The following is a 130,558-nucleotide window of genomic DNA, read 5'->3' on the forward strand; positions in this document are numbered from 1 at the left end:
AACATGATTTGTTTTATGTTTTATGTTATGTTGTTTAAAGACCCCTTCTGGTTTCTATGTTGAGCGTGGATTTGGGGTGGGGGAGATAGGGCAGAAATGGAGTTATGAAAAACAGGCAGGATACTACTGCCACTCTCTTCCTTATAGCAATTCTACTGGACTGTACTTTTTGTCCTATAAAGATAGTTTTTTAAAAAGAAGTTCATTTGAACAGTTTTGAAAATGTCTAATCAGCTTTATCTATTAATGTATTATCACTTAAAATGAGGTGTTAATTTAGCTATGAAGACCCATAGGACATCAAACTTAGACAAAGTACTTGCACTTATTTTCCCTTCCCTTCAAGTATGTCTATTTGTCTTGGCTAATTACTTCAGAGGAATCATGTAGGCTCACCTCCATCTCCTCTGAAAGTTTTGTTCATGATACACATGGAATGATAGTTTCATGTAATTTTTACTGACATTTCTCTAACTAAAGTGATATTAACTAGTCAGAGGAAAAAATAGGTGATCCACAGTAACAAATAATATTAAGAAATCATAAAATCAAATTGATTTTTAATTTCTTTTTAAATAAAGCATTTATGCCTCACAATCACTGCTATACCAAGTCTCCAAACACTTTACACATCAGATTGAAAAATTAAGATCTATGGAGAGTTTAAAATAGGAAAACAGATAGAGAAGCTTCTAGCTAAAGGAGCATTCTTACTTTCTCAAATTAGAGTTAATACAAAGATTAGGATAAATAAATAAATATTTAATTTAAAAAAATTAGAACGTGAGTGCTCACTCTACTGAAGTCCCATTAGATTCCCTCCTGTTCCACAAACATAAGCACACTCTGGCCTTAGGGTTTTTGTCCTCACTCTTCCATCTAGTGGAATGCTCCTGCCCCTGCTAAATGTCTGCAAGTCTCTCTTCACTTTACTCAGGTGTTAGCTTGCATGTCTATTACCTTATCAGAGAAGCTTTCTGTGACCTGGTTTCAAATGCCTTCCCCATCACCCTCCATCCTTCTCAATATATATATTTTTTTCTTCATAGCACCTACCACTACCAGATACAACACATTTATTTTCTGGCTCCCCTCAGAGGAATATAAGTTCCAAAAAATGCAGGGACTTTGTTTTTTTGTTGATTGCTTTCTCTCAAACACCTAAAACAAATGAGATGATACACAAATGCTCAACACATAGTTGTTGAATAAAATGTGTCCTTATCAAATTAAGAGCAATATTCTTAGCATTTACTGAGTCTAGGCTGTCTTTAATAATGATGCAACTATACCCTTTTCAAGTGAAGACTTTCTTTGCTCCTATATTATCAATCTCAGGGTCAGGATCTGGGGCCAGTATCCTCCTTGTCTCCAAGAACATAAATTCCTTTGAAGCTAATTTCATCGGCTCCACTAGTGGTCAGTCCTCTATAGCCGTCCAATTACAGTCACTCTCTTATTTACTGCCAACTTTGGTTTCTAGTTTAATATAATATTTTCCCTTTTCAAGACTATACATAGTCATTCTCAGCGACTTTCAAAATATATGTAGATGGCCCATACAGTTGCACAGTCTCAATTCTTTTCTGTTAGGGTGTTTTTTTCCCTCATATCTCACATTTCTTTTTGATTCTTTCTTAGGATTTCTCTCTCTCTGCTTTTGCTGCTCCTCTGTTCTTGCATGCTATCTATTTTATCCATTAGAGCCCTTAGTATATTAATCACAGTTGTTTTAAATTCCCACTCTGATTAGAATTCCAACATCTCTGCCATGTCTGGTTCTGATGCTTGTTTTGTCTCTTCAGGTTGTGCCTGTTTGCCTCTTGATATGCCTGGTGATTTTTTCTTGATAGCTGGACATAATGTACCGGGTAAAAGGAACTGCTGTAAACAGGCCTTTAGTGATGTAGTGGTGAGGTATGGGGGAGGGGAAGCATTCTATAGTCCTATGATTAGGTCTCAGTCTTTTAGTGAGCCTATGCCTCTGGACTGGGAACTTCATGACTGTTTCTCAGTTTTTTTCCTGCCCCCTTAAGGTCGAACAGGATGGCAAGAATGGGCTGGAGTTGGGTATTTCCCTTCCCCTAGGTCAATCAGGCTCTGATAATACACCAACAGGTTAAACTCTGGTTACCTACATTCCCCTCAGGACGGGCCTTGTGTAGAACAGAGCACTCCGACATATTTCCAAATGGTCCCCCCACTCTTCACCCCACCACCCTGGAAGCACAAGGGGATTTTTCTCAGATATTTACTGTGGAACCTAGTCAAGCTCCTGGAGGTAAATCTCACAATATTGTAGGGACTCCCCTCTGACTGGGTCTCCTGAAGTTTTCAACTCTCAGAGTTGTCCACTCTAAGCCTCCAGCAATCTGTCGATTACGGTTCAGGTTTTCCTACCCTGGCACTGGTTCTGGAGGTGGTTTCTTCTCATGAGGCGGTGTCCTCTCTAATCTTGGGGGCAGCAGTTTGCCCTGTGTCCTCCTCTATTTTATGGATCCAAGAAGAGTTGTTGATTTTTCAGTCTGTTAGGAAAGAGTGGTGACTTCCAAGCTCCTTACACTCAGAACTGGAAAAGACTTAATTCTTTAACTTCATCACCTCCAGAGACTATTACTCAGCCTCAATTCACACTCTGGACTAACTCTGGACCATGTAAGCACTGATAGCTGTACTACCTGTGAAATATCAACTCTGAACATCCTATTCAGCTCAGCACCTCCGATCCATCAAGCTCACTTGAGCTTGGCAATAAGGCTTTAGCCTCTTAGAGACTACCAGTACATTGCCCCCCCCCCCCCACTACTTTTTAATTATCTGTATTTACTCCCATGTGTACCCAGCTTGGATTTCATGATTCATCATTATAGTCATTCCTTTTCAAGCACAATCAACCACCTTGGCTCCCATCTCTCTCTGTTAAATTCACTTAACAAAATCCCAAACCTGCTTGAACTCAATTATGGTTCTTTGTGCAGAGACCTAAGCAACCTAATAAAGAAATAATACAATTAGCTGACTGATTTCTCTTTAAATTCATGTTCACAGACCACAAACGAATGTTCAAGCCAACCTGGCAATCCTACTATGCTTCCCTAGGAAGTTCATCTTTACATTCTCTGAGGTAAAAATGCCATATTTTTTCCCTGTGATATCAAACTCCTCACTCTATCCATTTTCAGTGGAAGATCCTACTCTATAATTCACTGAGAATACAGAAACTATCAGAGAGGATTTACTTCATTTTCATTCCAACAAATATTCAAATCTCTCTGCATCTGCACTCACTTCTCAGCCTCCTCTGTTAAAACTGAAAGTGTCATTTTTCCTGTTACAGGCAATTCTAATTTTTGACACCTATATTTTCGCTTCTTCTCAATATTTTGCTTCTTCAGTTATTCCATTCATCCACTACGCATCATCGAATTTTTATTCTCTGCTTATTATTCATGCCAGTCTACCAACATACGTTAGTATTTTCTACTTAAAAAAAATCCTTCTTTGACTTCCTACATCTACCACCACACACCTCTCTAATCTTTTCACAGCAAACACTACATATACATACACACATTTACACATACACATACAATTTTTATAAGAAAATGATATTGAATGTTTATAACAAAAAACAGCATGGTCTTCTCCTACCCCTCTCCACTCCCAACTACCTTCAACATTTCTAGCTCTTTATTTTGATATTAATTTCCACACTTCCAAATAATATGCTTGTATTGCTATTTATCGATTAACATATTGAGATACTAATGTATGGTAAATGAGGACCTCAATTCAACTGTTGTTACTTTTACATCCCAAATTTATCCTGATTCCATCTTCTCTACATCTCCAAAGTTACTCTTCTAACCCTAACAGCCATTATGTACTAGAATAGCTTAGTGGAGAGCCACTTCCACTCTTGCTATTATTATCCATTTTATACAGAGCAACTAGAACAATCTTGTAGAAAGTAAATCAGATTACGCTATTCTGTGATGCAAAAACCTTCAATGGCATTCTCTTGTGTTTAGAATTAAACCCCAAATGCTTTCCATAGTCCACAAGGCTCTGGCATCAAAGGAGGTTCCTTGATTGTCTCTTCGAACTAATATCAACTCAACTTATCATTCACTATGTTTCAGCTATACTTGCCTCCTTCAGTTCTTCACATGTAGCAAACCCTTTCTTACCTTAGGGTCTTTGCAATTGTTCTCCTTGCTGCTCTTCTCTTGCTGGTTCTTCTTACAATAGGCTCCACTTCAGCTCAAAGAAGCTCAAAGAAGCCTTCTCTAACCACCCTACTGCTCTTTCCATTTAAGTATGTTTCTCTTTACTCTCTCTGACATTACCCTATCTTTCCTTTACAGAACCCATCCCAAATTGTAACCTTATTTCTTTATTCATCTGTCTCTCTTCTCCCCCTCCCCTAAACTAGAATGTCAACTCCAAGTGAGAAAAATCTTTGTCCATCTTTACAGTTTTCCATGTACCTAGCCTGACAGCAGGCATACAAAGAGCATCCAAGAAATAATTGAATTAATTCTGCAACCTGTGGACTAAAGATAGATTTAACCAGCTCAACTAAAGTATATGTTGTATCCAGCAGGAGTGGGATAGTAAATAATAGGCTCTTGAAATCTTATAAGGCATGAGTTAACTGACCCGCTTCCCAGTAAGTCACTAGAAAACTTGGCTGCACCCAATTTGGATTCATTTTTAGAGACCTCCAGGGCCACTCTTGACAAGGGATACTAAGGTTCTTCATTTGGGGCAAGGGTATCCCTTTCTGGCTGGTTCAGATTCTTCTGGACTGGAGAACAGGAGGTGCTCAAGGAATTGAGATAGTCTGAGGTCTGAGTCTACTGCAGACTTTAGGGTTTTATGGCATGCAACTGCTCCACTGTGGAGGATTGCCTGCCAATTTTCTTTTAGGGAGATTCCTTTTGTATTTAGCTAATGCTGAAGACCTTAGTGGGTCAGGTTTCTTCTTAAGTTGTCAATTCTTCTGGACTTCTGTTTCTTAGCAACAGCTGGGACTCTCTCCATCCTCATTGTTCTCTGCTTTAGCCTCAAAGCAAACAAGAGAAAAAGTGGGCATGGCAGCCTGCAGTTTGCCATTTAGTAATATTCCCAGACACATAGTGCATTCCAATCCTAGTGGATATTGACAGACAATGTGAAGGATCATCACACTTTTGTGAGGCATGGAAGGGGATGGGCAGTGGAAAATTTTTGGAGGGAGCTGAGAAATTAGAGTTCCTTAATATCATTTGCTCCTCCTTGTGAGTCCCATTCTTATTACTAAAATTTCACTTTCTGGCATTCAATGTAAAAACTCTGGTGTTAGAAACAAGGTGGCAAAAAAAAATTATGTTGCAATGCAATGGGCTTCCTCAGTAACTTCCTGATCTGGGTATATATTCTCAGACCAAAGGCAAAGTGGCTTCCAATAATTGTCAAATTTGCTCCAATCTACTTTCATCTGAGAACTTTGTTTAGAATTCCTCTTTTCTAATGTACTTTCCAAAACTCCATGTACAGTAACTGCCACACTTGACATTTTTTTATATTTGGCTACCAAGTTCTCTAAAGCCCTACCTCAGTGACCATATAGTTGGAGTTCTAAGACACTATTGGAGAAAGCCTGTGTAAATGATTTACTATTGCATAACACACACACAAACAAGTTCCCATTTTAGGGCAGGAAAGTCTTTATTGCCTGCTACCCCACCTTGATTCAGCCAGTTTCACTTTCTCTGAGGTTTGTTATTTCCAACCCCATTCACAGTCAAACTGGAGCAGGACTCTTCCAGTTGTAATTGGCTGAAATTCACTTAAACCAGTTTAAGCAAAGACATGACATTGTATTATAAGGATAAATTATGATAAATAATTCAAAGATAGGGAGCAGACTCGACCTTCTCAAAGGACTGAGATCAGGAACGGTAAAACTATCAGGAACGAAGGCAGCTATTAGATCTGTGTCTGATATGTCAGCACTGCTCCATGAAAGCACAGACTCTGGAGTCACACTGCCAGAGTTTTATTTTAGCTTTAGCCCTTACTTAATTTAGTCAAGCTTCTCAGTTTCCTTAATATAAAGTAGGGATAACAGTACCAACCTTACAGAGTTACAACACTCAGAACACGGAGTGACGTGGTAAGTGATCTGAGAGTATTCTTGTTCTACAACACACCTCTAAATCTCCACATGCTGCTACCAAACAAGGCAGCCCTAGCCTAAATTTATAGGTTCTTAGAACAGATCAGCTATCTGATAAACTTTCTCAATCAAGTTTAAATTCTCAGGACAATCTGATTGGTCCAGATAGGGTTCAGGTTTTCATCCTTGCTAAAGCCAGAGGCGTTAAGTCACCTAACACTTATACACCTGCTGAGCCCACCCCTAAATGTCTGTGGATATTTCTCAGTGGTGAGGGATCACAAATCAAAACTAAAATCCCCCCTCCAAAAAAAAGAAAAGGATTTTTCAGTACTTCTCTCAACTCACTGCTATTCTGTTCTTCCATAGTCACAAAAAGTCCTGATATGAGTAACTTGCTCAATATCATATAGCTAATAATGACGCTGTGGTTCAAAACTAGGTCTGACTCCAAATCGAAAATTTATTTTCACTAAACAATGCATCAGAGTTGTTTATATTTATTGAGACCATACTAAGTAGCTGACCCTGTATTTAACCAAACATTTGAGATGCAAGACTTCGAGTACTTCAAAATTAGGTTTCCTGAGTTTTTTTCCTAATTTTTAATTTTTAAAAATTGCAGTATAGCATATGCACAGTAAAGTTCACAAAATTAAAATGTTTGACTTGATGAGCTTTCTCATACGTATACACTCCTATCCACCCAGATCAAGATATGGAACATTCCCATCATTTTATAAGGCTTCCTTATGCCCCTTCCAAGTCAATACCCATGCCCAGAAAGGTAACTACTATCCTGACTTCTATCATCATAAATTAGTTTTGTTTGTTCTTGATTTCATATAAATGGAATTATATAATATGAATTCTTTTGTGTCTATTTCACTCAACATAAATTATTGTGTGTAGCAATTTATTCTTTTTTATTGCTGGGTAATATTCCATTGTATGAATATACTTCACTTTGTTCCAGTTTGAGGCCAAAATGAATCAAACTGCTAGGAAGATTCTTATACAATGCTTTTAGGAGACACCTGCATTCATTTCTCTTGGATATACACTCAGGAGTGAAACTGCTGAATTATAGGATAGGCATAAGTTTAGCTACAATGTACACTGCCTGTGAATTTTCCAAAGTGGCTGTAACCAATTTACACCCCCACCAGCAATAATACTTTCAGTTGCACTATAATCTTTTTTTAAACAAGGAAAATAATATAATCAGTCTATTGTGCTAGTCACATTTCTTAGTTCTGCAAACTATTTTATTTGAGGCTCTTTTGTTGCTGGTTACAAGCAAGGCTTAGTTTTAGGCTAAGTTGTTACATAGAATAGATCTTCCTCATTCATTAGCACCCTTACCAAACCACAACCCCCACCCACTGAGATTTCACTAAAAGATACTACCTAGTTTGCCATCCTTTATAGCCGGGTTTCTCAACAATGGCATTATTGTCATTTGGGGCCAGATACATTTTGACAACCACAAATGTTTCCAGATTCTTGCCAAATATCCCCTGAGGTGCAAAATCTCCACCCACCACTGCCCTGTTAATAACCACTATTTTCTAAATAAATATTCTGGCCTCTCCACACTTCATCTAAACCAAATGTCATGAGTCAATGCAGTGTTAATACAATGATGTCCATAGTTTTTCAATACTAATGGCACATTAGAATCATCTTTTTAAAAGGGGAGCTTTGAAAGAACGCATATGCCAAGGCCCCACCTTAGAACAATGGAATGAAATCTCTTAAGGTAAGTCTTGAGCATTTTTCTTTTTCTTTTTTTTTGGTGAAGAAGATTAGCTCTGAGCTAACATCTGCTGCCAATCTTCCTCTTTTTGCTAAGGAAGATTAGCCCTGAGCTAACAGCTGCGCGCATCTTTCTCTATTTTTGTACATGGTTTGCCACCACAGCATGACTTGATGAGCAGTGCATAGGTCCGCAGCCAGGACCTGAACCTGCGAACCCCAGGCCGCCAAGGCAGACTGCGCGAACTTAACCATTAGACCACCAGGCCGGCCCCTTGAGCATTTTTATTTTAAAGCTCCTTAGGTAATTCTAAACTTTGGCACAGCTGAGAGCTACCCTCTTAACATATTACTCTTCCCAGGAATATATGCTTTCAAATAGATTTCTACCAAGGACTTTTCAAACATTAGTAGAGCATGAGGCATGTATTTGGGGAGTAAAAGACTCACAGAAATTCTCAAATTACACCAATTAAGTGTCTATAGCCCATAACTATAAACAGTGATATCTAGTGTTCAGTTCCCGATTGGAAAAAAAAAAAGGTATATGTGTTAATTCTTACAGCTAATTCTAATATATTCAACCTCTCTTTCAAAGGGATATTTCCCATTGTCTTTGAAACACCTTAAATATTTCACCTAAACAAACAAAAATCCACAAGCCCCCCCAAAAAAACAAACAGAAAAATTCATATTCACTCTCAAGTCAAAGTCAAACTGTCTGAGAGAGAAATTTAGACTCACCGATTCCATTTCTTCATTTATGACATCCCACTCCAATCTGGTTTCTGGTCCTATTATTCCAACAAAATAGTTCTTGCTAAGGTAAATGACCCTTATGTTACTAAATCTAATGGATATTATTCAGGCCTTATTTCACGTGACTTCTCAACAGCATTGGACACTACTCACCACTCCTTCCTTGAATCATTTATGCCTTTGTCTTCCATTGCACAACACTCATCCGATATCTGCAACTCCTTAGCCAGCTCATCTTCCTCTACCTAGCCAAAAATTAATTTAAATTCTTCATTGCACACTCCTAGGTTGTCTGCTAAGTCTATTTCATGTATACTCAAGACTTTAATTTCTCCCTACATACTTAACAGTTAGTTTTCAGTCTAGATCTTACTTCTCAGCTCTAGACTTCTATCCAAAAGCCTCTTGGATGACTCAAAGGCATCAGAAACTCAGTAAGTCCTACACCAATGATCTCCACACCTACTCATCTCCAAACATATTACCTTTCAAATGGATGTCATCAATCAGCTCCATTCCATTCCATTGTATGTACAGCTTCCCCCCTCCTCCTAACCTTGAATCCAATTGCATCAACAAATCCTGTGGACTTTGCCTTCCAAAGCTACTCTCTCCTCCTCCATAACACTACCCTGGTTCATCAAGTTATTTCTAATCTTTTACCTGTTGTAGCTGCCTAATTCATCTAAGAATATTGCGTCTACTTTGACCTGCCTCTAATCCTTTTTTGGAATTTACAGCTAAGGTAAATTTTTCAATTTGCAAATCTCATCATTACCACCCAGTTCAAAATCCTTCAAAGGTTTCCCATTGCTCCAAGGGAAGAACCTGCTTCTTTTCCTGGCCTTTGGGCCCTGAATGGCCTGGCCCCTATGCAGCTTCATCTTCCTCAGTTCTGTCTGCTCCAGCAGCACTGAGCTTCTTGCAGTCCCTTATAGGTAGGATGGCAATGTAATTTATCACCCAAACCACTTCTTTTTGTGTGTGTGTGTGTGTGTGAGGAAGATCAGCCCTGTGCTAACATCTGCCAATCCTTCTCTTCTTCTGCTGAGGAAGACTGGCCCTGGGCTAATATCCTTGCCCATCTTCCTCCACTTTATATGGGATGCTGCCACAGCATGGCTTGCCAAGTAGTGCGCCAGTGCAAGCCCAGGATCCCAACTGGTGAACCCCGGGCCGCCACAGCGGAGCATGCGCACTTCACCACCTGTGCCACGGGGCTGGCCCCGCAAACCACTTCTGAAAGTGCAAAAAGTCTATCCTTGGCAAACTGGGATGTTAAGTTGACACCATCTTTCTGGCCCTAGAATTTTTGCTCATGTTGTGTCTTTTACTGGGAAAGGAGCTCTCCATGTCCCTTTTGCCTATATAATTCTTCAGTTCTCTGACCAAGTCACTTCCTTCCAGGACTTTTCTGACTACGGTTCTCCATTGTGAATCCTCACAGCACTATATGCTTCTTCATACCATTTTTCTCAGTTATGATTTTGCAGTGTGATTGTTTTCTGCACTAGACTTGAACTCTTGAAAGTATGTTTTTGCTCTAATTCCCCTCCCCCACCCCAGCAGAGTGTCTGTATGCAATTTATTGAATGAATGTCAATATAATAAATAAGGAACACAGAGAGTCTGTATTCAAGGAGCTCACAATGTAGTATGGAAACAAATGGTTTATTACAATGACATGCTGCGCTTACAGAATACACAATTTGATATCCAAAAAGGGAGGTAAGAGAGCTGCCTGACATGTCTCACATGGTGTCAGTACAATTGTGTCAGTTCTTGATGACTTACTTAAACAAACCTACAAGGTTTGCTCATAGGAGAGATGGACTATATCCACTAACAGTGAGAAAGATACCTTTCCAATGACCTGAAGAAATACGTGGCTAGAGTGTCAAGTGTCTGCTAGGAATGATGGGAGGCGATGCTGGGGTCAGATTGTGAACAGACTAAGTAATTAAAATATTATGCATGTATGCAAATGTATGTGGTATATTTAAATATACATATTTAGAGCAAGGGAGTGATTTCATTAGATCTCAGGTCTGAAAGGAGCCTACAGGGTGAGCTGGAGGGAAAGATACAGAGAAAATAGGGCCTAAGTAAACAAAGTAGTGAGGATTAAGAAGGGCTGAAGACAACAGATATGAGGTAAAATGGACAGTAAATAAAGGACTTGGGGGAGAGGAAAGAGTGACATAGCATCAACACACCAATTTCTTTTTTTTTTTTTTTTTTTGAGGAAGACCAGCCCTGAGCTTACATCCATGCTAATCCTCCTCTTTTTGCTGAGGAAGACCGGCTCTGAGCTAACATCTATTGCCAATCCTCCTCCTTTTCTTTTTTTTCCCCAAAGCCCCAGCAGATAGCCATACATCATAGCCGCACATCCCTCTAGCCGCTGCATGTGGGACGCGGCCTCAGCATGGCCGGAGAAGCGGTGCGTCGGTGCGCGCCTGGGATCCGAACCTGGGCCGCCAATAGCGGAGCGCACGCACCCAACCACCAAGCCACAGGGCCGGCCTCCAATTTCATATTTTGAGGTTAGCTACTTAACTTTTTTTCTTACTCTGTGTGCACACTTAATTTTGTCAGTAGAGGAAGTAAAATCTTTGTATCCACTTCAATGCCTATTAGATTTTATACATAGTTGCCTCTTAGCAACATCTTTAAGAACTTTCCATTTAAAATTTATGATTCAAGCATTTATCAGTAAAAATCTCCAAATACAGTGGCCATAAACAAGCTGGATGAGCTATTGGTAGATATCAGAACAATCTAGGATATTTTTCCAAGCACTACCTAGAACGTAGAAATTCTGCATATCAGAAGAGGGGAGGAATGAGAATGTCAGGCATGTGTAATTAGGAAAAAATTTCCTAGGTGACTGACTCCTGCTCCCTGCCCAACACTGGGAACCACAGCTCCTCTCTTATAATTTTTATGATTAAGAAAACAGAAATGTACAATAAATTTTCAGTGTAGGTTACTTAGGATTTCATGTGTTCTATTTATAGAGGACTTTGTAAATTTAAGTATATTTGGAAAGCTCTTCCTGTTTGGCAAGGACCTGGGGGATGACGTCATAGGTTGAGATTCTAGGGTATTTTAATACTGTCCTGATTGTTTTAGCAGCTTCTAATATGCAAATCCTCTAATTAACAAGAACATAATTATGAAATTAAAACCCCAACTTGGCATCCAAAACATTAACAGAAAGCAAGAGTTATCATTGTTTTTATGGTACACATCTCACAATTCTGGATAAGTGGTTCTCAATCTATCCCCACCCAAGGAAACCCATGGGTATCCAGCCCTAGAAGAGCATATCAGAATTAAGGACTCACAAAGAGCTGTCCTAGATTTTGTAAAAGTAATATTGTTTCCAAAGAATATGAAATGTCCCAAATGGGAAATTAGATAGGAATAAAAACTTCTGGTTGATGTTATTTTTCAGGGATTTTTGCTAGTCATGTGTTGAGATTATCAACTGTTTGTCTATTGTTTTTAGTACCCATAGGTAGAGATAAAGACCGAGTTTATTCAAACAAAGTGAAACTGAGAATTTAACTATGCAGATAACAAACAGTCAAATACTTTTGCCTTATTTATCAAGTGACTTTTTAAAAGCTGAACTCGCAAGATTGTTCCAATTTTCTACTTACTTGTATTTCTCCACATTGTCAACAGTCATTCTAAAATTTTGTGGAGTCTTAAAGTATACAATGATTTTACAAGAAATATAAATCTCCAAGATTCAACAAGAAACATAAATCTCCAAGATTCAACAAGAAATATAAAGCTCCAAGATGCAATATTTTATTACAATTTTGGCAAGATTTTTTTCCCACAAAAAAGGGATCTAGAGTTTATATGTAGCATATCACATCCAAATGGCAAGTCAGTAGTTAAAAAAGGTTTGACGTGGGCTTTCAGAAAACATACAAAATAGATTAAGAACATACGGTAATTCTTTTTTTGGTAAGACAATTATAAAGTGTAGTATAATTGAGGACTTTATTATCTGAATTATATTTCTGATCACAAAATTCTTTATCTGGCGTGGCTACTGTTTTCCAGGGGCTTTTATTTTTCACTTACCACTCCAGTAATCCAAGAAAGAAATCAGAGGCATGGGAAGTTCCTATCATTAAGGCACTTTTATCATATTTTTAATATTAAAAATTAGCACTTGGTTCCTACTTTTAGGGCCTTTAGAGATGGAGATTTGTATGATCTTGTTATTCCTCACAACCCAGCGTTACAGCTATTTAATAACTAGGAAAAAAGAAAAGAAAAAAAGAGGTGGAGCACAGACCATTTTGCAAACTGTGGTAGTGTTCCATTTTGTTTCACTATGCATTGGTCACAGACACTTTTTTTTGGAGTAGACCAAGTGTACCTGTTTGCCGCCTCCTCCTTGCCAAGGGTGAATATACTTTTCCATAAAATGAACACATACTTGGAGTCATGTTTTGAGATCTTTTTGAAGGCTTTGACCCAAACTGTTTAAACAGCTGGTAGACTAAAACTTGAAATTCCCACATGCGAAAAGAATTATTTTGGGAATGCAGCTACCCCGTTCAAAGTCATTTGACGTGGAAGGTTGGCCTTTACACCACATCAAATAACTGAAGAATGGGATTAGAAAGTTTCAAAAAGTATCATTAACCTCAAGCGATTCAAGACTGATCTGTGGATGGGGGGAAAAAAATGAAGTATAAAAGAAATGATTAAAAAAATGCTTTCAAAAAGAATGAAGCGGGACACCACCAGGCTTGAAAAGATAGTGTTTCCGTCGACACATCTCCAGGGTTGTAACTGAGGCCCGCAGTTACAGTTACGAAAGAAACCGTCAACTAAGTTGCAGCACGCTACACTAAGACAGTTATCAACGTCCTTCGAGCAGCTTTTCTGTCGCCATTCGGCAGCGCACCCTCCTCCCGTCCTCCAGGGAGGGACCTAGAAAGGTTGTAAAAGTTTTTTCTGAACCCACAAATGAATCAAGAAGTGTCACAGGATGTCAACAACTCCGCCTCTATTTTCTCTCCGTCTCCTCAGGTGCCCCGCCCGTAGGGGACATCGGGCCCCCGAGGCAGCCTCTGTCGCAGGTCGCCTAGGCGTAGGAGGCGGCCGGAGGTGACCACAGTTGCCCAACAGTTGGGGTCCCAGGCTGCCTGGTGTGACGCAGCGGGCCCCTGTGCACCCCTCCCCACAGGCGCTCAGACGGGGCCGGGGGCCGGAGAGAGATGCGGGCCGAAGCCTGGGCGACCGGACCCCACGCACGACCCGGCCCCCTGGGCTTATCCAGCGCGGCGCTTCTGCGGCTCCCCGAGCCCCAACACAGTCTTCAGCATCTCGCCATCCCTCTGCTTCCCCGGTTCCTCTCAGTCTCTCCCCCGCAAAGTCCTTGCGCAACTGTCCCGAGCGACAGCAGCGTCCATACCCGCACGCAGCGAGCCTCTAGCTCCCACTTCCCGGAATTCAACTCGCGGCGGGTAAGGGAGGGCACCAGAGCAAGGATCAGCGGCCCGCGGCTGTGGCCAGAGTCCGGCGGCCTCCGCGCGGCCGGCGTGCGCGCTCCCATCGGCGCGCGTGCGCGCACTCGCTCTCCGCCCCACCTCAGCACCAATCGCTTTCTTCCTACGCCCCACGACTCCACAACGTAGCCCCTCCCACCACCCGCGCGCCGGCAGGAGCGGTTCGGCGTGCGTGCACCCGCCCCCTAGTCCGCCCTCCTCGCGCCCAGTGGGGAAGGGGAGTGAGCAGAGGAGCTTACGTCGCGCGAGAGGCGGAGGCGACGGCGACCTCGGTGGTAGCGGCGGCGGCGGCGGCGGCGGCGGCTACGACGGAGACGGTTGCGCTTGCTCTCTCAGCGTTATGGCGGCTGCTGGGAGCCGATAAGCGGCGGGAGCGGGAGCGCGCGCGTGGCTGCGGCGACGACGACGGCTCGTTACTTCTCGCTCTAGCTGCCCTCGCCGTTGGTGCTTCAATAATGAATTGATTGTTGGATCCGCTCCGCAGGGGATCGCGCGTTGGTGCCGCGGGCCGGGGCTTCCCCTTCCCCGCCGCGTCCTTCCCCTTCCCCCTCCCCCTCACGGACTCCTGCTTACCCCGAGACGCCCGGAGCCCGAGGACTCACCCGGCGGCGGAGACCGCGGGCCCGGGCGCGGGGGAGGCCGCCGACCTGACTGGGCTCCCTCCGCCCCCGCGAAGCCTGCACGGCCGCCGGTAAGAAAGGGGGCGGCGGGCGGGTCAGGATGTGGCGGGGAGGCCGGGAGCCGGCCGGGCGAAGGCCGGGGCGGCTCTGCGAGGGCCGGCGGCGGCGGCGGCCGGGCTCGGCGCGCGGGGGGCGCGTGAGTGGCGAGCGCAGGCCGGCGCCGCGGAGCGCATCCTAGCGCCGGCCGGGCGGCGGAGCCCAGGCCTCCTCGGCGTGGGCACGGCTGGGCCGCGAGGGCAGAGCCGCGGAGCACGAGCGGCGAGCGCTTGGCCGGCGCCTCGCTCCCGCCGCGACCCGGCCTCCCAGCACGTGGGGAGCGGCGGGGAGGGGAAGGGGGAGGGGGCGGCGGCCCAGGCGAGCCCGGGAGGGCGCGGAGCGGGGCTGCGGGAAGTTTGAGGCGGGAAGAGAGACTCAGGGACCGGGATGGAGGCCCTGGGAGGGACGGGGGGTGGGAGTGTGCGTCCGGCCGGGAGACTGATTGGAGCGAAGCTGCGATGGACGGAGGAGGGAGGAGGAAGGTTTCCAGCCTCCTTTCGAGCACCGCTTCGGAAACTTAGCAGGAGCAGAGCAACTGTTAAAGGACCGGGCACAGGGGAGGAGGGTTGGGGAGGTTTGACTTCATTGTTAAGACGCGTGAAAGGCTGGAGAGAGCTGCGTGCGCCTGGAGCTTCAGAACTTAGGGCTGTGAGAAGGGCCTCAGAAAGAGGACTGACTCGGAGAAGGCAGATGAGGGGGAAAAAGGAAGTTAGAATGTCCAGAGAAAGCCATTTTGAGGAGCGAAAGGAAGGTGAAAAGGAAAGAACGAAAAGAGGAGTGAACTTTCTCAACGCAGAGAGACTTTCGGGAAAGAGGCGGTTTGTTAGAGTACCTAGATTTTTAAGACTTGTTTAACAGTAAAGCTCTTTGACGGGTTGGAATTAATATTTAACATGAGGAATAAATGTTGCGTGGAAGAGTTACTTTTTGGATAACCAGTTCTTGCAAAGAGTCTACTGGACCTTAGTCTCTGGAGAATTAAAATCTCGATCTAGATGTAGAGTTTGCTATGATTAAGTTGGCAACAGCCTGTTTTCCTCCTCTTTTTTTGTGGAATGGAAATCATCGTAGGAGTGAATTCTCTTTGGTGAGGTGGAAGGACAGCTCTGCTCTCAGTCGGCTATCTCGGTACTTTCTGGCTGGGGAAGGATCTGACGTCTCCTTCCCCCGCTTCTTCCTCTCCCTCCCCTGCCAGAGATCTCCTTTGTTTATTCGTGGATGCCTTGTAGGTGACTCTCCAGTGTTGTGTTGAAATCTTGAAAGGTGGGAATGCTGTGTCTTGGTCCGTGATTTCTGCCCCAAACCCGTTACTTAAAAAATCATAGTGTATATTCCATTACCTTTTTTTTTTTTTAATGGAATCTCCACAAGTCCAAACTGGATAAATATTATTTAAATTTTATCATTCCACTGTCGGCTTACCTGTGAAAGTACATATTTATTTTGACCTGTACAGTTTTTGCAAAGATTGTATGATACCCTTTTATTCTTCTGTTCTTATGTGAGCATTTTCAAAACTTTGCCTCATTCAAGTGTATGAAGTTCTTGGTGATATGAATTAGTGTTTGATTAAAGGTAACCTTTTCCCCCCTTACTTGGTTTGACAAAGTACCTAATAAGACTCCGTTTTCTATTCTTGGAACGTATGTATATGTTATATATTACCATTTTTCTTTAGTTAGCTAGTTATCCATAATGTGTATATATGTATCGCTACACAGCTGCAGTTAGTCTAAAAGTTTTATCACTCAGCAGATATTCTGATTTCTTCTGTCAAAAATAAGCACTGGTGTGCTATAAATTCTAGTAAGTAGTTAGGAATGTAGTTAATGGAAGCCTAGGTATTTCTGATTGGCCTAGGTAGATTTGTATAAGTTCTAAATAGACTTATCTTTTTCTCTACAGGAAGTTTTCTTAAGGTGAATCAAAAAGGGTCCCAGGAAACCTGTGAATGTTGAAGAAAATTCGTCTGTGAATTTTTGGTATTCAAGGAGGAGTCAGTATTTATATTCATCTTTTAAACTGGGAAGATTTATATTTTATTTTAAAACTTCTTGATATTTACAATGAATGGACACAGTGATGAAGAAAGTGTTAGAAACAGTAGTGGAGAATCAAGGTAAGCACTTTATTATCAAGTATTTATTATGAAGAGAATGGAAAACTTGTGTGACTCTTTTTAGTTTTCTTAGTAGATGCCAGTTTTCAGGTTCAAATTCTTCCTCTTAGGTATCCAAACAGTAAAAAGTTTCTAATATAAGGAGCTTTGTTGATAATACAGGTTTTAATTATTTTTTTCCTTTGAGATACACAAAGAAGAATTTAAGTATAGAAGTTTGGGTTACTTAAATCTCCTTGGAGGTATATATTGTTTGGGTTAATAACTGAAGCTAGAACAAGTAGGAAAAGAGATTTAAATTGATTTGACTGTTAGTGCACTCTCTAAATAAAGGCAATAAGAATTTCTTTCCTCATCTTTTTCTGGCATTTTATCTTCTACCTGTGCTGTCCAATATAGTAGCCACTAGCCACATGTGGCTGTTTAAATGTAAATTAATTAAAATTACACAATATTCAAAATTCAGTTACTCAATCACTCTAGACACATTTCATATGCTGAATAGTCACATGTGGCTAGTGGCTACCATGATGGACGGTGCAGATAGAAAACATTACTATCACTACACAAAGTTCTTTTGGACAGTGCTGATCTGGATATTTGTTAAAGTATTGTTGCAACTCTTTTTTCCTCCTATTTTCTTTAATTTGAGTTTTAATTATATATGAGTGAGTTAAGAGTTCTTACTTGGGCCATGTCTTTTTAAGGAAGATATAGTTTATGGGAATAAGCCATGTTAAGCTATTTTAATGTGAAAGAAGCCTCTTAAAATACAAAGACTCTTTAAATTCTTCTGTAGCCCCCAAATTTTGAGTTATCTGCATATTAATAATAAAGTCCATGTAGTTATATATACTTATCGTATGTAGAGATCAGGAATATGGACATTGGAGTGAGACTGCCTGGTTACTTATCCCGATTCTACTTCTGGTTAGCTCTGTGAATTAGGACAAATTATTTATGGGGCCAGCCCCATGGCCTAGTGGTTAAGTTCAGTGTGCTCTGCTTCAGTGGCCTGGGTTCAGTTCCTGGGCACTGACCTACATCACTCATTGGTGGCTATGCTGTGGCGGCGACCCACATACAAAATAGAGGAAGACTGGCACAGATGTTAGCTCAGGGTGAATCTTCCTCAAGCAAAAAGAGGAAGATCGGCAACACATCTTAGCTCAGGGCCAATCTTCCTCAGCAAAAAAAAAAAAAAAAAAAATAATTCTGAGGCTTTGATTTTTGCAGTTTTGAAATGGGGATTACAGTATTATTTATCTTATTTGAAGTTGAGGATTAAGTGAGATGCTACATCTAAAGGTCTTAATATAGTTCCTGATATAATGAGCACTCAATATTTGCTTATTATGATTAGCATTATGTTTTATGTAACATAGGGTACTAGATAACTAAAACATTAATTATAGTGATAGAGAAATTTGATGGACAAGAAACAGGAAAGTTTTGGCAGTTAGGTGGGTTTCAGAAAAAAATGTTGGGGTAGAAAATGAAGCAGTGGTATATGTGTTTGACCTGAGACTTGGGATTTTCTGGTCATTCTAGGAATACTTGAGTTTATCAGCTTTCACAGGTGCACTGTTTTGGATAACAAGAACATCATAGAGAAGAAGGAGTAATTACGGAAAGCAGCATGATTTAGCAGAACAAGTGTTGGTCTGGAGTTACAAAACCTGAGTTGACACCATCTAACTAGTTCTCTGAATGATTTCTCAACTGTAAAGTAATTAAGAGTTGAACTAAATGATTTTGAAGTTTCATCCTATCACTTTTACAACGTGTAATAAAATTTTAGATAACAGAGTTTCTGGTGATTCTAGTCAAACTCTGTTATCTAAAACTTTATGAATCACCGGAGTTGAGAGGTAAATTAGAAGACTTTTGAATCTCAGTTTTGATTCAGATCTCTACAGGTATATTGACTATAGTAAGTGTATAGGAGAGTCACATTGTCCCACATTGTCTTATTCATTAGTGAGCAATGAAATGGTTGATAGGTAGAAATACCTAGAGGAGACATAGGAACAAAACTACCTGGAAAATAGGAAGTAAGCCTCTTGAGAGTAAATCCTCTTGTTGAGTATGCGGAGAGATCGCTTGCTGTTATATTCTGACCGCTTACCTGTTCCAGTAATCTTTTATATATTTTACTGCCATATCTAAAGCAAAGGTGAGTAGTAAGTCAAATTAGATGGTATAGTTGACAAAAGTTAAACCCTGTGAAAGCAGATTTACTTACAGGAGTCTTTTGTAATGCATACTCATTTAAAATAATTGCAAAGCATATTCTGTAATTATTCTGAGTCATCATTTCTACCATACAAGGTATGTGCTTCTGAGAAGTATGATTGTCGAGTTATCTAATTCTTTCAACTGTCTTGGTGTTTGTTTATCAGGAGGAGGAAGACCTGCTTCTATTTTGCTTTCATTTTCTTCCTTACTGCTGTTATGCTATCCTTTTCCTTTGCTCTACTGTCATTGTTACTAACCCTGAGACCCCCTCCCCAAAGCTTTTATAACAAGGCAGTACAGAGAAGGGAGATTGTGCCTAGTTAGTTAAAAGAGTGAGGAGGTGAACTTCATAGACATAGGGATTTTCTTGCAAACGACAAAAGTTTCAGTAACTATGAATATTAATATAGAGTGATGAGAGGAGAAATATGCTCTCCTTTTAAAATTAATATACACTGTAAATAGTTTTTAAAGTAAAATTTGATTTTTATTGGCTAGAATTTTTAAATGTATTTTTGCTTTAGCGTTTCTTTTTCCTTTATGAAAATGAAGTTTATGAAATGAAATAGACTTAAGTCATTTAGCATTTTTGGTTGGTATAATTAGCTTTCTACTAAAAAAATGGTTTTTTGATTCTTTCCATGTAGAAAGCTCTCTATAACCATTGACTGAAGGGAAGAAGAATACATAGGAAAATGTCTCTTGGGCTGTGCTATAACGGACAGTTTTGAAACTTATTTACTAAGAAATCTGGGTCAGGATGCACCTGTACATCAGTTTCAACTCAGCACAAAGTTTATTATGTAACTGAAGTTAAGCTTTCTGAAGATACTATTGGAAGATTTCAGAGCATCAATTCCTCACTGTGTGGATGTGTTGTTATTTGCAACCAAATTTTTCAAATCCTGGGTAGATATTTTTTATTTTAAAATTATCTTGAGGGCCGGCCCCGTGGCTTAGCGGTTAAGTGCCCGCGCTCCGCTGCTGGCGGCCCGGGTTCGGATCCCAGGCGAGCACCGACACACCGCTTCTCCGGCCATGCTGAGGCCGCGTCCCACATACAGCAACTAGAATGGATGTGCAACTGCGACATACAACTATCTACCGGGGCTTTGGGGGAAAAATAAATAAATAAAATCTTTAAAATTATCTTGAATGATGATTTACTCCAGAACTAGATTTATGGGTAAAGACCAGAAATATATTATCATATTTTGCTAATTTTTGGATGATTGATACATGCTTAATACTCAGAAGAATTTCTCTGCTTGCCTATCGATTAAATTTTTAATAATATGTTTGTCCATGTAAATTTGAGAATTTATTTGAATCACTTTAATTAGTCTCTATATATTATGCTCTTGAAAAATTCTTACAGGGTGAGGAAGGTTGTTAGTGATGTGCCATAATGGTCTTAACCATTTAGAATTAATCTCTAGCTGGCAATTGAGCTTTGTTGACCTGTAACACTTCAATTTCCTTGGCTTATAGAAAATATTTTAATTATCATTTTATGGTTCAAGAATCTTTGGATCTCAACTTTTAAAGTGTTTTGGGTAGGCAGTGAATAGGGAATATGATCACTGGAAGTGTTCTAAATGAAAATCTCCTTTTTAGAAATTCAGAGTTTTAAAAGGCTTTTTAAAGGCTTTGAGAAGCCCTAGAGCCTAAATGACCTGTTAAATTTAAGGAAAACCAGTTCAGAGTTAATTTGAACACAGGGCACAGTTTGCACCATGTATCTGTTAGTGTCCTGTTGAATTCTACTATGGTATACTATTTTTGGAAACATTGTATTTATGTATACACATACCAGAAAGATTTCTTGCCATCAAAATCAGTTAGTTTCTCTCACTAGATAAATTTGAACAATTTTTAAAGTCAATACCAGTTACAATGGTGTTTGTTGAGCTTATTGTGCAGTCATCTCAGAGTTTTAAACAAATGTCATTTTTACATTTCCAGAGTTTGTGCTAAGAAACATTTTCAGGAGGATGGGCAAGTGTGAAATCACAAAGCCAGAACGGCTAGAAATCATTGAGTTAAGGAAACTGGTTTTTAAAATTTTCTGTGATGTCATTAATTGCAGGAAAGTGTGACTCTTTTACATCTCGTTTTTTGTTATCCCCTATTTCTCAGTTCAGCATGTGCTTTCTTCATCTTTTCCTCTTTTTTCCCTCAAATATCCTGTATATGCTGCTAAATCTAAGATCATCTAAGATCGCTTCTTATCCTTTGAAAACTCAATAAATCGTTAAGCAGGAGCCTTAGTAATAGGATACTCTGTTTCCAAATAGAATTTACCAAATTAAAATTTTCACACAATTTCCTAGGATTGTGGTTAATCTAGGTTACTGTAAAGTATTTAGGCTTTTTTAACTGATAAGGCTAAGAGAATTGTATATGACTTGACTTTGCAAGACATTACTTTTATCTACATAGGTATGAGATCATGTGGGGGCAAACATTAATGTGTAGTTACCCCTTTTTTGTACAGTAGCCTCCCCTTATCCACGGGGGATGTGTTACAAGACCCCAAGTGGATGCCTGAAACTGTGGATAATACAGAACCCTGTATATACTATATTCTTTCTTATGCATTCATACCTGTGATAAAGTCTAATTTATAAATTAGGCACAGTAAGAGATTAACAACAATAATAAAATAGAACAGTTATGACCATATACTGTAAAAATAGTTCTGTGAATATGGTCTCTCTCTCTCAAGATACCTTATTGTACTGTACTCACCCTTCCTCTTGTGATGATGTGAGATGATACAATGCCTACATGTTGAGATGAAGTGAGGTGAATGATATAGGCATTGTGATGTAGCGCTAGGTTAATATTGACCTTCTGACAATACATGAGGAGGATCATTGAGCCATGATGATGTTGATGGTTGGATGTCATAAGCAGATGATGTCCATGGTTGTTAGAACACCAGCACTGTGATACTGCGATAGTCAATCTGATAACTGAGATAGCTACTAAGTGACTAATGGGCAGGTAGCTTATACAGCGTGGATAAGCTGGACAAAGGGATGATTCACGTCCCAGGTGGGATGGAGCGAGATTTCATCATGCTACTCAGAACAGCACGAAATTTAAAACTTACGAAGTTGGGAATTTTCTATTTAATATTTTCAGACCACAGTTGACTGCAGGTAACTGAAACTGTGGAAGGCAAAACTGCGTGTAAGCGGGGAAGACTGTACTGTTGAAGTAGTTGCGTATTTAAGATCTTGACGACTGGTGGGTTACATATGATATAGTTGGGTTTAAAAATAAGAGTATTTTTTGTGGTGAAGAGATAAAGAATAGATGGAGAAAACTTTTTTGTATTTTTTAAGGAAAATTTTAAAACATGCAGAAATAGAAAAGTTGCAGCCCCAATTTTGGTCCTTGGACCAGCAGCATTGGCGTCACTTGGGAGCTTGTTCAAAATGTAAAACCTTGGCCCCTACCCCAGACCTTCTGAATCAGAATCTTCATTTTAACAAGATTCTGCAGTAATTCGTATTCATATTAAATTCATACGCATATATATGAAGCGGTTCATTCAGCACCTCGCCGCTTTTTTTGTTACTGATGTTGTTATACATCGTTTTTATTTTCTGGAAACTCCCAAAGAACGGTGTCATAGGCCCTGCCATCAAGAGGCTGGGTACATTTCATTGCTCTAGAAACAATAATGCAACCAATAATCATTGAGCTCTTAACTCTGACTGAGCCAGGCATGGTGCACGGTACATGGTGCGTATGTGAATTTATCACAGTTCATCCTCACAAAACTCCTGTGATGTTCACAGTATTATGAGTCCCATTCTCTAGAAGGAGAAACCAGATTTATAACCATTAAAAAAATTAAAAAAAAAAAAAAAGCTATTGGGGCCAGCCTGGTGGTGGTGTGGTTAAGGTCATGTGCTCTGCTTCCGCAGCCCAGGGTTGCAGGTTCGGATCCTGGGCGCGGACGTATGCACCACTTATCAAGCCATGCTGTGGCAAGTGTCCCACAGAAAGTGGAGGAAGATGGGCACAGATGTTAGCCCAGGGCCAGTCTTCCTCAGCAAAAAGAGGAGGATTGGCAGCAGATGTTAGCTCAGGGCTAATCTTTCTCACCAAAAAAATAAATAAATTTCAAACTTCACTTGGATTTCATTGACTTTTCCATTAATGCCCTCTTTCTATTCCAGGATTCAACCCAGGGTACCATGTTATGTTTAATTGTCAACTCTCTCCAGTGTCCTCTGTTCTGTGAGAGTTTCTTAGCCTTTGTTTGATTTCCTTAACAGTCATCAGAAGTACTGGCTAGGTGTCCTGTAGAATGTCCCCCAGTTTGGATTAGTCTGATATTTTTGTTAGGATAAACCAGGGTTATCAGTTTTTAGCACGAATATCACAGAGATGAAGTGTTCTTCCAGTCACATCATATGGGGAGCATAATATCCACGTGACATTACTGTTGATGATAATGTCCATCACTTGGCCAAGGTAGTATTTGCCAGGTTTCTCCACTGTAAAGTTACTGTTTGTTTTTCCCTTTCCATGCTGTATTCTTTGGAAGCAAGTGACTGTGTCTCGCTCACTCTCAAGGGGGTGGAGGGAGTGGGAATTAAGTTCCATCTCCTGCTGGAAGGGAGTATCTACATATAATATAATGGAATTCTTCTGTAGAGAAGTCATTTCTCCCCCGTTTAGTCACTCATTCATTTATATAAGCATGGACTTATGTATATGTATTTTATACTTTGGGCTATAATCCAATAAATTTATTTTGTTGCTCAAATCGTTCTAGCCTTGACCATTGTGAGCTTTCTTTTGAGTTGGCTTCTGTGTCCTTTTTACACATTCCCATTCTTTTGCCCTAGAGTCACTCATTTCTCCAAAGAGCTCTGGTTCCTTTTATTGGAGAAAAGGGTATTAGAAAGCAGATTTGGGTGCTGGGTATGCTCATTGCTACTCAGGTGTCACTACTTCTAGGCTCTCTCAGCAGACAAAAGCAGACAGAGCTAGTAACATATGTATATATACTAAACCACGTATATCGGCATATCTGTAGTTCTTTCTGTATCTGTCCATCTGTATACATATTAAGGTAAACGTGAGTTTGTACTGATGTCTCCAGCTATAATCCTGAACTACAGGATTCATCCTAACCTTCCTTTCTTGCTCCTTTATAATTTCTGTCTCCAACAGAGAAACCTGGTTCCCACCATCCTCTACCTACCATCCATACTCTTCACCCTCAGCATATGGGTAAAGCAGTTGCAGAATTTCTAGGCTATTCTCACAGAAGAAACAAATTTACCAACTAGAATACAGTGTTTACGTACAGTGTACAGTTCCTATTATATTTAGCCTTACAGTTTCTAGTCAAAACACCCGTTTTCCAAAGTTACTCAAGTTAGCTTCTGCCCCCCAACCCCCTTCAGTATGGTGATATCATAAATTTATAATAATGTTAGATTCATTTGTCACAGTTTGCATTCCATCCTGGGATACTCAGTCACATGGGTTGATTTTTTTTAAACTTGCACGTATTACATACACTCTGTGCTACACAGTTTTGTGGGCTTTGACAAATGCATAGAATCATTTATTCTCCGCCACAGTACTGTCAGAATGATTCCTTCATCTAAAAGTTCCCCTGTGTGTCCCAGATTTATGGAATCAAAATTTTCATTTTAACAATATTCCCAGGAGATTTGTATGCATATTAAATTCATATGCATATATATGAAGCTATTCACCTGGAGTCATTCAGTATCTTGCCATGTTTTAAAATTATAAATTAACTTGGAGAAAGATATTATGATCTAGAGGTGATAATGGAATAGCCAGGTTTAAACACACAGTCAAGGAAGTGAGTGTATTCAAATTCGTGGGGCATATAGGTATGCAAGTGAGGTGAAAGAAAATAGAATTGGGCAAATTATTGGACTAAAGTAGTGGGCTGTATGGCAGGTTTTCACAGAACTCTTTAAGTTTTGTCCTCTTGATAATGATGAGAAATGATGTAGTTTGGAAAGAAGGAAGAACAAATGGTATCCAGAGGCATGATAGAGAGGAAGGTTTTTTACAGAGGTCATAGTCCCCAACAAAGATGTGCAAGTTCCCTAATAAAGAGAATATGTTGGACATCCTAGCTTTGCAGTTGTTTACCCTGAGGTTTGTTCAGTGTTCTGCTGAAGTTTTTGTGTGGTTTAGTCCCAGGTGGAGGAAGGAGAAAAAAGGAAGCATAGCTGAATAAATGCTACCTGTATTGAGGGATACCCCTGGGAGTGTAATACAGTCCATGTGAATGGACTGGTCAGAACCACAGATTTTAAGGAGGTACTCTAGGAATCTCTTGTACCAGAATCAAGTTCTTATGTATGAATGACTGAGAAAATTGCTTTTCATAATTAAGAGTATATTATCTGTCACTGTGATATGAGGTGACTGCTTAGTCAAAAGTCAGCTTTAAGTAAATGTTAAACTGCGTTCAAAAGTTTCCTTGGTGTGGATAGATTAAGTGAGATCTAAGTTATCTTTGAGATTAAAATACACAGACGTGAAAAGTTCTGGGTAATTACGCGCTACTGGCTTTTGGGATCTAATGTCTACAGTATCTCTCAGAGCTGAGGCATAAGGCACAAAAATAGTAGGGGGCTCTTTTCTTAATGAAAAGTTTCTGTTAGCTATTTCACATCTCTCGTTGCTGCTTTCAGAACTACAGTTCTGTGTCCTCAGATAGTTATTTAATTTAGATGATTGAGCAAATACTGTGTGGTAGATACCATGAAATACTAAAATTTGAGATTCTTCTCTGAAGCTTATAATCAAGAAAGAGACCTTAGCCTTAAATATTTGTAGCATCAGGTGGATATGGTAAATACAGAGAGATACAGTCTGCACCACTTCAAAGGTAGGAGACAGAGAAGTTTGATCATAAGACAAATGGTTGATTTCTACATCAAGCTCAATATCAGAATCAATTTTTTTTTTTTGGTGAGAAAGATCAGCCCTGAGCTAACATCCATGCCAGTCTTCCTCTTTTTGCTGAGGAAGACTGGCCCTGAGCCAACATCCATGCCGATCTTCCTCCACTTTATGTGGGACGCCACCACAACATGGCCTGATAAGCAGTGTGTTGGTGCGCGCCCGGGATCTGAACCCGGGCTGCCAGCAGCGGAGCGTGCGCACTTAACCGCTGCGCCACGGGGTTGGCCCCCAGAATGAATTTTTCTTTTTTGAGATCATTCAAAATGCTGATAATCTTAAATTTTATGTATGTTAAAGTCCTGGTAATGTGACTTTTATGATGGCGAGATATTTTGACAGGGTTAGACAATAAGTCAAGAGTAATTTTTATACCCAGGAAAAATGATGTTAGAAGGCAATAAATATTATGCTGACAAGTTTATGTAAAGGAATGGGGCCATTGGAGAAGAGTGAAGTTACAGTGTAAATTCCCTCAGAGAAGACTATTCTTGTTTTAGTGCTTGAGGTAGATTATAATATGATTACTGCCATTTGATGCAACTACTACAGTATTCCCAGTTGTAAATGACTAAATCCTGAATTACATTAATAAAAGGAAGAAGTTTGATCTGAAAGGCAATTTTATAAGAAAATAAGAATTACAATTAGCTGTACATGAGTACTAAAAATGTACAAAATCTTCTCTTTATTCCAGTGTTAGCATGTATTTTTTACCAAAGGATTGACCTAGTGTGCAGTAGCTTATCTCAGTCAGACCATTCTACATTTTCACTTTTTTTTTTTTTTTTTTTTTTTTACTAAATGACTCACAGTAGATGGAGGTTCTTCTTAGTGTGCAGCACACTCCCATGGCTATATGCAGACTCATGAAATACCAAATTACAAATAATTTTGTTAGAAAGTAAAGCATATATTGCTGAGAACTCTTTTTTTGCAACATTATTCATTAAAGTAATTTAAAAGCGTAAATATTTTAAAAAGCCGTTTTAAAAGCAAATTAATCAAATGGATAATCTCTTTAAAATTGGACTTTTAAATGTAAACATATATTTTATTACTTGTGCTTTTAACTTAGAAATTGTGGATAATTTCAAGCATATGCAAAATAGTGACAGTAGTAAAAGGAACCCTCATGTACACATCATCTAGCTTTCACATATTTCATCTCATGGCCAGTCTAGTTTAATCTGTAAATTCTGTCTACTGCCCCTCTCCCACCTGATTATTTTGAGACATATAATTTCCACGTGTTAGACTTCTGCATGATAGGTAATTCTAATGGGGGAAAAATAAACGTCATTTAGCTTTGCCTACTTGTTGTAATTATAAATGATAGAATTAGAGATTTTTATCATGTCATTAATATTATAACAAATCGCATGTGTTTTATGAAACTATTAGTGACTTTGAGTTGTATCTATATATAGTCCGTATTTCTCATCTGATTCTCTGCTTACTAGAGAAGCTTTTGAGTTTACTATCTTGACCTCAGATTCAGTGTGACTAAACCCAAATAATCAGCTTTGAAATTGGTTGTGCTAAACGTTACCCTTCCTAGCATCTATTTCTAGCAGTTTTATTCTCATTTATTCAGTTAGAGACTTTAAGTGATAGAATCATACTGTACTTTAGAAGAGTTTACTTTATAATAGAATTTTGTCTTGGGTTGGTAATTTAAAATGCTAAAAGGAACTGTTGTGTTTGCGTTTCAGTGCCTAACAAAGCAATGGCCCTAACTGGTTTTCAGAACCATACAGATGGATAGATACTTTCCGGATTTTCTCAAACTTTTGATAGTTTTCATGGCTTGTTGTGAAAGATAAGGTCGATAACAAATTTTAATATAATGTAATTTTATAGAATTTAAGGTGATCTGACCTTAGTTATCATCTAGCTGAACCCTTCTTGTTTTCTAAATGACTTATTCTAGCCTAATATATTTTAAATAGGGAGTTGTAACAATTAGAGGAGCATGATCAAAATTTTTTTGTAAGTCAAAGAGAATAATGTAAACTGGAATAGAAAATACAATGTTCCTTTTGTAGAGTATTATTTCATTAAACTTATGTTTATGTGTGCATGTGTGTGTACTGCATCATGATGTAAACTGTATTTATTATGTAAGTCATGGTCCAAAAAGTTTGAAAGCCATTGCCTTTGGTCACTAATTCATTTTTTAAATTGTAAGTATTTAATCAATACCTACTAATTTCCATATTGTTTCTCTAGTTCTGTTGAAGTGGATAATGGTTTATAAAAATAAGTAAAGGCCCGACTTAATGAATTCCAGGATACAATTAGAAGAGAGATACATGTATAAAAATAATTGTAATATTGTGACAGACTTACTAATAACATATGGGCAAAATATTGTGAACACGTGGGCTGGAACAATGACCTGTGGCTGGAGAAATTGGAAACAGTTACATAAAGGATTTGGTATTTTTGAGCAATCTTGAAGTTTTATCAGTTGCTTCAGAAAGGAAGTGTTCTCCAGAGGGAAAAGTATGGAGAATACTACCAATACTGAGCTCTAAAATCACTCTCTCCGTGAAGTCTTGCCCCTGATTCCATTTCCTGGACCTCCAGTTCCTCAATTAGGAATCTATCCATCTTTATATCTTTCATTCTCAGAAGTTTTACTTTTTCCCATGGCAGTTTGTCCCTACTAGAAACTCTTGCTCAATACTTGTTAGTTGAAGGGGAGCAAATGAATTCAAATTATATATGTACAAAACTTATTATTTCAAAAATGTTTATTATGGAAACATTACTAAAGTATATTAGTTAGAGAACCAATTAAGGTGCTATATATACTAGAAACTTCAGAACACAGGGTCTCAAATACAGTTATTTTTTATTCACTCTGAGGTAAGTGAGCTCTACCCCTTGAGGTTATCCAGCTACTCTGACTAGTGGGACAGGTTTACTATCCTTAATATATGGCTTCTGTTGCCAGGAGGAAGATGAGAAGGGGGAGGATTTAAGGCAAGCCACTTCGTTTTTAAGGCTATGATGTAGAAATCCTACATCATTGCTAGGCATATTCCATTGGTCAGAACCTCTTCACGTGGCCACACGTAGCTGAAAGAGATACTGGGAAATCTAATCTTTAGCTGGGTGGGCATGTGCCAGTGAAAACTGGAGGGATGGTTAGATAATACTAAAGGGCAAACAGAAAGTGGATACTGAGTGAGTGGGGAGGGGCAAATAGACAACATACATGTGGCACAAACCTAGAGGGATATTATTTTAAAATAAATCATTCCTATCATCCTAAGAAATTAGTGGCTTTCATTTTTCTAAAATTTCTCTCGATTCTTTATATGTATTTGTAGTTTGTACACTTGTCATAGTATTGGTATTTGTTTTCTTCACTTAGCCTTTTCTGAGCCTCAGATTATTTGTTTGTTTGTTCTGTGAAAATGAAAGAATTAAATGAGAACCCAATGTCTGGCACATAGCACCAGTTGGTAATCACCATGTCTTCTGTTTTTTATTAAACAATTTGTTTTGAAAATTTTAGTGTATCTATAGGTTTTTTTTTTTTAAAGATTTTATTTATTTTATTTTTTCCCCCCAAAGCCCCAGTAGATAGTTGTATGTCATAGCTGCACATCCTTCTAGTTGCTGCATGTGGGACTCGGCCTCAGGATGGACGGAGAAGTGGCGCTTCGATGCGCACCCGGGATCCGAACCCGGGCCACCAGCATTGCAGCGCGTGCACTTAACCACCAAGCCACAGGGCCGGCCCTATAGGTTTTATTTATAGACATTATATATATTTATACTTAAAATTATGACAATCCAAAGAATACCTAAAGCAAACTTTGAAGTAATGATTCTGATCTTGAACTCAGGAAAAAGATCAATGGTTTTTTATTTCTAATAGCTATCAATATTGAACTCCTACTGGGGCCGGCCTCGTGGCACAGTGGTTAAGTGCACGCACTCTGCTGCTGGCGGCCTCGGTTCGGGTCCTGGGCGTGCACCGATGCACCACTTGTCAGGCCGTGCTGTGGCAGCGTCCCATATAAAGTGTAGGCAGATAGGCACGGATGTTAGCTCAGGGCCAGTCTTCCTCAGCAAAAAGAGGAGGATTGGCATGGATGTTAGCTCAGGGCTGATCTTCCTCACCAAAAAAAAAAAAAAAAAAAAAATTAAACTCTTACTATATGTCAGACAGTATGCTATACATCTCTTTTCATCTTCATAGTAATCCTTAAGTATGTTTATTATTTCCATATGACAGGAACCTGAACCTCATCTAATGGGTGTACAGATATAAATATAATTACAATGAGAAGAGAGGGTGAGAAAGCTAGGAGAAAATAAGTCAGTTGAGCTTTAGAACACCATTGTTAGCCCTGAATTTCCCCCACAAGTGTCTGTCAAAAAATTGTTTGAAAAACTCCCCTAAAGAAGTTCTTTTGAATGGCATTGACAGAAAACGGGGAAGGGAGCAAGGCATAAAGTGAGAATTTAGTGCAGTATGCTTGTTCTTTGGAATAGTAAATACAGTTCTTTGATTGTGTATGTAGTACCGTATTTGTCAGGCACATATTCCTCTATTATAATATTTCCGTAGAAAATCAGTTTACCTTCTATCGGTGTTTCCTATAGCATCCCTCCCCCTTCTCCCCAGAGTCTAATCCATCTAAATTCTACTATAGTTTAAAAAAAGACAGGAAAGAAAAAGTAGGGAACAGGGATATACTAGAAAGGAAATTTTTATGTGCTAGAGACAAAAGACTTAAATAAATGGGTACATTATTTAATATAATTAAAATGAGAAATCATTGATCTAAACCTTTGATATAGGTAGTCTGATTTACATATAATATTTAAATACCCACAGTCTTTTTTCCTTCTTCTTTAGTGCTACTGTTTTGAGATGTTCTTTTCCTTCCTCCTCAGTACTTCCACATCCACTCCAGTATCGCTTTCTTGACTTTTTCAGTCTATTCCAAGATTTATCAGGGCCAGTTTCTTCTATTGATGATCTGGTGATAAGGAAAGCAGCTGCCCACTACTAGCATTTTCTTAGAAGGTCATTCCTTATTTTACTCATTCTTCCTTTATGTTCCGTTACAGACTGGTTTCCAGTTGACAAAAATGTAAAGAATACTTGAAGACTTTTTTTTCCCTTGTAATATAGAAGAATCTTTGTTTATTCACTAGAGAATATATCGTTCTCATCTTCCCAGTATAGGTCTTAGTGTTTTCTCTAGTTCACAGGAGTGATTTGACTGGAGTGTTGGGTACAGAGAAAGGATGTGTTGCTATTCTGCCATATGCTGGGTTGAGCTAGCATAGACTCTACTCCAGAAGCACTTCCTACCCACAAACACATGAAAATGCTAAATAAAATAGAGCAAAGGGAAAAAAAGTAGATGCACGGCTGAACTTGAGAGAAAACTTACATGTGCCAGTAACAAAAGGCAACTCAAAGCCAGAGCAATAAGCTCCAAGCAAACGTGGCAATACAGGGGATATTTGGAAGGATACAGGCCCTCAGGACAGGAGGCTGGGATTGGGATTGGAACTAAGTATTTGACTATGGAATTATGTCTCCTTAAAGCTGGGACCCTGGAAGGATTGTCCCCTCTGAAAAGGGTCCAGAAAAACTCCCTATGTGTGCCTTCAAGGACATTTTTTTATTGTGAAGATAAAATAGAATTCAGTAGGAAAATATTTTGAAAGCTATAAAGAACTATTTTAAATTTTGTTTTAGAATATAAATGAGAGAAAGGGCCATAAGGGCCAAGCAGATAACATAAATAAATGAAGCTATCCAGGTATAAGACGTTAGTTTGGGGGAGACAACTGGTGAATTGGAGGTCATTTGCATGATCAAAAAGAACCAGTGCTACTTTAGATATAGACAAAATAAAAACATTAATTTTTCAGTATAGGTTTTCTAAGAACAAAGCCCTATGTAGTTATTAAATTCAGAAAAATTTACATTGATACAATACTTGAACCTTCAGTCTGTATTCCAGTTTGGTCAGTCATCCCAATCATCTCCCAGTATAGGGTCCAGTCTGAGATCACTTATTGCATTTGGCTGTCATGTCTCTTTAATCTAGTACAGTTCCTTTCTTTGTCTTTCATGACATTAGCATTTTGAAGGTTATAAGGCTAGTTATTTTGCAGAATATATTTCTCAATTTGGGTTTGTCTTCTGTTCGCTTATAATTCAATCCAATTTATGCATGCCCTATTATGCATCCCTGGCTGGAGTACTGTGTAAGTGATGATGTATCTTTCTCAAATGTATCATATCTAGAGGCTCATATTGTCTGTCGGTCTGTCCCTATTGGTGACATTAGTTTTGATCACCAGGACAAGGTGTGTCTGGTTTTACCACTGTAGTTTCTAATTTACCCATTACAGCTAATAAGCAATTTGTGAGAAGATATTTTGAGACTCTGCAAATATCTTACTCATCATACTCTTCCCCTAGATTTAGCATCTCTTGATGATTCTTGCCTAAACCAGTATTTTTTTTTTTTTTTTGAGGAAGATTAGCCCTGAGCCAACATCTGTTGCCAATCCTCCTCTTTTTTGCCGAGGAAGACTGGCCCTGGGCTAACATCCGTGCCCATCTTCCTCTGCTTTACATGGGACGCCACTACAGCATGGCTTTGACAAGTGGTGCGCCGGTCTGTGCCCGGGATCTGAACCCCGGGGCACCGAAGTGGAGCATGTGAACTTAACCATGATGCCGCTAGGCCGGCGCTAACAAAATGGTAACTTTTTAACACTACCACCCTGTCCGCATTTACCACTTGACATTCAGAGCTATCAGAGCCCTCCCCTGTCTGTCTGTCTGCCTGCCTGTCAGCATGGACTCAAGGATTCCGGTTTATTTACTAGGTAATAATCCTTCACTGTCTGTTTTGATGCTTAAATCAGATTTGGCCAATGGAAGCCCCTTCAAGTTGGCTCCTATGTCCTGTTTTGTTTTCTTTTTTTCTATGTCCTTTTCACATGCCTTCATCTTTTTTTCCCCCAAGTATTTTGCTTTTTGGCACAGCAGGATTGTTTAGGTTCATCTTGTACTTATCCTGTCCCACCCCTAGAATCTGCCGTGTCTCAAAGGACTCCTAGTTTATTTAACTGTGGAATAGTATTTAGAAATCTAAATACTAGATTGGGTACTAGGTGATAATAGATTTAAAACTTCGAAGGGGGTATGTTTACATTGGTTGATAAATAGCAAATCAAAAGATACACAGCCGTAAATAATACAAAAGATATATGCAAAGGCCATTTTTTATATACTATCTGTAGTATCAAAGGACTGGAAGCAAAGCATGCTCATCTTTCAGGAACAAATTGAAACTATGATGTATCTATAAAATAGAGTATATGCAATTGCATAAAAGAAAGGAGAGTATGGAATATATCTACTGCTGTGGAATGATCTCCAGGGTACAATATGTGTATAATATGATATCATTTATATGAGAGTGTAAATATGTTAATGATTATTTATGAAAGGGGGGTTATAAACATATATTCTTATTTACAACTTGCTTATATTGAAAGAAGGGAAAATAAATTAAAATTTTAAAATAATTACTATAGGGGGAGAGAGGCCATAGTGTAGAGCCGACAAAGATGGAAGCTGGACTTTGACTATAATTTTTGTAGCTCTCAAGTTGGATCCAAGAAATTAATAAAACAACATTAAATCAAAATGAGTAAAAAGCAGTTCCTAAAAATGAAAAAAAGGCAAATGACCCTAATTAAACCAAATTAGTGGCTGCACAGAAATAAATTATTTCAGTTGACCTTAAAGTAGTAATTTGATTCTGAGAGTGAGGACAAAAAGAATTGCGAAGAAATCTTAACATTTAGTAATCATATTGTTAATAATAATGGTATTGTTATTTTGAAACTATTATATATATTCTAAGATAAACCAAATAAATTTATTAGTGTCATTTGGAACCAAGCACCGCAACCCAAGTGATGCCATAAATATAAAAGTAGAAAACCTACAGATTTGAATTGGAAATACTAGTAAGTGCTTAATGCATTGTCTGTAAAAATATGCATATCCTAGCTCATTCCATTAAAAAAAGACCTTGGGGCCGGCCCGGTGGCGCTCCACTCCTGCGGCCCGGGGTTCGCCGGTTCGGATCCCGGGTGTGCACTGACGCACCGCTTGTTAAGTCGTGCTGTGGCGGCGTCCCATATAAAGTAGAGGAAGATGGGCACGGATGTTAGCCCAGGGCCGGTCTTCCTCAGCAAAAAAGAGGAGGATTGACATCGGATGTTAGCTCAGGGCTGGTCTTCCTCACAAAAAAAAAAAAAAAAAATCGTAAGAACCATGACCAATCCAGTAGTAATAGGCTCACCCAGTACTCTGATTGCAATTTAATTTCCAATTTAAACAGAAGCAGGACTTTTTGATGAAATGGCTGAGTTACAGTCTGAGGCAAGAAATACACAAGATGAGCCTGGTTCATCTTGTCAGACCAGAAAGTGAGGAAGCTATCCAAGAGTACTTGAGGTCTTGTCAGAAGGACTCAGGAACTAATAAAGGGTTTCCTGTTGGCTAAAGATGGGACAATTTGGGAATCAACAATGATGTTGACAGTAGATTAAAACTCATCAATTAATTTCAAATACGTGAGTTCATAATGAGACTTAAATTATTGATCTATTTTGAAAGGATGCTAGCTAGCAATTTAACTCATTTTGAAAACTAGGAAATAAGGAAAAGAAGTGAAAGTGTCTTTCCTGTATGAATTGTACCTCAAGGTTAACAAATATGTTGAAGGAAAATTTCTCTTTATACAAGGATTCCACCGTTATTAGTGAAGAAATGATATAATATCACCATTTTACTGCTTCTAAATAAATAGTCGATGAAGCCATATGATCACTGGCTTCTAAAACCATTAGGTATAGAGCTTATGGGGAACTGTATAATGGATGGATAAGGCTGAAAATACCCGAACCCACAGATTAAACTTAACCTTACACAAAAAGAGCCAACCAAACATTAAGTTCCTTCTGATAGAAGTCCGCAACAACTCTTAAAATATATTCTTGCCAAGAAACACCTAACTCTAGATCTAACAGTTTATAAGAAATACAAGGGACAGAAAAATATGTTAAATAATACCACAGAGATGCAGTCAGCAAAATCTGGAAAGCAGGAAAGTCTACAGGAAAAACTACCGAATTTCTTCCGTAAAATAAATTGCAAGGGGGAATAAGAAGAGGGAGAGGGAACTGTCAGATTAATGAAAGAGACTTAAGAAATACATGATTCAAGTGCAGTGTTGAACCTTGTTTGAATTCTCAGTCAATGTAAGAAACAAAGTCATGCTACTAAAGAGGTAAACTGACCTGGATACTTAATATTTAATTTCATATTTAATATTAAGGCGCAACTGACTTTTTAAAGGTATGATACTGGTATTGTAGATTTTCACAAACATCTACAACGTGAGATTTTTTAATATAGGAATACTGGAGTATTTATGGATGAAGTTCTAAAATGTCTGAGATTGTGTGTGTGTGGGAAGCTGGATTATTTGAAGATTGGTATGAGCTGGTAATTGTGAAGCTGAGTGATAGCTACATGGTAATTCATTATATTGCTCTCTTGTTTATATTTGAAATTGAATATAAAAACAAGCTTGAAAAGAAACTTTAATTTGAATTGCTATTTTGTCTTTTAAATGTGGTATTTCTCCTTAATTTACCCTAAGAAAACAATATAATTTTATCAAAGTACCCATAAATATGATGGTGGGTTTTCTTTTGTAAATTGAGAAAGATGAGGAAAAGAAATGTGTTTACTTTATTGTGCTAGTGAGACTTAATGTAATTAATAAGGATAACTCTTTAGTGTGCAGATACTTATGTTGTATAAAAGATCAGTGGTACTGGTTATTATCTAAATAAAGTTAGTTGGAGCTCAGAAATATTTCTTATAGCCAAATTATATTTGTGAATTTTATACGAGAATTTGTACCCATATATGTCTTTGGTTTGTTTATGTATACATCCATCCACCCATCAGACATATTGAGCTCTTCATTTAGTGCTCAACATACAAAGGGCAACAAGTAAAAATCCCAACACTCTAGGAACATATGATAGAATACCAAAGGTAGGATACCGAAAAACAAAAGAAAACAGAAAACTACGGTTATTGTTACATGGTGTGCTTGCAGCTAAGATAGTATGTACAGGATGTTTTGGGAATGGTGAGGAAGGATACCTAACTTAATGTTGAGTTGAGAATGGAGTCAGGAGAGATTTGTTGGAGAAGTACCCATGAGGTGAGGCTCAAGTGGGAATTATATAGTGAGAAGAGAAGAGAAGTAATTGGGCAGAAGCAGGAAGTAGAAAGAGAAACTGGCTGTCAGAGAATTACAAGTAGTTTGCTATCGCTATAACTAAGGGTTTAAGTGGGAAACTGACTGGAGATAGGTTGGCAAAGACAAATTCCTGAAAGGCCTCATAGGTGTTTGAACTTTGCTATAGAAACACTGAAGTCTTATAAAAGAAAGTTAGACTATGCTCAGATTTTTATTCTAGAAAGAGCATTTCCAGCAGTGGGCTGAAAATAGAATTGCTTTATCAGGGAGAGGCTTTTCACCTATTTTAGCTCAAAATTTTGTGTCTGAATATAGATTTTTTCCCCCCGAACCTGTGTATATTTTTCTTCTAATTTTTAGAATATTCTTTTAAAATAGACTTTGTAAAACATTACATGGCTCTAAAACTGACCACTCATTTCAATCCTGGTTCCCTCTACTCTCTTCCCTCCTTCCGGTCCTCCCTCCCTCTTTAGGTAACCATTTTTAACTTGTTAGTTTATGCTGCCATTATTGCTTTTTTAAAAGTGTAAGCGAATATGTATAAATATTTTCCCTTTCTTACACAAAGGAAGCATACTATAAACATTGTTTTGTATCTTGCTTTTTTTACTTAACTATATCCTGGAGATCATTCTATGGCAGTGTATAAGATATTCCTTACCAATTCTTTGTATATCTTAATCCTACTGAGAACAACTAAATAAAGGAAATAAAGACTTTATACTTCTAATACCTGAGGTAAAGCCATTCTAGTAATAAACCTCTGCCATTAGATTAGCCTAGACTCAGGCTGTTTGCTTTTATCTTCAGCCAGAACTACTTCTGCCTAAAAAATATTGAAAGGAAAGATTCCTACATTCACTTAAAAATTTTGATTTATTGACAAGAAATTTTGGGTAGCTGTTTATCTGGAATGACTAATCAAGATATAATTAAGAATATAGGCCCATCAATGGATGTTAGCTTAGGGCCGGTCTTCCTCAGTAAAAAGAGGAGGATGGGCATGGATGTTAGCTCAGGGCTGATCTTCCTCACACGCAAAAAAAGAGAATATAGGCCCATGATAGTCCCCTAAATTCAATTATTCATTCATAGACTTTTCAAGTATTTATTGGGCACCCACTGTGTAAGGCACTATGGTAGGTACTATGGAAAAAATAGCACCCTCAAGAAGCTTATAAGCAATCAAAGTCATACCGTACCTTCTGCTTGATTCTTAAAGAATTAGTTCAACTGCACTTTCTTCTAAATGTTCCCCAATTGCTGTACCAGCCTTGGTTGTATCTTCAGTGCTCCCCGTATACCTGGATCAATTATTTTAAACACAGCACAGAGTGATATTGGTTTACATGACTGTCTCTCCATACCAGGTTAGAAGTTCTTTTAATGTTAAGGATTTTGTCTCATCTCATTCTTCCCTGTACCTAATACATGATAGTTCTCATAAAGTTTATTGAATAAATGAAAGATGTCTCTTTCATTGGGTTTAAGGAGGGTTTAAGGAGAAATAAAATTGTGTGTCAGGGAAAACATCTTCTCTAATATTCTTGCTGAAATTTCTCTCAAGGGACCCAAGTAAAATATGGTAAGTTTTTTATTTTAATTAAAAAGCACTATATTGTTTTTAGACCTCAGAACCATATGACCAGAGAATAGAAATTATGACAAAAATGATCTTGATATCATAGCCTTTAAGAGGCAAATCTTTGTTTACTGTTTCTGTGAAGAAACGCATTTATTCTGCTAGATTCCCAGATTTTAAAATTGTGTGTGTTCGCAATTTAAGCATTTTAATTTATATCTAACTTTTGGAATCAAAAGTCTTCTTGCAAACTTGTATGTCTGTATTTTCATGTAGAAGCTCTTAACTCCTTGCTCTGGAAAAGGAGAAATTACTTTTAGAAAGGAATTACTTTTGGGGCCGGCCCTGTGGCTTAGCGGTTAAGTGCGTGCGCTCCGCTGCTGCTGGCCCTGGTTCGGATCCCGGGCGCGCACTGACGCACTGCTTGTCTGGCCATGCTGAGGCGGCATCCCACATACAGCAACTAGAAGGATGTGCAACTATGACCTACAACTATCTACTGGGGCTTTGGGGAGAAAAAGGGGAAAAAAAGAGGAGGATTGGCAATAGATGTTAGCTCAGGGCCGGTCTTCCCCAGCAAAAAGAGGAGGTTTAGCATGGATGTTAGCTCAGGGCTGATCTTCCTCACAAAAAAAAAAAAAAGGAAGGGAATTACTTTTAATATTGCAGTCTGTTTTCTTAGAGTAATACTTCCATCTGGTGGTATTTCTGAAAATTACAGCAGAGGACATGAAGCTTGAGTTTTGCTGTATATACATAAACTACATTACCTGTTGTTTCTCATAAAGCCAGATGAAATTAAATCAAAAGCTGAGTCTACCATTGTATCAAAAATTTAATACCCTAGTTTTCAACAATTCAATTGTAGACACCATGTGAACAAATGGCCTTGGGGATAATAGCAATTTACACAATCAGCTGTTTAGTCCAAACCAGTTCTAGGCTACCTTGGACTGAAAATGAGTAATGGAGAAAAAGATAGTTTCCCAATGAACTTCCACATGTGTGTGTATAGAGGTTAGGAAAGATGGTGAGAATTTGCTATTATTTTAGACTTATTACTGTGGAACCATGACAGAGTCAGTGATTTTCTCAGAGAAGCAATTACTGATTTTATTTTTTAGTAAGTTGTATTTTATCATAGCTTAATTATGATAAATTCCATTACCCTGGAATGATAGACCATAGAGATAAACTTGAAAACAAGTAGAAACTACTAATAAATTTCTTTTCTACCTGTTACTTTGAGAATTTTCAACACATTTAACCTTTTCTTTACACACAATTCCTACTTTATATTAACTACAGCTAAAGAGCCTTTTAAGAGTAGAGACTGTGGCTTAAACTTTTTGTCTTCCCTAGTTTCTAGCCCAGGATTCTGTACTTAGTAGATTTTGCTCATTGTCTTGGAGGAAGATTATGATCTGATTGCTTATGTTTTAGCCAAAACTGTACTAAATCTATCAAGTATGTCATTTGTTACTGTAGATTAACATTAATTCCTTTTTCTATTTGTTTGGCTATAGAAATATGAAATAGGAAATAAGCAAAGTTTAGTGATTTGGGGATTTCTGTTGACTTTTAAGAAAAATTAAATTCCTAATGAATTTTGTTTGAAATCTGTTTATTTTCAAATTGTAGCCAGTCGGATGATGATTCTGGGTCAGCTTCAGGCTCTGGTTCCGGTTCAAGTTCTGGAAGCAGTAGTGATGGAAGCAGTAGCCAGTCAGGTAGCAGTGACTCTGACTCTGGATCTGAATCGGGCAGTCAGTCAGAGTCTGAGTCAGACACTTCCCGAGAAAACAAAGTCCAAGCAAAACCACCAAAAGTTGATGGAGCTGAGGTAATAAATAAAGTATCCAATGAAAAGTAGATTTCTTGTAATTACTTGTATTGCTTTGTAATACTTTTATATTACTTGTGATTCTTGGTGTCACTTATACATTTTTATAGCATTGGTTTATAGCATTGTTCTAGCTTTTAGAAAACATTAATTTTAAACATTAAATTTTATTTTCAACTATTCTCAAACTTGTTACATATCTGTGGACTGATTGGCTTGGAAGAGAAGCAGTCTGTAACTATAAAACAAGTATAAGATAAACACGCAAAACCTTTTCTTCTTTCTGAGGCAGAAATTGAGTTTCATAAATATTCAATGTCTCATGGATAAAAATTAAAGACTGTGTAAGGTCTTTTTGTTAATCTTAGTGTCTGATCTCTACTTTCAAGATCTTCAAAGAAGATACTTTATTGCTAATAGCAGGAGAATTCAGTAGAACTCTGCTTTCTTGAAAATGCTTGATAGAATAAGTTCAGGGCCATTCTGTTTGAATAAAAGCTACTACAAGATTTACTAAAACTTGTCTGTACCTCATAACAGTATACAGTAGTGTTACTTAGAGTACCAGTGATGGTAAGATGCTTGGGCCAGAATATAAATCAACACACAGCTTACTTCATGGAGAAAATCTTGCTACCAAAAAAAAAAAAAAGTCAGCTGAACTAAAACTGTGCTTAGTGACATAGTTGATTTGCATTCTGACTCCAGCTCTTCATCTTCACCTCACACCAAGTGAAAAAGTAGGCAGCCACACTTTGAGTAGCACTAGTATTGCAGATTATCATTTGTTTTTGAAAATAATACCATTATCACCAAAGAACATATTGATTAATATTATCTGTCTGTGAAACTCAACATACCATAAATTTTTTAAATGCAACTAAAGTTTAGCATTTTATTTTAATTATATTACAATAATATTGTATTACATATAATGTGAATAAGGAAAATAGTTTTAATTCCTTTATTTGGAGGTGGTGAAAAAGTTGATACTGCTTTTCAAGAAATTAACTTTTTTTTCAGTTTTCTCAAACCTTTATCCGTCACTGATTAATGCTTCTATTATAGTTTTGGAAATCTAGCCCTAGTATTCTGGCGGTTCAGAGATCTGCAATGCTTAAGAAGCAGCAGCAGCAGCAGCAGCAACAGCAGCAGCATCAAGCTTCATCTAATAGTGGATCAGAAGAGGTGAGTTTTTATTATGAAAGCTATTATTTTTTAAAGTAGACAATTTTTTACTAGGTAGATATATATGAAATTATTAGAAACAATAAGTGTTTTGAAAGAATAGATAGGAAATAACTACATTTAAATATGTGTATCAAGAGTCTTGAAATATAGACACATTTTTATCCAATAGTTCCACTTGCAGAGATTAATCCAAAACAAGCAATGGAAATTTGTGTGCATTTACTCATCACAGCAAAACTAGAAATAAACTAAATGTGAGTACTAGGGAAATATGCATACACAAACACATATGTATGCACATACATATATGAACTAAGAAATATTGTACTATTAAATCATATTTATATGGAATAATAATAGAATTCTCAACATATTTTTAAAAGAATAGGCTGCAGCTGTAAACAGTGTAGTCCCTGTGTGCATATGAGCTCACATACATGTGTGTTGGCACAAAAACATTCAGGAAGAACTATATCAAAAACTGTCTAATGGGGAAGAAAAATATTAGATCAAAATTTGACATACCAACAATGATGATTCCTTTTTAAGGTCATTCTAGGCAACAATAATGGTCCCCAGAGATGGTAGATTTTAAAGTTTTATACAAAATGCTGACATTATGATATTTACTTAATTTCACTGGCTGGGTTATAAATATGCAGTAAAAATGTTATTACTTTATTTGCTAATTAATGGTATAAATATAACAACATGGAAAAAAATGAAGCTTTACAGTTACTGCTATTAGCCAAGTGAAAATTAAATAGTATGGCAAGCAAAAATTTTACATAACAGTTAAATTCTAATCATTAATAACATTAACTTTATTTTTCTCTATAGGATTCCTCTAGCAGTGAAGATTCTGATGATTCATCGAGTGAGGTCAAAAGGAAAAAGCATAAAGAGTATGTCATTTTGTTCAACTGATTACTTTTGTATCAGGCAAATCCTAATGATTTTGTATTTCTTTGTTTATGAAAAATTGTTGCCCAAAGAGGTCTTTTGTAAATTCTTGGTTCATGGCATTTTATTAGATTAATTTAAACCGTTAATCCTTAACATTCACTTTTCTGTGATGACCTGAGATTTTTGTGCCACTTGTTTATCTCCTATAATCCCTCTCCTATGTTTTTAAACTTCAAAGATCTACCTTATCATAATATCAGAAAATGTTAGTAACTTGGGAAACCTATATAGGAGTGTAAGGGTCAGCAGATGATAGACTTTGGGTGATTCTGTTCATTTATGTCAGTACCTCTCCTTACTATTCATCTGCAAATGACATTTACATCCTCTAGAATTCATTTAGAAACTCACTGTAGTTTCCTAAAGATCTTGACCCACAAAGTGATAAGAGTAATTCACATTCCCAATTCAGATATTTGTATGATCTGAGTTTTTTTCTCTCTCATTTCTTTAAAAACACTGTTCCATTGTCTGCTCTCTTACTTTTCTATTTGTCTTTGACATTCTGCATTTTTACTTTGGTGTGTCTAGCTTTGGATTTGTTATTTATTTATTCCACTTTATGCACTTTTTGCATCTTCAATGTGAAAATTCGTGTCTTTGATTAGTTTCTGAAAATTCAGTCATTGTATCTCTGGGCATGTTCTCTTTCTCATTCTGTAAATCTTTCTGGTACTACAGGCATACCTCATTTTATTGCGCTTCGCAGATACTGGGTTTTTTACGTGTTGAAGGTTTGTGGCAACTGCATTGAGCAAGTCCGTCAGTGCCATTTTCCCAACAGCATTTGCTCATTTTAGGTCTCTGTCACATTTTGGTAATTCTCTCAATATTTCAAACTTTGTCATTATTACTATATTTGTTATGGTGATCTGTGGTCAGTGATCTTTGATGTTACAGTTCTAGTTGTTTTGGGGTGCCATGAACTGCACCCATATAAGAGGGTGAACTTAACTGATAAATGTTGTGTGTGTTCAGACTCCTCCGTGAACCGGCCATTCTTCCATCTCTCTCCCTCTCCTCGGGCCTCCCTATTCCCTGAGACACACCAATACTGAAATTAGGCCAATTAATAACCCTACAGTGGCCTCTAAGTGGTCAAGTAAAAGGAAGACTCACACATCTCTCACTTAAAAGCTAGAAATGATTAAGCTTAGTGAGAAAGGCATGTTGAAAGCCGAGATAGGCCGAAAGCTAGACCTCTTGTGCCACACAGTTAGCCAAGTTGTGAATGCAAAGGAAAAGTTCTTCAAAGAAATTAAAAGTGCTACTCCATTGAACACACAAATGATAAGAATGCAACACAGCCTTATTGCTGATGTGGAGAAAGTTTTAGTCGTCTGGATATAAGATCAAACCAGCCACAACATTCCCTTAAGCCAAAGCCTAATCCAGAGCAACACTCTAATTCTCTTCAATTCTTTGAAGGCTGAGAGAGGTGAAGAATCTGCAGACGAAAAGTTTGAAGCTAGCAGAGGTTGGTTCATGAGGTTTAAGGAAAGAAGTCATCTCCGTAACATAAAAGTGCAGGTGAAGCAGCAAATGCTGATGTAGAAGCTGCTTGCATCAAGTTATCCAGAAGATCCAGCTAAGATAACGGAAGTGGCTACACTAAACAACAGATTTTCAATGTATATGAAACAATCTTCTATGGGAAGAAGATGCCATCTAGGCCTTTCATAGCTAGAGAGAAGAAGTCAATGCTTGGCTTTAAAGCTTCAAAGGACAGGCTGACTCTCTTGTTAGGGGCTATTGCAGAGCAGCTGGTGACTTCAAGTTGAAGTCGATACTCACTGGTTTACCATTCTGAAAATCCTAGGGCCTTTAAGAATTATGCTGAATCTACTCTGCCTGTGCTCTATAAATGGAGTAGTAAAGCCTGGATGACAGTACATTTGTTTACAACATGGTTTACTCAATATTTTAAGCCTGCTATTGAGACCTACTGCTCAGAAAAAAGATTTCTTTCAAAATATTACTGCTTATTGACAATGCACCTGGTCACCCAAGAGCTCTGATGGAGATGTACAATGAGATTAATGTTATTTTCATGCTTGCTAACACAATATCCATTCTGCAGCTCATGAATCAAGGAGTAATTTCAACTTTTAAGTCTTATTATTTAAGAACTATGCTTCATATGGCTATAGCTGCCATAGATAGTGATTCTTCTGATGGATCTAGGCAAAGTAAATTGAAAACCTTCAGGAAAGGATTCACCATTCTAGATGCCATTAAGAACATTTGTGATTCTTGAAAAGAGGTCAAATATCAACATTAACAGAAGTTTGGAAGAAGTTGATTTCATCTCTCATGATGAATGACTTTGAGGGGTTCAGGACTTCAGTGGAAGAAGTAATTGGAGATGTGGTGGAAATAGCAAGAGAACTAGAATTAAAAGTAAAGCCTGGGGCCGGCCCTGTGGCTTGGTGGTTAAGTGCGCGCGCTGCGATGCTGGCGGCCCGGGTTTGGATCCCGGGTGCGCATCGAGGCACCACTTCTCTGTCCATCCTGAGGCCGAGTCCCACATACAGCAACTAGAAGGGTGTGCAGCTGTGACATACAACTATCCACTGGGGCTTTGGGGGCAAAAAATAAATAAAAAATCTTTAAAAAAAAAAAAAAAAAAAAAGTAAAGCCTGAAGATGTGACTGAATTGCTACAATCTCATGATAAAACTTTAATGGATGAGGAGTTGCTTCTTATCGATGAGCAAATCGAAAGTAGTTTCTTGAGATGGAATCTACTCCTGGTGAAGAAGCTGTGAAGATTGTTGAAATGACAACAAAGGAGTTAGAATATGACATAAACTTAGTTGATAAAGCAGTGGCAGGGTTTGAGAGGATTGATCCCAAAACCCAGTTTTGAAAGAAGTTCTACTGTGGGTAAATGCTATCAAACAGCATTGCATGCTACAGAGTTCATGAAAGGAAGAGTCAAGCAATGCAGCAAACTTCATTGTTGTCTTATTTTAGGAAATTGCCACAGCCACCCCAGCCTTCAGCAGCCACCACACTGATGGGTCACTAGCCGTCAACATCAAGGCAAGACCCTCCACCAGATGATAGTTAGAAGTTTTTAGCAGTAAGGTATTTTTTAATTAAGGTATGTACCTTGTTTTTTTAGATATAATGTTTTTGCACACTTAGTAGACTACAGTATAGTGTAAACTTACATGCACTGGGAAACCAAAAAATCCTTGTGACTCTCTTTATTGCGACATTCACTTTATTGCAGTGGTCTGGAATTGAAGCCGCAGTATCCCTGAAGTATGCCTGTACTACCAATAGATATATATTGTATCTGTCTTTTTGGATCTTATCTGTTGTATATATCTATTAGATCATCCATCCTATCCTCCATGAATCTTACTGTATCATGTTTTTTATCCCTTTATTGCTATGCTACATTCTGGCTAATTTCCTTAGATCTGTCTTCTAGTTTACTAAGTGCATTTTCAACTACTGTGTCTCATCAGCTCTGTCACTCTTCCACAGAGTTAGTAATTTCTAAACTTAGCATGGGTGCAAGCAAAGAATATTTTTAAAAACAAAAGAGTAGTTTGGGATGATGGATAAATCATTGTAATTTATATTATAAAAATATAAAATGGAGACTTGTTCATATATCCTGCCTATTGCTACTTCTGATGTGCAAACTCTGAAAAGATCTCTAAATAAAAAAGAATTTTTTTTTTAGATCTGGTTTTTATCATAAATCTGGTTTTTAGATCTGGTTTTTATCATAAACCAGATTTTATCATATGTGCTTGCTTATGTAACCATTAACATCCCTTATGCAAGAGATACAGAGCGATCGAGTAGCCAGCAGTAGCTGTGAGATAGGATACAGTGTATATATAAGAACTTCATGTGTGTCTTTCCTATGAAGATTATATTATAGCAGAATGTTAACATGTGCATCCAGTATTTCTTCTCTACTTGTGACTGGAATTAAACAGACTAAATACACTAAAAAATAGTAGTAAAGGTAAGGTATTGTGGTTAAGATGGGCTGGTTTTTTTTTTTTTTTTTTACATTTTTCTATACTATATTTTAAGCTTCTTAATGAACATGTACTTTTTTATTTATTTATTTTTTTTATAATTTTATTTATTTATTTTTTCCCCCAAAGCCCCAGTAGATAGTTGTATGTCATAGTTGCACATCCTTCTAGTTGCTGTATGTGGGACGCGGCCTCAGCATGGCCGGAGAAGCAGCGCGTCGGTGCGAGCCCGGGATCCGAACCCGGGCTACCAGCAGCAGAGCGCGCGCACTTAACCGCCAAGCCACGGGGCCGGCCCCACATGTACTTTTTTAAAAATCAGTTTTGAAGAGTATATTTTTAAAAATCACAGTTTCCAGAAAATTAAAATGAAAAGGATTAGAATCTTTTTTTCAGAGGGTATGATAATTAATACAAGATTTTCAAAATTAAACCCTTTAAACTCTTTAAATTAGCGTATTATGTTTTCATCCATAGTGATCATCAAAATAACATTTACTTATTTGCCAATAATTGAGATATAACCAAATGATTATCAAAACTCTGGAGTTATGGGAGATAACAATGAAGGATATTTTCCAGTATTTTCCTTATTCTGCAGACATTTTAATATTTTTAGTATAGGTGCAAGCAACAATATTTTTGATATTAACTGGAATGTAATTTAGTTTGATTATTTTTGTGTCGGAGACAAAATTTGCTATATGATGTAAGTATAAACAAACATACTTTATATATTTTATCTACAGTGAAGATTGGCAGATGTCTGGGTCGGGATCTCCATCTCAGTCTGGTTCAGATTCAGAATCTGAAGAAGATAGAGATAAAAGTAGTTGTGATGAAACAGAATCTGATTATGAGCCAAAAAACAAAGTTAAAAGCAGAAAACCTCAAAATAGGTAAGTATAGTATGTTCTCTGTTTGATGCTGAAAATAGTTGGTTACAGAAGATATTCATCCTTTTTGTGTATACTTTCTCAAATCTTGTTTTATGCCAGTGTTTCTGTAAAACACCTCTCTCCCCTGGTCTTCCCTAGATCTAAGTCAAAAAGTGGAAAGAAGATTCTTGGACAAAAAAAGAGACAGATTGATTCATCTGAGGAGGAGGATGATGATGAAGAAGATTATGATAATGATAAAAGAAGTTCTCGTCGCCAAGCAACTGTCAATGTTAGCTATAAGGAAGATGAAGAAATGAAAACAGATTCTGATGACCTACTGGAAGTCTGTGGAGAGGATGTTCCTCAACCTGAGGAAGAGGAATTTGAAACAATAGAACGGTTTATGGATTGTCGGATTGGGAGAAAAGGAGGTATTTTTTTTTTTAAACATGTTTATTGCCTGGTTGTTTCAATAATATTTAGTAGAGTAAATAAAGTATTTCTTGAAGATGTTTTAATTTTGAAAGCCAAGAGGGTGGATTTTCTTCTGTTTTACTTATTTGGTGTAAAATATACTTTGTTTATTAGCCTGAGTGTTTTCTTCCCAGAAAATATCCACTTGATCTCACTTCTTATATCGCAGATAATTAGAAAATTTTTAACCTGTATATTTGAGTTTTTCTGTTGCCTTGCGAAAATAATAGTTCTTATTTAGGTACGTTAAATTTCACAAACGATTTGGTTTAAAAAAAAATTTTTTTTTGTTTCATCTCAATTATGTAGGTTACTTTTAGTTATCTTAACATACATTTTTTTTGTTCAGTTTTATTGAGATGTAAGTGATGTACAGCATTGTGTAAGTTTAAGGTGGACAGCATAATGACTTGACTTACATATATTGCAAAACAATTACCACGGTAAGTTTAGTTAACATCCGTCATGTCGTATAGATACAATGTTTTTAAAAAAAGAAATTTTTTCCCTTGTGATGAGAACTTTTAGAATCTACTTTCTTAGCAGTTTTCAGATATACTGTATAGCAGTGTTAACTATAGTCACCATGCTGTACATTACATCCCCAGCACCTAAACTTATTTCATGACTGGAATTGTGTTCCTTTTGACCAGCTTCATCATATTCTCTCCTCACCCCACTAACTACAAATCTGATCTCTTTTTCTGTGTTTTTTGATTCCATATATAAGTGAGATCATATGGTATTTGTCTTTGTCTGTCTGACTTATTTCACTTTAGCATAATGCCCTCAAGATCCATCCATGTTGTTGCAGATGGCAGAATTTGCTTTTTTTATGGCTGAATGTATTCCATTATATGTTCCACATTTTCTTTATCCATTTATCTGTTGATGGACCCTTAGGTTGTTTCCATGTTTTGGCTGTTATAAATAATGCTGCAGTGAACATGGAGGTGCAGCTATCTCTTCCACATGGTAACTTCAGACATGCAGTTTTTTTTTTTTTTTTTTGTGAGGAAGATCAGTCCTGAGCTAACATCCATTGCCCATCTTCCTCTTTTTTGCTGAGGAAGATTAGCCCTGACCTAACATCTGTGCCCATCTTCCTCTGTTTTGTATATGGGATGCCGCCACAGCGTGGCTTGATCAGTGGTGCATATGCCCACGCCCAGGATCTGAACCTGTGAACCCCAGGCCACCGAAGCGGAGCGTGGGAACTTAACCACTACGCCACCGGGCCGGCCCCGAGACATGCGATTTTCAAAGATGATTTTTAATTATTTTAGCTTCCACTTATCAGTCTCCCAGTCATCAGTTATTGTAAATTTTTTCATAATCATAGGTATGCCACTGTCTTTTGACTTTGTTTTTTCTCATTTTAAAACTTAGGGGATTAAATGAGATAATCTTTCTGTTCTAAAATTCTGTTTCTTTTATATATGTGTAATATAATTTTCCATAAATTCTTGTACCCTGATACTTTACTTATTTAAGAGAGCATATATTTTTCTACTCATATTCTTCAGTTTTTGAGTTGAAATACTCCTGTAACAGAATCACGTGGAATGTATCATGCTTTCCTTTTCAGCTACTGGTGCTACTACAACCATCTATGCAGTTGAAGCAGATGGCGACCCAAATGCAGGATTTGAAAAAAACAAGGAAGCAGGAGAGATCCAGTATTTAATTAAATGGAAAGGATGGTCCCATATCCACAATACTTGGGAGACAGAAGAAACCCTTAAGCAGCAGAATGTTAGAGGAATGAAAAAATTGGATAATTATAAGAAAAAAGATCAGGAAACAAAAAGATGGTAAATATGTTTTATACTGTACTTATTTCTTTATAGTTCAAAGATTATTACTAAGCTTTTTTGTTAATGAAGACTACATAGTCAAGAATCAGATGATAACCTAAAATAACTGTTTATAGATTTATTTGTATTTCATCTTAAGGTAAAACTTCTTGGGAATAGCCATATCTAAACCTCTCCTTGATAACAGTCACATAGAATGCTGTCTCATATATTACAAATTACAAATTTTTAAAGATAAAAACTAATGATGGTTTATTTCTGTTTCAATTTCTTCATTATCTTAACTGGCTCACCTGATAAGTGGTAAAATGAGACTTCATTATCTTAACTGGCTCACGTGATAAGTGGTAAAATGAGAGATTTTTGTGCTACAGATAGTGTTTGGGGGGGATGGGTTATTTAGGGGAGATTTTGAAGTCTATTCCTGGATTAATATTCTTTCAGGTTGAAAAATGCTTCTCCAGAAGATGTGGAATATTATAATTGCCAGCAAGAACTTACAGATGATCTACATAAGCAATATCAAATAGTGGAGCGAATAATTGGTTAGTAATAAATGATTCTAATTAAACTTTTATCTTTCCATGCTTGAAATCATCTGAAAAAACCTTAAATTTACTACTTAAACATCAAATACAGTAGCTTACTCTTACTATAATAGAGTATTGTAAACCAGATGGCTAATTTTTACTTGTGTAGTTTTTACCGAGAATTATTCCTTGGATAAGATTCAATGTAAAAAAAATAAATAAATACCTGATTTATCTCACAGCTCATTCCAATCAAAAGTCTGCAGCTGGTTATCCTGATTATTATTGCAAATGGCAGGGCCTTCCATACTCAGAGTGCAGCTGGGAGGATGGAGCTCTCATTTCCAAAAAGTTTCAAGTGTGCATAGATGAGTATTTTAGCAGGAATCAGTCAAAAACCACTCCTTTTAAAGATTGCAAGGTGAGTATTGTTTAACTTTTTTAATTGAAAATGTATTTATGCATCATAGATATTTGTAAGCCCAAATAGAGAGTTGGATCCTGATTTCAGATAGGCTGAGGGAGAGAACTGCTTGGTTGGTAGGCCTTATAGGAAATGTTCCTGTAATTGCTGTGTGATTGTAGATGTGGCCCTGGCTTTTAGCCTTGGTGAGTGAAACTGTGTCAGAAAGATGATGAGTTGGTGGTGTTAGTTGTGGGGAGTGGGTTGGGGAAACCAGATAGGGAAAATTCCTTGGAAACGAGATGTATATGCTTGGTTTAAAAGGTAGGGAGTATTTTCTTTGAAGGTGGGAAAGGAAAAGAGGAAAGTACCCAGAACTACCTTGTCTAATTTAAGACTTTGTATTTAAAGTTATTATTAGTGATAGTTTTGGGATCTATGTACTACTAGAATTTATTTTCTTATTATAAGACTGAATTAAATTCATACTGGTAGTATAGAAATCAGAAATCAAGTAGGAAGTTAAGCCAGTATTAGGGTTTATTTCTAGGTCAGGGCAGTTGCAGTGGTTGAATTAATGAATGTAACATAGCTTTTATTTGTGAAATACTTGAGACCCAAGTATTTCGGCAGGAACTTACTTATCTCCATCCTTTTTTTTTCAAAACAGAGGACAAAACTGTACATTGTTGTTATAGTAAAAGGAAACAGTCTTCTTTGACTGAATCCTCAGATGTATTTTGAGTTATAGAATTTCTGAGCTTGGTGATTTGAGGTGAAATTTCAAAATTTATGATAAAAGCTGAGATTTTCATCTTTTAATATAATTTCTTATATTTAATAATTCTTCATATTAACATTTATTTCTACTGAAGGTATTAAAACAAAGGCCAAGATTTGTAGCCCTAAAGAAGCAGCCATCCTATATTGGAGGACATGAGGGTTTAGAATTAAGAGATTATCAACTGAATGGTTTAAATTGGCTTGCTCACTCTTGGTGCAAGTAAGTATATTTTGATTTGTCTGTTTGATAATTGAGAGGGTAAAAATTTTACAAATACAAGATTTGGAAAAGATTTCCACCAACTTAAAGAATAAGACTCTTTGGTATTTATATGCAGGTCTTTGAATTTTCTAGTATATAAACAATATTTATTACGTAAGAAGAAAATAGAATGGAGTCTGAGTTTAGCTTGGTTGATTGTTGCAGTATTTAAATAAGTTTTATTGAACTTAAAATCAGAATATGTATACATTTCTATTCTACACTAGTCCTGGACTATTTCTCTTCCTCTCAGTTATTTCTAATATCCATTTAGGCCTCTGTTTTTTTGCCCCTCTCTCCTATGTCCTTTGCTCTCTATTTCTTGGCAACATAGATGACTCTAGGGTGCATTTTTTTTTTTAACTTGACCATAGCTATATGTTCTTTCTGCTTACTCTTTCCTTATTTAGTATAGCTGAACTCTGCCTCTTGTAGATGGATTGTGTTCTTGGCTGCATAACTGATTAAAGATAATACTGTCAGTTTTTAAGCTTCTTCTGGCCCAAAGTGGTGAACTCCCTCCAATTCTCTAACACTATTACAAAGGCCTTTACATTTATTATTTATAGCTAATAAAAATGGTATTTTGTGTATAATGCCTATCAGATTATTTATATTTAACTGTTCATATAAACTTCAATATGGGTTATGTAAAAACGTTTCTTTTTAAATTTGAATCTTTATTGCATACATGCTTTTTGTTTTTAACTTTGTAGAGGAAATAGTTGCATACTTGCTGATGAAATGGGCCTTGGAAAAACAATACAGACGATCTCATTTCTGAACTATTTGTTTCATGAGCATCAATTATATGGACCTTTTCTATTAGTCGTACCACTCTCCACTCTCACTTCCTGGCAAAGGGAAATTCAGACATGGGCTTCTCAGATGAATGCTGTGGTTTATTTAGGCGACATTAACAGCAGGAACATGGTAAGTTGTTTCTTCACATATTTAGAAACCTAGACATACTTATCTTTGAGGACAAGTATTTTATTTGTCTTTATAGTCCTAGTTTTTAGCATAGAACTTACTACAGAGTGCTCAATATATGTTTAATTGGCTGTAATAAAAACCAATTTTGGGTTTTGTGTTACTTTATATATAAATTTTTTCCTGTCGTTCTTATGGAAAGTTTCAAATATACATGAACGCAGATAGAAGAGTATTAATAAACCTCCATGTGCCCATCTCCAGCTTCACAATTTTAACTCATTGCCAGTTGTGTTCCATCTGTACCTCTACATGGTAATTTCCTCCCAGTTGTGAAGCAAACTTCAGACATATTTCATCCATAAATGTTGAGTTAATCACTTGCGTTTTGTTAAATGAGAACTTCCTTCAGTGAAAAACGTATATTAAAAACATGTCTGCTTTATTTTTTATAGAAGGTTTTGATATATTGTATTTATATTTTATTTATGATAAGATCAATGTAGCTTGTTGGACTATATAAAGAATGATTAAAAACAATTTTACTACATAAACATATATGCCTAAGGTTGCGTGTATTTTGAATCAGTTTTATTTTAGATATTCAAGTAAAAGTATACTTTTCATAATATTTGTTTTAAAATTGTGTTTTAAATTTCTTGATAGATAAGAACTCATGAATGGATGCACCCCCAGACCAAACGGTTAAAATTTAATATACTGCTAACAACTTATGAAATTTTATTGAAGGATAAGGTGTGTATTACCTGTGTTTTTTCTGTTTGGTGTATATCTGTTTTTCTTTTACCATATATTGTGGATAGGATGAGAAGATAACTTAAATCAGGGGTCAGCAAACTACGGCCTATGGGTCAAGTCTGGCTTTTTTTTTTTTGTGAGGAGGATCAGCCCTGAGCTAACATCCATGCCAGTCCTCTTCTTTTTGCAGAGGAAGACTGGCCTTGAGCTAACATCTATTGCCAATCCTCCTCCTTTCCCCCACTCCTTTTCTCCCCAAAGCCCCAGTAGACAGTTGTGTGTCATAGTTGCACATCCTGCTAGTTGCTGTATGTGGGATGCCCCCTCAGGATTGCCCGACAAGCGGTGCGTCTGTGCGTGTCCGGCATCTGAACCCAGGCCGCCAGTGGTGGAGCGTGCACACTTAACGGCTAAGCCACAAGGCCGGCCCCCTGGCTTATTTTTTAATAACTTTTGAACTAAGAATGATTTTTACATTTTTAAAGGGTTATAAAGACAAAGAATAGGTGACAGAGACTACCACACATTTGTCTGCAAAGCCTAAAATATTTATCATCTGGCTCTTTTCAGAAAAAGTTTGCCAGCTCCTGACTTATATGAAACTAGTCTGGTGTAGTTACTGTTGATTTGTAAGGTCTTTAAAGAGTAAGAAGATACTTAGGATTAAGCTACCACTGGGTGAAGCGCTGTGTGCTAAGTGCTTTGTAGCTACTGTCTTATTTAGTTCTTCATAATTAACACTGCAAGTAAATCCCATCTGCCTTATAATGTATCACTATCTTTACTTTGTTGGAAAGAAAAATCAAGTCTCAGAGGTTGATGAATTTGCCTAAGGTCATACAACTATTAAGTAGCAGAATCAGGCCTGTCTCTGTTTTAAGTCAGAGACCCATGTTTATATATTGGAGATGTACAGTTCATTAAAATCATACAGTGAATTATACCTACTCTTGGAGTGAGACACTGTTCCAAATTTATATCATATTTTCTCCAAATTGACATTAATAGAGACTTCTACTGGGCTTAAGCTAAAAATCTTTTGTAAAAATTTTAAATGATACTATTATTTCTCTTCCTTTATTTTCATTGTGTAAGCTGGCAAAAACTTGTCACTTGATATTATGTTTTGTTTTTTAATGGCTAAGTTAGTAATGGAAAGATTTTATATTGCATGTTGAGTTACTTGATTTGAGGATTCCAGTAAATCTTGAAATAATATATAATTTTTATTTGAAAATGAGACAAAAGTTTGTCTTTAATTTGCCTCATTTTAATAATTTGAATTCATGTCAAACGGGAAGGCTAAATTTGAATTCTGTTTTTCTCTCAAAATATTAACTATGTTCTGTTCATTTTAAGGCATTCCTTGGAGGTCTGAATTGGGCATTTATAGGTGTAGATGAAGCACATCGATTAAAGAATGATGACTCTCTTCTGTATAAAACTTTAATAGACTTCAAGTCCAATCACCGTCTCCTTATCACTGGAACTCCTCTACAAAACTCCCTCAAAGAGCTTTGGTCTTTGCTACATTTCATTATGCCAGAAAAGTAAGATAAATTTGGATATACAATTTTAATGTTAATTATGTATGCTAAGTTTAGCAGGAAAATAATTAGTGTAGATAATGTGGTCAGTAAGAGGTTTTAATGCCCTAAAACATTGGACGACAGATTATTAAAAACTTAAAAAAAAAAAGAAATGGGATGGAATATTTCATATACATAGTATTTTAATTTTTCAATTTTGTAAGTAAACAAGTGAGTCATGTGTAATGAGTTCCAACAGTTGATTTTGCCGTTGTTTAAAATATACCTTGCTTGAAAAACTGACCAGTATCATTCTTAGTATTTAACAGTAGTAGTAACAACAGTAACAAGGTGCTGGTAATCCCATTTTCTAAATGAGGAAAACTAGACTAGATAAGGATAACTTGTCCAATGTCACATACATATTCTCTTTCAGTAGATTCAGAACTTTAGAATTATATTCTTTGAGAAATATTTTAGTGATAATTACTCCCATATTTGAAACTACTTCATCTTTATTTAACACAAGGAGAATCATAATTTTTATAAAACAACTCCTTATATTTCACCTTATGTAAATGTATAATGGATTTCTTGGGAAGGATAGTTATTAGAAGTGACTAATTTTAGCTAATTTTTTCCCTAAAAATCTGTATTTTGTGTTTACATATGACTACCCTGAAAAATCTCATATGCAATTTGACTTTTTTCAGTGATTCTTTCATTTTCTTAAATTTTTAAGGTTTTCTTCCTGGGAAGATTTTGAAGAAGAACATGGCAAAGGCAGAGAATATGGTTATGCAAGCCTCCACAAGGAGCTTGAGCCGTTTCTGTTACGCAGAGTTAAGAAAGATGTGGAAAAATCTCTTCCTGCCAAGGTTGAGCAGATTTTAAGAATGGAAATGAGTGCTTTACAGAAACAATATTACAAGTAAGCTGTAAACAGAGCACATGTTCTGAACGTTTAATTCCAAATAACCCCTCTGTCCTTGTCTCATCGAGGTCTGTTTCCCTTGACATCTTCCCCCAGCCCCCCCACCCCCACCCAATTAGGGTCTTGGAGCAGTAACAATTCTATTTTTTTTTTTTTTTAAGATTTTATTTATTTATTTATTTTTTCCCCCCAAAGTCCCAGTAGATAGTTGTACGTCATAGCTGCACATCCTTCTAGTTGCTGTATGTGGGACGCGGCCTCAGCATGGCTGGAGAAGCAGTGTGGCGGTGCGCACCTGGGATCCGAACCCGGGCCACCAGCAGCGGAGTGCGCACTTAACCGCTAAGCCACGGGGCCGGCCCGAAGTAACAATTCTTGAATTTTAGAATAGGTTTATTCCATGGCATATTGGGGCAAGAGAGATTTATAATGGCATGTCCAACATCATGGGTAACATAAGACTAAATAATTTATCTTCAAACATATCATTAACTGCTTTTCTCTATTTCATACTCTGTTATCTTATAGAGGGTTTCTTTTAAGTGTTAGGATTTCCATGATACTAAGGCATTATTATGTAATTATGATAATTATGTAATTGACTGATAGAGGTAGAGACCAGAAAAAGAAACTTAGAACAAAACACTAGGCTCCTTTGCTTTTTCCTAGACCTCCTTGCTATATTCATAAATCATGTGTGTCAGATCTATATAGTAACACTTCAAAGAATCAAAAAAAATCTGTATTAATATCTATTTAAACATTTAATTGCATAAAATGCACTGTTATGTTGAATTCTCACCTATTTTGTGGTAAAATCTGTAAGTGCCATACATTTAAAAAAATACATTTATTGCATAAATTTTAGGTTTTTATTATGGAAAATTTCAAACATATGAAGAGAGGATAAGATAGTAAATCCCATCATTTAGCTAAGTTTTCAACTTATATTTTGTCTCTAGCCATCCCCGCTTCTCCCACCCCCTGTCATTTTGAGGCAAATCAGAGATATAATTGTTTCAAGTCACTTCAAAGATTAACCTTGTAAAAAAGAAGAAAATAAAAGATGGTAGAGACAAAGTAGATCTTGGTGAAAGACAATGTTATGTATAGTTCAGAGTAATAAAATATCCACCGATAATTTTTTTATACGTTGCATATGTATCCTGTAATTGTAATTTAAAGAAGGCAGTGTGGCTAAACCAGGTATCCTCATGAGGTTTCTTTTTGATCTGTGCATTAGCTGCCTAATGTGAAATTTGTAGGAAGGTTAAGATAGATAATACAATTGACCGTTTTAAAGTAAATTTTGGGGGAAAAGCATTAATACACTATACTCACTCTGTTACATTAAACATTTACTGTGTTTAGTTAATGGTTCAGATAACAAGTTTTGAGTTTTCCTCAGTCTTGTGAACAAGGTTTGGTCCATTGTTGTGAACTTCATAATGGTGTGATTTTGCTTTGGTGCTTGATTATTAGTTTTGGAATTCATCCTGGTAGTTGTTCCGCTAAACATCGTTTTCATGATTTTTTTTTTTTTAAACAGATGGATATTAACTAGGAATTACAAAGCCCTCAGCAAAGGTTCCAAGGGCAGTACCTCAGGCTTTTTGAACATTATGATGGAGCTAAAGAAATGTTGTAACCATTGCTACCTCATTAAACCACCAGATAATAATGAATTCTATAATAAACAGGAGGCCTTACAAGTAAGGATTTTAAAATATTGTTACTTTATGGTAAAGCAAAATTCTAGATATTTTCAGTTATAACTGAAAATGGCACAGTGCTTTAATATATTGGTTAGGGGTTCTCTTTGGTTAGTGGTATATTTAAATAATGGTGTTTATTATTTTTTAGTCTTTATTAAAAAAAGCCTTTAAAATTTTAAATTATCTACTTAATTATTTTGATCATTTTTCTAAAAATGGGTCTCTCTAACCGTAGGCTGTCATAATTTATCCAGCAAAAATCCCTTAGTGTATTCTTAATTGTGAAAAAAATTCACTAATAGTGATTATGCTGAATTCATGGTAGGGCATATGGTGGTCTTAAGAAGGACATCTTGACCTCAGATCTTACCCTTCCTATCACTTCTGGAAGACAGATGAGAAGTGTGAAGAAGGCACAGTTGCCCTCCAGCCACCTTAGTGCTTTGAAGTGCTAGGACCAGTGACTGATGTGTATAATTTAGAAGACATTTTCTTACTCTTTTAAAACCTTTGATTGTTTAGTTGCTGCTTTTTTCAATGTATTGTTTTTTCAGCTGAGATTTTTGGAGAAATAGTGTAATAACTAGCAAATAGAGTAAAAGAGTGCTTTTTTCCCTCCTAAAAATACAACAAAAACATAGGCGCTAAATGGCAAGGAAAATTTTAGCTTAAGTCATAAAGCAAAGCAATAAAGGTCCTAGGAAATTTTGTAAGGTGAAATAAAGTTTTCCAACATGAAAATTTAAAATCTCAATTTAAAATAATTAAACGGAAGTGTTGTGAGGCATTTGTTTCATTTGATTGGTTCTTTTAACATGTTATAACAGTTGTAATTTATTGTTTCCTTAGCACTTAATCCGTAGTAGCGGAAAATTGATTCTTCTTGACAAGCTGTTAATTCGCCTAAGAGAACGAGGCAATAGAGTTCTTATTTTTTCTCAAATGGTGCGGATGTTAGATATACTTGCAGAGTATTTGAAATATCGTCAGTTCCCCTTTCAAGTAAGCATTTCATTTTCTTTTTTGTTGATTTAAATTTCATCTAATTCCTGAGCATGTTCTACAAAATTACTTTTGAAATTCTTTTGTAAATGAACTATAGATTTTCATATAAACTGTACTTTTCTTTTAAGAAAATATATCTGTTTAAAAAAATTTTGTCATTGTTCCCTTTTTTTCTTCTTGACCTTAAGTTTTGATTTTCTTTTAATTCTATATTTCTTTTCTGTGCTCAAATCTAAAGGGACAGCGTTAGGTATTAGGCTTTAGTCTGAGGAAGAAAAAACAACATTCACATGCTTGTGAATGTTACCAGGCCTGTTGCAGATTCTGAAGATTTATGTGCTCATAATTATTCTAATGCATAGTTTGCTAAATAAAACTAGATGACTTTAGGGCAGATACTACAGACCAAAATGGGCTTATATTTCATCTATTCAGTATTCATTTTGAAATTCATTCAATATAAAGTTCCTATGGATGAGTTTTTAATGTTAAAGTCAAGTGCTAGTTTCAGTACTTTACATCTAATAATTTATTTAATCCTTACAGCAGTGTTATGAACAGTGCCTGGAACATAGTGAACATAGTATATACAGCTAGTAAGTGATGTATATTTAGTGCAGGCAGTGAAATAGAGGTAGAATTATAATGATGAACCTCAGCACACATAATCCCTGCTCTGTTAGAGCTTATAACCTGGTGTGGGATATAGATGTTAAGCAAGTAATTACAAATAAATGTAACATTACAACTCTGGTAAGTGCTGTGAAGGACAGGTATTTGGTGATATCAACATGATTGAGAAATATGTAGTCATCTAGAGGAAAAAGTAGAAAGAGTACCACTGTTTGATTTTTTTTTTAAACAGCTTTATTGAGATGTAATTTCCATTCTATGCGGTTCATCCATTTAAAGTGTACAATTCCGTGGTTTTTAATATATTCATAGATATGTGCCACCATCACTACAGTCAATTTTAGAATGTCTTCATTACCTCAAAAAGAAACAGTACCCTTTAATTATCACCCTTTGTCCTCCCGTCTTCACCCCAGCCATATGTTGGTTTGTTTTTAGATAAGCAACAGTTCTCTGCCCCTAATCCCCTCTCACTCCCCAGAGAGAATCATTTTTAACGTTCTTTTTGTTTAGATCATGCCTCAATAATTGATATGTCAGTATTGTTTAAAAATTTTTACTAATTGCAATTTTTAGTGAAAAAGGAACAGCACTATTTAAAATTTTTTTTGATATTGGACATTTGTTTTAGCTAATGTTTAGTAAGCACTTGATATATGTCAGGCACTGTGCTGTGTTTTACTCTGTTCTCTCACTGCATCCTCTGTATTCTATGAAGGAAGTACTACTATTAGCCCATTTACTGAGGAGGAAACTGACAAGAAGAAAAGTCAAATCACTTGCCCAAGGCATCCATGAATACTCAAGACACGCAGATGTGGGCTATTTGATTAGAGCCCATGGTGCCCCAAATCAGTGATTTTCACTGGTTAACCAGAGGTCTTTTGCTGGACCCCTCCCTCAGAGTTTGATTCAGTAGGTCTGGGATGGGGCTCAATAATTTTGCATTTTTAAGTTCTCAGGTAACACCTATGCTGTTGGTCCAGTAACCACACTGGACTTGATCAGTGTTTTTTAAACTGTGGGCTGTAACCTATTAATGGATCTGGGAATCAGTTTAATGGGTTGTACCAATATTTTAAAAAAATGAAATAGATTGTAAAATATTGAGGGTGTATCTCAGTACATTGCATCATGAAACTTGCTTTGGGTGTATAGCTGTGTACTCATTCACATGTAAAATGTATTTCTCACCCTGATTCTCAGACAGAATGACAATGGTACCGTTATTTACTATTAGGGAAAGCAGTGCTGGTGGTTAAGAGCACAGGCTCTGGAGATAGAATGCCTGAGCATTGTTTTTCTGCCTACCTTCTATTCTCAACAGTCTTAGCCAAAGCAGTGCTCCGGTTTCATATTTACTTAATTTTGTAATTGATTTTACTTCCTTTTTAAATTTTTGATTCTGTAATATACATTAATTGAATGTGTTTTATTCTAGAGATTAGATGGATCAATAAAAGGGGAGCTGAGGAAACAAGCTCTAGATCATTTTAATGCTGACGGATCAGAGGTATGAATGCTTTTAAAATTGTAAATAAATTGTTTTAGTCATTTTAGTCGTACTTGTAGTTTGTTAAAAAAAAAAAGTCTTATTGGTGCTAGCCAGTTTTGATTTGCAAGTGAGGTTTTTAAATCAGTATTCTATGTTAATTCTGAAGAATTTTACCCTTTCTTATGAATACTTTTTCAGCATAGGACAGTTAATTTGCTTCAAACTAAATTAGCCCACTTTCATTTAGAATTATTTTTGAATTTGGGGGTTATTATTTCCATATATATTTGTATTTTGGAGTCTTGTTGATCGGTTTTACTAGAGGTTTATATATTTTATTAGTATTTTTAAAAAGTACCTTTCAGTTTTGTTGATAAAATACTTTTTAAATTCAAAAAATCAATTGTGAAATTCTCATATTGATCATCCATAGTCACAGTTTAGAAGAATTTAAAAGCATGCCTCTTTATAATTCCTTACAGGATTTCTGCTTTTTGCTTTCCACAAGAGCTGGAGGTCTAGGAATTAATTTAGCCTCTGCTGACACTGTTGTTATATTTGATTCTGATTGGAATCCACAAAATGATCTCCAGGCACAGGCTAGAGCTCATCGAATCGGGCAAAAGAAACAGGTATTTTTTATTCCCCTTATTTTATTCTTTTAGAATCCTTTTTCTGATCAGAAAGTGATTTGGTTTATCCTCCTGGTAAGATCGTTGGAACATAGTCGCATCGCTATTTAACAGATAGGATACTGAGGAGCTCAAATTTACTAGAATCATTTGGAAAGTGACAGAACTGAAATAACTATGCTTAAATGGGATCATGCACTCTCTTTTGATTCTACTTTCTGTTTACAACTGTAGAGTACAATGTTTTTCATTTACTGTATGAACTTTAAAATGTCTTCATTAAAGAGATTTTACTTAGTGCGTTGCTACCGTTTTGTTAGCCTGTTTTCTTATCCATGTGTCCACAAGATTCTCCATGCAAAAAAACCATTCTCATTTTGTAGTTTTGGTACAGCTCTCTCGAATAGGCCTTGAGAAAAACCATCTGTCATCTTTTTTTTTTTTCTTTTTTTTGTGAGAAAGATTAGCCCTGAGCTAACATCTGATGCCAATCCTCCTTTTTTTTGCTGAGGAAGATTGACCCTGGGCTAACATGCCCATCTTCCTCTATTTTATATGGGACACCACCACACCATGGCTTGACAAGCTGTGCATTGGTGCACACCTGGGATCTGAACCTGCGACCCCTGGGCCGCCGAAGTGGAGCGTGCACACTTAACTGCTGCGCCACCGGGCTCGCCCCCATCTGTCATCGTTTTAATGCCTTGGTCCTTGTATTTTAATTCATTTACCTCCGTTTAAAGTAGTGCTGCTCAAACTTCTCCAAAGCAGGAGATATGAACAAGTAGCACAAAAAGGCTTGAGCACATTTATATTACCTTTTTATTTTTTTTACTTTTTATTTTTTGTGAGGAGATCAGCCCTATGTTAACATCTGCCAATCCTCCTCTCTTTTTGCTGAGGAAGACTGACCCTGGGCTAACATCTGTGCCCATCTTCCTCCACTTTATGTGGGATGCCGCCATAGCATGGCTTGCCAAGCGGTGCGTCGGGTGTGCGCCCGGGATCCGAACCGGCGAACCCCAGGCTGCCGCGGTGGAGCGTGCGCACTTAACTGCTTGCGCCACTGGGACGGCCCCTGTATTACCTTTTTAAACCTTCATATTTTCTACTGAAAAATATATCCATAATTTAAAGCTAAAGAAATGTTTTACCCAAATAATTCTCATAAAACTGTGTCTCATCAGGAATGTATCTTACTTCTTCCTATAATTTTTTTCTATTCTGGAACAACACTGTATACTCCTAAGTGAAAGCTTATATTTAGAGTAGTGGTTCTTAACTTCATCAGACCCAGAACCCCTTTTTATGACAGCTGTTTTTAGAACCCTCTTTTCTATCTTGAAATGAATGCAAGTAATTTGAAAAGTCAGTCTAATGCCCTAATTTAGGTTAAAAAAAAAAGAGTTCTTTTCATATAATATATATTTCAATATATATGACTATACGGGGATATAAAGAATAAGTTTAGGGGCTGGCCCGGTGGGGTAGCAGTTAAGTTCGCGTGCCCCACTTTGGCGGCCCAGGGCTCGCAGGTTCAGATCCCGGGCACAGACTGACGCACTGCTTGTCAAGCCATCCTGTGGCTACGTCCCATATAAAGTAGAGGGAGATGGGCACAGATGTTAGCTCAGGGCCAACCTTCCTCAGCAAAAAGAGGAGGATTGGGCTTGGATGTTAGCTCAGGGCTAATCTTCCTCAGCAAAAAGAGGAGGATTGGCATCGGATGTTTGCCTCAGGGCTAATCTTTCTCTTTCTCACACACACACACACACACACACACACACAAAGAATAAGTTTAGAGTTGAGAGAATAAGAGCAGAACTCATTCTCTATAAGAAGTACAAAGGAAGGAAAGAGCCAGAGGTGTATTGGTGCTTAAGAGAATAAAAATTAGGTTAGATAATAGGAGACTTATACATTATAAAGAGAGGGAAACTTGAAGTAGGGATAACAACATGCCAAGGTAAATTATAGTCTATCAAAGAGGAGAAAGTGAGGAAATATGATATTCTCACAGGTGAGCTGGGCCTAATGTATATGTGAAGAGTTAAAATATCCCTGTATTATGCATGAGATTGGGAATAGTGATTAACTGCACTGAACGGATACATCCTATATTGAAATTTTCAACACATGGCTAGACTTATATTTCATTTATACTATTTAAAGACCTCAGCCACCACATTTTCTAGTAAGTGGTAGAAAATAGAGGATACATTAGGAAAAGAACCGGCAAGACGAGACACTAGAGAAGATTGTGTGGTACACCTGGGAAGAGTATCTGAAAAAAATCAGAAAATAATGGCAATACAGGTTTTTTACTGTTATGTTAAACAAAATTTTTTTTTAAAGATAGGCATGGTATAAATATGAAACGGGTTTTTTATTATTAATGGTTGTTGATACATTCCTTATTATTTCATTATTGATGAAATATAGTAAGATTCCTATGCTTCGTGTACCTGCTGTTTTAGTAGTATTTGGTTCTAAATCTGACAAAAGGAGTCTCAGATCTCATATTAAATATTTGCTGCAACTGCAAAATGATTAGTTGTAAATGATTAATACAAATGAGTTTTATTGGTGACACTAATAACTATAAGCATTTGGAAATAACTTTTGATAGAGATCCAAATAAAGCAATATCCAATTATCTACTCATTTACACCATAGTTGTAAGTAGGTACATAGTACACCATACCACAGTTGGAATCCTGAAAAAAATTAGTATATATTGTAACTTTGTAAAAATGCTTTGTGTTTATATTAAAATGGAGTTATAATTTAGACTCAAGATAATTTAAAAAAGGTTTTTAAAAATCATTTGAAAGACTGGAAAGATAGAGAATAATTTTTCATTGTGACAGAATGTCCAGTTTAATGTAAAATGTCTAGTATTGGAGGTCCCTGCACTCTAAATGTTGGTAAGCCCACCTAATTGTTGTGACAACTGGAAATGTTCCCATAAATTTTCAAAATAACCCTGTATGATGGTGCTGTTTGATACAGAACCTAGACTGACCTTGAGAAATAGGGCAGAAATACTACACATCAATTTTTGTCTATTTTGGAAAGCTTTGTTTTAATGAAGGGCATTGTCGTTAACTTAGGGAGTGGTTCATAGAATTTTGGATTATGTGGAATGATGAAACATTAATCAGAATTGAGGCAACTGGTATAAGGTTGTTTTAAGTTTACCATTTTTTCCCTTTTTTCTCAGCTAAAAAGATAATTTAAATATTATTGTCATTTCCTTTAAAAAAAGGAAAAGAAGCAAGTAAAGTCTTCTAACCAAAACGTAAGAAGGAGGAACATACCCTCAAAATAATCTTTAAATTGAAGAAACTTAGCTTTAAACATTGCTATATGTTTTTTTATTTTCATTTTGCTTTTGACTAGTGAAAACTTCATGTAAGATAAGCTTCAGTCTATGTACCAATATTTGGACACTTCAGATTAGCAAAACAAATCATTTTTACTGCATTGTATGTTTCATCACATGTATCTTTACAGGTGAATATTTATCGTCTAGTTACGAAGGGATCAGTTGAAGAGGATATTCTTGAAAGGGCCAAAAAGAAGATGGTTTTAGATCATCTTGTGATTCAAAGAATGGACACAACTGGGAAGACAGTACTACACACAGGTTCTGCCCCCTCAAGGTAGTTACTTGACTATAAAAAAATGTCATTTTAGAATCATACTATACTCATTTCTCTGAAATGTTACATACAGTGAGTAGATCATTGAAGTACTATGTTTAGTGTTGTAATTTTTTAATGTTTTAAAGCACTGGACTAATTTCTAGTCAGAGGCATATGTTCAGTACCTGGTTTCACCACTCTAGTCGTGTAATCTTAGGGGAAATCCCTTTAACTTCTAGGCTTCAAGTTCTTTAGTTTTAAAATAAGTATACAAGTAATACTTCACCTATCTATGTCATATAACGGTTGTAAAGGTGACTATGTCAATAATTAATAAAAGTGCTATGTTAAATGTTAAATTTTTAACTGTCATTATTAAGTATTTTTGTTTTTCCTGATTTTAGTTCTACTCCTTTCAATAAAGAAGAGTTATCAGCCATTTTAAAGTTTGGTGCTGAGGAACTTTTTAAGGAACCTGAAGGAGAAGAACAAGAGCCCCAGGTAAAAAAAAAAAAAAAAAAAAAACTTGCCTCAAAATGTGCCATCTATTTAAACTATATTTAAGTATAAAGTATACTGACTTTAAAATATATTAAAGTATATTTAAAATAAAGATTTCTTTCTAATTATAGGAAATGGATATAGATGAAATCTTGAAGAGGGCTGAAACTCATGAAAATGAACCAGGCCCTTTAACTGTAGGAGATGAATTACTTTCCCAGTTCAAGGTAGATTTTCTTTTTCTTTTTAATTTTTCTTTTTAATTATGTCAATTGAGAGGGACTGATTTTTTTTTTGTCATTAAGTATTTTATTAACTCTTTTCTTTCTTTAAGCGCAATCAGCAAGATAATTTTTAAACAAAAATGTTTAACATTTTTGTCTTAAAATTTGCTATGGTGTATAAAAATGTTTCTCCCTTATTCTGACAAACCAGTAGCAACCTGATTTGAAAGGGACCAAATCATTTATGAATAGTTACGTTTAGTGGGATGGAAAGTGCCGTTATTTCCTAATTAACACCTAGAATAGTGCTTGGCAGATAGCATGTCCTCAAATATTTGAGTAAAGATTGAATATGATCTCTTACTTAGATTTCCGCAACTCAAGGCTTTTAGCTGATTTTTATTGGAGCAGTTTTTGACTTTAAATTAATTGAAACATTATCACGACTAAGAAAACTCAAGTAAATCAGTCAAATTAAGCAATAAGGTCCTATTAATACTAATAAACACCCCTGGATTGGTGAGGGTTAAAAGGTTGCAAGGAGTCGTGAAGCAACACAAGTCAGCCGACCACGTAGAGTAAGTTGTGTGCCAATTGTTTAGTATAAAGAAGCAAGTTGCCTCTATATCCTAGCCATTTTCTACTAACTGAGGTTTTTAAGGATCAATTCAATTTATGTCATTTGTTCATTGAACAAATTTTTGTTGAGCACCTCTGTCGTGCCATGCACAGGGATACAGCAGTGAGTAAAAAAACTTTTATAATTTAAATGGATCACTCTGGCTGCAGGGGGGCATATATTGTAGAGGGGCAAGAATTGAAGCAGAGAGATAAATTAGAAGACTATTTTAGTAATCCTGGTGAGAGGTGAAGGTTTCTAGAACTGGCACTTATCCTGAGTGTGATTTACTTAACTCTTTTTCTTTTCATCAAGTTATACTACTTGCTTTTAATTGGACTAACTGGCAATTTGAAAAAAGTCACTGAAAAGTTAACTAGAGTAAATGTAGATTATTTTTATACCAGTGAGTTGATACTCATACATAGCTGCCTTTAAGGCTATTATCACATTTAAATAACAGACATCAGAGAATAAACACTGCATTTTCAGCCCCGTTCCTTACGTAGGGTAAGCCTAGTTTCCTTGTCTTCATCCAGTTAACTATAAGTTTTAATGTGCTAGTATTGGCAGTTAGCTTTAATGAATGTTTTCTTTATACCATACTTGCACAGTTCTGCACAGTTCCTTGAATGTATTATCTTATTTAATCTTCACAGAAGTTAGTGTGCTGTTACTATCCTCTTTTTTTAGAGATAAAGCAACTAGGGCTTAGGGAACGTAAATAAATTTATCTGTGGTCTCAGAGCTCCTATGTTTTGTCAGTAGCTGTTTAGGTACTATTTTTATAATTGTAAAAATAAGAATATTGGATTGTTCTACAGCACTTGGTAGTTAATGGTGTGATAATTGCTGCGGAAGGGAAGTTATTTGATTTGATCTACGTTGACCTAATGAAGAAATGAACTCAGATAGTTTAGCAGTCATATTTGGTGTAATCCATAGTCATATTCATTATCCTGAGGATATTTAAGTTTTATTGTCTTATTCTAGTATGCCACTTCCGTCCCCTAAAAAAGAAAAATATAATTAAAGGATGAGTTCTTCAATACTTATTCTGTTAAAATTCTGGAATTTATCAGGTTGCCAACTTTTCAAATATGGATGAAGATGACATTGAGTTGGAACCCGAAAGAAATTCAAAGAATTGGGAAGAAATCATTCCAGAAGATCAAAGAAGACGATTAGAAGAGGAAGAAAGACAAAAGGAACTTGAAGAAATTTATATGCTCCCAAGAATGAGAAACTGTGCAAAACAGGTGACTTTTTATTTAAAAGATATTTCTGTAATGTAAGAGTATTCACACCTGTGCTGGTCTTTTTTTGTTTATGAGAGCTATTGGTCCATTGTTTTCTTTTCTTGTAATGTCTTCATCTGATTTGATAATGCTTGCCTCATAAAATGAGTTGGAAAGTATTCCTTCCTCTTCTGTTTTTGGGAAGAGATTGTGTAGAATTGGTATTATTTCTTCATTAAATGTTTGGCAGTATTTGTCAGGGAAACCATCTAGGCCTGGAGTTTTCTTTAGAAGATTTTTTAACTACAACTTCAGTTTCTTTTGTAAATATAGAACTATTCAGAATATCTATTTCTTGAGTGAGTTTGATAGTTTGTTTCTTTTAAGGAATTTGTCCATTTTATCTACATTGTTGAATTTATGGGCATAAAGTTTTTCATAATATACCCTTATCCTTTTAGTGTCTATTGAATATTTAGTGATTCCCCTCTTTTCATTCCTAATATTGGTAATATTTTTCTTGATCATCCTAGCTAGAGGTTAATTTTACTCTTCTTTTCAGAGAACCACCTTTTGTTTGCATTGATTTTTTTGTTTTAAATTTCATTGATTTCTGCTCTTTTTAGAATTTCTTCGTTCTCACTTTTGCTTTGATTTGCTCTTTTTTTAGTGTCTTAAGGTGTAAGGTTAGGCCAGTGAATCAAGACCTTCCTTTTCTAATATTAGCATTTAATGCTATAAGTTTCCTTCTAATAAGCACTGCCTTTTCTGAATCTCCTAAATTTTGGTATCTGTTGTGGTTTCATTTTCATTCATTTCCAGATATTTTCTAATTTCCCTTGTGACTTCCTCTTTGACCTATAGGGTTTTTTTTTGAAAGTGTGTTGTTTAATTTCCAAATATTTCTAGTTTAATTCTGTCATGGTCAGAGAAGCATACCTTATGTGATTTAAATTTTTAAATATTTGTTGATGTTTGTCTTATGGCCCAAATGAACAAAATATCAGACTTTTAAATAATGGTAACAGTGCCATGCCAAACTGTATTGGATCCTGCAGCAAAAGGAAAAAATCTTAATACTAGATTTTTTTGCATTAACTTTTGTTTTTAGAATGTTGCATTACAGAATTATTTGTCTTGATTACTGAGTTTTTTGGTGCCTCCTTAAATTTTGAGTCTGAGGCAAATGTGAGACTTGCCTCACCCTAGTCCTTATCCTGCTACCCTTCCTGCAAGGGTAGAGTTTTTTGTTTTCTTTTTCTACAACCATGTTAAGTCTTCCCCTGTGCCCTCAGTTCAGTAGGTGAGAAGAGTCTGGCAAGGCTTCCTGCCTGTCTCCTCAAAGGTGACTGCTCCCATTCTCCAAGCCTGTCCCCCAAGGAAAGTTTTCTCTCATCTCCCACCCTGCTTCCAGTCTTTCTCATGAACACCTGGTGGAGGTTTGTGGAGAGTTCCTGAGAGCGGGTGCAGGTTCTCCCTGTGTCTTTGGTTCCCAGGGATCCTATGCTCTCCTGGTAGCTCACACTCAGCCTTTAGAAAATTGTAGCTAGCTTCCTCTTACCTGCTCATATGGTACTTAATGTCTACCATTCGTACTGTTCACAGGTGAGCCAGCATTCAAGTCCCATCTCCTTACAAGTTGCTATGTTTCCTTATATTTTAGACTGCTGGATTGCTTTGTGATTTTGATGTGTTTAAGAAAAGTTATGATATTACAAATTAGATCTGTTATCAGGGTGGGAGCAATCTACCCACTTTCTACATCCCAGCAGAAATGGAGCCAAATAATGTGTGTTTGGCCTGAAAGTGACCATGTATGTAGTTTCTTGTTGGTGTTTATTTCTTTAAACCCCATAATAGTTTCCTTGTATAGTGCACGGGAAGCACAGCATTATATTAGATCTTGTGCAAGGATGAGAGGAGGTTAGAACGAGGAAGGACTGAATACCATCCTTGACTTTCAATTAGTTTTCAGCATATTAGGAGTTCAGAATATGTACTGAGACTTTGGAAAAACTCCCAAGACTTACAGAGAATATGTTGTGATGTATCTGTTAAAGAACTCTAATGGATGTTATAAATAGGCCTTTATGTGGGTTCAACTGGCATTTTTTTCTTTTAAATATCTGTCAGCCTAATTAGAGTACCATTAAGTGGATATTTAGAACAGAAAAAAATGACACATAATCAATCTGTCCACCCAGAGGTATCACTAGTAATAATATTTTTATGGTACACATAATTCCAATTTTTTTAAATATATATCATTTGCCAGATTTAATGGAGTCATATTTGGAACTTACTTTCTTCCCTTTGACAGTATATAATGACTGTTAATTATTCTGTACCACGCTTTTTAATGGCTTCTCAACTTTCCACTGTATAGATTATTTGTCCATTCTCTTTTTTGATGAACATTTAGGTTGTTTGCAATTTTTTTTTTTTTTACTTTTATGATATAAATCACTTTTGGCCACTGTTTCTTCACATTTCTGATCACAGGAAAAATACCTAGGAGTGATGTTGCTAGGTCAGCAGAATGGTAATTTTTAAAGCATTTGATATGATATTGCCGAATTGCCTTTTGTCCCAGTTTAAATACCCAGCAGAGGTGTATGGTTATCCATTTTCTGTGCCATCATCAATGTTGGCTGTTACTGCTTAGTTAGTACTGGTAAAGTTGATGGATTACAAAAAGAATTGTATTTCATTGTTACTTCACATTTTAAAAAATTTGTCAGTGAGGTTGCACAATTCTCTGTTTATGTTATTTGATTAATTGCTTGTTAATAACCTTTCTCATATTTTTACAAAAGAACAATGGGTATTTTCCTGCTGTTTTATAATAATACTTTAAGTATTAAGGCTATTAATGACTCTGACATTAACGTGCTATATTTTTCTTTTTTTACTTTGCTTCATAATTTTGTTTATAGATTATTTTTGATATATAGAAGAACATTTGAGTTTCTATTCTGTCAATCTTTTTTTTTATAGTGTTTTTTTTGCTGTTACAATAGAAGCCTCTTTAAGCTAAATGTTTTGTTTTCAAATTCCAGATTAGTTTCAATGGAAGTGAAGGGAGGCGCAGTAGAAGTAGGAGATACTCTGGATCTGATAGTGATTCAATGTCAGAAAGAAAAAGGCCAAAGAAACGTGGAAGACCACGGACTATCCCTCGAGAGAATATTAAAGGATTTAGTGATGCAGAAATTCGGCGGTAAGATGATTTAAGACCACTTTACTTCAACTTATTTTTTAATAAGAGGTTGGAACTAAAATGTAGAAATCCAATAATTTTCTAAGATTAAGATGAAAGTTTTAGAGGAGGCAAATATATGATAATTTTATAGGGATTGGGTGGTTCTCCTTTTGGGTGTTCATTATAACTGTGAGAAAAACAAGCTTGGCGTCTAATCTTTGCACATTATTTATTTATTATTAACCTATTTAGACAGGTAAATTTTTTTGGTTTTATTAATGTGGTTCAGAGTAGTGGCCTTTTTGAATAATGAATATTTATTTCAATACGTTAAATTTAATTATTAAAAATTCTCACTATATTTATGACTCCCAACATTACTATTTTTATGTGAGAATAGTTTCATATTTTTCTAGTTTTTTTATACTGAGATGATTTGCTCTTTGAAATTAACCACGTTAAAAGCATTTCTGTGTCCAAGTAGGAATTGAGGTAAGATTGGCCATGCAGGAGAATTGTCGTTTTCTTTCAAAATATGTTTGTTTATATAGTCAGATTTACTTAAGGGGAACGGGATAACAGCTTATTTTTGTTCGTGTAATATTTTTGCTTATGAAATTTGTAAAAAGCTTGTTCATTGTTATATTTTGAGAGTTTGTTGTTTCTTTCTAGCCATTATAACTCTTTTCTTTTAAATCATAGACCTGACTGATAAAGTTCTTCCTCATTCTTTCTACCAGAAAACTAAATATACTGTTAGATTTAATTAAGGGTACTTTTATGACCACTTGATTTGCTGGACTTTCTGTCTTTAGTTGAAGAGGCATTTCAACTAATACTTTTCCTGGATATTTTTCCTCATCCATCAACCACTTGAGTAGCTTTGTTTTTAAGTAAAATTTTTATTTTCCATTGTTGGTATAATATCATACATCTGAATTAAAGCTATATTCAGTAAACTTTTATCAATACTTGGAATTTGAGGAGGTGTAAGATGATTGATAATTCTGGAGACACTTCCTGTGGTAGCCTTGAACCTTTTTTGTCTTGTGAAAACAATAAAGTAATTTCTAAAATAAAATTTAGCTTCTTTTGTTTTATTTATATTGGTTTCTAAATATCATCTTGAGTGTTAAAATGTGTCTTGGTATATCTTAATGTTTTAACATTTTTGTTTCTAGCATAGTTTATTCATTTTTGTTAGTAACAGTGCCTTTAATTTTTGCACTAACAAGTATTTTCTTATTTTTATGTATTTATAAATATATCTATTTTTTAGCGGATAATTAAGCCCACATTTAAACCAATTATTTTCTGTTAGGTTTATCAAGAGTTACAAGAAATTTGGTGGCCCTCTGGAAAGGTAAATACATTTGTTTTTCTCAAAGAATTATAGAATGTGTTACATGCTGTCAGGTTTATTTGTTTATACTAATATTCAGTTTAGCTACTTTGTTAAATTTGCTTAACAGGCATTTACAAAGTTAATCTGTAAAAAGCAAATTTCACATAGACTTTTCTAAAGTGTTTTTGTGCTGTCCTTAATTTTTTCTAGTCTCTAAAATTTTTTCTACAAATGAAGTTTTCTGTAAAATGCATATGTCTATAAAATACTTCGCGTTTTTGTGATTGTAAGGTACTTTTCAAATGCTGTCTCATTTTTTTCATCGCAAACTTATAAAAGATTTATCCTTAGAGGAGTAGCTAATCTAGCCTTCTGATTTAAAGACCCGTTCTATTTTCCCTTTCTAGGGAAATTTTGTTAAATTTCCCTAATTATAGCTTTTTTTATACAAACTGTATTAAAATTCAAATTATCAAGACAGTTTTTTTGAAGTTATTAATATCCATAATTGTTGGTGATTTGAACATTCTTTGTCCTTTGTTGTGGCAAACCCACTGAATATAGAGTGTCAAAGACTCAAATTGGTTTAATTCTGTTTTTTTTTCCCAAAAACTTCTCTTAAAATAGAGGTATTTTCTGTTTTACTTTGAGATGACTTGCATGAAATACACTGAAATACTTGCCTAATTACTTTAGATGATGAAAAAAGTGTTTTGAACATTAATCGTTATTCATGTTATCTACTCAGTACATAGTAATAAAAAATTATATAACTTCAATCTTAATATCTTTTCATTTATAGTTATTATAACACTTAGCCACTTCCTTTTGAACTTAATATTTGATCAGGTATGAAAAACTTTTAAAGAATTATTATGTAATCTTCAAATTTGGACCACACCATTTCTCGGTAATGAATTGGTTAACTTAATTATTATCTTTGAATGTATAAATGAATTTTTTTGCTCACCTTATCATCTCAGTTTTTAGGTATCTTGTGCCAGTTATCTGAACTAGAATTTGAGGTCATGCAATAGTGACTTGTAGAGCTTGAGATAGAGTGAAACTTTGTGTTTCTTTTTTTTTTTTTAAAGATTTTATTTATTTTATTTTTCCCAAAGCCCCAGTGGATAGTTGTGTGTCGTAGCTGCACATCCTTCTAGTTGTTGTATGTGGGACTCGGCCTCAGGATGAACGGAGAAGTGGTGCCTCGATGCGCACCCGGGATCCGAACCCGGGCCACCAGCATCGCAGCGCGCGCACTTAACCACCAAGCCACAGGGCCGGCCCTGTGTTTCTTGAATAAAGTAAAATAGCACTACTTTATTCTGTACATTTACCTGAAAATTGTATTATTTTATTACAGATTAGACGCAATTGCTCGAGATGCTGAATTAGTTGATAAGTCAGAGACAGACCTCAGACGACTAGGAGAATTGGTACATAATGGTTGCATTAAAGCTTTAAAGGATAATTCTTCAGGAACAGAACGAACAGGTAATATTAAAATGAGAGTGATTTTAAGAGAGGTAAATGGAAGTTTCAAAATATGCTTTTCTTGAGTTAGGTAGGTATTGTTTCTTAAGTTACCTATTCATCATTCTTAAAAGATGCTTTACAAAACAAAGCAAGGCCATTCCTGGGTAATAGGAAATGGGAAACAGAATTGTATTATTGAAGGCAGTAGAATCTATCTGCCTCGTATATTCTGGCTGGGAGGTAATATCAGGAATTATGGTTAGTTAGACTTTATTTTTAGTATAGATGACTGGGAAAAGATATTGTAAGTGTACACGTGTGATGTTGGTTTTGGGCATAGTTACTTCATTATGGTTACTTGACAGTTCATCTACCTAAATAAAAATATTTAGATAAGATTTAGTAATCAGATGTACTGAAAAAAAATTATATTAGAACTCTTATTTAGAGGCTGACAGTACTAATAAGATTGATGTATCTTGTATAATTGATAAAACACTTAATCACATGAAATGCCTTCTGGGACTCCGCATCTGCTATATTATAATCACTAGTGGGTACTGAAATACTTGTAAAATTTAAGGTTGCCAGCAAGCCTCCCCTTAATAATATGAAGAAGTAATACTTATTAGTGTAGATAAATAAGTAATATTTATTAATATAAATAGCAGCCTATGTTATTTTGTATTTTGTAGAATTATATATTTTATACTTTTTTATGCCCTTTTAAAAAAAACTAAGGTGGTAGACTTGGAAAAGTGAAGGGCCCAACATTCCGAATATCAGGAGTCCAGGTGAATGCCAAACTAGTCATCTCCCATGAAGAAGAGTTAATACCATTGCACAGATCCATTCCTTCAGATCCAGAAGAAAGAAAGCAGTGAGTTGTGTACTTTTTCCATTGTAAAATATTTGTTGTTATTCAATAATTTGAATATGAATGTATGTTAAAAATGTTTTTTATGTTACTGGCTAGTTTGAATCAAATGTTTTTAAAAATAAAATAAAGCATAGTATTTTGAAATTCTAACAACTCAAATGTGTTTTTCAAAATTAATTTTTAATAAGGCGATATTATAAACTTGACAGTGATTATTAACTGTAATGCTAGGTATACTATCCCATGCCACACAAAGGCAGCTCATTTTGATATAGACTGGGGCAAAGAAGATGATTCCAATTTGTTAATTGGTATCTATGAATATGGATATGGAAGCTGGGAAATGATTAAAATGGATCCTGACCTCAGTCTAACACACAAGGTATGTATATATTTCTTGATTCTGTTGACCATTTGTGTTGAATTTAATTTACTTTTAAATTATGTTAGAAATAAACTCAAGTGGGAGTCAGGAAACCAAGGCTCTACCTAGCTGTGTGTCCTTGGCTTCTTTAGAATCTGGTTTTTATGAAGGGATTGAATGTAAATGATGTCTGAGATTTGCTTTACTTCTGAAATTATATTTTTGTTTTTAAGACAACAATGTGTATTTTTCTTCACATTACTAGGTTAAAAGTAAGTCTCTTATTCCATCATTAACTATATTATTGAAGGGCAAAAAAAGGATTCTGAAATCTTTTATAATTTTTTTTTTAAATATCAAACAGTGTTTCGGATTTTTAGTGATTTGATGCTAGCACACTAGCTAAAATCATTTCTTTGCCTGAAATGGAAAACACCGAAAGCATTGCCTGATGCTTATCATTTAAAAGTTATCGTTTTATATTTTACTTCTTCACAAACAATTGGGAAGCTTCAGATATTGGTGCTTTGTCATTTGCTACTATGAAGCAAAACTTAAATAGTTTAGATTCCCACTGTAAAAGTTTCCTCATAGTGCATGCTGTGGGTCATCTTCTAGATGATACTTTGTATTCTAGGAATTTTTGTATACTTAATAGTTAATATACTGTTATTGAGAGAGGAGGGAAATCTAAGAATACTGTAATGTTTAATAACACTGGATGCTAAATACACTATTATATATTTAAAAGAAATTTCTAGCCTCACACTTTGAATTTTCATTTCTTGTGTATTTATTTAGAATTCACTCCTAGGGAAATTAAGTCTTTGGCTGTGCCATAGGTATAAAAAATGTATTTTACATTTTAAGTTGTTTATTCTTACAAATTTTAAGAATTATAACTTGTTAGTGAATTATATATATTTTTTAAAATGGGTAAGCGTTTTTCAGCCAATAAATTTCTCATGTTATTTATTAAAGACAGCCTGAAAAATTAATTGCTTTTCAGATTCTTCCAGATGATCCTGATAAAAAACCACAAGCAAAACAGTTGCAGACACGTGCAGACTACCTCATCAAATTACTTAGTAAAGATCTTGCAAGAAAAGAAGCTCAGAGACTTTCTGGCGCAGTAAGTTAAAATTTGGATGCTTAAGAGCAGTTTACTTTTCAGTAAGATAAATGTAGTTTACTAATCACCCTAGACATCTGTGATTAATGTGACCTCATAAGTGTATTTTTCTGTAATTTGGTTGCTTTAATTGAATATGGTCATATTTTGCCTCAGATTATCTTAGCATTCATGTTAAAACTGGTGAGCCACATTTTTCAGAAGTGGGATCCTGTTTTTTTCTAGTATTTTGAGAGGGAGTGGGGGCAACTTGTTTAGAGTGGAGTGCTTTTTGAGACGTCGTGCTTCCATTACTGTTTTATTTGGAGATATTGGAGAGCTTAAGGGACAGCATTAAAGATCACTGAGCTTATTTAGGAGGGGGCTCCAAAAAAGTAGGAAAAAGACACTAAAAGAGAGGTGTTTGGAAACTAAAGCAGCCTGTAAAAGTTTACCCATGACCACAATGTCAGTAACTGCCTGTGTAGCATTAAAAATAATTTCTAATGCTATCTCTGGTAGCATCAAATTTAGTTAAAGATAATAATTTAGGAAGGTGAAAAACCCTCCTTCTGTTTCTCTCTACTTCTACTTCTTTCTAATCATTTTTTAAAGGAATAATTAATTATAGTTGGGTTAGTATTTATTATTCACATTAATATGTATTGGATTCATTAACTTATATTGCTTTTGTTGACTTAAGACTGGTGTAGCTTATTACCAACAGACTAAGGATTGGGTGGGAATGTGTGTTCTTTTAGCTTTTTAGATTTAATATTTAAGAAGTTTTTTGGGGGGCTTGGCCAGCCTCAGTGGCCTAGTGGTTAAGTTCAATGCGCTTCGCTTCAGCGGCCCTGGTTTGGTTCCTGGGTGCAGACCTACACCATTCATCTGTCAGTGGCCATGCTGTGGTGGCGGCTCACGTGCAAAAAGAGGAAGAGTGGCAGCGGTTGTCAGCTCAGGGTGAATCTTAGCCTGAAAAAAAACAAGTTTTTTTTTTTTAAGGAATCTGTGGAGTTGGTTAGAATAAAAATAATTATTTTTAGGGAGGTTCAAAGAGAAGAAAAGCAAGAGCTAAGAAGAATAAAGCAATGAAGTCTATAAAAGTGAAGGATGAAGTAAAGAGTGATTCTTCTCCTTTGCCCTCAGAAAAGTCTGATGATGATGACGATAAGGTAAGAATGTGTTTTAGAAAAGCAGCCTGTTACATAGAAAGGGACATGGCATGTTTTAGTATACTTTACATTTGAAATTTGAACTAAGGCTTGAAATTTTACTTTTAGATAACTGAAGTTCTTTTCTATAGTTCATTACGTAGCCTCATTTACAGAGCAGAGTTCTACTCATCCAATAGAATATTATATATCACTAGAGAGAGAGAGCAAAGGTCCTTCCTTTTCAAACATTTGCCATTCACATGAGGTTGTCTCCTTTAATTTTATTATGAATTTTGAATGGGACTGGCTTACCTTAGTTTTTATAGGAAGATAAACGTTGCATGTATCATTAATAGTGGGATTCTGGGTTATTTCTTTCAGAATCCACATACATGCAATCCATAGTCATGCCAAGAAAAGAAGTTAGTCTTTGTCAAGATTTGGTTAGTAATACATTGGCCATACTTGCACTTTCCAGGATGAGATCACTTCTGTGAAACATCCAAATAAAAAAATTAAAACAGAAAGAGACAGTGAAGAAAAACCTGAGCCAGATGTTTGTATAAAGAAGGAACCAGAAGAAAAGAGGGAAGCAAAAGAAAAGGAGAATAAAAGAGAACTTAAAAGGGAGATAAAAGAAAAAGAGGATAAGAAAGATATAAAGGAAAAAGATTTTAAAGAAAAAAGAGAAAACAAAGTAAAAGAAGCTATGCAGAAAGAAAAAGACATAAAGGAAGAAAAGGTATGCAAATTGTAATGTAAAATTTAGAAAGTGACACGATCAGTATATTTACATTTTAGGAGAATAAATTGCCTATCAGCCCAAATTAGTCTCAATAAGTGAGTTCTTTAAAAATACACGTGGGTATCCAATAGAGGAGAAAAACAGATTTGAATGCTTTTTTAAATTCCTTACCTAGAGAGTAACATTATAGAGTAGCTTTATTTTTGGTTTCCCCCAATAAAATTGGGAGAAAGATAAAATAGATAAGAATATTAAATGTGAATAAACAATTATAGAATAAAATGAGATAGCATTTGTCTTATGGAGGTGTTAATCATTTTGCCATTGTTGTTGTTGGGTTTTTGTTTTATTTTATTTTTTCTTCAGTTGAATGAATCCAAGTCTGATAGCAAGGAAAGATCCAAGAAATCTTCAATATCGGATGCTCCAGTTCATATCACTGCAAGTGGTGAGCCAGTTCCCATATCTGAAGAATCTGAAGAGCTGGACCAGAAGACATTCAGCATTGTAAGTGGTAGACTCTCTGGTTATTAAATTCTTTTTTTTTTTTTTTTTTTAAATTTATTTATTTATTTTTCCCCTCAAAGCCCCAGTAGATAGTTGTATGTCACAGCTGCACATCCTTCTAGTTGCTGTATGTGGGATGTGGCCTCAGCATGGCCAGACAAGCAGTGCGGTGGTGCGCCCCTGGGATCCGAACCCGGGCTGCCGGTAGTGGAGCACACGCACTTAACCGTTAAGCCACGGGGCCAGCCCTGGTTATTAAATTCATATAACATATTGTTTAAATTGCAATTTCATCTTTTAGAGCTTTTAATTTAGAAATGTATTTGAATTTGCTAGAACTGCAGTTCAGATTAATAGAAGCAATAGATTTAAATTTTGAAGAGTATTCTTAAATTGAGAATCAACTTGAAAAAACTTCTTAAAGATTTTAAGGAGAGGCATTTAGGGAATACTTAGAGTGAACTTTTTTTCTTGCAACTTTAGAATTTTAAACTTTTCAATTCCTGAACCTACTATCTATATAACACTGCTTCTTATCTACAGTGAAGGACTAGCTTCTTTTCCAGTCTTTTACAGACCAGTCTTTTTAGAAAATACAATAAAAACGAAAAGTGAAAATGTTTTACTAGAAAAGTGAAAATAAGAAAAAAAAATATACGGAATATAAGCCCTGATGTTTTATTACTAGATTCAGTAGACATAAAATTTACACTGTCAAACTGATATAAAGATTTCTAAAATTTGTGTACTGTCCTTTTGTGTAGTAGTATAGGTTCATAGACCACACTTTGCATAACACTCGTCTAAAATATACTGGTTTTTACGTGCTGCTGTGCTTTTATGTTCATCAGAGTAAGAGAGAATCTAGACCTTTTTCCAAAGGGTTTATTGACTGGATATAATCAGGAACCCAAAGTGGTCTCAACTGTGAAATGAATTGTGATATAAATTGAGGAAAACTTTATAGTGAGGTTGCGGTGTGGGAAAGCAGCGTGTATAGAGGTTGAGCGTACTGGCTCTGGAGCCAGAGTGCTACTAGTAGGAAAGTAAGTATGAGATTAAATGAGTTGATACATGTAGAGTTTTCAGAACAGTGCTGTGCTCAAAAAATTGGTGGCAGTTGTGGATGTTGTTACTGAATTCAGACATGCCAACAGATTGATAGATGACTAGCAGTCCAGATGTAGAGCAAAATCAGGAAGGAGTAATAATTTGAGAGAAAAAAGACTGAATGATGTGAGACAGACATGAATTATCAGAGCTTGAATAGGAAATATATAATTATAGGTAGCAATTGAAGGGAAAATTTTATAGTCTGATATATAAATGTATCATTGATATACAGTTATAGAATGCACAAATATTTAAATACATATTCATATAAGAATATTTCTCCTTTAGGGATTTTTAGAATCTGAATCTTTTACACTGTTTGGAGCTGTTAACATCCTTCTGTCACTTGTTAGACTTGGATGTAATCTTAAGTCAGTTTTATCACTGGTATTAATCAAATGCTATACTTGAAAGATGGAAATTTTTGCCTTCTAAATTACGTTTGCTTGACCTACTATGCCATTCTAGATCCCCAGCTCACCTTCTTGTCCCATTTTTTCCTATTTTGTACGCTGTCTAGACAATATTGATTAATGAACCCGTTTATTCATTTCCTACCGATTCCGTGACATACGCTAATATAGCTTCAGATATTTTTCATGCTCTTTATTTTATTTTATTTTTTTTTAATTTTTATAATTTTATTATTATTATTTTTTCCCCCAAAGCCCCAGTAGATAGTTGTATGTCGTAGCTGCACATCCTTCTAGTTGGTGTATGTGGGACGCGACCTCAGCATGGCCAGAGAAGCGGTGCGTCGGTGCACGCCCGGGATCCGAACCCGGGCCGCCAGCAGCAGAGCGCACGCACTTAACCGCTAAGCCATGGGGCTGGCCCTCATGCTCTTTAAATATAAGAGTTCCTACCACAATTTTCTTGTCCTCCTCACTTTTACCTGTTGGCATCCCTTCAATCCTTAAGAATATTGGGGACATTCAAAGCAAGCTGCTCCTGCTCCTGCCTTTCGTCTTATTTACTCAAACATGTACCTTATCTCTGGACTGTCATTTTTATCTCTTCTCCAGCTTCACAAGCAGGATTCCTTAGCAAATTGTTAAGGCTAACTTTTCTGTTTGTGACCTAGGTATTAATCTAGACTTTCTATCCATTTTGTATTGATTTTTTTATCCCCTCTGTTTGGGGTGGAAGTGGGGGAGGTGATGGTGTGCTTCTGCTTGAACTGCTCCCCCTACTTTACCCGCTCCATTACTGAGTTAGGTTAAATTGCACCTCTTGCTTCTTTTCTTTGCCCACATTTCCTGCTTAGCCTCTGACTTGTTCATGTAACTGCTGAAATGGAAAATTTCAAGTTGTCTCCAGTGCATGACTTTCTTCTCCATTAACCTTCATAAATGATCTTAAAATCTCTTGTATTATGGAGAGGAAGAATGGAATGGGTTTAAACATGGACTCTAGAGCCAGACTTTCTGAGCTTGCATGATTAGGATTTTACTGCTATGTAAAGTTTACTTGGGAATAGTTCTGATTGTTAAGAAATTCAGTGACCTTTTCTCAGTCTTCATTTTCCTGACGTCTTTGCTTCATTTGACAGCTCTTGATTTTCCTTATGTCTTATTGATTTGTCTTTCTAAATATCAGTATAATTTAGCAGTCAAGAAAGAGTGCAGAGTTTGAGGACAGACCTGGGTTTGACAGATGTCATTTCATTCTAAGCTTCAATTTCTTTCTTTCTTTTTTCTTTTTTTTTTTTGCGAGGAAGATCAGCCCTGAGCTAACATCCATGCTAATCCTCCTCTTTTTGCTGAGGAAGACCGGCTCTGAGCTAACATCTATTGCCAATCCTCCTCCTTTTTTTTTTTTTTCTCCCCCAAAGCCCCAGTAGATAGTTGTATGTCATAGTTGCACATCCTTCTAGTTGCTGTACGTGGGACGCAGCCTCAGCATGGCCGGAGAAGCGGTGCGTCGGTGTGCGCCTGGGATCCGAACCTGGGCCGCCAGCAGCAGAGCACATGCACTTAACCACTAAGCCACGGGGCTGGCCCCTCAATTTCTTCTTATATAAAAGAGAGTAAATAGTATTGCAAAGGTCTATTGTCAGAATCAAATGAGGTGCATTTAAAGCAATGCGTAACCTCTGGTACCTAATAAGTGCTTTATAAATATTATCGTTGCTCCTGTACCCATCTTCAGGCCTTGGCCTTAGTGTAGATTTTAGTCCTCCGTTCCTCTCTTTTTCCTCCAACTGCATTCACTCATTGAGCAAACTAAATTGGCTGTACTACACTGTTCAAGCCACAACCATTTCTTTCCCGGATTATTTCACTAGCTTCATAGCTGTTCTCACTACTTCCACCCTTCCCATCTCACCTTGTATGCTTTTCATACCTCAGTTTGTACTCCACACAGCAACCACAGTGATAATGACTGTTATGGGGGAATCAAGTCACCCCATGTTAATTTTCTGCTTAAAACCCTCGAATAGCTTTCCCTCTCATTCAGGAGAAAAGATTCATAGCAATAACCTAAACGATACAGTACCTGATTTACTCGCATCATCTCCTGCTACTTCCTTCACTCACTTGGTTCCAGCCACACTGGACATTTGTACTTGTTCTTCCCTCTGCTCAAAATGGCTTACTTGTTCATTTTCTTTAGATGTCTGCTAAAACATCACCGTCTCTGAAATCTTCAAGTAGAAAGCTCCCTGCTCTTTCTTGCTTTACTTTTCTTTATCACAGTTGTCACCATCTAACACTAAGTCCTACTTTTTGGTTCTCTTCTTTTGCTGGGGTACAGGTTCCATAAAGGCAGGGTCTAGAACAATGCCTAGAACTAGTATGCACTCAACTTACATATGTTGAATAAATCATTTTCTATCAGAATATAAACTTACCAAAATTGAACAAGAAACAAAAAATGTAGAGAACAGAAATGAATAATGCTAAAAATTAGAAAGGAAATTAAAGATTTTCCATTTTTAAAAAAGACATCAAGCCTGGCTGAGTTCTAATTTTAACTAAAGAATACATAATTCCAGTGTTACTTAAATTATTCCTGACAAAAGATGGAAAACTTCCCAACTGATTTCGACAAATAGGTCAATAAAACAGAATAAAGTACCCAGCAACAAATCCAGTCATACTTAATTTATAGCAGGAGCAGCCCTTCACAGCAGTAATGTGAGGATTTCTTTTTTTAAATAAATAGTGTTGGATCAACTAAATATATTGTCTGTAGTTGATCCTTCCTTACATTCCTGGAACTAACCCAACTTGCTCCTCTTGTATATAATTATTGTTAATTTTAAATTTGTTTTTGCATTTATGTACATAAATAAAATTTATCTACAATTTGCTTTTTAAATAATATTTTTATTCTGGTTTTGTTGTAAAGTTACAATTTTTATTACACAAATTGGACTTGATACGAATTATACGATTTTTGATATGTCGTCCTTTTATTAGCATGCCAGCGATATGTAGGCCAAGAAAAAGTCTGTTTCTATCAACTGCCCCTGCTTCCCTGACCACCCAAAATATGATGGTAGCAAAATTTGTCATTAGCTGCTTTGTTTTGTCCCAAAGGTTTTCAAATAGACAATTTATACTTGTAGCTATATTGATTTTAATAGCTTTGCTGGTATATTTTATTATATGATGTAATCTATGGATAAATAGAAGTATAATGATGTACACCTGAAATTTATACAAAGTTATAAACCAATGTTACTGCAATAAACAAAAAATTTAAAAAAAAGATTCTTATTTTTTTACATTTTATCCTATATTATAGTGAATGTAGGATATTGTTATACTACGAAATATTTCATTATCTTTAATATCGTGTGTTTAAGACTGCTTAGAATGGTGTGCTACAGTGTAAAAAGTAAAAATTTAGAAAAGTAAAAATCATAAAAAGTAAAAATTCATTCAGAAGCTGAGTAAAATCCAAAGCTTTTACTTACAAAAGACGAATTTTAAATGATAGTGGAAAGCCTTGCTTTCTGCAAAAAATGTGAGGGAAAAAAAACACTGATATTTTCAAGCTCTGAGGTGAGATTTAATGTGTATTTTAGCATCAAACAATGCTGTATTTTACTCACATAAATATCATTGAAAGAAGTAGATCTCTGTGATTCATGTTTTTAATATGTATTTATTTTCTTATTTTCCTGTTTTAAAGTGTAAAGAAAGAATGAGACCTGTCAAAGCAGCTTTGAAACAGCTTGATAGGCCTGAGAAAGGCCTTTCAGAAAGAGAACAACTGGAGCATACTAGACAGTGTTTAATAAAAATTGGAGACCATATCACGGAATGTCTGAAAGAGTACACGAATCCTGATCAAATCAAGCAGTGGAGAAAGTGAGTGATGTACCTTTCAGGAAGGGTTAAGTTTGTAATTATGTAACCATCTGTATTTATCTCTTGTATTTCAATTTATTTTTCTACTCGGAAGTTTAGGCAACAAAATAATGTTTAAAGAGGTAACCTTAGGATGATTTTTTTCATTTTTTAACTTGAAAGCTTTTTATTCATGAGTGATTGCTTAGTTTTGCAACAAGATAAACCACAGGTGGCATCTCAGCCTTTACATAAACAGTGAAAGCTGTTTTATTAAAATGCAGATTGCGCTTTATTTGTAAAAATCTCCTCAGTTCATCAAATTATTCTCAGTAATATCTTTAGAAATTGTGTTAAACAAATTTATTGTTACGTAAATTTAGCAATTCATCTTCTGGGTATGAATATAAAACGTTGTAAAAATTAGTATCCTCAAGCATTGTAAAATGCAGACTTGTTTTCCCCTGTGATACAGCAGCAACCCAGGTGTTCTTAAAATTGTAAATCTGAGCTGCTATAATATTATACAAATCACTTGACGATTACCAGATCCAGATCAGTGTTAAGCCATACTACTAGACAAGGTAGTAAAATATGAGAATAAACCAGTCATTGATATCACTTTATTAGTCTGCTGATTTCTTGGCTATATGCAGTGCAGCTACACATCAAAACAAAGAACTGTTACAGACATATTTCTGGAGGAGTGATGATAATTACACTAAAGTAAAAAAAAAAAAAAAAAAAATTTCTGTCTTGTCCCCTTTCTCCTTAAACTCAACCAGGACCCATTTTAGAGAGAGGAGATAGGAAGTTGATCATGATCACCAAGCTTTTGAAAACAAGTGAAACTGATCTGTCATGTCTTAAGAAACTGAAGCCATGCATGGACAGTAATAGCCTGAAGTCATGTGCCTGTAATGCCACCGAGTGATCACTGGAGTTGGCATCAGAAGACGTGCTCAGTCCTCATCTTGGCTAATTTTTGGCTTTGTGGCCTTGAGTACTTACCAATATCTCTGAGGCCCCCAGTATTATCGTCTGTAAAATGATAACATCTATGCTTGAAGCCCTTTATAAACTGTAGGGCACTACATATTTTTCAATTATTGAATGATAATGATAAGATATATTATGAGGAATGAGAGGGAGTAATCCTAAAGTACCAAATTCATAGTGTCTGGCTTAATCTTTTGTTTATAGTTGGAGTGTATATACTGGAGCTTTAATGCTTTCCTTAAATATCATAAAACAGAATTATTCCATCCTTCTCAAGCTCTTTCAACTCATACGATGATCCCCAAAGCATGTTACCATAGACAGGAATACAGTGGAGTTCAGTTTTATATATTAGGCTTAAGTGGGAATGTAGCCAAATTCTCTGTTCTTATATTCAAGATCCAAAGTTAAATTTTCTCTATCAGTGGCTCCCAAACATATTCTTGATTGTTGCTTCTCTGTGATAAAATTAGGAAAATAAAGGCAATGCAGTGAATGTTCTTAAGCTCAATTTGAAGGATTATATGAAAATTCTTTTCTACTTTTTAGTGTAGAAGAGCTTGTTTCTATCTGAAAATATTTAATTGTATACTACATACCAGTTTTAAAAACCCTGTAATTAGAGTTTAGATTTTTGAGGATGTGAAGAAGGCAGAAAATTTATTTTACTTGCTTTCTAGATTAGAAATAAACAACATCTTACCGAAATTATGTAGTGATTAATACAAATAGATGTTATTTCAGATTTAGTTTGTTACTAGGAAAGGAAGGAAAAAACCTCTAGAAGAAAAGAGACTGATAGCGAGGAGACTTATTTCTTGGTGTTTGTCTTTATCTGCAAAAGTTTGATCCCTCTTTTTACCCAGTTGGGCAGATTACCTTTTTATTTTTCCCCCATTTGGTTCTCATATACTTTGACTTCATATTCCTTGGTGCTTATTCTTGCTGCCGCTGTCTCTGGTTATATCAGATTCCCCTAAAAGGAAAGGGAGAACAGAGAGACCCCAATTGAAAAATATTTTAGCTTTTATTCTGGTCTGAGTTGCTATCTTGGAGAAAGATTGGGGAAAAATGTAGAAGCAAGGAAGAGTCCCTTGTGTTAAAACCTATCACTGAGCTGCTGACCCCTCCCCGTCCTCCCCAATCCCTTCCCAAGAACATAGCTGCAGTTACTGATTCTACAAAATGAAAGAAGATACAGACTTTACCTGTAATTATAAAGACAAGGACTTGACCCGTAATCGTAGAGCAGTTGATGTTAAGCAGGTTTTTAGAGTAACCATAATTATCTGTTTTATTTATTTATTTCTCTCATAGAGGTTTTTTTTTTTTTTTTTTTTTTTGTGAGGAGGACCAGCCCTGAGCTAACATCCAATGCCAATCCTCCTCTTTTTTGCTGAGGAAGACTGGCCCTGGGCTAACATCCCTGCCCATCTTCCTCTACTTTATATGTGACGCCGCCACAGCATGGCTTAACAAGCGGTGCGTCAGTGCACACCCGGGATCCGAACCGGCAAACCCCGGGCTGCCGCAGCGGAGTGCTCACACTTAACCGCTTGCACCACCGGGCTGGCCCCTCATAGAGGTTTTTTATACATATGTATTGACCAAATGAATATTTGGTGTGGAAATGCAACACTAGTTTTTATTTAAAAATTGCTTGCAATCAAGGGATAACCATAATAATATAATGTGTATTTGTGTTTTATTTGTCTATCAAAGTATTTTCATATGCCTTATTCTAACTGATCCTTTTAACAGTGTTATATTTAGGAAATCTGAACAGTTATTACTTCCATTTTACGGAAGCAAAAATGGACTCAAGTGAACAGCTTTATAGGGCTGGGACTGGAGTATGGCAGAGGAGGCTCCTAGGGCAGTAACTTGAAAGAGGCGCTCACCCTTAGGTTTGTGGGAGTGCCCCCACTAGTCCCGGCTCTGGCGTTGGCCCAGGATCACACAGTTCAGCAGGTGATATAATTAGGATGAGAATCTAATTCCTGACTAGATTTCTCTGGGGAAAAAGAAGTATTTTTAAAAGGGAATTAATTATTAACAAAAAGACAGTTTATTAATTTCCTGCCTTTTACTCCTATGAGTTAACTGTAGAATATAGGTATGTTAGAGATCGTTTGTAAATTCACTTAAAGGCTAGATGAATTTTCTCAGCTGCTGTGGTTTTCAGTTTAGTCAGGTATCATTCAATTAGTTTTCTCAACTAGGTTTGCTTTTTAATTTTATTTCAAGGTTAATATCATACCTATAGTGTATATTTATGTCTTCTGGTGACCACTACCCTAACACAGTCTTCTTAACAGTTTAAAAATATGCTGATGCTTTCTAGCTTTCTGTCATAGTAACAACAAAATAAAAACTAGAATACATTCATTAATCTTTAATAAATGTTCAACTATTTCATATGCTAATAGAACCAATGAACATTACAGTCATCATTTTAATTTTAAAATAAGCTGGTTTAATGTCAAACCCCAGGTAATAACAGAATTTGGCTAATTAAATTAGATATCAATTACAAAGATTTTATGTAATATTTTTAGTATTGAAGTTGTTGAATCATAATTTTCCCAACCGCTATCTGATAACAAACTTTTCTAGAATTTGTTTGAAGAATTATCTTTGATGACTTGGCATTAGCTATTTCTTCATTCTTTCATTTCACTGATAATTGGTTACATGTGGTAGTGTAGTCTAGAGAATATTTCTCAATTTTTGGACCATTTTTTACCTACTCCATCGTCTATTAAAACTCTGTTGGTAAAAGAACTTAGACATTGTAAGGAGACAAAACAGAACTTTCTTGATATGTATTTGCATTATACAGTATATTAATTTGCAAACCTCAGCAAGTATAAACTTAAAAATTGTGCATTTCAGTGTATGTAAATTTTATTTTAAAAGAAAAAACTAAACAGGTAATTGACTCTAGTTAATGATATGCATGCTGAAGTATTTAAGGGGGTATACTAATATCTGCATTTTTCTTTGAAATGCATCAAACAAAAATTAGATGAATTGACAGGGATGGATGTATGGAATGATATGTGATAAAGCAAGCACAGTAAAATATTAATAATAGAATCTAAGTAGTAGGTACATTGGTGATTATTGTGAAATTCTTTCATCTTTGTGAATATTTTAACATTTTCATGATGTTTTAAAAAATTAAGAAACAAAATAATCTATGCATGTGCATTATGAAAGTGTCCCATAAGTTTAAAATAGCCTGATAATAATATTAGTCTTGATACCTTGATATGCCTTGATAATATGCTGTCATTTATTTAAATAGCCCAATTTTACAGGCTATGAAGTATCACTATAGAAGCAAATTTTGAGAGTATGATGCACATATATATGTGTATTAAATATAAGGGTATGGGTGACTGCTTTTTAAACTGCAATGCATTTTTACAGTCTAGTGTTTGTAAAATTATAGGCCAAAATATTGATGAAGACTATGTATCGTTATATGCTGCAGTTAAGCAAACAGCTCTCACAAACTAAATTGGTAATACTAATGGTAATTTATAATTAGTAAAACAGAAAGGGAAGAAAGCACTTGACTTAACAACATTGATAAAAATTCTTCTAGAAAATCACCAGATATCCATCTCTCTATGAACATAAGCTGAGATAATTATGTAATTAATGCATGACTCACAGACTATGCATTCCAAAATTTACTAACACTTAGCAATTTTTTAGTGGTTTACTAGCAAGCAGCTGTTCATGCATATCAACATCCAAAATCAAAAGGCTAGGAATTACTGATCTTAGTGGAAAGAGAATTAGGAGTCCTGTATTCTGGCTTTACTTAAATCTGTATGAATTTAGGCAAGTCACTTGGTTCATTACCTCATTTGTTTGTTTATTTTAAAAATTGGCTGTTAGACTTACTGTGCCTACCTAAAGGATGGTTATTTGTGGAATTAAATAATAGAAAAGAGCTTTGAAAATACAAAAACTGTATAAAGTACCTGATATCGGTAGTATCTGACTCAAAGCTTTGCAACTTAATGTATGCTTTGTAGTGATATGCAATAGATGCAAGTTACTGTCTAGTTAAGAGTTTTCACTTTCTTAGACCTTCTTACTTCCATCACTGTCACTTGAAGATGGCTTTCTTTTGGGAAGCCATTATTCATACACAGAGGTGTATTATTTTTTAAAAATCTATTACTTGACTCATTACAGGTGTTGATGTTGGGTAGTCTACTAAACTCCATCATCGGCTAATTAGTAATTTCTCTACCCTGTTCATATAAGCAAAATTCAAAATCATACTTTAATATACCTACTGAAAAATTAGTGGTCTAAGAAAAAAATGTAAATATATAGAAACCATTACTATTTCAATGATGGCAGATAGATTTCAGCTCAGTTGTCACTGATTATCAGTGGCTGCTGAGGAAGCTGTATTGGGCAGGATTCATAGGCTGCGTCTGCATTTGCATGAAAGAGTATTATGATCAGTTACTAATCTCTGCCATGGGAAGAGAGGCCTCAAGACACCATGCCCTCCCTGGTTTATAGTGTCTGGTATGTTATTCTCGTGACCATCACATCACAATTATAAAATGACAATTGCTTTTTAATGTGTTATTTAGAATCCTCCTTTCATAGGCTTAATCCATAATATCTGATGGTATCTTTACTCAAACTATTTAATTAGCTTCTTCCTTTTATATCTAATCTGAATCACAATAGGAATCCCTTCCTGATTTGTAAGTTTATATCTCTTTAGTTTCAAATTATGATTGATTACTACCTTTTACTCCAGACATTATAAAATGAAGGGATTTAGAAGAAAAGTAAAACTTAATAACGTTTACTTTCATTTGGAGTCTTTTCCATACATGCAGTTTTAAAAAATACTAAAAATAATCTCCTTAGACTTTGTTCCATAGAGGACCACATATGTGTGTAGGTGTGTTTCTGTCTGGAGGGAAGGTGTTCCATGAAAAAGTGAAATATTTTCCACCAGACTAATTTGCCTTTTCTTCTTCTAGAAACCTGTGGATTTTTGTATCTAAGTTTACTGAGTTTGATGCAAGAAAATTACATAAATTATATAAGCATGCAATTAAAAAACGGCAGGAATCTCAGGTAAATTAACACATCATATTTTTTCCTTTAATTTATATTAATAAAACTGAGACATTCTTCCTTACAAATGAATTCAGTTAATAAATGTAGAAGGAATGAAAGAAATAGAAAATCACCATTAGAGCACCACATTAAAAATTGTTGCAGGTAAGATCGTCTGAAGAAAGCTAAAATTAGTGAGCAAGAAAACAAGATATTGGCATAAGCTAAAAGTATCTCGTCTAAGATGTTTATTGATTGCAAAGAGAAAAATAATAACCTTATAGAGGAGAAACCTGCCTGACACCACCTTAAACAAGCAGTCAAGGTTAACATCACCAGGAATAAGACATATCGCTGTCATGAACCCCCTGATGTGATGTACAGTGCACTGAGAAAGATACATCACTTCTGTGGAATTCTCGGCAAAAATGCATAACCTCAATCTAATCATGAAAAAATATCAGACGAACCCCAATTGAGAGAGATTCTGCACAGTAAATGTCTAGTACTCTTCAAAAGTGTCAAGGTCATGGAAGACAAGAAAAAACTAAGGAGCTGTCCCAGAATGGAGGAAACTAAGAAGACATGAAAACTAAGTGTAATATGGAGTTCCAGATTGGGTCCTGGAGGAGGAAGAGGACCTTAGTGGAAAAATGTGAAATCTGAATAAAGTCTGTAGTCCAGTTAATAGTATTGTACCAATGTTACTTACTTAGTTTTGATCATTATACTATGGTTATATAAGATGTTAACATTAGGAGAAGTTGAGTGAAAGACATAGGCACTCAGTACTGTTTTTGCAGCTTTTCTGTAAATCTAAAGTTATTTTGAAGTCAAATTTTTTAAAAAAATAATGGGATGAATAGTTTACATTCTATTATGTGAGGATTTCTTTCAGCATCAGAATTTTCTTCTTAGGGATTTTTTTCCTGTTTTGTAAGGATATTTGAAGCCACTTAAAAGATTCTTATGTATGTGCATTTATTTTAGCAAAATAATGACCAGAACAGCAACTTGAATGCTCAAGTGATTAGAAATCCAGGTAAGTTTTACTAATTACTTTGAAAAGTAAATTTATAAATTGATTTTCTTTTTTGTTCTGTTTTAGATAATACATACCCATGTTATTATATTAAATCTATCTTAAACAGTAATGCTTTTTAGCTTATTATTAACCTTTCCATAAATCAACCTTTTACCAGTTTCTAGAAAATGTAGAATAGTTAAAATGGACATATTTTTAAAAAATATTATTTGGAATAATACTGCGTTCTTTCTGTATAACAGTCACAAAAGTATAGCCTGAGAAGAAAATGGGCCTTACATTTTTCAGTTGTAATTTTTTTACATTTACAACTAATGTGATTAAGTGACCCTTTTGTTGTAAGCTTTAGTACTGCTTTTATAGACCATTTCTAAATGCTTTAACTGCCTGTATTTGGGGACTGATTTTGTTTAGTTGGGTTGAAACAGAAGTTCTGGTAATCTAGCAGCAAAGTGACTTTTGTTTACCATGTATTTTTTTAAGTCTAACAAAAGTTGAACTCTTTCATATCTAACAGATGTGGAAAGATTAAAAGAGAACACAAATCACGATGATAGCAGCAGGGACAGTTATTCTTCTGATAGACACTTATCTCAGTATCATGATCATCATAAAGACCGACATCAGGGAGATTCTTACAAAAAGAGTGACTCTAGGAAGAGACCCTATTCTTCCTTTAGTAATGGTAAAGAGCATCGTGACTGGGATCACTACAAGCAAGACAGCAGGTAAACTTGAAGTCAGTTTTGAAATTTTGCTTATTCATGTCTTCCTCTTTTTTATTTTATTTGCTGTATTTGACCTTATCAGCCAATTCAGTCTTTTAAGTAATCAAAACAAGTCTTATGTGAAATGAAGGTGTTTGTTTATAAATAAGGAAAACTGATATTATAGTACTTTTTTAATATTTAGAACTGAATTTCTCTATAAAATGGTTTTTTAATTATAAATTTAAGATCAAAGTGTGCAATAAGAGATGAAAGTTAGTTTAGGGAGTTTTATGATTACAAGTCATGGGATTCATTATTGGTTTTGAAGACTATTGGCTCAAATAGTCTTCAAAATATAATAATAAAGTCAAATAAAAGCTTGATGGAATATGGCTGAAATTTGTTGGGGGGAGTTCTGTATTCCATTTCATTAAAGAAACGCATGGGAAAAATTAATTTATGCGAAAACACCCCATTGAGGTTAAAGTTAATCACAGCAGTCTGGGATAGTCCTGAAATTAGGAAGTTTTCTTTGTTGTTGTTTTTTTTTGAAGCCTGTAAGCAGTAAACAAGCTGAATATAATAACAGAATATATTTTACTCCTTTATTGGTAAAGTAATATTTTCATTAGTTAATGATCATTGCTAAAAGCAGAATAAAAAACTGAGAAGAATAAAAATAAAGATCAGAAATAAAAAAAGTACATTTTCTTTGTATTTTAGCTGTGCTCACTGCAATAATTTCTTCTCTCTGAGTAGCACTGTCACACTATATACACACATCAATTGTAGAATGGCCCTTAAAATTAGAAAAGGGCACAAAATGAAAAGGAAAAGCCATATTTGTAATAGGAAATATTTATAATTTCACAGGTTTATAGAACATAATTTATATTGTTTATAATAAGGACCTTTTGTGAACCAAAAAACAGTAAATTATGTTCAGTGTATTTTATTTGAAAAGATAAATGTTTTAGAGAATACTTTTTATTAAACTGCCATAATTATTTGTTTTTTAGCAAATAGCCACATTTATATATGTAGTAAATTTTGCAATAACGATTCATGTGTCAAGTCTTATTATATATATATAACTAATCAAACTTAAGAAAGCTTTTAAAAGGCATCATGAACCAATTCTCTTCTACAAATTATTTCATAGACTACATTTTAGAGATTTTTATTTTTTCCTGCTTACAGGCTCATAAAAGGCTCTGATTTTGAGGGTATTCTAGATAGTTGTAATTATCTTAATTCCAACTTCCAGATAATTAAGATGCATTATTACAAATGATATATAGAATAAAAAATAGCAACCAATTTAAAATGGGCATGTGAAATTAGATGCTATCTGAGGGGCTTTGTATGGTTCACTTTAGTTTTATGAATCAAATAGTTTTTCCAAAGGCATGCAGAGATGTTTACAGTGATTTTTAAGCTCACTTGTGAAGTTTTGTAATGAAACACTGAGCTTGTATACAATTAAGAATATGCTTTAAAGTAGTTTTTTGTTGTACTTTTTGGTAAGATTTTATTTATTTGGAAGCATTTAATTTGCATTATTAATTTAACTAAAATTCCTAATTTCTCTTGTATTAGATACTACAGTGATAGAGAGAAACACAGAAAACTGGATGATCACAGGAGTAGAGATCACAGGTCAAATTTGGAAGGAAGTTTAAAAGATAGATCTCATTCAGACCATCGTGCTCATTCAGATCATCGGTTACATTCAGACCATCGGTCAGGCTCTGAATATACGCACCATAAATCTTCCAGGGATTACAGGTATCACTCAGATTGGCAAATGGACCACAGAGCTTCTAGTAGTGGCCCTAGGTCGCCACTAGATCAGAGGTCTCCTTATGGCTCCAGGTCTCCATTTGAACACTCAATTGAACACAAAAGTACACCTGAGCACACCTGGAGTAGTCGGAAAACATAACAAAAACTGATACTTCGTCTTTCTGGACTTTTAGCCATATATCATAAACCAACACAGTAATTGCCTTACATGACTTGAAAGATATAAGCAGATCTTCTATCAGTAGCAGTATTGTTACTTCTTTCCAGGATGCAAGGTCTATTATCCCAACAGAAGAGAAAATATTTTTATATTTAAGGATTATGCTGCACTGTACTACAGATATTGTAGTACTTTTTTTTTTCTTTTTTAAAGAAATGGAAAATGTTTACTATTACAGGGACCTCAACACTGCCCTTCCATGTAGGCTGGATAAAACTGTTTTTAAGTCAGTGATTTTAGACTGACCGCCATTTAAATTATGTTTGTATATGAACTTTACTCTGACCTGTGATCATGTTTCAGGAAGGAATGAAAGAGAGTTCTTTTCTTAATAAAGAAAAAACACTCAAGGACTTTGTTCACTTTCCAAAGCTACTTGTTTACATTGTACACTGCGACCACCTTGCCGCTTTTCATCACAAGCTTGAATATTTAAATTCTGTACTTATATCTGTAAAATAGCCAGAAATTTCCTGTTTGTGATCTATTATTATGCCTTTTTACACACAAAAAAAAATGGCTGTAAATTATTGTAAATGGATTAAATGAGCTTTCCTTACTTCCTTCCCCTTCTCAGGCTTTTTTTGACTGTTCCTTTCCCTACCAACTCAGGCCTTCTTATCATTTTAAAAAAATATCAGTGTAATAACACTTTTTAATGATTTGTCTTGATGGAATCGTTGTTTAGAATGTAAAAATGGGGAAAGGGGCCACTTAATTCCATTAGTCGTCTTTTTATATTGACTATTTTATTAGATTCATGTTATTTCTTCCTTTTTTTTTTTTTCTTTTTTTAGTCAATGTTGTGTTTGTAGTAAAAAAAAAACTGGTGAGATAATATGTAAAATCTAAACTGCATGCTCTGGAAACTTTTTTTTCAGATGCATTTGGTTTAAAAGGGTAGGTGTATGAACACTTTCAGAATCCAAAATGGCCAAAAGTTATTGTAAATCCATTTGTTTTCCCTTTTCCTGTGGGCAATAATGTCAAATGTGCTATGCAGCAAGGTAACATTTTAGATAAACTTGGTTGACTTTTAATATAAACTGTTACAATGCACACTGATTGTATATAAAAACCTTATATATGACAAATTAAATTTAAGAAAAAGGATATGTGGGCTCCTGTAATTTTCTGCTGCATTCTATTCCCTCAAGCACTTAACTTTTTTTTTAAGTAGTAACATTTAGCTGCCAGAAAAAGTACCAAAATACAAAATACAAAAAATATTTTGGTAATCAGTTGAATATTGTTAATGTGTAGCACTACAGTTAAATCTGTTTTGAAGACTATATGAATCTATGAAGTGAAGTTTAGATCATAGAAATCTAGTTGGACTCTGGTTTTCTGCAGATATTATTTTAGAATGCCTGGTATTTATTCACAGATTTTTATTTTGTTATATTTGGTGGGAGTTTTTGTATCATGTGGCATACATTCTTGGATGTGTGCTGTGATTTAACAAATTTGAATCTTAACTTTGACAAATATAAGTATATTGATATATTCCTGTAATATTCTTAAATGTGAGCAATCTACAGAAATTTGTCCATAGATGTATTTTTTAATATTTTCCTTTTATCCAGTTAGGTCTAAAATGTACAGTATGTGTACAAAACAAAGCCCCCTCCACCTTTTTTTTTTTTAAAAAAAAAGCAGTGATTCCTCTTTTAGATAGTTACTCTAAAGAATGATAATCTCTTTTTTCCTGGTGTGTCAGATAATATGAGGAATAACTCAATTTTTAAACATCTGATTTATAATTAAATACAAAAGTGATAAAACAATTTAGTGGCGGTACACATTTTTTAAGCTTTTTCACTTTTTTCCTCAGTATAAATGATTATTTCATTCCACAAGATGGCATTTAACAAAAAATTATAATGCTTAAGTCAATATAACACAGTAAACAGATCAAAGTTGGCATTTTTAATTCATCACTTTATAGCTGGGACATTTGCATTACATCCTATTGTGCAAATTTCACAGAAGAACAGTATTGAGACAATGGAATGGGCTCTTTCTTAATGCTACATTTAGTTGAATATTTCAGTCAACTAATTAGCTGAGTTGAATGAAAAAATTTAAAACTGTATGTAACATTTATTAATCGATGGAAAATATGTTCGTTATTTGTGAGAAGTCAACAATTGTAGAAAAGGAACAAGCCATACATTTATTAAGACACAGTTGAGAAGAACATTAGTATTAGTACATAGATATAACAGGGAACATTCTCTATAAAATATGCTTCATTTTTGTTTTTTACGTGCTCATTCTGCTTTGCTATTTTTATCCATTTGTGTTTAATTTTTCAAGGATGAGAGATTATGCATAGAACTGTACCAATTAACCCTCCACTTTAATAATATAAATAAATGATTCTTACTAAAAGCAATGGCCTGTTTGCTTATAAAGAAAATATTCTTTGTTTAGGATATGTTAGAAAGTAGTTTTCAGACTGGAAAGCTGTGGCAAACTGGAGTGTGAATGGTTCCTTCATTAATTTCAGAGTGAGTGGCTTAATAAAATTAGAACATTTACAGTTGGGTAAAATGTAGATCACATATATGATCATTTACGGTTTGTAATGTTTTTGTAGTCAAATAATGAAAGAGTTGTGTAGGTTATATGCTGATTTACATAGATTTTATTTCCTTGAGATTTATCAAGAATATGCACCCGGGGTAAATGGCATAATTCTTATCTTTGTACCACCATTACTCTGTTTCTGACTAGAAAATGATCTTTGGACCATAAATAATAACTGTCATAGATTTATAACTACAATGCGTTTTTTTTTTTGTGAGAAGATAAGCCCTGTGCTAACATCTGCCAATCCTCCTCATTTTTTGCTGAGGAAGACTGGCCCTGGGCTAACATCCGTGCCCATCTTCCTCCACTTTGTATGGGACGCCGCCACAGCATGGGTTGCCAAGCAGTGCATCGGTGTGTGCCTGGGATCCGAACTGGTGAACCCCGGGCCGCTGCAGAGGAGCTCGAGCACTTAACCGCTTGTGCCACTGGGCCGGCCCCCTATGATGGTTTTTAAGTGAAAAGGAGCTTGTAAGCAACTATTGTTTAAATATAGGATTTTTTTCAGCCTTTCCCAGCTTCATCTGAAACTTAAATGTGAACTGGTAAATGTGGCTTAATTGTTAAAATTTTGAGTAGTTCATTACTTAGCAAATAATGCAAAAAATATTTTTAAGTGTTTGTAAATTGGTATATTTAAGCATATTAGTATGGATATCTCTATCAAACATAGGTTACTTGAATTCAAGACTCAATTTAAAAATACAAAACTATTAGGTATTCTTGCAGCACTTTATGCAAGATTTGTGATGGGTGTAGCAGGTTTAAGCGGGAGGCAGCTAGGGAGTAGTGCAACAACAGCGATATCTTGGGACAAAATGTCAAAACTTCTTTGTTACAATCGTTGTCATCTAATTGTAGATATTTAGAAGAAAACCATTCATTTAAAGTTATATTTCTCCTGGCAGTTTACTATAGTAAGTGATTTTTGTAGAACACTCTGCTAATTTTTTCTTCTTTTTTTCAGAACCAAATAGTTTGATTTTATTACAGAAAAGCTTTGGATTCTTTATAAGGAAAGACCTAGGGATAGGAAATATTTGCTGTGTTAAAGAATGAAAGATGAGATTACTTGGTAAAGTAGGATTAAAAAAATACTTTTTAGAATTTTCCAAGAATACAATTTGCCAATGGGGCTTCATGTGCCAGATTTTCTGTTCTAAAAGGTCATTAGCTACCTTGTCCTTCAGTTAAAAATAAGTAAGCTTTATTTGAAGGATTGGTAGTTCAAACTCCCAAATGAATGAGATGCTTTTAATTCCATGTCCCACTCTACATTTGACTCTTGATCTAAATATTAAATTGAAGAGGTGTAAACAGTCTCAACCTCCTCCCTGGCAGCTCATAATGATTCTATTAAATGAGCTAAGCTTATTGATTGCATTGATGATATACATACTTTATCTGGCAGAAATGTGAGATGCATTGTAATTTCACCATTGTATGCTACTATTAGCTTTCTAACCTGTAGAATGAGCTGTGGAATTGAATTGGCACTTGTTACTTGTTTTTTTCTCTATGTAGTTTTCAAAGCCTTGCTTTATCTCTGGTGTTCTGCAGTTTCACTATGCTGAGTCTAGGTATGTTTTATTTATTTTCTTTGCTCAGGTCTTGTGTCATGCCCAATTCTTTTTACTTTCTGGAATTCCTGTGGTGTTGCTATCATATGACTTTTGATTTCTGTGCTCTGTCTCAACAGCTTTACTATTTTTCCTTCTCTTTCCATTCCTGCACTGAATATCTTCATCTTCAACCACTCCCTGAACTCATCTCCACTTAGATATCTAATCATAAAATATGTCAAACCAGACTCAACCCTTCTCCACCAATAAGACTGAAAAAACTCCCAATGTTCCATAATTTTTAATAAATGAATGGACTCAGCATTCACAGCTCTCTAACCTATCGCACTGTTTCCCTAGCTATTTCTGTTCTTTTTGCCTCTCTCACGATACTCCCCTTGCTCTTCTTAGAAAACACTGCAAAATACTTCGGGATCTTGGCATTGCTGTTACCTCTATCAAGAATGCTTTTATGCCTGATTTGTACAAAGCTTGTTCCCTCACTTAATTCAGTTCTCAGCTCAAATGTCATCTCAGGTCTCCAAATTAGTACCCTCCCCCTGTTATATTCCTTATCTTGCTTTTTGTTCTAGCAGTTACCATTACTTGACTTTATTATTTTTTTCATTTGTCATTGACTGCCGCCCCACTAGAACGTAAGTTCCCTTAGGGTGGGAACTTTATTTTGTTCTCTGCTGTATCCCCAGCACCTAAAACAGTGCCTCACATCTCAACTGTATTTTTCTTCATTATTTTGGTTTCTTTCCCAGAAAAGCTATGTTCCATAATTGGCCAGCATTACCAAACTTTTTGTTTTGCTGTTATTACCTGATCTGTTAGTATTATTGGAAACTTTGGTATGCCTTATCAGTATCTATTACTAGAGCCTGTTTACTGTCTTCCAGTTTGTAAACTTGACTAATAAAAATCACCTGAGACACTTGAGAAATACAGAAACACCTAAGTCTCATTTCTAGGAATTAAAATTGGTAGAGAAAGACCCCAAGTGACAAGATTTTAATATGTATTTTATTGACTTGGGTAATACAGAGGTTAATTCCACTGTTATGAACAATACAGTTATGCTTACCTATAAGTGAAAAATTATTTTCTGTAACTTATGTCTACTTCGGAAATATTACAATGATACTTTGCAAAGAGATACTCAGATGTGGTATGTAATGGGAAAATATAAAACATTTTGATTTGTCTATTTTATTCCTTTATCTTTTGAAAGGAAATATATTTTTAGATAACATGATTCACTATCTTTTCCTAGTCACAAGTAAAGGAAAGAACAAACTTACAAAGACACTATAATGCAAGAGAATTATGTTGCATTTCCACTGTTTTTAAAGTGAAATAGCAAAAAAAACACCTCTCTTGATGGTACTTGCTATTCTTTTCCTATTAAAAAAATTTAGGTCATGGGGCCGGCCCGGTGGTGCAAGCAGTTAAGTGCGCACGCTCTGCTGCGGCGGCCCGGGGTTCGCAGGTTCGGATCCCGGGCGTGCACCGACGCACTGCTTGGCAAGCCATGGTGTGGTGGCGTCCCATATAAAGTGGAGGAAGATGGGCACGGATGTTAGCCCAGCGCCAGTCTTCCTCAGCAAAAAGAGGAGGATTGGCAGATGTTAACTCAGGGCTGATCTTCCTCCCAAAAAAAAAAAAGGAAGCAAAAAGAAAAAAAAAAAAATTTAGGTCGTTTACGTAAGGTACATTTCTCCTTTTTAGGTATACAGTGTGATGAACTTTGACATATACAGTTACACGACCAACAGTGTATTTAAAATATTTCCATCACTCCAAAAAAGTGATGCTGCTTGCCCATACCTAGCCCCTGGCAACCACTGGTATGTCCCTGTAGTTTTACCTTTTCTATAATATCATATAAATGGAATCATAGAGACTATAGGCTTTTGAGCCTTCCTTTCACTTAGCATAACGTCTTTGAGATTCACTCATGTTTTTGCATTTATCCATAGTTTATTCCTTTTTATTACTGAATAGTAGTCTTTGTATTGGATGTGCTACAATTTATTTACTCACCAACTGGGTTTCCAGCCTTTTGGCTATTATGAATAAGATGCTATAAACATTCATGTACAAGTCTCTAGGTAGACATATTCTAATTTTTCTTTGGTAAATACCTTGGAGTGGGATTGCTGGGTTGTATGGTAAGGTATATGTTTTACTTTATAGAAAACTGCCAAACTTCTCCAAAAGGATGTACCGTTTTACATTCCCACCAGCTATAACTGAGTTTCTGTTACTCTGTATCCATGTAAGCATTTTATATTGTAGCTTTTTTTCATTTTAACTATTCTGATAGGTACATAGTGATAGCTCTTAATTTGCATTTCCTTAATAACTTAATGATATTCAACATCTTTTAATGTGTTTATTTGCCATCCTTATCTTTGATAAACTATTCAAATTTTTTCCAATTTTATAAAACAAAATTGTTGATACAAGTCATCTATCAGATAAACTGAATATTTTCTCCTAGTCTATGGCTTGTCTTTTCATTAACAGTGTTTTTTGAAATGCAGAATTATAAAATTTTTGATAAAGTTCAGTTTATCCATATTTTTTGTCTTATGGTTCATTCTTTGTATGTAGAAATCTTTGCCTAACTTGAGGTCACAAAGATTTTTCTTCTGTGGTTTCTTATAGAAGGATTATACTTTTAGGAATTCCATTTAAGTCTATGATTCATTTCAAGTTGATTTTTGTATATAGTGTGAGGTATGGATCAAAGTTGTGTGTGTGGGTGGGTTTTTTGTTTGTTCTTTGGACATGGATATCCAATTTTTCCAGCACCGTTTATTGAAAAGACTATCCTTTTCCACTGAATTTTTATTTCACCTTATTGAAAATCAGTTGTCCATATACGTGTGGGTCTGTTTCTGGGCTCCCTATTCTGTCCTATTAATTTGTATTTCTGTCCTTATGCCAACATCGCACTATCTTAAATACTATACTTTATAGTAAATCATGGAATCAGGTAGCATAAGTTCTAAACTTTGTTCTTTTTCAAAGTTGTTTTGGACTTCTAAATTCCTTTGCTTTTCCACATACATTTTAGAATCAACTTGTCTATTTCTACCAAAAGGCTTGCTGGAATTTTGATTGAGATTATATTGAATCTATAATCAATTTGGAGAATATTAACAATTTAACAATATTGAGACTTCTGTCTTATGAACACAGTATATATGTCCGTTATTTAGGTCTTTAATTTCTTTCATCAGTGTATTGTGGTTTTTCAGTGTACAAATCTTGCACATATATTGTTAGATTTACCCCTTAGTGGTTCATATTTTTTTTGCTATTAGTGATTTTTTTAAATTTCAATTTTTGAGTGTTCATTGATTTTTGGATTCGACCTTTATCCTATGACCTTGCTATACTCACTGATTAGTTCTAATAGCTTGTTCCAGATTCTTTTGAGATTTTCTATATAGATTATCATATCTTCTGTGAAAAACAAGTTTTATTTGTATCTTCACAATCTTTATGGCTTTCCTTCTTGCCTTAACGTTCTTTCTAGGATCTCTAGTATCTCTAGGATCTCTAGTTGGTAAGGATGGGCATCTTTACCTTATTCCTGCTGAGGTGGGGAGAGGTAAGAATTCAGTCTTTCACACGAAGTATGGTATTAGCTGTGGGTTTTTTGTAGAAGACCTTCTAATCTTTGTTTTCTGAGTATTAAAAATATTTTTTATTCTTAAAATAACCATAAGTACTTATTCATGAGATATGTGCGCCTGTTGTACAACTTCTTAAATTGTGGAATCAGCTTGGAGACTGCCACCCTCACTACCTGTTCCACATTGTTTTTCTCACAGTACTGGCATTTTATCAAAGAAACCATCAAAAAAACAACTTTGCAATGTAGTAGGATCTAACGATGAAACTGAACTGTCTCAAGCTGGTAGTTAATGTTGTTTTGGACTAATGGACATTATCAGTGTGTTTCCCTTGAAAATGTAAAATTTCCTGCAATGCTCTTGTGTTTTTGCTGCATTTGCAGACCGCAGCCCTAGCCCACACTCAGCCTTTAAGAATTCATTAAAATTTAACTGATTTATTCTTGCCTGCTTTATGTGCTCTCTCTTGCTGTCATAACTATGTCAAATATAGTTTACAGTTCATGTATATCAGCTCACTTGGTTGCCTGGTGATTTCTGCTCTCTAATGGGTTCAAGAAAAACTGATTTTTTAGATTAACCATATTTTTTCTTGTTAGGATAGGAGGAATGTTCTCTTACAGCTATCTCCATCCTAAGAAGAAAGGAAACACTCAAATGGGTGTTTTTTTTAGTCAATTTTATTGAGGTATAATATACATACAATAAATTGCATGTACTGTAATTGTACAGTTTGATGATTTGAGAAATGTATACACTAACATAACCATGAGGTAGAAGATTTCTAAAACCCTAGAACTTTACATTGTGCCCCTTCCCAGTCAATCCTTGTACTTAAACTGTGGCCCAGGAAACCACTTACTGATGTGCTTTAAATTACTACATATTAGGTTTATCTAACTAGAGTTTAATCTGTAAATTAATGAAATCATAAGATATGCACTCTTTTGTCCGATTTCTTTTGCTCAACATAGTGTTTTTGAAATTGGTCCATGTTGCATTTATACGTAGTTCATTCCTTTTTATTGCTGTGTAATATTCCATTGTATTACTGCTCACCTAATGAATGGGTTTCCAGTTTTTAGCTAATATGAATAAAACTTCTGTGAACATTCCTTTATAAGTTGTTTTGTGCAAATGTTTTCATTTTTTGGTTAAATACCTTGGAAAAGAATTGCTGAGTCATATGATAAGTACTTACGGAACTTTTAAAGAAACTGCCAAACTGTTGTGCAAAATAGCTGTACCATTTTGAATATATGAAAGTTCCAGTTGTTTTGCATTTTTGCCAGCACTATCATCAAAATTTGTTAAGCTATTATAATAGTTATGTAATGCAGTCATATTATTTTAATTTACATTTTATTGATGACTAACGATGTTCATCTCTTTTCCTGTGCTTTTTGGCTATTTGTATGTCTTATGTAAATTACCTGTCAAATCTTTTGCCCATTTTGTAATTGGGTTGTTTGTTTTCTTGTTACTGGGTTGTAAGCATTTTTTTCTGTTGTATTTTTTAATAGATTTTTTTAGAGCAGTTTTAGGTTCACAACAAAATGGAGCAGAAACTATAGAGATTTCCCATGTACCCCTGCCACCACATATGCATAGCCTCCCCCGTTATCAACATCCTCTGTAAGCATTTTTAATATATTCTGAATACCAGTCCTTTATCAGATATGTGTAATATAAATATTTTCTCCAAATCTATGGCCTGCCTTTTTTTTTCTTAGGAGTAATTTTCAAAGAGTGGGAGTTTCAAATTTTGATGAAAAAAATTTTTCATTTTATAATTTTTTCCTTTAATATTTCATATATATAATATATATATACATATATATATAATATATATACATATATATATAATATATATACATATATATAATATATATATACACATATATATATATTTTTTTTGGTGAGGAAGATTGGCCCTGAGCTAACCTCTGTGCCCATCTTCCTCCATTTTGTAAGTAGGACGCCACCACAGCGTGGCTTAATGAGTGGTGTGGGGGTCCGTGCCTGGGATCCGAACCTGTGAACCCCGGGCCACCGAAGCAGAGTGCTTGAACCCAACCGCTATGCAACTGGGCTGGCCCCTAATATTTCATATATTTTGTATCCTAGCTAAGAAACCTTAGTCTACCCTAAGGTCACAGAGATTTTCTTGTGTTTTTTTCTAGAAGAGTTAATAGTTTTAGCTCTTATGTTTAGGTTATTGTTCCATTTCAGGTTAATTTTTCTGTATGATGTGAGTTGGATAGATTAGATTAGATTAACCATCTTTTTTCTTGTTAAGATAGGAGGAATGTTCTTTTACAGCAATCTACATTCTAAGAAGAAAGGAAACTCTCAAATGGGTGTGTTTTTCAGTCAAGTTTATTGAGGTATAATTTTTTCTTCCATATGGATATCCAGTTTCTCCACCATCATTTATTAAAAACAGTAACTTTTCCTTGTTGAATTATTTGACCCCTTTATAAAAAATCGACCACACGTGTGTCTCTTTCTGGACATTCTATTCTGTTCTGTTGACTATATATCTATCCATCCCTATGCCAAAATAAAATGGTCTTAATTACTATTGCTTTATGGTAATTCTGAAGTCAGGTAGTAAGAGTGCTCCAACTTGGTACATTTTCCAAATTGTTTTAGCTACAATAGGTCTTTTGTATTCCTTTGTACATTTAGAGTCAGCTTGTAAATTTCTACCAAAAAAAATCTTGTTAGGATTTATATTGAAATTGAGTTGAATCTATAGATAAATTTGGAGAGACTTGGCATCTTAAAAATATTGAATGTTCTCATCCATGAACATGGTTTATCTCTCCAATTATTTGTGTATTTAATTTCTCTCAGCAATGTTTTTTGGTTGTCAGTAAATTGGACTTAAGTTTATTTTGTTAAAGTTATCCTTACATATTTAATGTTTTTGGATGCTATTGTAAGTTTATTTCAATTACCCATTTTTTGATCCTAGTGTATAGTTACGCTATTGACTTTTGTGTGTTGGCCTTGCATTCTGCAAACATGCTAAGCTCAATTGTTCTAGTAGATTTGGAGGGGGTGGTTAACTTCTTTAACTTTTTATATGTACATGATCATGTTTGCAAATAAAAGCAGCTTTAATTCCTTCTCTCCAATTTGTATACTTTTATTTTTTTTCTTGCCTTACTGCCTTAGGTAGGACCACCAGTACAGTGTTGATATGGGGCAGAGGGTGAGAGTAGACATCCTTGGCTTACTCCTTATCTCAGGGTAAAACCATTCATCTTTCTCTATTAAGTATGATCTTGGCTGTAAGTTTTTTATAGATGCCTTTTATCAGGCTTAGTAAATTACCTTCAATTCTTGGTGTGTGGAGACATTTTATCATAACGAAGTTGGGGTGATATGTTCTTTCTTATTATTAATATGAATTACATTGATTTTTAAATGTTAAACTAACCTGGCATTCCTCGAATAACCTTATTTTATCAAGGTGTATTCCCCTCTCCATATACTGTTGGATTCAATTTGTTAATATTTTGTTTAGGATTTTGCGTCTATGTTGATGATGATATTCATCTGTAGTTCTGTTGTATTATTTTGTAACTTTGTTTTCTAATTTGAGTATCAGGATAGTGCTAATATGAAATGAGTTGGAAGTATATTCTTTTCCTGTATTTTCTGAAACAGTTTGAGTAGGCACATTATTTCTTCCTTAAATGTTTGATAGAATTTACCAGTGAAGCTGTCTGGACTGGTTTTAGTAGATATAAGACCATTCAGATTTTCTGTTTCTTCAGTCAGTTTTGATAATTTGTGTCTTTCAAGGAATTTGTACATTTTCTCTAAGTTGCCAAATTTTTGGCATATAGTTTCATATTCTTATTTATCTTGTAAATGTCTGTAGGATCTATAGTAATGTTTCCCTTTTCTTTTGTTCCTGTTAATCATTGTCTTCTGTTTTTCTTGTTCAGTCTAGCTAGAGGTTTACCATTTTTATTGATCTTTTAAAAATCAGCTTTTGGTTTTATTGATTTTTTTATTTCTTGTCTTTTTTTCTTTTTTAATAGATTTTACTTTTTAGAACTGTTTTAGTTTCACAGCAAAATTGAGTGGAAGGTACAGAGATTTCCCATATACTCCCTACCCCCACATATGCACAGCCTCGCGCACTACCAAAATCCCTCACCAGAGTGATAAATTTATTATAATCAATGAACCTACATTGACACAGCATTATCACCCAAAGTCCATAGTTTACATTAGGGTTCAATCTTGGTGGTATACATTCTATAGGTTTTGACAAATGTATAATACATGTATCCACCATTATAATATCATACAGAATAGTTTCACTTCCCTAAAAATTCTCTATGTTCTGTCTATTCATCTCCCCCACAACCCCTGGCAACCATTAATCCTTTTGCTGTCTCTATAGTTTTGCTGTTTCCAGAGTGTGATACAGTTGGAATCATACAGTATATATCAGACTGGCTTCTTTCACTCTGTAATCTGCATTTAAGTGTCCTCTGTATCTTTTCATGGCTCCATAGTTGATTTCTTTTTAGCACTGAAGAATAATCCATTGTCTAGATGTAACAGTTTACTTTCCCTTGATGTACTGAAGGACATCTTGATTGCTTTCAAGTTTGGGCACTTATGAATGAAGCATTCATATAAACATTCATGTGCAGGTTTTTGTGTGGACAAGCGTTTTCAACTCATTTGGTTAAATACCAAAAAGATCATATGGTAAGAATATGTTGAGTTGTGTAAGAAACTGCCAAACTGTCTTCCAAAGTGGGTGTACCATTTTGTATTCCCACCAGCAATGAGAGTTTCTGTTTCTCTCTATCCTTTCCAGCATTTGGTGGTGTCATTTTTTTGGATTTTGGCCACTCTAATAGTTGTGTAGTGGTATCTCATAGTTATTTTAATTTGCAGTTCTTTAATGACATATGATGTTGAGCATCTTCTCATATATTATTTTTTAAATTCTCATTTTTGTTTTTACTTGCATTTCTCTGGACTAGTGATGAGTTTGAGCATTTCTTTTTACATCTCATATTCATTTGAGTTTCTTCTGCGAATTGCCCGTTCATATTGTTTGCTCATTTTTCTATTGCTTTTCCTTTTTTCTTGTTGATTCTTAATTGTTCCTTTGGGATGCCAGAAAATTAGTCCCTGGTTGGTTTAAAATATCTCCTCCCAACTTATTATCTCTCATTAACTTTTTCATGCTATTTTTTCTTGAAGAAAAAAATTTTTTTTTTTTTTTTTTTGGTGAGGGAAGATCGGCCCTGAGCTAACATCTGTTGCCAATCCTCTTCTTTTTGCTTGAGGAAGATTGTCGCTGAGCTAACATTTGTTCCAGTCTTCCTTTACTTTATATATGGGACACCACTGCAGCATGGCTGGATTAGTGGTACATAGATAGGTCTGCGCCCAGGATCCAAACCCATGAACCCTGGGCAGCAGAAGCAGAGCATGCGAACTTAATCACTACACCACTGGGCCGGCACTGAGAACAACAAAAATTCTTAATCAAATCCATTATCTTTTCCTTGCCTTATGGTTTGTACTTTTGGATTTTAAGTAAGTCCTCTATCTGCATATTGGTCACAAAATACTTTCCTGTATTATCTTTTATTCACTTTTTATAGTTTTAAATTTTACATTTAAGTTTTTTTTTTTTTTTTTGTGAGGAAGATCAGCCCTGAGCTAACATCCGTGCTAATCCTCCTCTTTTTGCTGAGGAAGACCAGCTCTGAGCTAACATCTATTGCCAATCCTCCTCCTTTTTTTTCCCCAAAGCCCCAGTAGATAGTTGTATGTCATAGTTGCACATTCCTCTAGTTGCTGTATGTGGGACATGGCTTCAGCATGGCCAGACAAGCGGTGCATCGGTGCATGCCCGGGATCTGAACCCGGGCCGCCAGCAGTGGAGCACGCGCACTTAACTGCTAAGCCACGGGGCCGGCGCACATTTAAGTTTTTAATTAATTTGAAAGCTACTCTGTTCATGGTTTTAGATGAGAGTATAGGTTTATTTTTCTCCATATTGTGAACCAGTTCCTCGAACACAGTCTGATAACACTCCTTTCTATTCCCATTGATTCATGGTGTAACCTTTGACATATATCATTTCCTATGTTTACTTGAGTCTAATTTTGTGCTTTCTATTTTGTTTCATTCACTTGTCTGACCACTATATTCTTATATCACAAGAGTGTTACTATGTAGTAGGGCAAATCTACCTTCTGCTATTCTCAAAGCTGATGTGGACATTTATGTATCTTTAGACAAATATATTTTTGTACACTGTCTATTTGGGCCTTACGGTTTCTTTTTTTTTTTTTTTAAAGATTTTATTTATTTATTTTTTCCCCCCAAAGCCCCAGTAGATAGTTGTATGTCATAACTGCACATTCTTCCAGTTGCTGTATGTGGGACGCGGCCTCAGCATGACCAGAGAAGCGGTGCGTCGGTGCGCGCCCGGGATCCGAACCCGGGCCGCCAGCAGCAGGGTGCGCGCACTTAACCGCTAAGCCACGGGGCCAGCCAGCCTTAAGGTTTCTAATTAATTTGTACAAATTAAAAATGTATAAGGAAAAATGTATGGTACATTTGATGGAAAATTTTTCTGGTTGGATTTATATCTTTTGGTCTATACAAATCATTATAAAATAGTTAATGCCTCTGTTATAATAATATGTTTACAGTATATTTATGCCAATGTCACAGCAATTAGTGAAAGTATTTTTATATTTTAAATTGTTTTATTCTATACTCCTAAAGTATTCTGGAACTAAATATATGGATACAGTTAGAGGTTTTTACTTATATAGAATCAGAGTGAGAAATCAGTCTTAGAATTTGTTTTATTTGTTTCACTTAGTAAATTTTCTTATTTACCACAAAGAGGTAAACTGACCGGCCCAAGTGGATACAGGTTAATTATTGGTGAAGTCAGTAGTAAACACAGATTTCTTAACTTTGCCTTTATTATACACTTCTGAACACATCTATGGTATATTTGCTGCTGAGTCTTTGGTTCAATTATAACACAGAAAACATGTTTGGCAGCATAGATTTTTCAGATGTTAAACAAATCTTTTTCACATTACTTTGTTCCCGCATGACCCTCATTATGTGGTTAAATCTTCTAGGTGAGGACAGTAGTACTTTTGATAAATTTGGTCAAAATTGAGACTAGAGGATGGCAGTTTGGTAGCAGTCTCTTTCCATTATAGCAAGAAATATATGTGTGTTAAAAGCAACTGCTTTCAGAATGTACATTCTCACTATCTGCATATTCGCCAAGGTCAGGGTACAGTTCAGTGGTGATATATGCTCTTTTATTTATAACTTCTAATGGAAATAGTAGGGAATGGTAGGATGCCTGAGCAGGTGCAAGGCATTTTGCAAAACATGCTACTAAAAAGCTCTGGTGAGGATGCATATAAATATTTAAGTGTTCTTTCCAAAGGTCGTCCTAATAGATTACGAAAAAGTAACACCGTGATAATATAGACTCTTTCTTTCGTAAGAGGCTGGCAAGTTTGGGTGACTTTCTAATGTGTCAGCTTGCCACGGCTACATTATATTGCCCAGAATTCCTTTTCCTTTATGTTGCCGGTTAGGGTGGGCCACAGTTACCTTCACAGCAACATCTAGACTGGTGTTTGACCAAAAAACTGGGCGCCATAGCCTAGGCAAGTTGACACACAAAATTAACCATCACAGTGACCCTGCCACTCCTTGGCCGTAGCTAATTGGAAAAAGACTCACACTTTAAAGCTGGAGTAATCAGATTTCTCTCATGGGAATTTATTGTGATGGACTTAAGGACTCTTGTGGGTCTTTGTTGATCCTTTGACATAGAAAGTTATACATCGGTAGTCTTCAAAGGAGCATAAAAATGAAGCAGACATGCAGAGAGAAGCGGGAACAGGAGAGCACGCACACCCAGAGTAGCCCAGTGAATTACCTTATGGGGCTTGGCTGTATTTCTTGCCCTTGGATTTTGTGAGATAATATTAGATTTTTTCCAAATGAATCCTTTTCTATTTACGTTACTTTGAGTAAGTTTATATTCTTGATCACCAAGTCATCCCTAAGATACCATTTTCACACACCATATTGTTTCTAATTTAAGTGGTCAACTGTCAAAAGCTGTTAAGGAGTCATGTAAAATAAGAACAGGGAAGATTTTATTGGATTTGGTGTCAGAGAATTAAATATCTAACCTTGACAAGAGAAGTCTCAGCCAAGTGGAAGGATATTATTCCAGATGGAGTAGATTGAAGAAAGTATGTGAGGTGAGGAAATAGAAGCTGTGACTATTAGGCAACTTTTCAAGTTGAATGGTGGAGAGCAGAAAAGTAGGTCGTTATCTACAGGGTCGTGGAGTACAAAGAGGATTCTTTTTAGGGAGTGGAGAAGCTTTTTTGAAAGAGAAGCAGATACTTGAGGATATTTTTCATTGATGGTAATGATCCAGTATAGAGAAAAAACATGATGGCAGAGGAGAGGGTATAATTGCAAGGATCAAACCTTTATAAAGGTGAGAAGGGTTGAGTTCAGAGCACATGGGGAAGAGTTGGTCCTTGGTAATTACTCTCCATAGTAAAAGCAGTGAGGGTGGCATATGGGTATGATTGCTCAGAGGCTGGTAATTTTGGAGGCTGCATCTATTTTCTCACTGTAAACCAAGCCCAATCACCTGAGAAAGGGAGAAGAGAGAGGAAGTTTAATAAAGATGAAAAAGAGGAAAATATTTCTCTCAGAGAATGGGGAAGAAAACACTTAGGAAGACGTATGTGATGGCATTGCTGTGACTGAATAAATAAAAATGACCAACAGACCCCAACAAGTGATTCCCTGTAACTGTCTTCCATAGTCCCACATAGACAGACCTGCTTATCTTTAAAATTTATAAAATACCAGTAATTACAGTTGGTTGCTATTACTGAGCACCTTACCTATGTGTTTTTACAATTTTACATGGCACCTGTGAGGCCAGTGTTTTAACCATTTTACTGTCTTGGAAACTGACCAAGAGAAATTAATTCTCCCAAGATCACAGCTAGCGATGGGTGGGGATAAAGTTCAGATATAGTTCTTTCAAATTTCCTTATACCCTGCTCTTTCCACTATGCCATGCTTTCTCCATAATGTACGTCCTAGTTGCTGACAGCATCAGGGCATGGAGTCCCTGGGGGGAGGGGTGGGCAAGGAAAGAGGGTGGTCTGGGGAGACAGACCAAAGTAAGCCTCCACAATTGCACTGAGAACAACCCGAACCTACAGGCTGGTTTTGCATTCAGCTGGTGGAGTGTCTGCGTCATGTCTCTGGACTCCTGAGTACTGTCTGGATGTCTCTGGAAAGCAAAAATCTTCTTGTTTAGTCAACGCCAAATCACAATTATTAAAGGTGTATAAGCTGATTTTTTGATTCATTAAGTTGTCAAATCCTAATTTTCAAAATCCTTTTACTATATCCACAATTCATAAAACTTGTGAGAATATGTGAGAGGTAGTCATCTCTACAGCAAGTTGCTATTTATTTAATGCAACAAAAAGCAGTGGAATTTCTGTTTCCAAAATACCACGTCCCAATTTGTACTTCATGTGTTCCTATCACTGTAACCACCAGAGGGCAATATGAACCCACCCATTGTACTGAACCACAGAAAAGATGTTTACTTTTGACAGGTGTTCTGCGAAATTTTTGCTCTCAGACTTCCAAAAATAATTTCAAAAGCTGTGAATCCTTTTAAACAGTTTAAGTTGATATCTATAAATTTTCAAGATATGGACATAATTTTTATAATAACAAAGGATATCTTTTCTGGTATATTTTTAAATATTGATATTTTAAAATAAAATTTATATGAACTTTTCCATATAGCCAAAGAAATATAAATACCATGGCAGTTTGAAACCCATCATCATCCATTTAAAAATTATGTGGTAGGGTGCAGGGGAGAGACTTGCGATTTCCATGGGTGGTGTCCCTCTACCCCTGACCGGCCTAGCCTCATTCTTGTATTTCATTACACAATCCGTTTTTTAACCCCTAAAAAAATTATATGGAACAGCTTTCTTTAGCAATTGGAAAATTTGTATTTTTCTACTTTCTTTTTAACTTGTATATAAATTCCACTTCCATCACAACACATATACTTGTAGGGTTTTTGGATAACTCTCTCATACTTCCCTGCAACAAAAATACGTATATAAATTGAAAATTTAAAACAACCATAAGTATTACGGTTATTACTAATATGTAATTATCACAATAGCATAAATGTATTATAAACATTGATAAATAATTATTAAACCTAAAAAAGTAAAATTGTATTTGAAATGTAGATATTAATGAGATGGATGAGGATGTACTTATTTTGGGATGAGGAAGGATTCAGCATCAATTTTGTTTCTATTACTCTGATAAACTTGATCACATAAATAAGTAAATGGAAATGGAAGGAGTTTTGTTCAGGCAATATGAAAAAATTCCTTGAACTCCCCCCATGTTATATGCCAAAAGTCACAGAGTGATTATCATCAGAAGTGTTTCAGTGATCTCTTAGTTGGCAACTGGTTTGATCCTCCTATTTTGTGGTAAGAAATAATTGAAAACTACTTGATTTGTACAATAATTGTTACCCTTTCATTAGAGTCATTCACTTGATTAAGCAATATTTTAAATCGTCTCATGGCTTGATGCTCCAGAGGTTTTTCAAATCAGGGCACTGCTCATGGTAGTAAGACAAGGGCTGGGTGAGGAATATGCATTTCCTTCGTAAACTGGGACAAGGGTGATTGTAAGGAGGGAGTGGGCAGGGAAAACCAGCATAATCTTCAATCCCAGGGATGGCTTCAGGCAGACCAATTTTAAGAAATTCTACATATGAAACAAGAGGATTTCGAGATCATGTGCACACACCCCTTAGAAAGTCTTCCTGTAAGCCAGTTGGAAGATCATTGTTCTAACTAACTTAAAACAGAATAAAAATGCAGGACTTTTCTCACCTCTGGACCTTTGAAATAGGTTGAGTTGAGAACATGACATGAAAACTGAGAAGTATGCAAACCCAAAATTTTATCATCTAAATAAACATATTACTTTAAGGCTCAAGGACGGAATTTCTTTCTCTAAATCAATGTGTTTATTAGTCTATACCTTTTAATTCTTGTTCATATCATCATAGATATAATTTTGTATTCTGCATTTTGACTGTTTGAAATATACTTTTTAATTTTTATTGAAATTAAAAATACACACGATATACAGAGTTACCTTCACAAAGCTTTTATAAACAGAGCAGTCCCGTGTCTTACCCACCTCACCCCTAGTGTTGGTTACCTCCCTTTTTGACTCTCTTGCATGATCTTTTGGTTGTAACCAACATAAACCTAAATAAAATGTGCATTGCTACTTTTCAATCTTACAGTTTTAGGCATTAACTATTAACTTTCTGTTATGAAAGATGAGGATTTAGTTCAATTTTACCTTCATCTGCACCCCACACAGAGTTCCCATGCCTGATCTTTGCTGTGTAGATACAACTTTAATAGGAACAGTGTTCATGATGATGACCATGTGAACGCTGTCTGCTGCTGAACCATGTAGTCAGTGTCCTGCCTGCACATTTTGCGTCCCATGGAATTTGTGTCTTGTTTTTTATTTACATAGTTTACTATGTACTCAGTTCAGTTCCAAACTCTCTCTGAATTGTATAAATTTTCAATTAATATGTTCAAACATGTCAGGTACTCTACCCATTTCATCGTCTTTAAGAAGTCTCTTGCAAAGTCTTCTGACATTTCCCACATGGGATGGGTGTGCCTCTAACCTGCTGCACAGCCATGGCCTTGGGATCTTCCTTCACCTCACTTAGGGATTCTGCTGGCTTCCCTCCTGCGTTGGATTCCTCGGTTCCTGGATCCCAAATGTTCCACCTTGGTTTAGTCCCTCATTTTGGTGGAACATGTTCTCCAGTAGCATTCTGAGAAAGGACGAATAGGAATTAAGTCTTTGAGAGTCTATTTCTAAAAATGACTTCTTTTAAACTTCCAACTTAATTGATAATAGGGAAGGCTTTAAAATTCTAGGTTGGAAATCATTTTTCCTTTTTTCTAATCAATGTGCCTAGCAGAACTTGTTACTTTCCAATGCTTGTCCATATTTATGGCATCTCCTTCTCCTTTTCCTTTAATCCATTGTGCCAGACACGCAATCTCATCTGGAAATTCTTTAAGATCATATATGCTTCTACCTTTGGAAGAGCTTTGGAATAGAAAAAACCTCAAAAGCTTTGAAAATGAATGGAATTTTAAATGTCATCACTGTAGGAAACAACTGCCCTTGGATTACCTTTGAGTCATTTTCCATCTTCCATATGCTAATTTTTCCCTCTCAGGAACTGGTCCATCACCACCCCCGACATACCTCCCTTTTCACCCTTCTGTGCCTTTGCTTGTACAGTTTTCTGGGCCCCAAAATATGTCTATTAGCAGTCTTGTCTTTCAATTTCCACTTGATTTCCTATTTTCTTCATCACATTTTCACCATTTACTTCTTTAAAAAAAGATACTTATTCCATTTTTGAACATTTTATGCACACTTCCAGTGACTATGGGCCACTTTACATGCAAAGTTTAGCCACCAATTTTTAGGCAGATCAAAAAACAAGAATTCATCACAATTTTAAAAAGGGGAACATGGGGCCGGCCCCATGGCTTAGCGGTTAAGTGCGTGCGCTCCGCTACTGGCGGGCCGGGTTCGGATCCAGGGTGCGCACCAACGCACTGCTTCTCTGACCATGCTGAGGCCGCATCCCACATACAGCAACTAGAAGGATGTGCAACTATGACATACAGCAATCTACTGGGGCTTTGGGGAAAAAAATGGAGGGGGATTGGCAATAGACGTTAGCTCAGCCGGTTTTCCTCAGCAAAAAAAGAGAAGGATTAGCATGGATGTTAGCTCAGGGCTGATCTTCCTCACAAAAAAATAAAAAAATAAATAAAAAATAAAAAAAATAAAAAGGGGAACACTACTTAAATATTAATAATCTTTCTTTCAAACCATGGAGAGGAATGGCAGTGTGTGCAGTCTTCATGAAGGTAGCACAGGGAGGTTCCATATCCAGGGGGTTTCCTTATCTTGATTTCTGTTTCAAGTGAATTAGAAAATCACATTCATGTATCATTGAGAATGGAAGCAAGTGTTTGATAACAGTTTTCCATGTTTGTATTGAACATGAACCTCAAAGTTAAAGCTTGCTCACTGAAAATGACTTTCATCACCTTGTTGAACACCGCATAGATGAATTATCACACTGCAAACAATAGCAACAAGAAAGACCTATAAGGTTAATTGCTTTGACATGTACAGCTGGTCTTGTAGGTTTCTTTTAGCTCTGGAACATTTCTTTGTTCTGTTTTAAAATTTAGGTGGAGACTAAGTTTGCACAATAATATATCATTGTTTTTATTCTCTGAAGAATGAAAAAAAAATTCAAGTGCTTGCAAAGAGTCTAACTCAGCAACGTAATAATTTGAACCCAAATTTTATCTTCTTAGGAAAATTTATATCTTATTTTTAACATTAAAACTCGTGGGATTTTGGTCTTGAACTGTTAGATTCTGGTTATTCACTAGAGTAACACAACATGAAAGTAAAAATACTGTCTTCATTGGCATTTTCAATATCATGATGAAGTGTTTTAATTTCATCTCTCCTTTCAAAAATGCATGTGGACAACTTTCCCTTCAAAAGCCAGTTTACTGTGGTATGTAAAAGGAAAGTCGTTTACTTACTCATTATTTCCTCACATAACATGAAGAAAGGAGTTATAGTCATCACCACAATTTAATTATATGACTAATTTTCACAATTTTATTTAGTGCTGAATCATGATTGAGTGTCATATTTTCTACATAACTGTTCTTTGTGAATAAAGCAGGGTGTAAATTGGCATTAATAGATAAATTATTTGTAGTTTACGTCCTTCCTCCCTGCATATCAGCTGGAGCGTTTTGAGACACACATTTATCATCCTTGTCAGAGGGTCAGCAAACCTTTTCTGTAAATGGCAAGAGAGTTAATATTTTAGGCTTTGCAAGCCCTACAGTGTCTGTTGCAACTACTCTGCCTTCGCAGCATCAAAGTAGCAAAAAACAATATATAAATGAATGTGCCTTTGTTAAAAAAAACTTTATGAACTCTGAAATTTTAATTTCATATAATTTGCACATATCAGGAAATTTACTCTTTACAAATTTTTTTTTTATCATTTAAAAATATAAAAGCTATTATGAGCTAACAGGTAGTGGGTCGGATCTGGCCTGTAGGCCACAGTTTGGTAACCCCTGGCCTATATCATGGCTCAAGAAGAAAACCAATGAATAAAATGAAAAGTTTATTCTCGTGTAGTCTGGGTTTTCAGTGATAAGCAAAACAGACAATAAATCATCAAGTACTTCTACCTTATATGTGTCACATAGAGGCCGAAATCTGAATCGTGCCTTGACCATCAGTGATTAACAATGAAGTAAATTATCTACCAGCACACAGAAGAAGATGATTGCTCTCCCACATTGTATGCCATTTATATTATATGACATCTAACAGGGTCCCTTGAAAAAGGAATTTTACCAGTGGCTTAATTTTTGTTTGTTCATTGGCAGGCAGATTAGACTATTTAATTGTTGGTATTCAAATTTCATAATAAATTGTTCCATCTCAGCCCAGACACTTTTATTCTTTTGGTACAAATTGTAGCCAAAAAGATCTCAGCTCAAGCTCAACTGCTCTTTAAGAAAAGTGTGTATTCATGAGAATTCAGAAGAGTGTGTGTGTGTGTTTAAATCCTGATTCACGTCTTTCACCAGTTTTAGAAAATATTCAGCCGTTATCTCTTTAAATATACCACTCTTCCATTCGCTCTAACATTTCCTTCTGCAACTCCTATTTTATATATGATGGACCTCACATTCTATCTTCCATGTCTTTTAAACATTCTTTAATATTTTTTTTACTATAAACTATTTTAAGCATAAAATAGAGAAATTACAGAAAACAATATAACCCACACCACTAAGTCAACTTTGTCAAACCATAGCATTTTGTCATATATGCTTAAGTTATACATATTTTTGAGAGAGAAAATGTTATAGAACTGAAATCTCCTGGGTATCTTCTCTGAATCTGTTTCTCTTCTTGCCTCTCCCAAGTTAACAATGATTCATTTTGTTTTATTTTTGTACATAAATATGTCCTAAAATTTCATAGCAAAATTAAATATTTCAGTTGTATCAACCTTTTTCTTCCTATAGTTTACTTCTTGTGCTTTTAGTATATTGTTTAAGAAATTCTTACTTAATTTAAGGTCATCAATCAATCAATCTATATTTTCTTCTGACATTTAAAAAGATTTTTCTTTTGACATTTGTGTCTTTAAACCATCTGGAATTTATTTTCATGCAGAGTGAGGTAAGGATACAATGTTAATTTTTTGCATATGAATAAGCAACAGTTGAAGCACACTTTATTAAATACTTCATTCTTTTCCCACTGATTTGAATGATCAAATCCATCATATATCAAGTTCCTATGTATGCTTGGGTCAACTTCTGGCCTCTATTCTGTTGCACTAGCTTATTTTTCTCATTCTGAGGCAGTATCACATTGTTTTAATTTCTATGGTGGTATATAAGTTATCGATATCTGGTAAGACATGTTGTTTGGACACGTTTTTCTTCAAAATTATTCTGCTTTCTCTCCAATATAACATATGACATTGACCTCTTTTGGTTTTAAAGCCTTCACAGCAATAAAGGGTATCAGGTGTATAACTATGAATAAATATCAGTCTGAAGTTTGGTCATTTATCTGCCTTCAGAAAAAAATTTAAGCAATTGTGTATCAAATAGCATTATTTTGCATAATTCTGTAAAACTGTGATTAATTTTACAAGAACAGTCACCATGCATGACATCCTCCAGGGCTATACGCCCCTGTAGATAAGTGTGGTAACAGATAATGCACTGGGACCGGTGGCAGTGGATCAATATTTCAATAAAGTTCATTTATCTTATATTCATTGATTGGCTGTAATGTGCAAAGTCATTACACATTTAGATTTCCTTGCTTATGCAGATTCACATTCTATATTCACACTGGACTTCTCCTTATACATACTTTATATTCTCAATTACAGTATTTACATTATCATTTTTGTCATTCCTTGTAATCTTTAATGAACTAATTTTAAGCTATGGATATATTTTCTTTGAATTAGGATGATAACAATGAAAAATGCAAATTTAACAAATTTAAATGATGATACTCAATTGACTTGAGAACACCATGAGCAAAGAACACACCAGGAGCAAAGAGAAAATATTTCAGTTTAGTTGAATGTTAAACAAGGGTTTCTGATCAGTACAGTCCAAACGGCACATGGACAACCTCTAAAAAGTTAGAAAGTATTGGGACACAATGAAATTTTAGCAGAAATTATAATTAATCTTACATTTCAATTTAGGCAATATATGCAAACAGTTGTAAGCTGTAAAAAATGTTTTAATTGCCAAACAGACTGAGGATCTTTCATGGACCATGAGGAACCACCAAGGGTCTGAGGAAAACACTTTGAAAAGCACTGTCCTGAGCAGTGATGTCAGCGTTTAAAAGCTTTTCTACTATGTTTCAGAAGTAGAACTTGAAAAGTCTGAAGACATGTAAGTGGACAGAAGCGCTTATACTAACCTCAGATGTAGCCAAATCTAGATTCTGACAGGAATTACCTTAAATTTCACTCTGTCATCCAGGAAATCCCCTATATCACCATACTATCCCTCTGCTTTCAGTGAACAGCAGCCATTTATCTAAGGACAATCATTTCTGTGATCTAAGTTTGTGTAGATGTTTTAGTCATATTTTTAATTTTTCAGAGTAATCACAATCCTGGTTTTAAGATTTTCTAAAGTACTAAAAGGCTTTAAAAAAAAACCCCACACACAATTCCCATAACCCTCTCACAGCCAAATCCCACTCCTCAAAAGCAGCCACTTTATTTAAACTTTTAGCTTTTGTTCCTCTGGTATTTACCTCCATATTTCTATATATTTATTGCTTTCTCTTAATTAATCAAATTTAAGCATTTTCTATTAAATTTTTGTAATAGCAGATAACAGTTTTTGCCCTCTTCCTTCCTCCGTCTCTTTTTTCCCATATGGTATCATCGCAAGTTTTAGTTAAATTCACATGATGTTTTCATTAGTATATTCAAACATTTCTCTTCAACAGACCAGGTAGTGCACTAGGACTTTTCCTGTGCCACTCCTCTCCAGCCCCCCGGAACAAATTGTCTCATATTTTCACTTGCTTGGCATTCTTCAAATCTCTTCCTCCAAACTGTTTTTTCAGTTCAGTATTTCTGGAACACTCTCCTAAGAGTCGATGTTCACATCCAGGATTGATACTCTAAATAAGATAAAACAAAACAAAACAAAACAAAACAAAACCTTTTTTCTCCTGCTGTCTATGACTTTGTTTTTCTGTTCTACTTTCTTAGAGATTCCCTATACTTATTTTCCAATTCTCCTATTGATGTCTTTAATTCTGCTATCATATTTTTAATTTCCCAGAGCTCCTTATTTGTTCTCACGATTTAAAAAAATAGAATCCAATTCCTCGCCTGTGGATGCGACACCTCATACATCTGAGGATATCTTCCCTGCATTGTCCACATTTGCTTCCTCTCTGTCTCTCTCTCTTTCTCTTTTTTAAGCTCAGCGTGGGGGTGCAGTGGGGATAGAGGCGGCGGGTTGGTCTCATCGACGTAGGGGTGTCCCCTGACTTGCTGGTGATCCGAGGTCTCCCGTTCATGTCTGGGCATGAGCACTCAGAGGCTCACTGAAAGCTCTCTGTGCATAGCGGGTCTTATTGACCTGGTGGGGAGCTTCATCGTAGGGCAGCGGGGTGTTGAGTTGTTATTTTTTATTCATTTCCCCCAGCAGTGGTATCTATAGGTTGTTTCTCTGGGCCGGTTTTTGAGTGGAGACCTGGGGTCTCACTGCTTCATATGTAATTTCCCTGTGTTCAGTTGCCAGAATCACCCAGGCCTTTCTCGGTACCTGGTTCATCCCATTCCTGAGCCTTTCAGAAGAGCTGCCGGGCACAGTCTTCCTTTCCCTCCGTACCGATCTCTCCCTTTACCTGCACCGGGTGTTTCTTCCCTCTGGTAGATGAATGACCATCCGCTATTCACTTCTGACTTACACGAGGTTTAGGGAATATGGATTTATTTTAGTATCATCAAAAATTGTTTCTTTTCTTTCTCACTTGTAGGCTAATTTTAAAGTGAATAAGGGGTCAAAAGGTATTTTCTTTGCCGCTGGGTACCTGGTAGTGAGATTAGTCTTGTCTGAGCTGATAATGCCTCCTTCGGCTTCTGAATTGCCCAGAGCCAAGCTCAAGGGAGTGGCATCCACCCAGGGGGAGAGGAGCCCTGAACTTGGGGAGTAAAGGACTCATTCCAGTTTACTCAGCGAATTAACCCAGATGTCCTGGGATTTTCAATAGTTCAAGAAACTATCCCCAGCCTGCTGCACTAAAAAACTGCAAAGAATCCTCGGAACAGTCACGGAAATGCTGCTCCGGGTTCTCAGGAGTTTTGGAGGCTTGGATTATTTCTTCTCAGGCAGTGAACAGTCCTATTAACCAAGAAGATGAACAACTGAGGCCATTCACCAGATGGTAGTTAAGTCTTATGACATCCCAGGGGGTAAAAGCTGTGTCAACACTGCTGCCAGGGCAGGTACGGGCACCGCGACGGCTAAAGGAAGAAGTGGGAACAGCCCCAGAAGGCCAGGAGGAAGGGTACCACGAAGCCTCAAATCACTGCTGGGATTTCCCGTCCAGGAGGCTTTGATTAGATCACCGGGTGTCTTAAGGTCCTCAAGAATCCAACAAACATTTTAAAATCATTTGAATTTAAGTGTATATATATATATATCTGGTATATTTGACCTTGCTGGGAAATAAGATTATACATATTAGTAAATTTTCCAGTTAACTTGATTAATTAATTGTTTACGGATTGCTATATATTCTTATTTTCCAAAAAGATTTTATGTAGATTAAAAGATACATATGATTACTAATCTCTCAGTGCCTCAGTTTTTAATTACCTATAAACGGACTTAATAGTACTGACAACATAGTGTAATTATGAGAAGTGCATTGATATTGTAAAGTGCTTAGAACCATGCCTAGCACATGGTAAATTCCATACAAAGTTTTTAAGTAAAACAAACAATATAGCAAAAAGATATAAATTCAAAATAAGTGAGAAGGATGAGGCAAATAGAAAACAAAAGGTACGGAAACAAAACGGAGTATACAAAATAACGCCATGAAATCCCCTACAGGAATGAGAAGTGGGTCCCGGTGTTAGCTTTGAGCCTTATGGTACCAGGGCAAAAGAGGAAAGGCAATCAGTTTTCTGATTCATAGAGCCCATAACTTAAAAACAAGAGAGAGTAGTATTCCTTATATTAAGAACAGAGAGAAATGCATCCCCAGGTCCTAATATCTATTATTTCCGCTAAGTTTCTCGCAGTTCATGAAGCAACAGGTTTACTGGGCTGTGTCTCATCGTCCCCTTCAGTCACATCATAAACGATCCATCGAGAGCAATCTGGGGCTGCAGCAAACCTGCAGAAGGCAGGGCATGTGGGTCAGTCACTCACTATCTTTATGGCCTGGCTTAGTTTAGGGGTAACATTGAGAATGTCATTAGGAATGAGTAGATAGCTTATCTTCCAGGCCTCAGTTATCTAAAATTATAAACAAAAGGCAGAGGGTGGGAGTGGAGCTTGGCACATGGTAAGCACTCAATGTCTATTTAATAAATGAATGAATGAAATCTTTTATTTCAGCAGTCTTATTGAAAAACTTTATATAATGGGTAATACACATTCTGCCTTCTTATTTGGTGAATTTGAAATATAATGTAACCTTTTCTTGATGACTCAGTTCCACTGTAATGAACATCAGTGATGGCCCCAGGGGATGTTGAGATGCATAAGCCTGTTTGCTCCCACACTCTGGTTTAAAATGCTGTGTCTTTTATTCTGATGTATGTTTTGAAGTTCTTGCTTCTGCATCCAAAGCAGTTAGGTTTATTTTTGGTTATTGCCAGTGTGCGCGCTTCTACCAGCCTTCTTTCTCCCCTCTGCATATTTATTGCTTTTCTTTTGATGTTGAATAAGAAATTGGTTGATTAGCATGTAAGAATTGTATCTGAAATAGAGATAAGCCCTGAGTGATGGCCAGAGAGATTCTCCTGTGAGTCAAACGTGTAAGATTTTGTGCACATATTCTCTAAGATTCCTCTGGTGGGTCAGATGACTTTTTATCTTTCTATTTATTCTTGGCTGTGTTCTAGATGGTTGAGTTTGCCAGATAACTGATCTTGGGACAAATGCAATATTAATCTACACAGGCTACAGTACTATGCTGAATAAGGAGTCAAAGGGAGAGCTTTCTTGCAAAATATTTCATGAGAAAGAGATTGTACAAGTGTTGCTGGGAAAGTCATCTTGTTATACATAATAGATTAGTTAAGCAAGAGCTCCAGGTAAGTGGGGACCAGATAAACCAGACTGTGGCATTCAATCATCCAAGTGTAGGAGACAGAGGCATTGAAGGCCCAGGGCTTGGAGCTTGAATGTCCTAGATACCCATCTGTACCCATCTGAAACATCACTTGCCTGCCCTTGGAGCCAGAGTTTCGGGGTTAGTCAATGCCTCTCTTGATAATGTTTACATTCCATGGGTGGAGTGAAAAGAACACTCCTTTCTTCTCTGCAGTATGACCATGTTGCATCCAGTTTTCATTCGGTGATTTCATTATTTACCCTCAACATTTTTAGGTACCTAGAGATATGTGGGAATGGCACAATAAAATGCAGGGGCGATATAACACAGTATGACCTTAAGAAATTCATTTTTAGCAGCTTGAACAAGGATAACTGAGGTCAGTTTAGTTTTTTAAGTGGATCAGTGTGGTTCAGTAAACTTGAAAAGTGGATTAAGAATCGCAAGAGAACAAGGGATGTATACTGTAAAGAAGTATCTGTACTGTAAAAAAAAGTCCTGTAAAAAAATCTTTGAGTTTTTTTTCTGGCAAAAAAAGTGTTATATAACATACTACTGACACAGTCAGGAAAGAATGCATTAAGAATATTTTTGAATCTGATAAAATTTAGCCCACACTCTCTATTTGGCATATTCTTCTTCCCATTTTAAGCAGATGATCATTTGCTAGCAATTGAGCTTGTTGATGCTGCTGCCAACTTGATTGATGAGATGGAGTATTTGGAACATTGATCCATTTATTCCTCTAAAAAAAAAACCATTTATCTTTGTTTCTGAAATTTCTTCCCACACTTCCACCACCATGGTCCCCATCAAGTTCTTCCCAAAGATATGGATGCATCTATTTTTTGTAAAAAATGGGTTTCATAGGGGATGATCATTTCATTGTCAATTGGCTTATTCAATTAACTTTAAGATCATGTTAAAACTACATTATCCCAACTGTAAATAAATTGCTTACATTGAAGTCAAGGGTAGCCTAAGGAAGTAAGCTTCTTCACTGAGCCACCGGAGCCCACTCCCAGAATTCATCGAATCGCATACCCAACACATGTTCACAATCGATTCAAAGTGCCCTCCAGTGAACCAGCCTCCTGCTACTTTCTTTGCAACCTCATCATTCAGAGAGCTTGGGAGCCATCAAGACTTTCCATACTGATAAATGGCAGCAAGGCTTACACTGGGCATGGCAGCTAGGAAAGGGGACTGAGTCTTTGCTCATGGAGAGCGTGAGGTGAAGGAAGCACTCTTCTCCATTGTACCAAAAGGTGATGTAGGAGGAAGTTCTTGTCAGGAAAAACTGCAACCTTCTAATATACTTTTCTCTCTTCCTGCTACGTCAGAACATGTATATTTACCATCTGGGTGTTTTTTTTTTTTAATTGATGTTTTAATAGTTTTTAACATTGTGAAATTTTGGGTTGTACATTTTTGTTTGTCCATCACCATATATATGTCTCCCTTCACCCCTTGTGCCCACCCCCCTATCTGGGGTTTTCTAAGCCCTCCCTTAAGTAAATTGTCTTTTTAAGAAGACTAAAACATATAGAGACCTAGAAATTTTCGAGCATTGAGAGAATATTTTGGGGTTTTCCAAGCCTACTTAATGACCCTATTCAAATATGAAGAGTTGATGACAGTTTTCCCAAAGTTAATTTATGCTAATTATTGTGAAAATTATTCACATTTCTCTTTTATACAGAGCACTACAGAAAAATGTTGAGAGTTTTACACTGATCTTGGCTCTACTGTTGGGCAAAAAAGAGATGCTTGAAACTGTTTTGAAATTAGTGCAAGTTAAAAGGCAGCCTACTCAAAATTAATTCTGTATCTTGTGCAACTTATTCTGGTAGCCATTTGGGGAAAAAAGCCAAAAACCAGAAACACTCAACAAGGGACTCATGAACCACTGATGAAACTCATCATGAAGAAGTGGCAATATTTTTCCATCCTTTGACATAGGTTGTAAATTCCAGGAAGACATGATTTCTGGATTATAGGCTTTTATACAGCCCAAAACACTTAATATCCTATAGATGATTTCAATAGATTAATTTCTGTTTGGATTGATGAAGAGCTGAAAGGATATGACCCTCTAAGATAAGCACTTACGTTGATTATCACTGAAGACTGTGTTTGGATTGATTAGCTTGCCCTGGATAGCAAAGATTTGTTTCTGTGCTATGTGGGGTGGGAGTGTGGGGTGGACATTTTAGACCTGAGCTAATACTTGTCTTACGGTTTGAGGGGAGCTTTCTCCCCAAATGAGGCATTTCCTTTTTTCTGTTAGGAAAGTATAGATAGGATAACTTTGCCAGATAGATGATGATTTACTGCATTTAAAAGTTTTAATACTAGGTTAAAATAATTTGAAATAAAACATTGATCAAAACAATGACTTTTCTATCTGTGGCAGTTGGTGTTTTCCAAAGATATCTAAAGATACTTGAATCCCTCATTATCTTCTACTGTGTGATGTTGATACACCCTCATCAAGAGATACAGTTTGTTTTTCTATTTTCTTAAATTTGGATAAGCCCTGTGACAGCTTTGACCTATGAAATACAGTGGAAGTGATGCTGTGCTATTTCCTGGTATAGCCCTTAACTGCTTTTATCTTCCATGGACATTAAAAAACTGCTTTTGCTCTATGCACACTCTTGATATGCTCCCTCTTAGAGCTGTATTGCTACGTATGAGAAGCCCAAGTCAAAGTCACATGAAAAAGCCATGTGCTGGTGTTCTAGTTCATAGCCCCAGCTGACCTCCCAGCAAACAGTCACCATTGACTTCAGCCCTTTGAGAGGGCCATCTTGGATGTCCAGCCCAATTGAGCCTTCAGATCACTGCATCCCCAGGTGACCTCTAACCACCACTGCTTGAGAGATCTCAAGGAAGAACCACCCAGCTGAGCCCAACCAATCCATAGACCCATGAGAGAAAGTACTTTATTGAAATTGTGGATAGAAATGAATTACACTTACTATATGAAAACTGTATTAACCCACTTTAAAACATTTCATTTTAAATTTGAGCACTGAGGGTTGAACATAATATTCTTTTTTGCTAGACTAGAAGTTCCTCTAGGTAAGGAAATATGACTATTCAGCTTTGAATCTCTAGCATTCAATCATGTTTTGTACTAAGTAGGTACTCAATAAATGTTTGTTAAATGAATAACTCTTCCCTGTCTTATCACACTCAGTCCAATTTTCCCGCTCATTGAGATCCCTCCTTCAATTGCAGTGAGTTATTTTATAAAGTGAATTCATAATCCTATCCCGTGAGTGCCAAAGAATTTGGTTTTGGTGGGTTGACAAGTTTTGGCATATTTTTGTGAGGTGATTAGGAACGTTGAAACTTATATGAGGTTTTATCGATGTTATGCATATACATATGAGTTTATATAGGTATTTACACATAAAATTGGCTAAAAATTCTTCAATTTTTGACCCCACTCATTCAAAGATGATGAAGGTTATTTTTATAATAACTAAACAGTGTTTGATAAGTAAGATTATAGATGCACTATTTACCTTTTTCTGACAATATTCCCAAATATTTTAGATGCCTTACTAGCAAATAATTAAAATGGTAATTTGTAATATTAACTTATTCATAAAAGAAGGCCTGTTTAATAAGCAATTTATGCAGAATTTGTTAGTTTTTTCTTTCAAGTAGGTACTATAGTTTAATGTAAACCGTAAGACATTCTTGGGCTGGAGCATGGTTTAACACGGCAAGCACGGGCTTTATAGTCCCGGGGAGGCTGATGCTAATGTGAGCTCTACCCCTCACTGCTTGCTGATCACAGTCTGATTACTCAACCTCTTCATTTGGTTTCCTCAAACCTTGGAGTTTGCAAGGTGCCTGCATTGTGTCTGGGATATAATAGATGATCAACAAATATTAGATCCCTTTGCTTCCCTTCTATTAGATGCAGGATCAGTCCAGTTCCAGAATCAACTCCTTCCCTTTCACACAGCCTCCATCTTGATGTTCCTAACAGGTAAGTTTCAAAAAAAGTGGTTACCATAAGCTTCAAGTCTTCCTGATTATAATAATCACATCTGACAGCTTATTCTTGACTCTTCTATTCTTTGTTTCTTCTAATTTCAGTCCTAGTTCTACTCTTGAGGCATCACTGAGTTGAATTTCAGCTTGTCTTCCTTCCTTTCTTTCCTTCCTTCCATCTTTCCTTCCTTCCTTCCTTGCCTCCTTCCTTCCCTCCCTCCTTCCCTCCCTCCTTGCTTCCTTCCCTCCTTCCCTCCCTCCTTCCCTCCCTCCTTCCCTCCTTCCTTCCTTCCTTGCTTCCTTCTTTCTACAAATACGCTATTAATACATAGTGGGCACCATTGTCTTTGGGTACAAAACAGTGAATAGGAAAAAAAAATCTGCCCTTAAAGAGTTTCCATCCTAGCAGGGGAGACAGACAACAAACACATAAACATGAGATGCAGTATATTATAAGATAGTGAAGAAGCAAACAAAGCAAGGTTTAGGGGTAGAAAGTGAGGGAGGGCACATCATTTTAGATAGCGTAGTCATGGTGGGCCTCCCAGAGCCTGAATAAAGTGGGCCACACCACAAATGCCCTAGAGCTCCAAGGTGGCCTTGGTGGTGAAGTGAGGGAGAAGCCTGCTGCCCATTTTGCATTATGCTCGCTTATCTGGCCTAAGCTGGGGCAAAGAGATGCCCCTAGGAATATGAACTCTCTGTAGGTAGATGGAACTATAGCTCGGTGAGGTGGCCATGTTCCACCAAGAGTGCCTGTGAAGTAGAGAAGTCAGCCTGCAGAGGAGAGAGAAGAAGGCGCTTCTAGAGTCAGAAGCAGAGATGAGACCCTAAGATCTTTCCAGACTCTGTTTCCTGCCTTGTAGGCCTGGATCCGTTCCTGCCCTTGGTTCCGTAAGATACCTCTGTAGCCTTACAATAAATCCCTCCTTTGCCACTATGTGCTTGAGTAGTTCAACTTGGATTTTGTTGATGAAATAAAAATGTCTTGATCAATTATCACCCTCTCCTATGCCTGAGGGATGTAAAATAAATTTTAAAAGCAAATACATATATAAAAGGAAGAAGTGATGGTTAATTTTATATGTCAACTTGATTAGGCTTAGAGATGCCCAGATAGCTGGTAAAACATTATTTCTGGGTGTGTCCGTGAGAATGTATCTGGAAGAGACCAGCATTTGATTCAGTACACTGAGCAAAGAGATCCGTTCTCACCAATGTGGGTGTGCATCCTCTAATCTGTTGGAAACCCGAATGAAACAAAAAGGTGGAGAAAGGGTAAATTCTCTCTCTTCTTGAGCTGGGACATCCATCTTCTCCTGCCCTCAGATACTGGAGCTCCTGGTTCTCCGACCTTCGACTCAGTGACTTAGACCAGTGGTCCCCCAGTTCTCAGGCCTTTGGACTCAGACTGAATTATACCGCTGGCTTTCCTGGGTCTCCAGCTTGCAAGTGGCAGATCTTGGGACTTTTCAGCCTCCATAACCATGTGTGCCAATTCCCATAACAAATCTCCTCATATATATGGTTATATACAGTCCTCATATATACATATGTGTGTGTATGTGTACATACATATGAGGTTATATACAGTCATGCATTGCTTAACAATGGGGATAAGTTCTGAGAAATGTGTTGTTAGGCAGTTTTGTCGTTGTGCAAACATAGAGTATACTGAAGGGGAACAAAATTTGCCACCCTAAAATGTCTCTAACATGAGGATTATTTTAGGCTGATTATTTTTAGGAAACAAAAGACTCAGAAAGTTTTCTTGTTACTTCCCCCTTAACTGTGTAAAAGAATTCAGATAAAAAAACCTATCTCAGGAAGCAAGCTATCACTTGAGCATAACATGAACTAGGTACAAGACAGGGAGGAACCTGTTTGTTGGCTCCCCTCTGTGTTCTTCTGTTTCTGTGTGGCCAAAGAAACACTTGTTTTCCAAACATTTGCTCCTTTTCACCTACCTGTGAATTGCCTCCTTCCCTTTGAAGTCCCTGACTCTCCCCACCTCCAACATCTTCTTTTGTCTTTAGCTGCATATGGTACTTAAGGGGAGGGCTGCAGCCATTTTGGCGAGTTACTCAGTTTTCCTGGGTTTCTCCCATGTATACATGTTATTAAGCTTTTGTTTGTTTTTCTCCTGTTAATCTGTTTCATGTTGATTTAATTCTTAGACTCGCCAGAGGAACCTAGAAGGGTAGAGGAAAATTTCTTCTCCTAGATGGGATAGCCTACTATACACCTAGGTTATATGGTACTAATCTTATGGGACCATTATCGTATATGCAGTACGTCATTGACCAAAAGGTTGTTATGCAGCACATGACTGTATATATTCTATTGGTTCTGTTTCTTTGGAGAACCCTGACTAATACAGAAGATATCTGATTATTCAATGCCACTGTTTTTCCTCGTAAGTTCCACAAACACTGCCTGCATTTTTGTACCTCTATTCTGTGTTTTTATTAGCTGTAAACAAGTTTTCTCAATCATCCCTCCTTCACCTTTTACTTTCTTGTCACTTTCTCCTTCCCATTTCTATTATTTTTGTAGTCTGTTTCAACATCTTTTCACGAACTTTTTTCCATGTTGCCTTTTTATTGAGTGTCTGTGTGCAATTTCTCACAACTCCTCTCCTCTCACTTCTTATATTTGTAAAAATCCTAAAATCAGAGAGCAGAAGGACTTGCTCATTTGGGCGACTCTAAGTCTGTCAGCTGCTGTGGCAGGCCTCTCCTCTTCCCTTCCTCCATTTTCCACTGTAAGCAATTCTGAGAAGACAGGAATGCTATAACTGGCCTGGACTGTACAACCAGAAGGGATCCGTGGATAAGAGTGAAGGATATAATGTGAGCACTGGATGCCGTTTCCAAACCTCCTATGTGCATCCCAATCTGTGAAAACATTTCAGAGTGTCCTTGCCCAAAGTTGGATGCTCTCTCCATGGGGACTCCTATTTGCTGAGGTGTATACACATGACCAGAAATCTCCAACGATAAATTCACCGGGAGCAGCTTTTCTTCCGAGTTCTTCCTGTCCCCAGGCCACCCTTAATCCCTGAAGTGCTGTCCAGGGCAAGAGGTTGCTCACCAGTCAGGGTTAATGTCGGGGCCTTAAAGGGTTGATGCTGAGCTTTCCAGGGCAGCTGCAGCGAGAAGGGAAGCAGGAGGCCCCTAGTCTGCACAGCTTTTGCATTTGGTCTTTCCCCTTCTCCTAGGAGCCATGGTACAGAGTTAATCTCCCTCACGTCTAAACTCAGGTAACTGCAGAGCTTTGACCCAGCCCTAACGGGGCATAAATGCAAATTTAGTTCTACGAATAGCTCAAGGGTTTGCCAGTTCCCAAAAGTGAACATAGTTCTCCATCTCAGGCACATTTTTGAGTAACGTATGTTGAGCACTAGGTCTGTACTAGGTACTGTGCTAAGAACTTTAGATGTGGCAACATGTTGAACTCTCACAATGAATGTTTGAGGTGTGAAGTTGTATTAGGATTCCCATTTTAAAGATGAGGATATGACTTGGCATGTCTAAGGCTGCACAACTAGCAAAGTGGGCAGATTTGAACTCAGAACTGTGATTTCACAATCCGTAATCTTGAGCACTATGCTATGCTGCCTCCTCTAAGGTAGAATGTATAAAATAAATATTTACGGACAAATGAACCCTTAATAAGATCGTGTGGCCCAAAATGTAATCAGTATGCATGCCATATTTGACACTCTGCTTTGTGAGCTCTGCCTGTCCTGTTACTCCCCAGATGATAAACTTTCGCCTCTTTCTCAACCTCTAAATGCCACCCAAATTTCCAATTTGACAGGATGCTGAGAATCTTATATTTTGTGCCGTCCCAAGTTATTTCACTACTCTTTGCTTTTCCTTCCCAAGAAGGAAGATGAACATTCAGTGGGGCGGTGACTCTAGCCCAGAATCCAACTTTTGTACTTAGAGAGAGCCAATAGCTAGCTCTCCCCACAGTGTTCACTGCTCAATGGAATTGCTATTTGGCAGCTCAAAAGAAGGTCTTGCTAGAAAAGAAATTTATTGCCCTCCTCACCCTCCCCTTCAGTGACTCCTACCTTACTGCTTCCTGTTAGAAGGCTTTGGAAGCCATTTGCACTGTCAAATAGCACCATTTTCCTTGGTGGTATGACATTATTGATTGAGATAATTCTGGTTTTTTAAAATGTCATTTATGGCAAGTGCAATTCCTACTTGGTTAGCACATGCGTGGTTTGTCTTGTATATTCAATCTGGTAGCAGAATGCTTATTTTTTTTCTTCTTCTGGAGTTGTTTTCATTGTTGAAATAAAAAACGGGTCAGAGAACTGTTACCCATGAACTCCTCTCAATTAGGAAACATTGCCCTATTGCTTTCTTCTTGCTGGACCTACTTTTTCTGAGGACCTACTTTAATGTATTTTAGTTGACCGGACTGGTTTATTCAAATTGGTTTGAACACCATTCTAACGAGGCCAAGGTAGACCTGTTAGTGTATCCTCCTGGACCCTGGATGCCCCGGTCTCCTTGTAAATCTGCGTGCTGCTCATAAGGGAGAAGAGACACAAAGACAACCCTACTCTAAGCACATACTTCGTAGACATCAAATTTTGGGTACAAAGGGCTGCATATTCTATTATTTAGTTGATAGTGTCAAACGTCTTGCTTACTAGAGGTACTTGGGAAAAGAAGAGCAGTAAATTTAAAGGACAATACCATCTAAATACAGTCA

General features: G+C 36.1%; 1 protein-coding gene across 4 annotated transcripts; it reads left to right on the forward strand.

Annotated features, from left to right (window-relative positions):
* The first annotated feature begins 14,482 nt into the window (after positions 1 to 14,482).
* CHD1 (chromodomain helicase DNA binding protein 1) lies at positions 14,483 to 94,443 on the forward strand. Of its 4 annotated transcripts, none has more exons than XM_087429999.1 (37): positions 14,483 to 14,914; positions 16,845 to 17,058; positions 39,859 to 40,060; positions 41,129 to 41,248; positions 42,092 to 42,156; positions 46,973 to 47,122; positions 47,261 to 47,535; positions 49,167 to 49,392; positions 49,840 to 49,940; positions 50,168 to 50,346; positions 51,204 to 51,331; positions 52,090 to 52,306; positions 52,973 to 53,062; positions 54,425 to 54,615; positions 55,337 to 55,525; positions 57,078 to 57,240; positions 58,093 to 58,245; positions 60,323 to 60,394; positions 60,859 to 61,008; positions 64,525 to 64,673; positions 65,060 to 65,156; positions 65,288 to 65,383; positions 67,082 to 67,258; positions 70,297 to 70,457; positions 71,761 to 71,802; positions 73,151 to 73,281; positions 74,005 to 74,143; positions 74,375 to 74,525; positions 75,517 to 75,639; positions 76,665 to 76,793; positions 77,254 to 77,517; positions 77,887 to 78,027; positions 83,284 to 83,462; positions 89,471 to 89,567; positions 90,540 to 90,591; positions 91,112 to 91,322; positions 92,904 to 94,443. In XM_087429999.1, exons 2-37 carry the CDS (start codon positions 17,006 to 17,008, stop codon positions 93,247 to 93,249), a joined length of 5,409 nt encoding a protein of 1,802 aa, XP_087286125.1. In that variant the 5' UTR covers positions 14,483 to 14,914; positions 16,845 to 17,005; the 3' UTR covers positions 93,250 to 94,443. The 4 variants fall into 4 exon arrangements, with proteins under 4 accessions (XP_087286125.1, XP_087286124.1, XP_087286127.1 ...); XM_087429998.1 differs by having other exon boundaries at positions 14,484 to 14,914; positions 16,859 to 17,058; XM_087430000.1 differs by lacking the exon at positions 14,483 to 14,914 and adding an exon at positions 15,461 to 16,202.
* Positions 94,444 to 130,558: the final 36,115 nt, after the last annotated feature.

Source organism: Ceratotherium simum, chromosome 4 (assembly GCF_057802395.1).
Source record: "Ceratotherium simum simum isolate JZ-2026a chromosome 4, ASM5780239v1, whole genome shotgun sequence".
Taxonomy (NCBI): Eukaryota; Metazoa; Chordata; class Mammalia; order Perissodactyla; family Rhinocerotidae; genus Ceratotherium; species Ceratotherium simum.

Bases quoted from the DNA above. Each gene is read 5' to 3' on its own strand.
- CHD1 (XM_087429999.1), top strand. From the start codon at position 17,006: ATGAATGGACACAGTGATGAAGAAAGTGTTAGAAACAGTAGTGGAGAA. The intron at 53,063-54,424 runs GTGTGTATTACC...GTTCATTTTAAG, and splicing joins AAATTTTATTGAAGGATAAG to GCATTCCTTGGAGGTCTGAA. The intron at 58,246-60,322 runs GTAAGCATTTCA...GTTTTATTCTAG, and splicing joins ATCGTCAGTTCCCCTTTCAA to AGATTAGATGGATCAATAAA.